The 142,653-nt window shown below is 40.5% G+C and overlaps 1 protein-coding gene across 1 annotated transcript; it reads right to left on the reverse strand.

The window, feature by feature from the left end:
- Positions 1–8,175: 8,175 nt before the first annotated feature.
- TMC1 (transmembrane channel like 1) lies at positions 8,176–72,114 on the reverse strand (the record flags this gene model as incomplete). Its single annotated transcript, XM_084278405.1, has 18 exons — positions 8,176–8,444; positions 9,358–9,493; positions 9,588–9,666; positions 11,279–11,404; positions 13,891–14,130; positions 19,562–19,629; positions 24,289–24,417; positions 26,574–26,726; positions 26,946–27,125; positions 32,552–32,746; positions 34,763–34,907; positions 37,592–37,734; positions 43,460–43,558; positions 44,813–44,919; positions 48,374–48,455; positions 49,734–49,824; positions 66,826–66,966; positions 71,738–72,114. The coding sequence occupies 18 exons, from the start codon at positions 72,112–72,114 to the stop codon at positions 8,176–8,178; spliced, it is 2,760 nt and encodes a 919-aa protein (XP_084134531.1).
- Positions 72,115–142,653: the final 70,539 nt, after the last annotated feature.

The following is a 142,653-nucleotide window of genomic DNA, read 5'->3' on the forward strand; positions in this document are numbered from 1 at the left end:
ATTATTCTTCCACAGACTTGTGTACACAGTGAGAGAGAGAGAGAGTTGAGAGAGAGAGAGAGAGAGAGAGAGAGAGAGAGAGAGAGAGAGATTTCCTATCAGAATGCTCAGTTTGCTGAATCAGATCAGGCTCCCTTTTTGATTTAAAGCAATATATAGAAGATGGGGGCCACAAAGGTGGTGACCAGGATTCCCAGTGCCATCAACACCCTGATGTGGGGAGGATGGCTGGGCTGAGTGCAGCTGTCTTTACAACCTGCCTTACTCACAGGTGATTCTGAAAAGCCCCAGGAAACAATACTGAAGCAAGAGAGGAAATTGGATTTTAACACTTAATGTGCTTTGCGTTCTTTATTATAGCTGATACTACGTTTTCTGAGCTGTCATGGAAGCTAGTATGTAGGTAAGTAGATAGATGACAGATAGATAGATAGATAGATAGATAGATAGATAGATAGATAGATAGATAGATAGATTTATTCCTAGTCTTGCCTGGTGATGAAAATAACACATTATAGAGGCAGGCAGCAGGCACTCTATTTCTCTGAAAACTGCTATTCATAGTAATTTGCCACCATGTTCCACCCAGTATCTCACTTCCAATGCATGTTACATCACTTTCTTCTGTGTGTGGGCTTGACAGAATATTTGCTTTCCAGTGTGCAGCAAAGTTCATTTAGGGAGAGGAAATGCCATGTGCCAAGCAGCTTATCTTAAAGGACAAAATTAGTGAGAGTGCAGTTTACAATCTGAGAATACCCATCTGTATGATTCTAATCCAGCACATAAAAGCAACATTGGCACAGACAGATCTGTCAGTCTGCTTTTGCATGGTAGGTAGGACTGAGGCTGATCTTGGCAAAAAGAAGCTGCAGTACCCTTCCTTATTTTTAATCTAGTTGCACCTGGAACATAAGCTGACTCCTGATCCACTAGCATCATTGCTCTGTGTGGTCATCAAGGATACTTGAAGGTGCCAGGCTGGTGCTATAGTCAGAAACAAGAATATGGCTTTAGAATGGTATAACAGGCTTTAGAGGCAGTTGGTTAAAAGCAATGGCAAGGCTTGTAACATGTTTGGAAAACCACTGTCAATGTTTTAAATATGATTACTTTAAATAAATGAATGTATCTTGAATACTTTCTAAAACATACTTTATGTAAGGTATCTGGAGACATGTTTATTTAAAAAATAAAAAAGGTGGGGGAATGGCAAAAAATAGTCCAGCACTAAGAATACATTTGCTTCACCCTTCTGGTAAGCACAAAGAAAGATAAAAGTTTTGAATTATAGCATTTACCATCAGCTGGCAATAAATTAATCCCATGTTGATTACAATGAAGTTGTGCTTCATACTTTCACAGTCCAGGGATAGAATTCTGATTTTATTTAAGATATATGTTAGATTGATATCATCTTACTGGTAAATCTGGGTGTTCTGCTGAAGATTTGGCCTTCTGTCGTGGTTTCACCCCAGCTGAGAGCCGAGATCCACGCAGCTGCCTGCTCTTTACAGGAAAAGAGCAGGGGGAGAAGTGTGTGGGGGGTGAGGAAAGGAAAGGAAAGGAAAGGAAAAGGAAGGGGCAAATAACAACCCCAAAACCAAGAAACCAAAAGCCCGTGGGTTGGGATAAGGATAGTTTACTAAAACAGCAGAAAGATTAAATATAACAATGCTAACAGGACTTTAGAGCAGAAATATATGAAGCTGTTGACACACAATGCAGTTTCTCACCAAACCCACAAATCAGGCCGTGCCACCCAGAGCCATCCCAGAACCCGACCATCCCCCAAAAACCGTGTCCTGGAGCCGCCCGCTCCTTCTCCCATCAGCCTGGGCAGGATATAATTGGCATGGAATACTCTCCTTGGCCAGATTGGGTCACCTGTCCTGGCTTCGTCCCCTCCTTTCTCATTAATACAGAAGTATGAAGAGCTGAGAAAGTCCTCGACTGCTTGACCACAACTAAAAACATCAGGGTGTTATCAGCACTGCTTTCATTTCAACACCCAAACACAGCATTCCATCTGCTGCTACAAAAGAAGTTAACTCCATCCTGACCGAAAACAGGACACCTTCATACTTTGTAAGCCTCTGAAAGTATTTTACAAGATATTTTTTCTCTCTACAGTTACAGTATAACCCTTCTTCCTCTTTCTTAATTACTTTTCCAGGTCTTAGAAAAGGTTTTGTCTAGTGGAAAAAACCAAGATTCATCCCTTGTCAGGGATGGAAATTAATGGTTTTGATGGGCTGTTAAACATTTGACTCTGTTTAGGTTAGCTCATTGCATATAGGTAGCTTTTAGTTTGTAGTCAATCACTTGGGATAAGTACAGATACTGTTTTGTAGTCTGAAAGTTCAAAGTTTTAAATTGATATTTTGATTGGTAATTGTTTTCTCTAAGATTTATGCAATTTAAATATTGCCACTATAATTGTTTCATATTTTGAACTAAGTTATACCTATTACATACATACATTATTATCTACCAGTTACATACTGCAATTTTTTTCTTCTCATCTCATTCCAAAAAAGAAGGGGGAAAAATGTTCTGGTTCCATTTTTTAGTTGTTATGTCTTAAAGGAAAGAAGAAAATTCTGATGTGGAATACAAGCTATTTTCAGTAGATCTTCGCATTAAGCAGGACAAGTGCAGGTGAGTATATTGAGATGCTCCCCAGACATGTAGGGCACTGATATTTATCACTTTAGTTTACTATTGATGCCAAACATCTTTCAGCTCTTTACACTACCATCAAAATCTTCTAATAATGTAAACACAGACAAATACTGCACTGAGAATGTTTATGCCCAAATATGATACTGTTGGTACATTTGAGCCCTAACTTTAGCAGCATCTCCTTTTGTAACCTGCCGATAGGATCTGTAATTTCAGACACAGTTTCCTCCCACAGCATGAAGGCAATAAGACAAAAACTTACTGTCACAAATATACCTTGTTTCTGTGGCTTTTGTTAATACAGGCGCCTGTGAATGCCCTGGATGACCTTGCTATTTAGGGAAACGGCCACCTGTCACAAGCAGTATGTACACAGGACCTGTACATAAGACTTGGTGCCAGGTTGGTACCACAGAGAGACAGCTTCATCCTCATTATACTGAATGAAGCAAACGGAACTGAAATAGGACAGGAAAGACGAGGGATACCTATGTGACTGGTTTCCTTGTCTGGGACCAAGACATGGCAGCCCTTGTTCAGAGCCCAGTTCCCTCCCAAAGCAGCCAAAGCCCTGCAGTTTCATATGATCCCACTTGACCCAAAGGAATATTTCTGTAAATATCTGACAGACAAGCAACCCTGCTGGCATTTGAACCTCACAAACCATTACTGTGACATCATAGTGACTCTGACCCAGTCTCCTTGCCCTGTTCACAAGATGTAGCAACGCTGTATGAATCAGCCTTGTGGGACAGAGTTCACCTGCACACAGCTGTGGCCCAGGGAGCTGGGTCTCCTGTCCCAGCACTGCAGGGCAGCGTCACTGAACTGTCAGAGGAAACTCTCTGGGTCTCCAGCTGTGGCTTCCAAAGCCTTCTGCATTATGCCCCTTTGAAAGAAGCCTGATGCTGGTATGATCCCCATGCTCTCCTGACCCAGAGCATCACATCCTTCTGCCTAAAGTTTTCCTCTGACACAATGCCCTAGAAACACCTTTATTTCCACCCACCAGGTTGAGCAATAAAAAGTGAAAATCTTTCTCCCCATGTTAGCTGATGCAACAAAGGGGTGTAAGCAGTGTCTGTCCACAAACTACCACAGCCTCCCCACACCAGGGGAGTGACAACTACATCCTTTCCCTCACACTTATGGGGTAGGCAGTAGGTCCTTATGTGTTTTGTCTCCAAATTTTGCTAGTTAGTTCCCACATCTGGAATGATGGTGAATGCTGCTTCCTGATTACCGAGTGATAACTAGTCTCATGAATGCATTATAGACACTAGTTGGTCTGAAACGGATGAAGAAAACAGAGAACACACAGAAAAGTGTGCATGCCATTCTTAACCTGACTAATAACTCAGAGCATAGCTAGGTAGTGTTAGTTATAACGTGCAATCACATACAAACATCTCTTTAGTCTGGTGTTCATGGACGGTAAACGGCAAGTAAAACAGGCCACATCTATACAGAAGCATCTGTTGTGATCCACATGTTATTCTTGTCTTTAGGGAAAACTGGAGTTTGTATTTTTTTTATAACCACTGGGCATGAGTGCTCCTCAGATTATTAAGACCTTTTCTGATTTTTCACAGGGGACTAGAAAGTGATGCAAAGGATTCAGCACAGATAAAAACTACATCTAATTTCCCAGTGAGCATTTTGTGTTTTGTTTGGGTTTTTTCAAACAACATAAAGCAATGAAATGATTCCTTGAATTTAAACCTCTATCAGCTTTACAATAGCTCTTTCCACAGATCTCCATGGATATTATCATTGAATGCATTAAAATTATTATTTTCAGGTCCTGGCTACCAAAAATCTAGTCTTGAAAAGTGTATGTCATAAAATCTGTCTCTCATTTGCTGTGAATTCAGTCAAGGTTGGACAGTATTTTCAACCTTTTGCTTCCTATTCATCTGACAGCATTGCAGAGTCCCAGGGTAGAACTTTGTCACCGAGTAAAAGTATTTAATTCAACAGCAGAAAAAAGTTAAATAAGAGAAGGGAGATGTATTCAATAACCATAATTTTACAGTAACTGTAGTTTTCCTAGATCAGTGAGAAATTACATCTTTGGCAGGGACTTCAAAATATTTTGAACGTCCCTCTGTACAAGTATAGCAATATAGTGAATTCTAGAATCCTAGAATCTCCTGAGTTGGAAGGGACCCGTAAGGCTCATTGAGTCCAACTCCTGGCTCCACACAGGAACAGCCAAATCAGAGCATGGGACTGAGTGCATTGTCCAGACGCTTCTTGAACTCAGTCAAGCTCCAGGTTCCCTGGGGAGCCTGTGCCAGTGTCCGACCACCTTCTCAGTAAAGAACCTCTTCCTAGTATCCAGTCTAGGTGAAGTGCACTTTAATCACACAGAAAATTACGTGAAATGCCTAGAAAAATGCTACAAAGAAAGTGTGTAAATTGTGCAGAGAAAGATGTGCCCAGATTTCACTGAAAGCAAATGGGTAATAGAGTTCTAGCAACACAGAAGAAAGAAAAATTGTTTCACTGAAGAAAACAAAATATATTCAGTTTCTATAAACAAGATCCTTTGCTGTTATTTGAATAACAATATTATTTCTACTGTCAAGGGTATTTGTTCCCTGTTTAGCACAGTACAGGACTTGGAGAATCAGCTGCATTGGTTTCTTGAGGTGCTTTTTCAAAAAAACCCACAAAAATGGGACAAAGCATTTGAACTGAAAGTCTCAAAGTACAGGACAGAGTGCAAAAGGTTGTTCAGAAACCAAATGTGACTTGAAAGGAGATACTGCAACATTATTGTGACAATCTCAAAATAACTTTCGCTAAATAAACATCATGTTTGCTTAAAGGTGGACTTAGTATAGAACATTTGAAGGTGAAGTATTACATCTTGTCCGCTAAGTTGATGATATGTTATGAGTAAGATTCAGGCAATTAAACAGAACTAAGCTAGGAAGCATTGGAAGTACAGCTTTGTGAAACACAGTGATGAAAGACCCTTACTTGGCAGTACCAAAGAATATGAATAAATATTTCCTTTTCAGTCGCAGCAGTCTGATGCTGATCACAGGACATGAGCAACTTCTAGTATGGTTGTTATTCATGTTGGTTATTACAAGCTCATCACTGCACATACAGGTGAATTCGGAGAATACCTTTACTGTTGAAAGTCAATACAGCGTATAGATCTAACAGAAAGGTCCTCAAAATCATTTCAGCTGGTGGATTCCTTGCTGTGTCTCTCTCCTATTAATTCATGATGCAAAGCAATCCAACAGAATTACATACTAGGCCTGCTGATAATGAGAAAGACTCTAACAGCCACAGAAAAATGACATTCCTAACAGAACAAGGTGTCCTTAGTAAGATCTGTGTATGTAGCATAAAATTCACCTCTATATTTCGGGGAACCAGACTTCATCAAAACTGGTTACAATTCCAATGTATTCTGACACTCCTGGAAAAAGAGATGGATCACCAAGCCAGAAAACATCTTTAAAATCAGGTTCTTCACTTTTTCTATAAACAGCCTTCCTTTGTCACGGAATATCAAGTGTTTTCTTATTATGAAATGCTAACAAACAGTGAGATAAAACCCCTATGCAAATCAGTGTCTGACAACAGACCAGTCCCAACCTGTAGGAAAAAGTTTGCTTTAAAAGCATGGAATCTCTAGAGCACTGAGACCCATCCTGAACTTCAATAAGACTACTGGCATTCTTAAACGTTTCTGAGCTAAAAACATATGCAGTTTAAAATTTAATTATATTAGATTAGGATTTCAAATTAAAAGACAGTTTGAAATTTTTGTACTTTTTCACGTCTGAAGTGTGTAGATTAGAAACTTTATCTGAGAAAGGTAAAGATAAAAGAACTTACACTGCACTTAGCTATACTTTCTCTAATTTAAAATACAAGACTCCCTGCACCCTACATGCAGACGTGTCTTGAGATTCAATCTTAATTCATTTGTTCTCTCCCTTAGTACCAACACATTTTGAATCCATTCACTTATAGTTATTGAAATACATTTAATTTGGTTATCCGTGTTTAATGTATACTTGCAGAACAGCCATGCTAGTGTTCACTAAAGGTCTGATTGATGTAATATCTTCAGGTGACAGCAGATACTTATGGAAGCAGTAGAAGAGTCAGGTCAAGTATAAAGTGAATTTTCCCTTGCTTTATTCTCTGAGGTCCTGGCAATTGATTTAAAGACTGCTTGAGCTAGAAATTGCAACTGGATCGCGTTTTATGGGGATGCAGAGTCTATAGTGGGGTTTATTTGTAAGCCTTTTTCAATTAGGTCCACAATTTAAGTTGGTTTGTGATATTACAGACTGTTTTTATACTGAGATATGGTTGATCTTTTATTCTAATGTACAAAATGGGCCTGTATTATATAGGAAGCCCCCAATGGAAATACACTTTTTTTTTTTTTAGAAGACAGTCATTTGACTAATTGTGTTGTTAAAATCTTGTGAGTCTTAAAATAATTATTAAAGTCCAAATCTGGATAAGAAAATAAAATTAAAACATAAAAATAAAGCTGTCTTATTGGAATAAGTAACATCAGCTCACACATGGGCTCACACATTTACCCTGTGTTTCCAGAAGACCTATTAGACTAAGGATCTGTTCTACCCTGGGCTCTGCAGAGATTAGTACAAGTATACAATGATATATGTACAATGCGAATAATACAGAACATACTCCCATGCAACAATAAAGTTCTCTCTGTCATAACACAATCCTGATGGGTATTTGGGGGAAATTATTGCACATCTATTTCTGAAATATGGTTTCCTTCACAGGAGAGAGTTCTTCACTACTCTGATTTTTTAAATTCAAAATGTGATAAAACTACTACTAGCTAAAAGTGGTACTGTAATAGGAATTAAATTTTCTTCACAACAACAGGCAGACCATTGCTTTCCTCATACCTTTTTAATATTTCCCCAAAGACTTTGGAGGTAATCATTGAGCTTTTGAAAAGATTCTTCTTCCTCCATGTACAGATGTACAGACTGACATCTTTGGGTAAGCATATCTGACCCGCAGAAGACAAGCTGTACGCAGAGTTTAAATATAACTGACTCTCATACACTTTGTACGAAGCTATCATTTCAGTGAACTGTATTTCTAAGAAAAAGGCAAAGGCACGAGGTACACACATTCAGGCTTCTCAGAAAATAATCAACTGAATACAAAATGTTTTTCATTTGTCTAATAAATATCTCAAATATCCCCAAGTTAGCAACCTATTGACATTAACCTAATAGATAATGCATTTTTGCAATGCTTTCAAATATGAGGAGGTATAGGCAATGTTTTCCTCTGAAACCTCCTATTCTGAACAAACTGAAGTGCATGAGTAACTTGTATGCACATTGAGATTTATAATGAACACAGCAGGCTTCTGCACTTGCAGGAGCATGTTTGGGGTCAGGAGCACTCTTCTGTCCCTCAGTGTCCTTAATCATACCACAGTGCACTCAAGGCTCCTTATCTGTAGTTGAGAGGGCCCCTGGGCATACCTGGCTGCACCCCCGGAAAGCGTGGGTTTCCAGGTGGATAGCCTGGCACTCCATAACCCCTGGGCCCTGGTGGCCTTGTCACAGCTATGGATGGGGGAGGAAGGTTTCCTCCTCTGCTCTGTGGGGGACAGTGGCCATTTGGAGCAGAGCCCGGTTGCTGGAATGCCTGAGAGGAGCTGGCATCTTGTGGCTGTCCCGTCTTCTTCTCTTCATTGCCATCCTGTCCTTTCTTGTTATCTGAAATGTGTTTAGAGAACAGAATTAAAAAATGAACTCGCAAACCAGATATTCACTGAGGGGGAAATCCTGCAGCTGCCTGTCCAGTCCAAAAGTGTGGTGGGAAGTCTAGGGCCTTCCTTGCCAACAGCCTGAAATCTGTGGTAATCATGATCTTTGCACCATATTTTCCTTCCAGTTCTTTTTGCAAGGCCCCAGTGGAGGAAAGTGAAGGCTTTTCCCAAGTAGATAGATGCACTTGTTTCAAAATTAAATATGCAGGTTTTGAAGATGCAGACATGGTTTCCACTTTGGTTCTTTGAAAGACAATAATTTCTAATCTCAGTGTCTCTGCTAGGCTTGAATTTATACTGGCTGTATGGCATGCATGCATGATGGAGAAAGTCTACCAGTGTCAGGGGAAGAGAAACAGCCTGCTAAATCCTTCAGGATAGACTGAAACCTGCCTAAAAATGTTAGGCTTTCTGATAAGGACTGCTACTGTACTGTGTTCTTACTGTAGCTTTTCCAGGTGAACCTGGCACAGAAGGCAAATGCTGTCCTGAGCAATCCTGGATCAATGAAATACAATGGGAGGGTGCAAGATTTGGTCCTGACTGGTTTGTGATAGGCAAGAGGGATCACTGGAATTTAGATCAGGCTTTAAGTGTTCATTTCTGCGTAGCTGGGATCTTGCAATTCATTACAGTGCCATTACAGACTTTTTATACTTTGGTGTTGCCTTATGTGGAATAATGTTGCAGTATTTCTTAAATGAGCCAAAGACAGAAAAATGGTCTGGAGATTAGGCTAATACTTGTGATTCAGTATTATGAATATCTTTCAGAAGTTTATGGCAAAGGAAGAAATCATGGCAGTGAGGTAGACTAAGGGCTGGTATACATAAATGCCTCAAAAGTTCGAAAACCTTTACCTTGGTTTGGAGTGGATTCATCTTGCTTGTCTCCTTTTTGCTTTGGCTGTGGTGGTTCTGTCTCAAATGGATTTTCTTCTTGTTCATTTGATTTCTGTGCCTTTTGTTTATTTCTTCTTTTATTTTCTTCTGCTTGCTAATGATGGGGAGAGAGAGAGCATTTTTCAATGACCTGAAGTGTTTATTTTATACTTAGTAAAACCGAAAATCAGTAATTGTCTATTTCTTACACTTTGTAGCTTCTTTTTAAGTTCCAAGTTAGCTTCCTTGTACGATTTGGAAGTAGCATTGAGATAATAAATACTCAGGCTAAATTTAAAGAAAAAAAAAATCTTGTTATGTAATGATTTAAATTAAAAGACATACATTCCTACAACAACAATTGCGGTTGTGCTAATGTATATTCTGTATCTTTATGTCATTTATTATGCCTAAACTGTAGTAGTATCTTGACAACAAACAATGTGATTCTTCATAATATGGAGACGATATTGTTATTTCAAGGAAAAAAAACATTGAAATAAATTGCTTTATTAATAAACTATAATAACTATATCCAACCTTATATTAAAGGAAAATGTCCCATTAAGTTGTGCCTCACTATGGACTATTTTCTAACTTTTAATTTGTATGACGTACCTTAAAAATGATTAAACCATACTTTGGAAAGCTTTTGAACTAATACAGTAGGCAAACTCACATATTGTGAAGAAAACAGCCAAAAGCATAGGTTTTCACTTTTGTTTTAAATTATGACCTCCTTCTGCTACTAAACAAAAGCATAACTGTATAATGCAATATTAATTTTTGAATGTATCTTTTTACTTTTGAGATAACATTATGAAATGAGTATTTTTTACTATCCTGATTTAATTAGAGAAATTCTGATATGTAGTCTTCTATTGAAGTAAGCAGTAAATAATTCATCTGCTTATGTTGTTTTCTCTGCTTTGACTGATTTTACCTTGTAATTGCCTTATGTATTTGTTTTTTTCTTTTCTTTATTTTTATTATGTTGCCTTGGACCATTCCATGAAAGGAACAGCACTTCTAAAAAAATCAGTAGGAACAAATCATGTATTTCAGAGGACAGTCTGGATTCTTTGTTTTTCTTGCTAAGAATATGATTTAAGTGAACCTTGGCAAAATTTCATCTCAGAATTTCATTTTGCTCATGTAAAATCCTTCTGCAATTTCTATTGTATTCTTTAATCTTCTCTATAATTATTGGTAATTCTTTATTGCAGGGTTAAATACCAGATTATCTCTATGTAGAATTAACTTCTAGCTCAGCAGTATGCTAAATAATCCAGTATATGTATACGGCAGTTTAAAATGCCTCTATAAAGCAGAACTTAGTACAGTCTTTTAGAGAGACTGCTTTGGGGTCTTTACTCTTTACCAGGTACTGATTTCCAAAAAAACTTCTCTGCTAGCCCTATTTTGTAGTGTCCAATACCGTGTCTCACACTCCTGTCCCAACAGCATACAGTACATTTTTTACAAAGGAAAAGGCACTGAAGATCATGTTTCTATTGAACATGGTCATGTGTCTATTGAACTTGCTAAGGACTTATGATGTGCTGCTCTGACTGCTGGACGAGCTGATCAAAGGTCACACACTTCAGATCCCTTATAGACCTCTGCATTCGAATAGCTTCCCTATTATCTTGACAACAACAACATTTTTGAAAAGCCATAACAAAACCAAAAGGAAAGGCATTGAACAAAACAAGAGATAATGTCCTTTGTGCAAAAGCACATTAATTATGATCAAATAAAAGGCTCATGAATTCTTCAGGTCCCCCACCACAGGGCAATCAGCACTATGTTAAATCAGATATGCAAGCAGTGAAGATCCATAGTGAAAGAAACTTAACAGAATGTAAATTAAAAAGCTTTGAGTTAATGTTGTACATACACCATCAGCAATATAAAAGGTAGGATGAGTCCAGGGTTAGAGGCATAACCAAATACCTTCCCAAACCAGGAAGGGAAGTCATGCTCCAGAGTTTCTGATATGACTTCAAACATTCTAGTTTTCCCACTATTAAAGAGAAAAATTAACAATTTATCACATATAAATATTATGGCAATGTCTATGCACCAGCATAAATATAACAGTTATCTATGCAGTAATGTAAATATATTGGTTAATCACACTACATCAAATCTGGGAAACGGACAGTAAAATGTATATTAACATTACTTAAAACTTGACACTCTGAAAGGAATATTATTTAAAATTGCATTTATGTACTTTAAGGGGGAAAAACCCCACCAATATTCTCATTAAAGCTATTAGATAGATATTGGCTGCAGTTACCATCAAGATTACTCCTCAAAGAATCAGTGTGGTGAGTTGTGATTCTATACCACTTAACAAAGAGTCAAGTGCAATTTGTGTTCTATGAAGTCCCAGTGAAAAATTCAAATCTGGTCTTTGATTTTAATAATCAAAATCATAATCAAAGTCTGCTTAAAATTGGTTTCTGCTTAGCACTGTTTTCTAATCTTTCTTTGCTATCTACAAGTGCTATAGAAGTCAGTGGCTGTGCTCTAGGAGATTTTTGCTATTGTCACAGAAATCTAATATTTTTCACACATAATTTTTCTATGGCCAGCTTATCTAGAAGGTATTTTTTCCTAGATCATTAACACAATTTTCTTCTTGCAGAAGACTTTTGGTAGATGTAAAAGTCCTTTCCTGCCTCTTTTGCTTTTGGCTGTGCCTTAAAATATAAGGTTTGAAGTTTTTTGCCTACCAAAACCAGCAACGTGAGTAGATTGGTAGTTTTTGTTGGTTAAAGGAATTGTTACCAAATTGCCACCTGTCATATAGGTCTCCTGTCAACCCTTTTCAGTTCCTGTAAAGCATTTCTGATAATCAGTCCTTTTTCTTAACAAATTATTATCAACTTTTGCCCTCTTCTGGCTAATACAAAGGTTGCATCTAGAATTCTTCAGACCAGACCTTTTTCTCCACTTTCCCCACCCACCCACAGTAAATAGAATCACATAGTTTAGGTTGGAAAAGAAATTTAAGATTGTCAAGTCCAACTGTTAACCTAGCACTGCCAAGCCCACCACTAAACCTTGTCCCTACACAGCACATCTCCAGGGATGGTGACTCCATTACTTCCCTGGAATCCTTTTCCACTTCTTAACCACCTGTTCAGTAAAGAAGTTTTTCCTAATATCCAATCTAAACCTCACCTGGTGCTACTTCAGGCCATTTCATCTTGTTATTTGGGAGAAAAGACCAACAACCCCTTGCTACAACATGCTCTTAGGTAGCTGTTGAAAGGTCTCTCATCTTCCTCTTTTTTTCCAGGCTAAGCAGTCTACTTCCCTCAGCTGCTCCTGATAGAACTTGTGTTCTAGACCTTCACCAGCTTTAACAACCAATTCAGTAACTGCAGCTGCTCAGATCTGACTCCAGATGTCTCCCTCTGCACTTTGTTATGACAAATAGAAGATAATACTTTGCATCACTTGCTTTGCTACCATTGCTTCCATAAATTCAAGCAATTTTCTGTCTCATCAGAATTTTTGGCATGTCGTGCAATTCTCCCTTAGGTGACTGTTGCAGGTGGCTAGAAACAGTCTTTAAAATATTTTGCCTTTAGTTGAAGGTAATGTAGCAAGACTTCTGCTGCTTCATGAAATGCACTGGGGATTGTGTGGATATTGTTTTACAACAGTAATGTATTATTCAAACCTTTCATTTGAAGCAGGATGTCTCTTTCACGGTTCTTGTACTCTTGCTTTGCTGATACTGTATTCAAAACCAAAGCCTAAAGTCTTTTAAAAAAATTATTTCGTATATTGACAGTTGTTGTGTATTTCTTATACATGTATGTTGCTACCTAGCAAAAAAAGGTGATGAAAATGATACCAGACTTTACAGATAGTAAGTACAGAAGGAGAAAATGTAGAAGCATCTAAGCCACATGTTTGCTCCAGCAAGGCAGACCTAAGCTTTTAGAAGGGACTAATGAACGTGGAGGTCTTGAAGATTTCAAAAACAGATTCCACTTCAAAGTGGTAATACAGATGCATGAAATAATGTGTCACTTACAGAGAGGCACAGAAGTCAAAGACTACACTACCATATGTGTAGCATGCCATCATATGTTCTGATATGCCCCTCCTACGGACCGTATGTAGACATTTCCTGAAAGCCATCACTCTCAAATCAGCAGACGAGATGCATAACAGATCGCTGCATTACTCATTAAGAAAAATTTCTGGCCTAATTATAGCAGTAATAATATTTTTTTGCATTCCAAATAACTAAAAGATTTTCTATTTTATGCTTCAGATAAAACTTTCTAAATAATTTCTCAGTTTTCTAGGTTTCCCAATTCAGGAATTATCCACTATGAGAAATGGGACACAATTAACACTCGGCCTATCACTTATGATGCTAATACTTATAGAAGCTCTTTTTCATTACTGGGTAATTCACTGTGATGAGATGAGACAGCTCATTACATCAGAACCAAAAGATGAATGTAAAATGCAAAAAACCTGAAAGGACCGCAGTCAAAAGATGGTGGGATGGAGACGATGGTGTACACAGCAGGCAGTGTGGAAAGAAAGAGGATGAAAAGCAGCATGGCCATGTAGAAGTTATTGGACCTGGAAGCCTTAAACACCCTCTCTTGGGGGACATTGCAGCACATCACTGCCCAGCACTGGAGGTACATGGATGTGTGGAGGCGGAACACATTGATTGCTGGGAGACATGGCGCATAAAAAGACCCCATCCTACAAAAGAAGCAAAGGAAAAATGAAACACTTTTTTGTAAGACTTCTCTCTTCCTACAGATGCTACCCATTCCCCCAGTCAAAGTGTTTCTCAGCCATACACCTGCATTCAGAAACAGAGTTCATAAAACCATCTTTATAATTTTTTACTGGTCTTGTCTCTTCAGTCTTCCTTTAAGAACTGAAGGTGTACAGAGACACTTCTCCATGTGAACTTTTTGTTTCAAAGTTACAAAGCTCTCTTTCTCTGTAAATTAAATTAAAGATTTAAATTCTTATTTTGTCCCTTTAGTTCAGGTGAAGTCTCACTTGTGCTGCAGAACAAAGGATAGCCCTAAAGCTAGCTATTACCAAAATAATCTAGTTTATTCTTTACGATTTCCCTTAATATACTAATACCGTTTTAGGAAGAATATTTTTGTTTAGTTGACATTTATTTTACTTTTGTTACCATGGCTATTTAGTACTCCATTCTAACAACCCGTTTGTTGATTCTGATAAATATTGGGTTTTTTTCCTTATTATGTACAGTCATGTGATTATGGCACTGAAACATCTGGGACCATTTTACATTTATCGTGCCTTTTTTCTAGTGCAATTACTTTCATCTGCAAGGCCAAATGATACAGAATGTAAAGGATCAGGAATCAGGCAGAGAAGGACCTGAGGTTGTTGGTTGACTGCCAACTGAATAATAGCCAGCAGTATGCCCAGGTTGCCAAGAAGGCCAATGGCATCCTGGCTTGTATCAAAAATAGTGTGGCCAGTAAGTCTAGGGAGGTGATTGTAGCCCTGTATTCAGAATTGGTGAGGCCACACCTCGAGTACTGTGTCCAGTCCTGGGCCCCTCACTACAAGAAGGACATTGAGGTCTTTGAGCATGTCCAGAGAAGGGTAACCAGGCTGCCCAGGAAGGGGTTGAGTCACCATCCATCGATGTGTTTAAAAAAAGGGTGGATGAGGTACTTAGAGATATGATTTAGCATAGGATGGGAATGGTTGGATTCAGTGTTCTAAAAGGTCTTTTCCAACCTAGTGATTCCTTGTGAATCTACTTTTTTCTTAATCATTGTCCAGGTCACCAGAGCTGAGCTGCTTTCCCTCTGTCAGCCTCAGGTTTACTATTTAAAAAGTAGGAAATGGGTCCTAGGGATATATCTAAAGTGGGAAGGTTGGATATACCTTCCAAATACATACATATTACTACAGACTTGTTATATTAAGATCTGTCTATCCTCTTTTCATATATCTTCAATAAGTAGATGAAGGGTTTACAAGTCTATGGTTGAAAGGAAAGAGCACCTCATGGGCCTCTTTCTTAGCCTCATGGAAATCAGTTGCAAAATGCTCCTCTATTTCATTAAGTTCAGAATCTGGGTAATTTATGTCCATTATCATAATAGTCCAGTATAACATTAATTACATGTTAGACAAGTTATTACTAAAACTTATTAATATGGAGAAGACTGGCAGAATACTTGCATGCCACAAAGAAAGAGCTTTCCAACTGCATGGTTTCTCTTGTATGTAAAATCAAATGCACACATACATGCCTCTTGCATCCTTTCTAGCTCTGTGAAAGTGCCAGTTCACCAGCATCTGAAATTCTTTGTTATGTTGCTTCAGCTGAGTACAAGCATGTGCAATAGAATTTGTAAATTTGAGATAAAACAGAAACCAATTCATCCTGTGTATGTATTAATGATGAACATGGTTTTAGCAGAGTGCATTAAATCAGTCAACATTCCTTTACTCTTCTAATGCATTTGGTTCAATTTTAATCATCAGACATTATTTTGGAAAACACTACAGCTCTAATGTCTTACTTGGCCCTGTAAATTTCAATTTGCATGTAAATGTGTTCCCAAACCTCCAACTGGCAGTAAGCAGAACGATGATGTATCTAAAGAGCATCACAAAAACACAAGTCATGCTTTCTGTGCCAGAATGTGTATAGTGAGGCATGGCAGCTTACAAGTGCGCAGTCCACAGGTGTAATGTAGTATAAAAAAATATTGGTAATGTATAGAAGCTTTGATAGAGAATAATCAGGAACTGACTCCTTCACCCAGTCCTCAACATCTCTCAGGTGAAGAATGATTTCCAACCTATCTTCCAAAATCTTAATTAGAGCAGTAGAAAGTACTAGTGCCAGCAATGACAAGGAAAATTACAAACAGAGCTTACGTCTTATCATTTTGAAGATTTCTCAGCAGCCTGAGAAATGTTTCCTATCAGAAATTAGAATGCCAGCCCTAAGGCAGATAGCAGTGTACCAATTGCAAGCACAATCACAGAAACACAGAATCACAGAATTGTAGGGGTTGGAAGGGACCTCGAGAGATCATCGGGTCCAACCCCCTTACCAAAGCAGGCTTCCTAGGACATATCACACAAGTAGGCATCCAGACAGGTCTTAAATATCTCCAGAGGAGACTCCACAACACCCCTGGGCAACCTGTCCCAGTGCTCTGTCACCAGGGAGCCCAGAACTGGACACAATACTCCAGGTGAGGCCTGACCAGGGCAGAGTAGAGGGGGAGGATCACCTCCTTCAACCTGCTGGCCACACTCCTCCTGATGCACCCCAGGATCCCATTGGCTCTCTTAGCCACCAGGGCACACTGCTGGCTCATGGCCAACCTGTCATCAACCAGGACCCCCAGGTCCTTCTCCACAGAGCTCTTCTCCAGCAGGTCATCCCCAGCCTGTACTGATATAAGTGGTTATTCCTTCCCAGGTGCAAGACTCTACACTTGCTTTTGTTGAACGTCATCTGGTTTCTCCCTGCCCAGCTCTCCAGCCTGTCCAGGTCTCTCTGGATGGCAGCGCAGTGTTCCTGCGTGTCAGCCACTCCTCCCAGCTTTGTATCATTGGCTGTATCACAAGCTTTGTGTCACAAATTGCTTTACTAAGGTGCAGGACATGCTATAGGTGCCTCACAGGCCAGCAGCATTCCCAGTGCTCAGCTGACAGCTGGGGCAAAACCATGACATAGTCGTACTTTTACGGCATGACACCACAGGTCATGCTGTGCTCATTCCCAGCAATGTACCTTCCTTCTGAGTAACCCCATGGTGCTGCCATTGGGGTTGTCAGTGCATTCCTCCAATAGAGTTTGATTACTGCAGCAGCCTCTTTCTTTGCTGTACTTCTGCGGCATTTCTTTGATGTATACACACAAACTTTGGGCTTTACAGAAGTGAGGGCTGTCACCAAGCAAAAATGTCTGATGGACAAAGTAATACAAAAGGTGAAAAAATAGACCTTAGCAAGAATTCATTTTGAGAAGTCAGAAGTGCTTGAGGAGGACATTCCTGAGGAAGACTGGACATCTTCCACAAGAACTCTACACACCTGAATTATTTACTAATCATGTGAAGTTTAAAAATGGGATGAAGCAGACCTCGTCTCTAGAGCTAAGGACTAATACCTCAGCAGTAGTAGTTTTGCACACTCACGTCTGCACAGATAAATGTACATACATTTGTCTGAAGCCTTTTTGTTCACAGGACACAAAGGGGAAAGAGTGGTAAAGTATAATGAAAGGCTGAAACGCAGAGTAAAACAGTGTAGCCCAGGTGCTTGCAAGCAGTCAACAAAAAGATTCACTACACTGGGATGCTGAGGAGGTGGAGATACTGAATGCCACCTTTGCTTTGGTCTTCACTTCAAAGGCCCCTCGGGACCCACAGACACTGGAAGAAAGTAGGAGAGTTTGGGAAATGAAGAGCTTCCCTCCTGTTGAGGTGGGGGTGGTCCAGGAGCATCTAAAAGGGATTAACACACACAAATCCATGGGCCCGGATGGGATGCATCCACATGTACTGAAGGAGCTGGTGGAAGTGATTGCTGAGCCACTCTATCATCTTTGACAGGTTTTGAAGCAGAGGAGAAGTGCCTGAAGACTGGAGGATAACCAATGTTACTCCAGTCTTTAAAAAGGGCAAGAAGGAGGATCTCAGCAACTGTAGGCCGGTCAGCCACGCTTCTGTCCCTGGAAAGGTGATGGAACAGCTTGTTCTGGATGCCATCTCCAAGCAATTGGAAGAGAAGAAGGTCATGAGGAGTAGTCAGCATGGATTCACCAAGTGGAGATCATGCTTGACCAATCTCACAGCCTTCTATGATCTCATCACCGGCTGGGTAGATGGAGGGAGAGCAGTGGATGTCATCTACCTTGACTTCATCAAGGCTTTCAGTACTGTCAGAGGGTGATGATCAGTGGAGCAGAGTCTGACTGGAGACCTGTGACTAGCGGTGTTCCCCAGGGCTCGGTGTTGGGTCCCGTCCTGTTTAATATCTTCATTGACGACCTTGATGAGGGAATAGCATCCACCCTCAGCAAGTACGCCGATGATACAAAGCTGGGAGGGGTGGCTGACACGCAGGAACACTGCGCTGCCATTCAGCAAGACCTGGACAGGCTGGAGAGCTGGGCAGGGAGAAACCAGATGAAATTCAACAAAAGCAAGGAAAGTCTTGTACCTGGGAAGGAATAACCACTTGTATCAGTACAGGCTGGGGTATGACCTGCTGGAGAAGAGCTCTGTGGAGAAGGACGTGGGGGTCCTGGTTGATGACAGCTTGGCTAAGAGAGCCAATGGGATCCTGGGGTGCATCAGGAGGAGTGTGGCCAGCAGGTTGAAGGAGGTGATCCTCCCCCTCTACTCTGCCCTGGTCAGGCCCCACCTGAGTATTGTGTCCAGTTCTGGGCTCCCTGGTATAAAAAAGACAGGGATCTCCTGGAGAGAGTCCAGAGAAAGGCTATGAAGATGATTAAGGGCCTGGAGCATCTCCCCTATGAGGAAAGGCTGAGTGAGCTGGGACTGTTCAGCCTAGAGAAAAGAAGACTAAGGGGAGACCTTATTAATGTTTATAAATGTCTGAAGTATGGGGTGCAGGGGAAAATGTCCAGCCCCTTTTCAGTGGTCTGTGGAGACAGGACAAGGGGCAATGACCTTAAGTTGGAGCACAGGAAGTTCCTCACCAACATGTGGAAGAACTTTTACACAGTGCGGGTGACAGAGCCCTGGGACAGGCTGCCCAGGGAGGTGGTGGAGTCTCCATCTCTGGAGATATTCAAAACCCATCTGGATGCCTATTTGTGCAATATGAACTAGGGAGCTGCTTTGGCAGGGGGGTTGGACCCGATGATCTCTTGAGGTCCCTTCCAACCCCTATGATTCTATGACAACTTTTTACTGGTTGATCTTACCAGCAAAAAAAACCTGATGCATCTGGTTCCACAATCTTAACCCAGAACTAGTTTTGAAGTTGTCTCACTTCTTGCAGTGCACCAGAATTTGATACATATTTTATTACACTTCCAACAAACAAAACCACCGGATTTTGACATGTCAGAAGAATCTTTCAAACATGCAGCTAAATCCTGCAGTCCTGCAGATGCAACATGCTTTGCTACACCTACCAGATCATGCCTTGGTTAAAGATCAGTCCCAGCACATTTCCACTTATATCAAACTCAGAATATGATGGCTGAAAGAAATCATAGAGACAGTTTCATTAGGCTTGCAGTGAGGGTTTTAACATTTCTTACAATAGACTAGAACTGCCACTTCCAACAACAGCAGCAGACTGGCATTGTGTTGTCAGTCCTTTTGTTGCATCTTATCAACGAATCATGAAAAAAATTAATATGACTCAAGGACAACAGTCAGACTTTAATAAAGCTCACGTTATTTTACTGAAAATCTTTTTGAGATTTGTTCAGAGGAAGGAGAATTAGAAATAGTTCTGGGTACTGGGTAAATTTTAAAGTAACATTTCATAAGTTTTCCGTTGGAGTGGCTAGTGATTGTCATCTAATGTGTCCTCCAACACAGTGCCATCCATGAGGCTGCTGTGATTTAATTGCTGTCTGAACAATAGAACTTGCTTGTCTATTTAGCAGTTACACTGTTGAAGAATTCTTTTTATGCATTGACAGATGTTGCCAGTCGTTGTCTTTCTTAATGACATATTGTGTTTGTATGGCAAAGTTTTGGTAGTGGAGGGGCTACAGGAGTGGGCTCTGTGAGAAGCTGCCAGAAGATTCCCCCATGTCTGACAGCCAATACCATCTCATTCTAAGACAGATCTGCCACTGGCCAAGGCCAAGCCAATCAGCGATAGTGGTAGCACCTCTGGAATAACATTTTCAAGGAGCCGGGAGGGGGGAAGGGGAAGGGAAGGGGAAGGGAAGGGGAAGGGAAGGGGAAGGGAAGGGGAAGGGGAAGGGGAAGGGGAAGGGGAAGGGGAAGGGAAGGGGAAGGGAAGGGGAAGGGAAGGGGAAGGGAAGGGGAAGGGAAGGGGAAGGGGAAGGGAAAGGGAAGGGGAAGGGAAAGGGAAAGGGAAAGGGAAAGGGAAAGGGAAAGGGAAAGGGAAAGGGAAAGGGAAAGGGAAAGGGAAAGGGAAAGGGAAAGGGAAAGGGAAAGGGAAAGGGAAAGGGAAAGGGAAAGGGAAGGAACATGTCAGCAACTGTAACCAGAGACATGAATGAGAATATGTGAGAGGAGCAACTCTACAGATACCAAGGTCAATGAAGAGGGAGAGGAGGAAGTGCTCCAAACACCGGAGCAAAGATTCCCTTGCAACCTGTGAAGAAGACCAAAGTGAGGTAGGATGTCTCCCTGCAGCCCATGGAGGTCCCTGGTGGAGAAGATATCTACCTGTAGCCCATGAAGAACCCCACCTTGGAGCAGGTGGATGCAACCAAAGGAGGCTGTGACACTGTGGGATGCCTGTGCTCTGAAGCAGGATCTGGAAAGGACCTATGGCCCCATGGAAGAAAACCATGCTGGTACAGTCTGTTCTTGAAGGACTGCACCCCATGGAATGAAGCCATGATGGAGAAGTTCATGAAGAACTTAGGGCCGTGGGAAGGATTTGCATTGAAGGTCATGGAGGACTGCCTCCTGTGGAAGGAACAAGGGAACAGGGGAAGGGTATGAAAAGTCCTCCCCTCGAAGGAGGAAGAAGCAGCATAGTCAATATGCGGTGAACTGACAACAGCCCCATTCCCCATCCTCTTGCTCTCTTCTGGGGGAGGAGGGAGAGAAATAAGGAGTGAAGCTGAGCCCAGGAAGAAGGCAAGGGTAGGAGGAAGGTGTTTTAAGATTTGGCTTTATTTCTCATTATCATACTCCGATTTATTGTTAGTAAATTAATTTTTCCACAAGTCAAGTCTGGTTTGCTCATGATGGTAATTGGTGAATGATCTCTTGCTGTTCTCCTCTCAACCCACAAGCCTTTCATTATATTATCTCTTCCCTGTCCAGCTGAGGTGGGGAGTGATAGAGTGGCTTGGGTGGACATCTGGCACCTAGTCAGGGTCAAACCATCAAGTCAAACTTAGCTCTTCTTAGATTTCTGAACTATTTTTTTTCCAAATCTTTAAGCATTTTCACATCTCTTCTTTTATCCTATTTATTAGTCTCTAATTCGTGCACACTATCTGCAAACACTGTATACTCTGCATTTGAGCAGCAATTGAAGTACACACATACCTATTAGTTCGTGTGCATATGCACCAGAACAAACTTTACTGGTAAGAAATGGTAGCTGTAAACTTTCATTTTACAACTACAAGTCTGTTCCAAGCATATTATTCACATGCTTTTGCTTTGTCACACTTTGTTTGATCAGCTTTCTCATAAGAGCGTTTTGCTTCACTGCTGCTGGTGACTTGCATGATTCACCATAGTGGGTGGACAAAAAGACCATGACTAATGTGTACCTTCCAGGTATTAATTGCACAGATGACTGATAGAGGGAGGAAAGGGCATGAGATACAAAAATAGCTATTTGCTTATGACTGAACCAAGACAGTTATGCTATTAAAATCACCAATTTTCAATTGTATTATGTTATATTGTTGGAGTATTTGGAGCCCTTACACTCTTTCTCTGTAGTTTTGTGTATATGTACGGATATGTACGTTTGTCTAGAGCAAACTGCAGTATTTAAGTTGCATGCATATATGACTCTGTTCCTCTATGTGGAAAGATTAAATAGACTTACAGTGTTCAACATGGAAAGCAGTTGACTAAGGAGAGCTGAATAAAGGGATAGACTGTAAGAGCCATGGGAACGTGAAAAGGATCATACAGAACCAAATAACATTTGACTAGTCTTCATAATGTAGGGACTAGAATTAAATACAATAATTGGAAATATATTTTTTAAACAAAAAAAAAAAAAAAGGAAGTGGGTTTTTTTCACACAACACAGAAGTTTATTTCTGGAATTCTTTGCCAAAGGACATTTTGATTATCAAAAATATTGAATATATTAAAAAAAAAACACCTAAATGTTAGTGGATAAGGATAATGGATCATGGCCACCATGCACAGTTACACAAGTATAGGTATAGTGTGTATAGTATAGAGTCTTAATTAAAGCTCTTTCCTTTGTAGACTCTGCTCTATCGATTGAATTACTGTGCTGTATTTCATTAACATCCCTAATGATAACAAAAGAGAGCAAAAATTAAGGCTGAAGTGTTAATAGATGAATGTATGCATCTTCACTTGACAACTGGCACTCCCCATCCAAGTCAACTTGTCCTACAATTCACTACGTGGCTCCCAATACCAGGGAACGGCAGGCATCTCACAAAAATACATCTAGTAACGCCAGCGCTGTTCTGGATTATCTCAGGGTTATCTCAGGTACAAGTAGGTGTCTGCGATGGTACAGGTCATGCAATAAAAAGTCTCTGCATAAAAAGCAGCTGATTCAGAGTAAACAAGATGAAAGCAACTTCAGGAATACCAAATGGAAGCTAAATCATCTGAAGTAAAGAGTCTGCCCTACAGTCCTCAGAATGGCTTTCAGGCTGGCCTCCATTTAGGCTCTTTCATTGGTTGTGGATATCCTGATAGAGAAAAAGCCCCAACTATTGCTTCAGTATCTTTGGAAAATATGATGTCTGAGTTATTTTCTGTCATTTGTCGTTCTGGTTTCAGTGATTCATGTATTCCCCATATCTAGTCTCAGCTATTGAAATGGCTGTGGAACATCCAAAAATACGAAGAAGCTCCAAATGAAATTTAAGCATATGAAAATACACAATTCCTCAGGTTGTGCTGGCTCTCTGCCAATGCTGTATTCACATCCCTGAATTTCATATTGATATTGCAAGGTTTATAACTTATTTGTCCACGACCTGACAGGATGCTGGGCTTTGTCTCCAGCTCTACACTAGTCCTGTTCAAGATACAACATAGAATTACTGTGAAGAAGCCTGACCCACATTATAAATGTTGAAATTTCATAGGAGCCAGACAATAGAAAACTGGGATTTTTATAGAAAACACCAAAACTTTCTCTTCCTCTGGAAAATTACATTTCCCAAGAGGCTGCTTTCATTAAGACAAGAAATTTGTACTTGTCTGAAGGTAAAATTTTGGGGAAAGAAGGACAAAGGATGGCAGAACAACTACAACGGCTGTTCCTACAATGTACCCAAGATGTACTTAAGATAAATTAGCCCTTTTCCATACCTCTCAGTAAATACAAAAAAGGCTTCAGCAGCTTCACAAGTTTAGCAAGTACCCTAACTACTACTTAACAAGTGAAAAAGCATCATCAAACCTTTAAGTGTAGGTATCTTAGCTAATTCAACCTAGCTCAGCTCTGTGTAAAAGTGAATGTCACAAGTGATCATCTCTTTTACAGGACTTAGGAACTTTCTGTCATCTAAACTAATTCTAGCAAATATATATATATATATAATAGGATTTCTATGACATGTTGTGACATATTTTCCTCCACAAACACTGAATGCCTCAGTGTGTTAGAAGATCCTATATGAAATCCTATAGAAATCAATGAGATAGTATTATATGGAACAGGGAATGAGTCTTTAAATTGGAAATATGTGAAAAATGTGTACCTAGTTTTCTTACACTAGCAAATAATTAAATATATATATAAAACAATCCTAAAGTTACCAGTCTAAAGAATAAGGGAAATATTATATTAAGGCATAAGCAAAATTTGAGAAAACCTAATGCAATGCTGTCCAGGGATTTTGTACATGATATGTCTAGCCAGCTGTTAAGTCTGTAGGAATGAAAAGAAAACGTAATTTACTACAAAAATGTGAAGTTATAATCTGACAAAGGTATTTTAAATAGCAAACCAGTTACTTACAAATCCATATTCCAAGTCCCAGCACCAGCAGTAATTGAAAAACCTAACAAAGACAGCTCTCAAGAAATCGCCAATTAGAATTGTGATGTATGTTGTCATCGTGTCAGAGACTGTCAGCCGCACAAATTCCTGTGAGAGAAATATTTTAAGAATGCATCTAAGCAATTAGTAATTACAAAAATAATTAAATACTGGACTAGGTTCCAAATTATGCTTACCCTGTGTCAATAGAAAAGACTCTGATCATCCTCTACATTCACCAGTTCTGAAAAATGCCAAGAGAAAAACTGCCCCTCATTTACTAGAGGCATCCTTTCCTCTAATTTGTGCTCATATTGTCACATGAGACTTCTAGGGTAAGATTAGACTGGGAAAGTCTTCTGGACAAGATTGCTGATATCTGAACTGATAAACTTTGATATCTTAGTCTTTGGAAAGACTAAAAAAACAACAACAACAAAACAAAACCAAAAGTGAATAGCTTGATTTCTCAAGAAGCAGTAACTTTGAGTGAATATAAGGAAAGAAATAAATCCTAATGGAAATCTTCATTCTTATACTTTTACTTTAGTAAGTCTCACTAAACCCTACTGAAACAAGCCTTACCACAATAATCCAAAAAGGCTATTACTCTCCCTGATCTGAAATTAAGGAGAAAATTAGTGCAGTGATGAGCTCTTGGGGTTTTTAGCTCATTATTCAGCATCTGTGAAAAGAACAGAAAGATTGTTTTTCCTATCTGTCTGCTCCCTGATGGTGACAGTCAGGAGTGCAGGTAACCAAATGATGAGATTGTCAGAGTGATGGAGCAACATTGAATGTTGCATTTATTCTCATGCACAAAGCAACAGTAATGGGGAAAGATCAAAGAGAGGTTCTTAGAAAATTCTTTGGAAATTACATTTTATATTAATAGGTGAATAAGAATAAATGTTCAACTGAATCAAATAAAATGATTGAGTAGATTTACCACTAAAACATTATTATTCTTTTGTATTATGTTACTTTGCTAAAGATAGAGACACATTCTCAGAAGGACACTGCTGTGAGAGCTATCTTACGCATATTTCTTTGTTGAGTTACAGTTGTAGTTTTGCGTGGCTGGGTTCTAGTGGAGGAGGGGGCTGCAGATGTGTCTCCTGCAAGAAGCAGCCAGAAGCTCTCTGCAGGCCTGACAGAGGAAACACCAGCTGGCTCAAGGCCGGAGTCATTGCTGACTAAGGTCGAGCCCATCAGAGACAGTTACAGCACCTCTGAGAATCACATTTAGGAGGAAAAAACCAATTGCTTCTTTTTGCCACCTGAGAAAGGAGTGAGAAGATGGAAGGAGCTGTGCAGACACCACGACCAGGGAAGAGGCAGGGAGGAGGCACCCCAGGTGCCGGAGAGAAAGATGCCCCAGCAGCCCATGGAGAAACCCATGGTGGAGAGGGTGTCCCCCTGCAGCCCATGGAAAAGCCAAGACCCCACCTGCAGTCCATGGAGAGGCCCCACCCTGGAGCAGGTGGAGACGTACAGAAGATGCTGTGACCCATGTTGAAGCCAGCCTCTGCCAGCTAAGAAAGAAAGGGTGGGGGGAGGTGCTTTAAGACCTGGTCTCACTTCTCATTATTCAACTCTGGTGTCACTGGCTGTGCAGGGCAGTGTCATCAATTAGAGAGTTTTCTTTCCTTTATTCCCTGTTGAGTCTGTTTTGCTCATGACTCTAATTGCAGAATGATTTCTCCCTGTCCTTATCTCAACTCTTCTCAATACCTCTCTCAAACCTTTCTCCCTTGTCCAGCTGAAAAGACGAGTGATCAAACGACATTGGTGGGCACCTGTCCTCCAGACAGGGTCAAACCACCACAGCTACTCCTTTTTTATATTTTCTGTAGGTCTGTTGATGTCAGAAACTGGTTTTGCCTGATCAAAATTCTAATCGGAACTACTACATATATTAGATGTTGTGATTAATCCAACTTTTCAAAATGGCAAAACAGGTTTTGTAAGACCGGATGGGATGAGAAGAGGAAGGTAAGTGAAGAGTCAAATGGAGGGGAAGAAAGTAAAGAATTTCAATGCTGTTAACTACCAAAAGAAAGAATTCCCTATTAGACGGGACCCAAAGTAGCCCACATAATTTTTTCTCAACTTTTTATCTCAGGAAATAGTCCCACATCTACTTTTCCTCGTATTTTTCCACCTTAGTGCCACTTATTAGTGGAAATAAAGAGGGTTTAGATACGGTGTTTTGTAACAGATAACAGTCTATTTTCAAATATGAACTCAAGCAGTTACATTACCTGTCCCACCATTGTTTCCCAGCATGGCCCTCTGGGGACATCTGCAGGGTCCACCTGTATTGGAGGAGCAGTTGAATTTTCTGGAATAGTACCATTGTACAGACTGGCTTCCCATATTGTCATATTATATTTAACTATCTTTTCTTCTTCCAACTAAATAAAGAAATAAATTGGGAGAAAAGACCATCATGAGCTTGTTGCCAACTATCAATCTTTTCTACTCAAAGTCTTCTATTACCAGCTCAGACATGGATGTGATTTACAGTACAGAAAGAAAAGAACGGCTTTCACTGACATGTCTGTGACATGCTGGAAATTCTCATCCTTGCCCAGCTAAATATTAAAAATAACGAAGGGAAGTAAATAGCTTGCCTTGAGATTGATTTCATCCATCAGGGCGATAATGAAAGTGTATAGATTGCCCAGAAAAAGAGCAAAGATTCGTCCCAGCTGCCATCTTAGTGCTATCCGAGGGTGGTAGTTTTCCAGAGAACTAATTACATCAAATAAAGTTGGACAGAACATTCCTAAAAGTGACATAACCATGTTCACCTGGGAGGAAGAAAAAGAAAAAAACTGGTTACAGTGAAATGTTAGCATTAAGTTTATTCATTATTATTGATTTGGGTAGAGAGTGTATTTCCATTACAAATTTTTATTTGGTTTTTGATTTAAGAAAAAAAAAATCCACTCTGTGAGTCACAAGATATTTTTGAAGCAGCAAAAAAGGGATGGAAAGTCAGTTTAAAATCATGTAATCATAGAATTATCAAGGTTAGAAAAGACCTCCAAGACCACCTAGTCCAACCATCCCCCTACCACCTATATTACTAACTAAGCCATGTCCTTAAGTACCCTATCCAAACTTTTCTTGAACACCCCTTGAACACTCTTTCTGAGAAGAAATTTCTCCTCATTTCTAACCTGAACCTCCCCAGGCACAGTTTGCAGCCATTCCCCCTTGTCCTGTTGCTAGTTATCTGTGAGAAGAGACTGACCCTCCAGCTCACCACACTCTCCTTTCAGACAGTTGTAAACAGCAGTAAGGTCTCCCCTGGGCCTCCTCTTCTCCAGGCTAAACAGTTCCAGTTCTCTCAGCTGCTCCTCATAAGACTTGTGTTCCAGACCCTTCACCAGCTTCATCGCCTTTCTCTGGACGTGCTCCAGGGCCTCGATGTCTTTCCTGTAGTGAGGGGCCCAAAACTGAACACAGTATTTGTGGTGCAGCCTCACCAGAGCTGGGTAATGGGGGATGATCACCTCCCTGGTCCTACTGGCTACACTAATCCTGATACAAGCCAGGATGCCATTGGCCTTCTTGGACACCTGGGCACACTGCTGGCTCATGTTCATGTAAGTGTCAAACAACACCCCCAGATCCCTTTTTTTATCTGCAGCTTTACATCCACCCTGCCCCCAGCCTGTAGCATTGCCTGGGGTTCTTATGACCAAAGTGTGGGACCCAGCACTTCGCCATGTTGAACTTCATCCCATTGGCCTCTACTCAACTTGTAGCTATCACCTCTTGCAGCATTTAGGTTTATAACTGGAAAAGACAAAATTTATATTTTAATCTCCTGCCACCTTTTACCTTATGTTACCAGCTGTACTTTTTTTCATGCATTAATGCTTTGAAATTGAGAATTATGGATATCCCTATTTTTTGGTACTTTTGAAATGTGATGATATGATGAAATGTTGATGTTTAATGATGAATGTTGATGATTAAAATATTGGTTATTTTTTCTTCATTGTTAACTGTAAACTATTTTATCTTAAAGTCTTCAAAGTACCTAACACAGTTTATAACACATATTGTTTCAACCACCATTAAACTAAAGACTTTATGGTCAGTATGATGCAAGATAGCAAAGCTGTGGGAGTCAACTGTAGCCAACACAAATCACAAATTCCTAAAATTCAAACTTATTGTAACAGGTTGTATAGCCTGTTTATCAATAGAAATATTCGGTTCTGTTGTGATACTAATAAATCTGAAATCAGAATCCTCACTGCACTCTGGTGGTGTCTCACAGCCTCCTACAGTAATAAGTTCCAGGGGCCAATGAATGTGTACAACAGATGAGAAGTCCTGAGTCACATCAAAGGTTGGCTGAGCCCAACAGTTGCCCAGGGATGAGCAACAACAGGGCAAACATACGTGAATGAAAACTCCTAGTTTCCATCTATATTCAGTTTGGGTGTTTGTTCAGTCAGATGGGGGGTTTAGGTATCTAGTTACTCCCAGAGGACTTCTCTTTCATGCCTTAGATCAGTTTTCCTTCAGAAAAATGCAGTTTGGCATTCATAGCACTGGCACCTACCAGCTGCCATTCCTCATTTTTGCTTTTTCTGAACCTGGCTTCAACTCAATTAATTTGTTATCCCCTATTTCTCTTAGTGGAAAACATAGTGAATATGTACTTCGGAAGAAAAGGTATGTACCTTGGGCAGTTTTAAATAGGATACCTACTAACTTTATTGAAAGTTTCCTTGTTGCTGCATGGAAGAGGCAGCACAGAAATCACTGCTTTTCTTTCTCTTGAATATTCGATATTTTCTATGTTTTTATTACGTTCTGCCCCTTTACCACTTATCTGAAGCCAGCATATTCTTTCTTATTTGCTTTCTATTCTTTTTTTCCAGACTTTTATTATTCATGCTCCCCATCTCAAGAGCATTTCTAATTCTGGACAAAAGATTTCATTAAGATAAGAGGTGAAATGAGGCACAAAAACATTCAAAGCTGAAAAGTGAGAAATTATGACAACAAAATACGTAATGGTTTACTGAGTCAAAATGTAAGACAGCTGAGTTTTCAAAATCCCAAACCAACAATGGGTTCAACATTTCATAACTTCAAACAGTGGTCTTATGGATAGTTTTATACATATATTATTATTATGCTTCTTAGTTTCTTCTGAAAGATTTTCCTGAACAAAGAAATAATTCATTGAATTTTAGCCCCTTTAATCTATTTCGGCTTCAGAAAGGAGCAGATTTATGTTCTGGACTTCTTTTCAACTTGAAGCTCAGGTGCTGGAGAAAATTTTGTTCGCCTTTTTTGTTAGTGACAATTCCACTGCTCTGTATGACTTAAAAATTGTGGAATTATATGCCAGAAGAGGGGCAGCATGTAGCATACATATGTGGTAGAGTTACTGTTGATAGACAACACAGTCTTATATCCCCTGTCTGCTGAGTGAATCTCAAAGGCCCTCTCTGAGCTACTGTGGTGTAGTTTTCCCTTAGAAAAGGCCAACAACCCACTAATTATTATAACAATTATTTCAAAACAGACTTCTTTATCTCTCTCTGATGTTAACTACTCCAGATACCAAATTCCTGCATGACACTCCAAACACTTGAAAATTGCTCCTGACACAAGCTTTTCCAGCTGCTATGAATCTGGTAAGAAAACCTGCAAGTGCAATCACATCTAAACACCAGCCCCCCAGCATAATAAACTTTGCCCACACAACATTAGATATTGAACACTGACTGCTTGCTGGTTAAATGGCAGGTTCATTAACAGAAAGCAGTCTAGCTGAAATAAATCCTGCCTTCCACTAACAGTGACTGTGGCAGTCATAGATTTGTCTTGCATGTGCTGTGGAATGCACTAATAAAGACCTATTTTTCTAGTACATACTGTTAAAAGAAATTAGAAAAGAAATTGCATTTTACATTAATTAGAGCTGCCTGTTGGTTTCTAGAATTGAACAGAACTTTGACAACAGGGATTAATAACTTCAATATAAATGTACTCTGTTTCCACTACAAGGAACATAAAAGTAAATAGCAGGGATTATTTTTGCAAAAGATCTATGGGGTTTTTCCAGCTTGCAAGATCTGAAATGTTAAAGCTATACGTCTTTGTTGCTGGAAAAAAATCTTTCGTGTAAAACTTATCTCCTCTTTCCCATACCTTGTTAATTATTCTGATACAGAGAAATCAGTCTGTCTTCTCATAAGTTTTATTTTCTTTTAGGTGGCTCTGTTTTTAAACAGAGTATGAATATATTTGAGAAAACAGGGTTCTTCAGAACCAGAGAGAAGCTCTTACTACCTTATAGCTCTGCAAACTGTCTTCTATCAAATGAAAAAAGTCAATTTTGTTCAGCAGTTTTCATCCAATTTCAGGACACTTTACCAAGGTAATCAAGGGCATTATTCTTCATTTTACCAAAATTTCCACGGTCGTGGGGAAATTGTGACATGGTACAGAATCAGCATTTATCTGTGACCAGACACCAGGCAACCATGAACAAGAAGCAATGCAAAGGCTGATGAAATCCCTAAACAGTCTCTATCTGCTCACTTCTACTGAATTCCTGCTCTCCATAACACACTAGAATTTTCTCTGAACTGTGATCTGACAGAGCTAGGTACTGTTGATATGACGAGGGAGGTTTAAAAGAACGTCTTGTCCACAGTCAGCTGTGAGTTTCAGGAAGAGTATTTACCTTGAATTTCCCCAAAGACATCCTAATTATGTGTAAACATTTTTTAATCCCTTAATATACTAGTGTGATGAAAAGAATTTTTTTTTTAAAAGAGCTTAGTATTTTTATGCAGAATGTCAATTTTTACATACTGTTACTTGAACTATTTATAAGAACTGCACTTTAATTTGTTCTAACTAGTACATTGTTTATGGTTTCTTTTTGCTGATCAAAACCTCAATTTATTAATGATACAAACATAAGAGATCTTGATCTAGAAAATAAGAAAAATGTTTAAATGACTGTTATATAGAAAACATATATAGTTATGTAATTAATAATAGCCACTCAAGGGCAGTATTCTGTACTTCATTACTTGTAGGTAATGTTCTTTAGCCAAATAATGGCAATGTTGCCTTATCCACTTTCTTTTAGAAACACACATATTACAAATTTTAGTTCTGTGATGCTGTCTATTTAGCAGTAAGTTTTTGTTAAGCAAATAAAAGTAAAACAACAAATGTAAACATGCAAATGTTTAACTACTTTCCAGATTGCAGCATAAGCTAATGTAACAGCTTTTGGTAGCACGATTCTTGTTAGTACAAATGTGTTACCACACCTTCCAGCTGAGACAAAACTGAATTCCCTCTGAACTATCTTCATCTGCTAGTCTGTTGTCACGCTTTGAGCTCGTGATGCTTTAAGCCAAGCAGTTTTCTATACAACTTTTATTTCTCATCAGATCAAAATGTAGTAACTTTCATCAAGTAGCTTCTCCTGATCTCAACAACCTAATTTCTCTAGATTCTATAGCTGGAATGCTAGAGGTTTTATGTTACTTTCTTAGTTAACTTTTATTGATGAAAATTACAGATTGACTTTCCTCATTCCATCATCACCCATCCCAGCAGTTTTGTGAGACATTATTTTGCTTTACTTTAAATCTGGTATTTACTGACCTCAGGTACTTACTGCTTATTGTTGTAGCAAACAGAATCACTTTCAGTATACTAGCAGGCAGGGCTGCATCTGCTCTAGAAGAAAGCAGATCAGGCACAGAAAAATACCATTGGACTCTGAGACTGGGTAGCTGGAACTGGAAGATATGAGTTTCTTGCTTTTCCTACACTGCAGAGTTGTATCCATGAAACCTCAAAAAACTTTTGATCTGCCCACACAGTGTACCAGACAGGTCATTTTGCTTGGACTGGTCTCAGAAGGAAAGCAACAGGAGACCAGGCTCCTTGAAGACATCTTGTGAGTCTACAGAGTGGCTGGAAAACAATTTATGAGCACAGAGGAGTAAAGGTAAAGACCTAAAATGAAGAATAAATACAAATCATTTGAAAGAACCAACCAAGGAATAATAATTTTAATAAAGCAGGAAGCAGAGAGGCAAGAACAATTCTTTTGTTAAACATTTACTACCCACACTCAAAGTATTAAAATTCTCAAGAGAAGAAGGCAGCATGCAGAGTAGAGGAACACAATTTCAAACCACATCTATTTTGGAAATGTACTAGCACGAACTTCGTTTCTTTCCCACCACCCGTAGTTCTCCAGACCTTCCAGGGCAAATTTCTGAGATCTTCTGACAACAAAAAAGATGAGGTAGCCACTCCCAGCAAGTGTGCATAGGGCTAAGAAGTTAGCAAGAACCCTGAGGAATCGAGTCAAATGAATATTTTCCTCTTTTCGGCTCTCCTGTTCCTCCACGATGGCTTCCTGCACTTGTTAGAAAGGAAATAATGAGTACTTTAACTGGTCAAGACCCCGCATTTCTTCCCCAGTTTAAATAAACTGCAAAGATGTGAAAGCACAGGTCGGCATCAAGTTCTGAGATGAGCTTATATTGTCTCATAAAATCTGTTTTGGACCCTGGAAAACCCTGGGGGTTTGGGGTTCCTGGAGTTTGTTTTGCTTGCGTTGAGCAGGTCCCCACAGAGTGTGGTAACACCTGCAAAAGAAACCAGCATGTTCAGTCAGCTTGTGAGGTGCTATGAGGTTGAGTAACCCAGCAGGGTGTATGTGTGATTAGTTGCCAGAAAAAGGAACTGTCACACTTCAAAACGTGCACTTGTGAGAAAAAGAGGAAAAAAAAAAAAAACCCCAAAAGTTCAGAAATTCAGAAGGAATAAAATGGTAGTTTATATATAAGAACACCAAAAGAGAAAAAAATCACATAGCATCAGACTGCAGAATGAAAAACATGCCCCACATTTACCCTTGGTCAGAATTGATAGGTATTGACTCTGATGTAACTATAATGTCCAGCGCCTACTTCTGCTGCAGAAAGAACTTTTGATCTAAAGTGTCCCCTTGAAAAGGGAGTTTGGTTACAGCTTCCCATTTTGGTATAGAAATCAGTTGCCCAGAGGGGAAAATGAACTCCTGCATGATGAAAAGGTACTCTGCGTGGCTCTGCTTTTCTTATGACTTGTGTTTGTTACATAACTGAAAGAAGATTGCAGCAGCTCTTGCGCAAAACTCTCATGACACCAACCAAGACACCTCACCCACTCTTTCTCTCAGAGGTTCCCTGCTCATTTGCAAAGATCGTGGTAAAGCTCCATGAGTTTATTCTCAAAAATACGTCTTTATCTTAACTGATTTGCAGTAGCTTTTGGCAAGTGATATTAGTCAATGGGCAGGGAAAGCTCACACAGTTTCAGTGCTTTCAGTTAGGATTTCTTCAATATTTGTTTTCCTGGGACCTTTTGTTTCTACTGCCTGTGAGTGCAGTTATCTTTTATGTCTGCAGTTGGTGGGAAAGGTGAGGTGGGTACATTGACTATATCACAGCCGCAGAGAGGAAGGGTGTTGTGTGCGACTGGCTAGTGCAGCTAGTGCTTGCTCCTTGAGCTCCCATGCTGTATGCTGACAGGGCGATTGCAAGTCTAGCATCTTGTTCATTACCTGGCAACATCTTGCCAGAGTATTTCCTGTACCTTATGACATTGACATGTAAATTTTCCTTTAAATGCTGCATTGTTGTGTCCCCCCAACCTCAGTGCAGAAACACATTATTTAACATTCAACATAGATATATCCCCTTCATTGTTTTCACAGCAGTTCATCTCACATCCTGTCCCGGATTGCTCATGCAATAACCCTTGAATTCAACATACCCTATAAACTCAAAAGAGTCCTAAGAATATATTGTATCATCTTGCAAATTGAGTTATATTTCATAATAGGTTGAAAATAAAGCTTTATATTATGTAAGGAAAGAAACATTTCTTTGTTACTGAAAAGCAAGTATGCACTCAAAATTCTGAGGCCAATTCTTCTGACATGATGAATAGCCCTTTATAGAACATTCTGTTTCTTTATTTTATGGTATCTTTTCAGTGTAGCAGGAGAAAATGATAATGTGAGGTTGAAAAATGTCACCAGCTTTAAAAAAAAAAGTTTTTCATACAAATAGCATAGAAACTGGAAGCAATCAGAGATGAGAAAAGGGAAAAGATTATTTTTTACAGTAGAATCATTTTTCTAAAACTACTATTGCAATCACAGAGGACACAAAAGATGCTAGTAATACTTTTTCTTCCACAGTCAAAAGGAAAAAATTAAGATGGCAAGGCACAAAGACCCAGACTCAGAAGTGTATAGAGCTGCTAAATTCTAGTTTAAGCTTCTAGGTCCCAAGCAGAGCTAATACTGGATCTTAGTTCCATCTGGTTCACACTATTGTGAAACACAAATCAAGTTACCTCTCTTTAGTGAGCATGATTTTACCTTAAAGCTTGTTGTGATGGAGGCAAACTTATTATCTGCTGTCTCAGGATTGCCAATAAGGTAGTCCCAGCTGGTGAACATTTTCCAGCTGAAATTAAAACTGGTATCATCCCCACCACCTTCTTCATTTGCATTCCTTGCCATTCTACAAAAGCCAGAAAGATACAGGAAGATTTTTTAGAACTAGTTCTGATACATGGGCATATTTTTTAAACTATCCTTAAGTTATAAGCATTGTTCTGAAAAAAACTGTATTGTTTCAGTCAATTAAAGCTTAGTCTGAAACAGGAGAGGAGGGTGATTTTTATATTTAGACAATTTATGCACTCCAACACACACTTTGATAAGAAATATTAATTTATTTCGTTAATACCTCAGATAAAGTCTGCTGTGTAACAAACTCAATAGGGAAAAAATGTGAAGATCTGTCAAATAGAAAGCTGCAGAGCATCCTGAACTGCAATTTATGTGATTAAAGGCTTCACAAAGAATTTAGAAAGAATTCTAAAATAAAAAGCCAGAACAAAACCTGAACCAAGTTAAACCATACAAAAGTATCGTTAAAAAAGTTTTCCAGCTTTCCTTTCATCTCTTGTGCACTTATAAATGAGATCTATAACAGTATCCACAAACAACAAATTATCTTTTTGGGTGATTTGATTTAATCTTGACTACTAAATTCTCTGTTTTTCAATGTGTTGTTATTCATGTAATAATATTTGTCTTGCTTTGTCGTATTTTATCACTTAACCTTTAAAAACAGGGATAGGGTCTATTAGCAGTGTACAAACCATTCAGCTTTCATTCAGTACTGTATTGATTTCTTGATCAGGAAAAGGCTCACTAATGAAGCAGAGTTATGTTATTATTGTCAATACATTCTGCATGCCACATATTTAACACTCTAGTAAAATGCATACTCTCAGATCTAGAAGAGAATTGCAAGTAAATAATACAGAAAGTGCTTCTGAGCTGTCATAAACTAACACCAAAGTTGGTATGTTTGTTTATTTGTTTATCTTGCTTTGTTTGTTTCATGGCCCATGTACAGAAAGGTTCTTGGTAGGAAGAACAGTGTAGCTGGTTTCTAGACTATGATTCCTTTTAATATTTCCTACTGAAAAAGCAAAGAGTCATATGATTGGGATATAATTTCTTTGAGACCAGAAATGTTCCCATTTTGTGTTACACACTGGAAGAGCTTCTGAGAACAGCCTTAAATCTAAATATTTGCCCTAAATAGAACAATTTTGCTTATAGTCCTCACTAGAGATTCCCGTAGAGATTCCCTTTCCCAGATCTCAGTCAATAGCAGAAAAATGGTGTCACCTCCTGTTACACAGCTTTTAGTTCATGTGCCCAGCGTGCTGTTTTCTTGAGAAACAGCAAAGAACAGAAGACTGCAAGAGCTGCTTATAAGATTACTTAAATAGTGACCAGCATTAGTGTCACATGGCCAGATGGAAATTAGCATGTGCAGCGTATTTTTCTCAGCAGTGGTATTCTTTTGTTTAGACCGCTGGAATCTTCTGCAAGAAGGAATTGGTTTCCTTTTGTCCAGATAATGGTCATTGCAATGCAATTGTCTGAGACTTTTTTATTCTTTGCAGCTACATTTTTAAAAAATATTTTAAAATACAGTTTCAAACTAACCAATGACTTTTTTATTGTATAATAGTTGATTCTTTCTCCATAAATATATATATGTAACCAAAACCATTTTTTTTCTTCTGAAATGTTTCTTGCCCTCTGCAGGAAACCATGCAATAGCTGAAAATCTAGTGTTTGTGCAAGTGAAAAATACTGGCTTCAGCACAAAACAATGGAAATAGATTAACTGCAGTTTTCTCTATATCCACAAATATCCTTGAACCTTTACCTGCAATGCTCTGATTTTTTTTCACCCTAGGCATCTATTAAAGCCACCATTATAGCTAGCAGTATTATTGTGGTAGGTAGTCACCTTGCTTGAATCAAAAATATTAAAGATTATATTCATTACCGGACTGTCTCCTTAAAATTACCATAATTGTAACAGTTTATTTCAATAACTAATTTGGCTATAAAATAATAAATTTATTTTATTTAAATTCTGATCTTAAGGCAGAATTTGAGAAATAAATGCCTAACATATCACCAGTAGTACTGGCAACACCTCTGCTTCCTACTGTTTTAACATTATGTTCTTAACATTATATTAAAGTTACTTTTCACACTGCTGGAGATTACTTTTTGCATTCCACAGGAGATTAAACCCTCACTATGGCCAGCAGCATTAATTCTCCTAGACCACTGTGCAAATGTGACTTAACCACTACAGTCCTGCTGTGAATCATTTACTGCTGACTGTGAGTTACACATAGAATTATTTGCCATATGTTTCTTTCTTTCTTATCTTCTTTCTTCTTAAAAGAATTAAACTCACATAAGGTATCATTAAAGGTAGAACAATTTAATTTCCTGGACGCTGGCTGACATTCTGCTAGATGCGGACTACTATGAAAAGATGGGCTGAAAGCTCTGTTCCTTACTTTATGCATTCCTTTTTTTTTTTTTTTTTCCCATGTTGAAGTTTCAGGAGGGAAGTTGTTACGTTATTTCAGTGAAGATTTTTCCCACTTTCACAACACTGCAGCACAGCTGCTGGTGAAGAACACTAGATAAATATGCACAGGCTGAAGGAATCTTACATGACTTTTACTTTGCATTTGATCTTGCACTATCCTGCCATTACAATTATCATATTTTAAAAGAGACAGTGTCAGTGGTCAACAGTGGAACTATCTGCCTTTTTGAATACACTTTATTGCAAAGCCAAGGAGAACTTACGTTCGAATGACAATCATAAAACTGTAGCCAATAGTCCCAACTCCAACAAGGAAATAGGAAAGAGGCATCCTGAACTTGAGCCATCCAATTGTCCTCTGGTTATTGTAATAGCCATAAAAGAGTACAGAATACTGTGCAAAGCCCTGAAAAGTCAGCAAAAATTATAAAGTTGTGTCTGTTAAATATGCACGCAATCAGAAACTGTACCAGTAGAAAAGTACACTCGTTTCAAAGCATTCAAAACAGTTGTAATCATCACTATAATAAATCACAATGGATGGGAAACGTCTCATTTAGAAAGACAGAATATTTCATGTCAACTTTCAAATCTTTTATATTTCAAGCTCTTCATGGGCACTGAACCTGCAGTTTAGTGAGTCAAAACTTTTTCACCCACATACATATTGTGAAGATAAAAATATTTCAGTTTACAAAATTTGTTTTACATATCACCTGCAGACAGAATGACGTATGTTTAACTTAATTTTCTCTTGCATCGCTGGTTTAATATAGAATTCTCATGCTCCTCTTTCTAGCAATGTTTCTGCTGTCTATCAGGTGAACATTGAATCTACGTTAGCCAACAGTTAGCTGCATTTTATGTAGAGTATTCAGCAGGCAGACATTTTAAGACTTAGACTCCAAGCCAGTAAAAAGTGCAGTAATTCAAAGTGTGCCTCCTTTTCTAAAAATCTTAATGAGAATTACCGTCTCTAATACAGGTCATATTGCTGATTTTTCAAAATAATTAACCATAAGCTATTGCTGATACCTAAAATGATCTCAACAGCTCAAACTTCCTGATAATCCTCAGGTTAGAGCAAGAACTTGCCTCCTAGAAGAAGACTGTATCCAGAGCCTTTACAAGGGCAGCTCAGCAAGTCCACAGCAGTGGCAAAGCTCCAACTGGATGTTACAATTTCAAGTCAAATACAGAGTATTTGACCATGGAATTGCTGGAAAGGCCATGCATTATTTTGACACCGATACTATAAGCTGTGGGGTTGGGGAATTAAAAAAGCCATTTACTTTCCTTCTGCTTTTCGGTTGCTCATTTTACTTACAATAAATAACATCATTCTCCACTATATTATTGCAAAACATGCATTTAATTTATTGTGGCTTTTCTTATACATGAAATGAGTTACATTGTTATCTGGAAAACCTAATTCACATTTCTAAGCTGACAATGAAATATCAATATTAATAATATTATTAGTATATAGTAACCAGATATATTATTAAAACTGTCTTGATTTAGTAATCAACATATCTCTCTTTTTTTCATACCAGACTAGCTTTGAGAGATGTGTCTATACATAAAAGATAAAACCATGTTCTTCTCTGATAAGGGAAATATTGTTATAGAATACATTTAGTTCACCACTCAGGACACATTCAAATTCAACAGTATGTTTTTTTGCATGATTTTGCTCATTTAAGCATCCAATAATTCCATCTTATCCCAGGTTTCAATACAGCCTAGTGCAGCTCCAGAGAGCTTCTTGGATCCCTCAGAGTATTAAAATGCTTTTTAACTCAATGTGTTCTGTAAAGTCAAAGATAAGTCCTCCACTGCATATAATTCAGTAGGTTGTTTCCTGGGCTTTGCCTACTAAATTTCACCATGAGACTTGAAATATATTCATCTGTAAAGGAAGGTATGCATGGAAGATCTCTTCTACTTCTCTCTAAGCCTGATATAAAAGAGCAGTTTGACAAGCATGTTGGTCAAACACTATGGAAATGAGGATTGAGAGTCTCATTTCTAAAGTTTTAGACTATTATCTGAACTGTAAAACATACAAAGCTGAAACTGAGTTCCAAGTAAAATATATCAAAATCCAAAAGATTTCTCTTCATCATGTCAATAAAATAAGTACAATTTAAAATGCAAAAAACACAGGATATGTTAAGCTCATCTTTACTGACTCAAAGGTTGGTGATGTTTTAGAGTTTATTAAGAATGAAATAATTTTTGCTGATGTGGGTTCACTTATTTGTAACATACCTGGTAGGATACAAGACCTGTGCTGTTTAATTAAATATATTATTGTCTTCAGGGAATATTTGTCAATCAGATGTGTAAGAAAATTCTTTTTGCCGTTTAGTATTTCAGGGGATCCATCTCTTTCACTGTCCCCCACTGTGTTTATTACCTTTGCCTTTGCCACATTTGTCAACAGACTGCGACTCTGCTATTCACTATACTTTCTTCTCTAGAGCTGTCAGATCTTGTTTCTGTCAGTTGCTATAAACTTCCCGTATCTTTCCACATCTGTCTTCATTCATCTTTTCTCAAATATGTTTCCTACAAAATATTTGTTCCCATTTTCTGTATAAAGATCTGTTAGTCTCTATTCTCTTCACAAAATCTCCAATTTACTGTGATCCCTTTTTCTCCGATATATCCATGATGGTTTTTACTCATTTTACTCATTTTATAACATTGTAATCATTATTTAACTTCCCAATTATATGTCTAGATATATTTGTCCTGTCACTCAAATATACAACTCCTGGTAAATCAGACACAGTGCCATTTAATGCAACAGTCATTGCAAAATGTTACATACATGGCTTTTTAGAAAGATCTTTCTATCCTTCTGTATCCAAGGAGAGTCCATCACTTTATGTGACAAAATAAAGCAGAGTTAATCTGTACACCCTGCATGTTTATGCTCCAAAGACAGGCAAACATTGTAATTTCTACTTATTATTTTCTTTAAATTCAATTGTCTACAGTTAATAAGCTGAAATATTTGATTCTACACAAGAAAATGGGTGTGTCTAGTACAGTTCTTTCCAATGTTCTGTTGTCTTACAACCTGACTCATTCTCAACTGATAGCTGCAGATCGCCATGGTTAAAGAGGAAATGATTAGCAACCTACTTGGCCCGTTAGATACTAACAAGTCTTATTCAAGTCAATGGGGCCAGATAGGATTCACCCGAGGATGCTGAGACAACTGACAGATGTGCTTGCTAACCCCCTTTCCATGATTTATCAGCAATCCTGGCAGACTGGGGAAGTTCCACTCGACTGGAGGCTGGCAGATGTGACACCCATACATAAGAAGGGCTGGAAGAATGATCCGGGGAACTCCAGGCCTGTCAGTTTGACCTCAATCCCGGGGAACATCATGGAGAGGGTCATCTTGGGAGCTATCATGCAGCACATGCATGATGGCCAGGGGATCAGGCCTAGTCAACAAAAGGTAGATCCTGTCAAACTAACCTGATCACCTCCTATGACAAGGTGACCTGCTTAATGGACAAGGGGAAGGATGTGGATGTGGTCTACTTGGACTTCAGTAAAGCCTTTGACACGGTTTCTCACAGCATTCTGACTGAGAAACTGGCTGCCTCTGGCTGTGACAGGTGGACCCTCAACTGGGTTTAAAACTGGCTGGATGGCCGGGCCCAGAGGGTGGTGGTGAATGGAACCAAATCCAGCTGAAGGCCGGTCACGAGTGGCATCCCCCAGGGCTCAGTCCTGGGTCCAGTCTTGTTCAACCCCTTTATCAATGACCTCGATGAAGGGATTGAACGTTCCCTCAGTAAGTTTTCAGATGACACTAAACTAGGAGGAAGTGTTGATCTGCCTGAGAGTAGGGAGGCTCTTCAGAGGGATCTGAACAGACTGGACCAATGGGCTGAGACCAACGGGATGAAGTTTAACATGGCCAAGTGCAGAGTGCTGCACATGGGACATAACAACCCCAGGCAGCGCTACAGGCTTGGGGGAGACTGGCTGGAGAGCTGTCAGGCAGAGAAAGACCTGGGGGTGTTGGTTGACTGCAGGCTGAGTATAAGACATTGTATCAAAAACAGTGTGGCCAGTAGGTCTAGGGAGGTAATTGTGCCCCTGTGCTCGACATTGGTGAGGCTGCATCTCGAGTACTGTGTCCAGTTCTGGGCTCCTCACCATAAGAAGGACATTGAGGTCCTTGAGCAAGTGCAGAGAAGGGCAACCAGGCTGGTGAAGGGGCTGGAGGGCAAATCCTATGAGGAACAGCTGAGGGAGCTGGGGCTGTTTAGCTTGGAGAAGAGGAGGCTGAGGGGAGACCTTATCACCACCTACGACTACCTGAAGGGAGGTTGTAGAGAGGTGGACGATGGTCTCTTCAGCCAGGTGACAGGAGATAGAACAAGGGGAAATGGCACTAAGCTGAGCCAGGGCAGGTTTAGATTGGATATTAGAAAAAGATTTTTTACTGAAAGAGTTGTCAGGGCCTGGAACAGGCTGCCCAGGGAGGTGGTTGAGTCACCTTCCCTGGATGTGTTCAAAAAAAAGGGTTGATGGGGTACTTAGGCATATGGTTTAGCTTAGGATGGGAATGGTTGGACTTGATGATCTTCAAAGGTCTCTTACAAACTTGTGATTCTGTGATTTTGTGATTCTGTGATTGAGAATAGAGAGAAGGAAGGTAAATAAAAACCAAAAATCTGGCATCATCAGAGTGGCACATGAAGGTATCAAGACATAGATGAAAGGAACTTGTTTGATATCTGAATGTCATATTATGAAATATCTCTCCACACCTTAACCATACCAAAAAAGAGAAACATTTTTAGAAAAGCAAAAACAAAACCCAAAAAACCCAAACAAACAAACAAAAACCCACCACCAAAAAAAACCCCACAAAACCCACCAAAAACATAGCCACCATAACCAAGAGATATCAAAGCTACCCTCCTGTGGGAAAGGGAACAGGTGTGAAAATCTGCCTGTGTGTCTCCTGTGATTGCCTGTGTAGAGCTCCATCTCCTCACTGGTACGGTTAGAATTGGACATTACATTACACAAACCTGCATGCGGATGCTACTTTTAGATTAGTTGTTCTGCAAATAACTGTAGAGTTTGAGCTGTTGTCCTAGGTTCTGATAGGATAGAGTTGACTGGAGGATCCTTTGCCTGAGTTTATTTGCTTTTGCCAACAAAACTCAAATGCTAAAAGCTATGTATATATATAACTCTTTAAAAGTCTCAGTACTTCTTAAGAGGAGGGGAAGAGTGTAAGAGATCAACGGAGAAATCACAGAAATAGATACTTCTGCCATTAGTCTGAAGAAAAACCTTAACCTTAAGGTCACACCCTTTTGCAGGTGAAGAATACCTTTTGATGACATTGAAATTTCAAAGAAACCTAACAGCCTTCTAAGTGACATATAGTAATATCAAATTTATCATCAGCTGGCTTTATGCAAAGTTCTGTCATCTTTATATGAAGAGGCCAACTACAGAAGCATGCCATGTATAAAACAGGTGTAACTGTTGTTTTAAGGAAGAAAAAGCAGTATGATATTTTTAGGAATATACCATTATCTTGCCAATATATACAGGTCCTCGGGCTAGACCAGGTAGCACATCAACCACAAAGATTTAAGTCATACTTCTCAATTAGCCTAAGATACCTGCATATTCTATAAGACGAAGAGAGGGGAAAAAAACCATTCTTTGCTTTAGAAAAAGTGTAAAAAGCTCATTACTGGAATTTCTTTTCTTTTTTCTAATTCACTGCATCCTCAAATTTGGAATCTTAATCATATAAAAACAGAGGACCAAATTGACCCGTAACAAATGGAAAATCAGTACCCAGGGATGTGAATCCAGCTTTGAGACTTTTTCTCCTGTGTCTTTGGATTACTATGTATACTGAAATGTGCATGTGGACACTGAGCTTCATTATATGTTTTGTGTGAATGAAATATCCCTATGCAGAACTTGGGGGGTTGTGCGTGTGTGTAAAATTAATTCTATTCATTCTGTTGTCATTTTCTCCTGAAATATTTCATATTATATTTCTGAATATCAAATAATGAATAATCAAGTGAATATGCAGTATTGCAAGTTTATGCACTTACACTAAAATCCCAGAGAGTAGCAAAGTTCATAGCACTTGCTTCTTCAGCTCTTGGGACAGTTTTTCTAGGTAAAGAGCCATATGGTTTACCCATCAGAGCCTGGAACCAAAAAGTTAGATTTACATTTTAAAGCAAGATACTAACCATATCTTAGGAAGATTTGGTTTATGCTCCTGAAGTCCATAGCGAGAGTGATCTAATTCTACAATTCTTTTCATTGCTTTACACATTAATGATTTAAATTATGCCTAAAGTATGCATTAATGATATTTTCTAAATTTAAAGTGATATTATTCTAGTATCAGTGGATTGTCAAACTGTGACTCTTATGTGCAAAGGCAACACACAAGTCCAAATTCCAGCTACTCTGATGAGTGGTATTTGTCTTACAGACAAGATGAGAAGATCCTTCGTTTTTTCTATTTCCCCATTATGAACATTATTGGGGTTTTTTAACTGAAATATATGGGAATATCCTAGGGATTCAGTTCTTGGTTTCTGAGAGTCTCACTGCTGCTGGCAAGCTATACAGTTGTGGATCAGCCACAGTGCATGTCCTCACAGGGTCCTTTCCAGGCCTTAACCTAAAAACTGTTGGGTGTTTTCTCGGTTTGGCTTCAGTGGAAGGTGGACCATACTGCTGAAATGCTGTACTAGGAAGTTGTGGGAAATGCGCACCTGACTCTCATCTGCTTACTAAAGGATCTGTAATAGTGAAACCAGGGAGATGGCCCAACACTTAATTCCATATCAACCCTCTTTTTTAAGAAGACATTACGGTGGTTCAAAGGGACTACATAAATTCTACATTTCACAGAAGTGATTTCTGCCTGGACCATATCTGCTCTGGTCAGCATTTACAATGATGCTGCACATAACGCAAAACATGAGGCGTCTCTCTCGTGACTTTACAGCCGTGTTGGGCCTTATCAGCATGTGAGTACTAAGGCAACTGGAAAGGATCCACAGTACTTCAGAAGTCTGGAATTTATCTTTCTATTGCAATGGATATTTTAGTCAACATACTCCATTTGGTTGCTTCTTTCTTCTTTTATCTCTGTTCCTCTCCTTAGTTCCTCATAGACAAAAAGGTTTAGCACCATCCCACACCATGGAAAAACCCTTTCAGGACACAAATCTATATACATTTTTCTGTCATGTCTATTTCAAGACATCTCTCTGTAGAGACAACTGCCTACAAAGAAAGCACATCTTTACAGCTTTAGTATACCTTAATATTTTTAAATAGACTATAAATTGATTAAAAATGTATTAAAAGGTCTACCCGTATGAAATCTAAGGGCAGACAGAAATTTATATCACAATTCTCAATCATAATTGAAAAATTCCCACCTCAGGCACCATTACAAGTCCAAAGGTCAGTCCAAAAAGAATCATGTTTATTCCATACATCCAGCGTAAGAATATGAAATAAGATGCCACTGATGACCCAAAATGACCTATGAAAACATGAGAAGGTAAAAAAAAGGGCAGAAAAGTTAGTCCTCTTATCTTATTTTACCTTAAGATGAAGTTACTCAAAGTTTATTTTAAAAAAATAAAATGAGGGAAGGCTTCTCATGATAGCATAGGATGGGAATGGTTGGACTCGATGATCTTCAAGGGTCTCTTCCAACCTTGTGATTCTGTCATTCTGTGATCTTCATTACCATAATTAAATTTTTTTTCAGACTGTATACTAGCATTCATTGACTTAGCAGAAAAAAACAGAAAGAAAAAAAATTATTATTTATACAAAGTATTTGGGACCAACTAAAAGCTTTTGTATTTAATAATATTAAATTCTCTAGGCAGTGGGATTCAAAAGAAATCATACTTTTCTTTGTATCTTTTGTCTGATGTGAATTGCAAGCATTTTTGACACATCAAGCCCACGCCAGTCTAGTTTTAACAGGAAGCATCACAAAATTAGCTAGTGGGGATAGTCTTTCCAAGAGCACACAGTATTGTAAATGCTGTTATTGGCATTCACCTCAGTTGCTCACCGGGGAAGAACAAAAGCATCTGCAGGTGTTGGTGCCCTTTCTTTCCCTTACTGTGCTATGTGTTTCACCTGCACCCAGGTGTGAAGGGGCTCCCACCACCACTTGGCATCCACCCTCTCTAGACCCCTGACCCAGCTCTGTGCAAAGAAGAGACTGCAGGGGAACCAGTGAGCATTCAGCGCCTGATTTGACCAAACAGAAATAACACATCAAACATTGCTTGCTGCAGAGCTGCTCTGTCTGACAGGGGACAGCTGTTTTCTTCTGTCTGTCAGAGTGAGCAAAACATCAGATTTCAGTTCCATTACCAGTCTTTCAAAGGAATAAAAGTGACCTCTCAACAGGTTTTTTTCACGGTCTAGTTAAGCAGCCTCATGCACCCTCATGACAAGCAATGAGAAGAAAATCTCTCTCCTCAGAGGAGTTAGACTGGTATTTCCACACTGTTTGGCAAGTCTTGTAAAGATTCTTCCACTTTGTAAAAGGAGGTTAGCATGGCTGGTGATATTTGGGGCACATATATGCACATTTACTACAACAGTAGAAAATTTAGTAAACTTAAACTGGTATAACCACCAAGTATAAACAGACACCCACCAGTAAGCTGCATTTATCAAGGCTGTGCAAAGGGATGAACAAGCCATTCTGCCAAGGATTTCAGGATTTCAAAATCTGCTTTATTCACAGTGTAGCATGAAAACACAATTTTGACATTTTGCATGAAGAACTAGCCAATCATAGCAGTGACCTAGATACTGGCAAGTCTGGGTAGTGGCATAAAGCAGGAAACTTTGAGTTACTCAGTCTGTTTGTGATATGCTGATTACCCAATTACAACCCAGCTACGGCCTTTGGGGATTCCATGGATTCAAACAAATGATGTGCAGGAAATTAGGAAGATTTTTTTTTTTTTATTTCAGGAATTTTTATACTATACACCTCTTTGTGGCACATAAGTTCTTTTGCTTGAATCCTAATATCAGCATTTTTGGGGGAATGGTTTCTTTACATGCATTTAATTATCATTCTTGTGTCAGTTACCCTGATAAAATCACTCTCACGCACCCATCTGTAACACCTGCATTCAGACACTGCACTGGAACTACAAGGATCAGTATAGTTATTGCAAGTAACAATGCACAGACTGCCCATAGGCTTTCACCAATGAGACTAGAACAGCAACCTCTGATAAGTGAAATATCACAGCAATTTAGCAATGGATTCCCTTAACTACATTTCCAGAGTGGGCAGATCCAAACAGGGCAACAGGGAGCATGGGAAATGGTACAAATGCCTTGCACCAGCTGCAAGAAAAAACAGTCCAAGTTTTCCCCAGTGTTTTGAACCCATGCTGAGGTGCAACATGTTCCAGATAGGTATGAAAGTGTAGTGGTTTAAAGTAGATTTTAGCCATCTTTTCCCACATACACAGCCTACTCATAATATGTATCAGCATGTTGGCATGCACAGTGTAAACAGCAGGATGAAGATCAGCCTGTCCCAACACAACGTGTTTCCCATAGTCCTGGTGTACAGGTGTTACTGAATATCTGTTCTGTAAGGAAAAGAAGAACCTGTTTTCTAAATATAAATACTTCATATATTTATCAACTTCTATCTCTCTGAAGTTTGACAAAGAGATCACTATGACATCAGAAAACGCAAATCATCTTCAAGTAAGAGCTGTCAGAGATGACTAACCGGTTGGAAACTAACAACTGTAAAGGTTTGCTGAGCACAAACTATTCCCTCACAAAAAGCTATGTAGCCAAAAAAGGTTTTTCCTATACAGAGTAGTCTGTACATAATTGTCAGGCTTTTGTCACATTCATGTTTCTGCTGCAAAACATTTTTTTTTTTTTTTTAGCTGGGATCATGCAAGATTCAAACAGAACTTGAAATTTCATAAAATCTTTCCTCTCTTCTAGGTGATACTGACATGACCTCTTATACCCCGTTAAGAGTTACATTTCTGTGCTCAGTGCCTGCCCTCGGAAAGGAAATAGTTTATAGGATACTATCAGCAGTGGATGATTATATAAAAGTTTTACCTCTAGTTTCTTTGGGCTAAGATGCTGGTCATCTAACTATAATCCCATGTGTTTGAAGAAGCAGAAGCTACCCATTAATTTATTTTAAAATGTGTTTAGCTGGTGAATGAAATACACCAAATACTTAATTATGTGTATGCATGTGTCCTGGTAGGAAACCTTTATCACAAAAGAAACGTTATTTTAAAAAATTTTAAAACATGTGGTGACATGGTAAGCAGTTGTACAGTCCCAACTTTGTATCATCAGATTTCCAAGACTGGTCCATACAGCCCACTTTACCTACCTGTCCCAGTTTGTCATTTGCTACTTGTTTCACTGTACGATCTCCTCTGTACAGTATTTTGTTTGTATTTGTGCCTAATACATGGAGATATCTAAGACCACTATTGTTTTGTTTGTGGTGCATTATATGATTGAAAATGAGAGTGCATTATATGCTTGAAAATGAGAAAAATAGTGTTTAAATACTTCTCATATAAGGCTCAAGACAATGGAAATGAAAAATCACAGAAATATTTATAGTATAAATGCAGACAAAATCAACTGAAGGTGTGCAATATCTAAATCCCAGTTTAACTTTTCCAGGATTAAATTCATAGTGGCTTCTCAACAGTTATCTGTATAGCGAGGATTTTTATCTGTAAATTGATTAACATGCTCTCAAGGAATTTTTCAACTTGCTACAATATTAAGCTCAATAAATACAAATTGCATAGTCATTAATTTTATACTACACATTGAATACTGACAGGTATTTGTGAAGTATTGAAAAGCAATTTACCATTTTGACATGTATAAGTAATTTGCTAGAATATGCTAGAAACCATTCTCTATTAGCTTTCACAAATACTTACTTTCAATCTCTTTAATTTTCATTTCCCATGGTATGCAGGCTGTCTTAAAATTCTCAAAATCTCTTTGAAATTTCATCCATTTCTGAAAAGGGTCACAGATTAAAAAAAAAAAGAGCCACCATCAACTCAGTGCCCAGATGCTCAAGATCCTCTTGACCTAATGTTACCCTTTAGTCATCCACAATATCCTTTTGCAAAGCCCACTTCATTGAAGTACTCTCTTATGAAGGTCCATCTCCTTTTGTTTGTTCTGAATATATCTCCTACTGGCTTTATGCAAAGTCCCTGCTTCTTCCACAGGACAAATGATTAAGTAATTCCTTCCTTTCATGCCATTAAGATTGTTTCTGAGAATTTAATTTGTTATTTCCTTTGCTATTCAAAATTCATATCTGGAGCTCAAGCTGTGTCATTTAATTACAATTACTCTACCCCATATTTTATCTATTGGATAAGCATAACTGCTGTAATTGAGCTTCCTGTGCTCAGCTGCATTTAAAAGCCTAATTATCTTTTTGTGAACATTACTGCTTATGAGATGTGACTACACAATTGCTTGCAGAAAATCCAATCTAGCTGGGGGCTAACATGGCCATGGCAAGAGGTACTGCCAAATATTCTTAGCATTGTTCCTCATCAGCATTTTAGTTTGGGGCAAGCATGCTTTACATGTAACTCTCCCAGACCATCCAAATTTACAACACTTACATTGGCACTATAAAGCAGTGTCAGAGCATAAACCTAAGTGAAAAGATGTACATGAGGAGTCTACTTGAGGACCATGATAATCCACATCCAATACTGCTGTGCATTTAGTCCTTGGGACTACACAGGACTACATTTACCCAAATAAAGACCTGTTAGAATGCACATTGTGTGAATGTTGGATCCTCAGCAACCACTGAAAGGCCTTTCAGTGACAGTCCTACAGACCCATGTTCCTTCCTAGGAAATGCATGGCCCTAGAACCTTGGCTTAGTGGACTTGCCTCCAGTATTTTGGCTGTGGGACAAAAAGACATTTTTTGGTCCTTTATAGAGGGCTTTCTCAAGGGAAAGTCTGACCTTTGGGTTCAGTCCACAGAAAAAGACAATCTACAACAAGAGAAATTAACTTTCACAAGATATTAAACTCTTGCAAATTTACAAACCAGTTGATTTTTGTCTTGATGATACCTCTCAATCCAATTGTGAGTTTGCTTACATGAAAAGAAATCTTTTCATGTAAGAGCAGTGGGGAAAAAATAGTCTAAAAATGCAAAGAAAAACAAGGAACTCAATTTTGAAAGAAAAATAGATATGTTAATCTGCAAAAGGCTTTCTATTTGCATTACAAGAAGTTAATGAAATAATAAACTTACCTTGGTCATCATCACTTTGTATGCATAGAACTTTTTTCCTTTTCCTTTTCCAAGAGCACCTTCAAACTTTTCCACAAAAAGCTGGGCTTCCCTGTAAAATGAGGGCAAAAGAAAGATAGATAGTGCTACAGTAAACATCATATTGTCTCTACCACAGCCATGTAATTTTTTATGTGTTCGAACTCCTCATAGAGTTTAGTATAATCTTGTTCCCTTAGTAATGTTCAGAAAGAAAAGCTTTGAGATTTTGTATTTTACAGAAGGCTAATCACATGTAATGTGAACAGAACAAGCAACTTCAGTCATCTGATCTAATCCAATAGCATTTGGAGCTCTGAGATTTGCTTATATCCTGTTAATGTTATAAAATATATTTAGTCACAGTTCAGGTACTGCCGATTTGTGCCACTTGCAAACCATTATTCCTCCTGGTTCTGCCTAGTATAAATTGTTGTCTATATGTCTAAGGGAAAATTATTTTCTTTTTTTTATTATTTTGGAGAGAAGTATACATTGCAGCCTGGCTCCCCTGTGTCTATCTTTCTCAAGACTAGATTTATTTCAACTCTTCAGAATTAGAGTTAGAATTTCTATGTCAGTGTATGCACAAGACAGTACAACTATTTTAGCATCTTGCTAGATAACTGCAAGGCATTGTATGTTGTATTAGTCATTACACCAGTATCTAAACTAGGTAGATTATTGGGAGAATGTGAATTGTTGTGCACGCTGTCCAGAAGTGCTACAGATCAGTTCACTGAGTTAAATTCGTTATCATGCTTATGTCTTCTGATATTACATAAAATATTACAGATTTTATGTAATCAAGCAAAAGGATTGTGTCAAACTGCAGCAGCTGACAATGGCATTGACAGGCTAATGGTGCAGCTGTAATAAAGGAGAGTTAAAATTAGGTGTGAAGATTATTAGCTGCATCGGAATTCCTCTTAACTCATGGCTAAAAATCTGAACATCTTTTAAAATACTGTGTATTTTTAGTTACTGCAAATGCTTAGAGTGACCTTTATCCTACCATTTGAAAACCTGTCATTGTGGATTAGTCCTAGCTGGAAGCTAAGCACCATGCAGCCACTTACACCTCTTCCCATGGTGGGTTGAGGAGAAGAATTGGAAGGAAAAGGTAAAACTCGTGGGTTGGGATTGGGACAGGTTATAAGGACAACAAAGAAAAGGTAAAATAACAACAACTGTACATAGAATATACAGAGCATATGATACAACTGGCTCACTCCCCAATGCCCATCCCATCCCAGAATAACAGCCCTTCCTTCCTGTCCAGCCCTCTTTATATGCTGAATATGATGTCATATGCTATGGCTTGTTTGGGTCACCTATCCTGGTTGTGTCCCCTCCTACCTTCTTGTGAAAATTAACTGTATCCTACTTTATAACTATAAAAACAGGACATTATCCACCCCTTACTCTATGCCATGCCCAGATCTATATATATAGATATGCAGATATCATTCCCTTAGTCTATGGGCCATCCCTCTAAACTGTCCACTGAGTTCATTTATTGCATGGCTTTGGGCTCCATCTGTTATAACAGTCTCTCAGGGCAGGGGAGATGGTATGTTCTTTTGTATTGTTGTAATTTGCATCCAGAGTTCACATGTCACTGCCCAAGTCAGTGGTCCATAGGTTTAAGATGTTTATTTCGAGGAAATTTTTGGTCACTGATTCCTGAAGCCAGTTCTAGTTCCATTATGATGGGAATTTGCTTGGTTTCATCTAAGTTCATCCTTCATTAATTTGGGTGATTTTTACCTTAATACCATTGAAACAGCATATAGTAATTGTAGTAGTGATGACATAGAATAGCAGGGTTATTTAGCAATTAACATCACACTATTTAAATCATTGGCTATTGTCACCCAAAATCAAATCTTCTTAACGTACACATCAGATTTCCCCATTCTTCCATATCATTACCACATACACCCAGGCCCTTGAGCAAAAGAAATCCCATGGATGGGTTTGCTTTTGCCTGAAGCAGAGCTAACCCAGACTGTCTTCCCTAACATGTGCTTCACGTGAGCTACGAGGTCTATCTTTCCTGCTACAGTATGTAAAAGTTTTGATTGGGCAAGGACAGCTGAGTGAGTAGACTGCTCAGTGTTGCTTAACCCCTAGTGTTGGGGGCTTTTGCTCACTGTACATCCCAATGTCTGAAGGTCTCAACACCCATTGCTCTCATTGTAGTCTTTAACGGTATTTGCTCTTCCCAGAGGCTGGTGCATGATAGGGAAAGCATGTCATGAAATAAACATTTATTACTGGACTTTGGCTTAGCAGCAATTTAGGATTTAGTAATATTTTGATATATAACACAATATAAGGTTGATTAATTATTAATGGCACATAATCATCAGCCAGTTAGAATGATTCGATAGAATTTGTTATAATCAACATAAAGACAGTTAAGGACTTGAAAATGACAAGAGCACATGAAACAAAGCAAGGTTAGACACAGAGATGAAGGTTAAATCAAATCATATATACAGACAGACAAAAAGTTCCGAAACGATTTTGTACACACACAGAGAGATTAACCTATGATTAAAATTTTCCTTCTGCGAGTTTCATAAATTACTTATTTTTATATGATAGCATTCATCAATGGACAGTCAGTGAGCCTTGCAAAATCAGAGTTTGAGTCCTTGTGAAATCATCAACAGACAACTTTTGAATCCTTGCACTTATATCCAAAGACAACAGCTCATCATATTAGAGTGGTTCAATGGGGGTGGAGGTGAAGGAGGGGGAGGGTGGTAGGACTGCACCAACACAATATGATATATCCCCTTTATGACATGTTATTTCGCTCAGATGACTATGAGGTTGTTTTGGAAATGACTGACTCAATTTTTTCTGGAGTGCCATGTTGTAGCAAAACCTTTTTTATAAGGCCCAAGATGGTGTTCCAGGTAGCGACATGGTGCATGGGATGTTTCCAGCCATCTAGTGGCTTCTTCCACTATTGCAAGCACATGTCACTTGCCTAGACAGGTTTGTGGGAGTTTGACATAATTCATTTGCCAGGCCTCCCCATAATTATATTTCAGCCATTGCTCTCCATCCAGAGAGACTTCAACCACTTAGATGGTTTGATTGCAGAGCATGTTTCACATTCATGGGTGACCTGTGCAACAGCGTCTATGGTCAAGTCCACCATCATGAACCCATTTATATGTTCATATAGAACATATAGATCATATCATCATTAATTGATAGCCTGAGGTGTCATGAGCCCACTGAGCTATAAATAATTCACCCTTATGTTGCCAGTCCAGGTCCACCTAAGCCACTTCAATCTCAGCAGCCTGATCCAGTTGCTGGTTGTTTTGGTGTTCCTCAGTGTTGTAGTTTTGCATGGCTGGCTTCTGCAAGATCAGCCAGGAGCTCTCTGCAGGCCCAACAGAGCAAACACCAGCGGGCTCAAGGCCAGAGTTGTTGCTGACCAAGGCCGAGCCCATCAGCGACGGTCACAGCACCACCAGGGATCACATTTAGGAGAAAAAAACTGCAAGCAGATGCAGGGAGGGAAGGGAGGAGGCGCCCCAGGTGTCGGAGAGAAAGATGCCCCAGCAGCCTGTGGAGAAACCTATGGTGGGGCTGGTGTCCCCCTGCAGCCCATGGAAAAGGCCGAGACCCCACCTGTAGCCCATGGAGAGGCCCCACGCTGGAGCAGATGGAGACATACAGAAGATGCTGTGACCGGTGTTGGAGCAAGCCCCTGCCAGCAGTTACAACCCATGGAGAGAGACAATCAAAGATGAGCAAGAGAGACAGACCCACACTGGAGCAGGTTTATTGGAAGAGGCGGGCTTGTGGCTCCGTGAAGGACTAGACTGAAGCAGTCTGGACTTAAGAGACCAGACCCATCCTCGAAAAACTACAACAAAAGTTTTGTCATTGGTTAGGGCTCCATTTGAAATGTTTCTTTCAGACCACATGGTGGAGAGGGCTTACAATCAGACTGTAATTTGGCATATATATCCTCCCAAAACACCTAATAAATACTGTGCTTCCTTTTTTCTAGCTCATGGAGACGTAGCTGCTGTTTTGTTGGTCACATCCATTGGGATTTGATCTTTTATTCCCATCTTGATATTTTATTCCCAAAGCTGGGTCTCCTGTGCAGGTCCCTTGACCTTATTTTGTTTTATGGCAAAACTGTCTTTCAGAATGATTTGGACTATTTTCTTCCTTTTCTGAGAAACAACTTCTGCTGGGTTGCCCCATAAGATATCCATGTATTACAGGTGATCTGGGACTTCACCCTTTTCCAGTCCAGTCTATATCAATCCATGGCAAATGGTGAGGCTGTGTTTCCATCCATGGGGCAGTCAATGACAGATATTTTGTGAAAGCAAATTGTGGCCTGCACTCTGCTTCCAAAGAGACTGAGAAAATAACATTTACAATATCAGTTACAGCATACCACTTGGCTGCCTTTGACTTTAGCTCATATTGAAGTTTTAGCATATCTAGCACAGCAACACTCATCAGCAGCATGACTTCATTCAGAGTACAATAATCTACTGTCAGTCTCCACTCTCCATTGGACTTCCACACAGGCCATATGGGCCTGTTGAAGGGTGAGCAGGTTCTGTTGATCACTACCTGACTCTCCAGCCAACAAATCAGCTTATGGATGGGAATTAGGGAGTCTCAGTGCAATATTGCCACTGGTGCACCACTGTGGTAGTGAATGACACTTGTTCTTCAATCTCATAACAGAAGAGTCCTCTTAGACACTGGGCAAAATAGACAGCTGTTTAATTTACTCTGTCCCCAGCGCACCCGTACCAAAAGCCCACCAGTACCCTTTTGGGTCCTTGAAATACACTCTGCTGAAGTACTCTATGGCAAGGATTTATGGAGCCTCTGAGAGAGTCACAATGGTGTGTTTTTCCCATGCATTCCCAGCTGCACACCTTCCTGTACAGCCAGCCATGGGCATCCCCCTGCCACTCCAGAAATAACAGTGATTTTATCATATCATTAAGCCGATATTATACTCTAACAAAATGAGAACCCTCTCCCAGAGTTCACAAACAGTGCCACAGGGAACCCATACAGCAAGTAAGGATTTACATGCCACAGCCACATGAACAAACACAACATGACTGTGACCAGCGACTGCTTACCTAATGTAATAAATGCTTATAACAACTTTGTTTTAACATGCTCTGATCAGATCTGTCGTTACCTCGGCCCTTCACATTGGTTGCCGAAAAAGACTGTCATGATTTAGCCCCAGCTGACAGCTGAGCACCACGGGCCCACTTGCTCACTCACACACACACACACACACACACACACACACACACCCCCCTCCACTCCCATTGGGATGGGGAGAAGAACTGGAAGGAAAAGGTAAAACTTATGCATTGGGATAACGAGTTTATCGGGACAGCAAAAGGAGAAGAAAATAATAAGTACTTAATAAAGAATAGACACTGTGGGTGATACATGATATCATTTACTCACCTGTCAGAGGTAGAAGAACAACAGCCTATCCACCAGCAGCAGCCCATCTTCCCTGGCCAGACACACATATATATATATATCTCCCTTATATACTGAGCATGGTGACATATGTTACAGAATACTCCTTTGGCTGGTTTGGGTCACCTATCCTAGCTGTGTCCCCTCCCAACTTCTTGTGAAAATTAGCTCTAGCCCAGCCAAAAAACAACACCTACCAAAAACCTTTCTCAAGTATACACTTACTGCAGCAATCTCTGTAACTTGAAGTAAAAGGTTCCACTCAGCATTCTGTTTCTATGCTTCCCAAGATGCAAAATCAAGCTACTGACTCAAGCTTTCACTCTTTGAGAGCTTTCCCTTTTCAAGAGCCCTCTGAGCACTCTCACCTTCCATGTGCTCAAACCAAAACCCATCTGGTGAGCCATCAGAACCAGTGCCAGTTCACCTGCCCTCCACCACCCAGAGTTCAACTTGCCTTTTCCCACCTTCTGAGATCCTGCTTTCTCTTTCAAAGACAGAGGTTGGCAGAAGATAAAAGCTACACACAATGACATGAATCTTGATCCTATCATGCTTGTTTTTCCTTCTTTTCCCTATGTCACAAACATGCACAGACTCAGATAAGAAAGATAAAATACCCAGCCACCACCCCTGCCACACATCCCACCTGTTCACCACTTCAAAGTATTCCACAGAGTCAGTGTCTTCCCAAGGCTCTAGATCTCTTATTCGCAGTTCTGTGCATATAGATCACATTTATATTCCAGATTTTGGAGAATGATCTTTCTGTACTTTACCTAACTTTGACACTGACTGAGCCTTCTTAATTTTCAAGCTCTCCAGAGTCCTTAAGAGAATTTCTGGCTCAGTGCTCACAATTCATTCTTTCATTTTGATTCTCAAAAAGTTCTAGTTATGTTTCATATTCTCAAATAAGTCTGACAAAACGGGTTCTTTCATCCACCGGAAACCAGTGTCCAAGCGTCCCCTCTTAAGTCCATGTCCTCAGGTTTTAAAATCTTGTTGCACTGACAGGAGATGTAAGTTAGTCCTAACAGCAGATGGCAGCTGCCTCATAAGCTCAGCAGTAGAGTGCTTGAGCACTATAGTAGAAGCAGAGAGAATCAATAAACTGTACGCTTACCAATCTCCCAAGTCAGCATTCTGGACTTAAGAGGAAATACTTCTACCATCATTTCTATCACTAGGTGATTTGAGCATTGGAGCGTCTTCATGAAAAGTTACTGAGTTCAAAACCTACAGAGCTGTAGAAAACCTGTGCTTTCAGTCAGTTATTACATGCAGCTATGTTGCAGAATATGAAGACTTGAAACTGAAAACTATTTTTTTTACAGTGAAGCAGTAAGTTAGAAATTTAAGACAATAACATGAAACCAACCATTAACACATAAAAATTCCTCCATAGTAGATACAAACACATTTTATGCTTGTAGGTGAACACAGATTTCTCCACAACCATCTTCTGCTATGAAAATAAGCTAACCAAATCAAGAAGAAACTTCCTGCAATGAAAGTCATAAAAACGTTTATTTTAAAATCTTAATCTAAGCCTTATGTTAACTTGCTTGAAATGTCTTTTTATAAAGTTTTTTATTTAAAAAAAAAAAATCCCTGTCTGCTTCCAGGGCTATCTACCAAGCAATCTTTCAAGTTAAAACATTAACAGTATTTAGAAAACCAAAACACTGCTTTTTGAAGTTGGCAATACAGTTCTCCAGGTTTAATGCCATGGATTGTCCTGAATGCTTCCCTGGGTTTTACTTTGCCAGGGGCTAAGTTTTCCTTTCTCCTTGCACCCCTTCTTCCCCAGCACTGACCCCCTCCAGTGTATGCTGTTTACAGAAATGTTATAAACCACACCTAAATGTTACTGGTTTATAATCTGTTTTTCTCAGATTTTCACTCCTTTGGCCTGCATTGGACAAAATTCATCACTGCAGCACAAACAAACCAGGCAATGACCTGATACCGGTTATACTTCTTACTGGGTGCTTATGCATGCAGGCAACTGAGTTGCACATGCAAGACCAGAGCACAAAACTGTTTGGAGCCGTGCATGCCCAGTATTTATGGAACTACTTTCATATTTCACTGTGAATACTGTGTTCAGTTTTTGGACTCCTCACTACCAGATACTGAGGTGCTGGAGCATGCCCAGAGAAGGGCAATAAAGGTGGTGAAGAATCTAGAGCACAAGGCTTGTGAGCAGTGCTGACGGAAATGGGGTTGCTTAGCCTAGAGAAAAGGAAGCTGAGGGGAGACCTTATCACTCTCTACAGCTACCTGAAAGGAGTCTGGAGCCATGCAGCTGTTGGTCTCTTTCTTGTATCAAGTAACAAGGAATAGGACAAGAGGGAATGGCCTCCAGTTTAGATTGAATACTAGGAAAAATCAAGCAGTGAAACAAGCTGCCCAGGGAAGTGGTGGAGTCACCAACCCTAGAAGTATTTAAAACAGAAACAGATACGATTCTTTAGGCTCATGGTTTAGTGGTGGACTTGGCAGTGTTAGGTTAATGGTTGGAGTTAGTGATTTTAAGGGTTCTTTCCAACCTGAATGATTATATGTTTCTGTGATTATTATGAAGTTGAAAGAAATAAAATTATCTAAATAATAATTTAAAAGTATATTTTTGAAAGAAAAGAGTATAAGTCTTATTTTACTTCAGGAATAAATGAAAACAAATTACCTTTGATGTTCTACAAAGATGTCTTACATTTTGATGTGTGGTGAATTTTAACAATAGCATTCCAAATAGCATTTTCATACTGCTCATTTAGAAAGACTGAGCCTTACAAGGGAATCCCAAAACATGTAAATACACAGAGGAGTTATTAAATGCCCCACAACAGGCTGTTAGCTGCATCCATGAATATTTGCATGACTTAAAGATCTTTTTTAATTGGTAAATACAAATCTCAATAACAACTTCATTCAATGAAAAATTTCCACCAGATCTTTAATGAAATTCAGAGCAGAAGCAGTGCTTGAAAGAGGGTCTATGGGTAATAGGGCAGAAACACATGCAGCTATGTGCAAGGAAGTAATACAGACACTGTAGCTACCAGATGGTGCTGGAGCCATCCAACAGAACAGATTTTCCTTCTCCCCCTCTACACTTCTTCCCCCACCAGCTCTGCCACAATTTTGTTTCAGTGGCTTACTTGTGACCTAAGTGATATGTATGTTAAGGAGACCTTTCCCTGACTTCTACTTTACCTTCTTGGCTTTAAAAGTTTAGCAGCAACTTGGTGACATTCAGTTGGGGAACAGGCTTGTAATGGCCTTTCCATGTCTGTGACACATGCATTTTTTTTCTTAAATATAATCCAATGTGCTACTTAATTTGGGTTTCTACCTTGCATGCCACTGAAAGACGTGTATTTGTATATACTTGCAGACTTCTGCCACACTTTTCCCCTTACTCTATTTCTTTCAGTCTCCCAATAAAATGTGGGGAAAGAAAGAATGTTCAAGCAATAAAAAGTGTTCCTAAACCCATAGAACTCTTTTAGAAACCACAGGAGCTAAAATTGCATAAATATATATGCATGCCTACTTAGAAGTAATGCAATTTCATTAACATGAGGATGTGTCAAAACCAACACAGAGCGACAAAACTGAGCTTTGTAATCACTGGTATCATGTGTTATAGGTAAATTATCTATATCACAAGATAGGCCAAAGTGTGCCCCGTTAGCTAACTGTGAATTTAAAGAAGCTTCAGAGAAACCTTATTAATTGAATTACAGATACAAGAAACTAATAAATTTTGCATGGGGTTGGGCATTATTGTCCCAGAGGAGACTGAGTTAATTATTAACACAGGGTGTGGAGTTACCGCTTCCAAAGTACTAGGTGTACAGTACTTCGGGCACATCAGCGTTGCGAAGAGAGGATGAATTACAGCTCTCAGAGGTTGTTGTTAATGAATAGGATTCAAGTTTATTTCTCGCATTTTTCAGTAACAGTTCAGGAATGTTTCAGTCTCCAAGATCTAAAAACTCATTAGAAAGAAATGTCATGTTAATATTGATCATCTAGGATTTCTCCAAATCTTAAAAAGATTGGCTAAAAACTGACCACGAAAAAACTGCATGCATGCCCAGCTCGCTTGAAAAAGAGTTCAGCAGTAATAATGGGCAAATTATAGTGTTATTTAACACCCAGCTGGCCTCTAGGACATCCAGGCTGGCCTCCAGGACTGTCAGTATGTCCACAGTAAGAGAGACAAAATACTGATTCACCAGAGTGCAAAGAACATATCCAAAGATGAGAAATTTCCACCATCCTACACATGCACCTTATGTATCTTTGGGTTTTGTGTAGTTTCTAATTCATCTGTCTAGGTGGGTAATCTAAGTCTTGCAATAAAATAAATGATGAAAAAAATACTGAAAAATTGCCTTATTATATTTTGTCTCTGGCAGATGAAGAGGAGACTGCTCTGCTCTGATGTTTTTCTTAGAAAAAAACAGAAGTTCTTGTGGTTCTCTTTATGGTCTGTATTTAATTGGAAGTCCTATAAAAAGCCTAAGCTTGACATTTGAGTGCCTTTTTTTTTCTTTTTCTTTTTTTTTTCTTTTTTAATATCTTGTCCTTTCACTTGTTTGGGTAGTTTGCTAACTGGCTTGTGGTATAGCTCTAAAGTGAAATCACTGTTTGCACATTTCTTTCTTTTGTGCTCCATGCTCTGATAATACCTCACCGTAACAGGCGTTGTGGGTGGCTATCAGCTACACAGTTCTTAATAGTCTTTGCTATGTTACGGCACAAAACTTTGACGTGTTTTGGGCAATAACAAGTGAAGCGAGATTAGTACACAGAGCCAAACACAGTAGCACAGCTTCTAAACTTTACCCTTTCCTCATATTTGTGCAAAAGCCAGCCAGGAGGATGCACAGACAGGGATGCAGTCCCTAAAATCAGACCCTCTGAGATAAATCGGAATGACTTTCCCCAGTGGTTTCCCAATTTGCAACAGATGATGTTGTGGCCCCTGAGATTACTTCTTCTGTACCTTTTTACAATTCAAAAGCATTTTCAAGAGGTTACTCCCCTCTCTAAATCCCAGTCTTTTAAATAATGATTGATGGTCATTATCATTTGTTGGCTCTTCAGGTAATTCTGTGCTACGTTAAGTAGGCAGTGTCAAGAGGATACATGAACAAATTATCATCTCCCTTAGAAAAGGCACAACAACAGTGATTACAAACCATAAGAACCAGTGGAAAATAGAAAGAACAAGAAAACTCTCCTGCAGGGGAATATTTGCCTTGGAAATGAGACAGCATCTGGGCTTAAGCCACACTCATGCCCTCATCAACAAGGGTCACTATGTCCCCAGCCCAAAGAAAGGCCAAATGCAAGGTCCTGTACATGAGCCAGGGCAATCCCAAGACCAACTATAGGCTGAGAAAAGAATGGGCTGAGAGCAGCCCTGAGGAGAAGAACTTTGGGATGTTGATTGATGTAAACCTCAATTGGACCGGGCAATGAACGCGTGCAGCCTGTATCCTGGCTAACCATGTCCTGAGTTGCATCAAAAGAAGTGCGACCAGGAGGTTGAGGGAGGTGATTTTCCCCCTCCACTCCACTCCACTCTCATGAGAACAGACTATCATGTCTAGCTCTGGGGCCCCCAACATAAGAAGGACGTGGAACTCTTGGAGTGAGTCCAGAGGAGAGCCATGACGATGATGAGATGCACCTCTTCTATCAAGACAGGCTGAGAGAGTTGAGGTTGTTCAGCCTGGAGGAGACTCCAGGGAGACGTGATAGTAGCCTTCAAGTTCTTAAATGGGGCCTACAGGAAAGTTGGAGAGGGACTTTTTGTCACAGGGTGTAGAGTTAGGATGGGGGATAACATTTTTAAACAGGAAGAGAGCATATTTAGATTAGCTATTAGGAAGAAATTCTTTACTGTGAGGGTGGCCCTGGCACAGGTTGCCCAGAGAAGCTGAGGCTTCACCTTCCCCGGAAATGTTGAACTCCGAGCTGTATGGGACTTTAGGCAACCTTGTCTAGTGGAAGGTGTCCCTGCCCATGGAAGGGCCTTGGAACTAGATGATCTTTGAGGTCATTTCCAAACCAAACTGTTCTGTGACTCTATTATGTCTCCTGCTCAGGGCTTGGGAGAGTGAAGGTGCTCTTTCCTGCATAACAAATTTTCATTCCTCTCTGTGGCTTTTTTCTCTTTTTCACATCTCCAGACCTGTAAAGATTTCACTGTGTGTCTCAAGGTGAGGTTAGAGTTTGACAGTGCTGGTTCAATTTAACTTTAATCCGCAAAAGGACACTGCAGCACAGCAGTATCCTCAGTCATGGTTCTTGAGGCAATAATCAGGTGTTGTTTAAAATGTGTCTTTCCAGAGACAGGGATGTAAATTGGAAATTAGAGCTGATCTAATCTGCCAGTGCAGCTGTATTAAGAATGCCATTTCAGGAATGAATATCTCAGCTAGGTTTTGACAAAAGGCATTTGCTAGAGAGCAACTAGCTCTGCATCTGGCTTACAAAGTTATTTGTCATTAGTGCATTCTTAGAACAAAAGAATGAAGCAAAAGTTTGACTATTATACAAAGAGATCACTAGATCTAAATAAAAATCATCTTTACCATCCTATATTTTTTAAGGTTTAAAAAACACTCCCTCAGGAGAAACTAGTTTTGAATTATCAAAGTGTGATTCAAAGTGCTGAGACAAAAGTTTTTTAAAAATTAATATTTCTTATCCCTTTTTCAAAACACACGATTTAGTACAACTTAAATGGTGTTTAAAAAAAAATGTTCTGGCCCATTAACACTTTTTAAAGAAAAATATTTAGAATAGAAAATCCCATTTAGCCCTAATATTGAATTTTTAAAATAATATGAAAAAACATGGTTTCTTTCTTATTTTGACACAAATATGTAACTAATCCTTGAACATTGCTAGGGACATTGTTTTCATTCTGGAAAAAAAAAAAAGATGCTGGTACAGAACAAATACAGAATTTGAGCTTGGCACACAGAAAAGAACACATCTCATAATGCTGAGAAGAAATCTCAAATTAAGTATTCCCCCAGTGTAGAAGCTGGAAGACAAAGAACAGAGAAAGTTCTTTTTCTACCTCTAAAAAGATGCGCTTCTATATTTTTTTCCTCCACATTACACATTAGTGTTATATTTTCCCATATTACACTATAAACCTGCACAGGAGAAGAAGCAGATGACATAGGGAAACACTTGCTAATAGTAACAGTTGACCAACATTTTCAACAGCAAGAGATGCTAATATAAGAGTATTCAAAAGTCACTTGTTATTGATTTGCAAGTTTAAGGCACTTCAAGCCACTGTGAGTCCATTTTTAACATGTACAAAATAATGGCAATCCATCAAACTAAGGATTCTGGTATAAACCTTGAGTAACTTCCTAAAATGCAAAACAAATATATAGTCACCCTAAAATGTGCCAATATAGAAACTTCTATAACTACCATCATAATAGAGCACCCACAAGTAAGGTATTACTTCTTATTTTAAGAAGTATAATAACACCAGGTCTTCCATTGCAACTCAGTTGAATTTAGAGTCCAAAGAGCCAATTACAGAAATAGAACTCTAGAAAGTTTAGTCTATTACTGTATTTTGGTACATAATTAATTTAGTTTATCATAGAGTGTTTTGGGTTGGAAGGGACCTTAAAGATCATCTAGTTCTAACCCCCATGTCATGGGCAGGGACACCCTCCACTAGACCAGGTTGCTCAAAGCCCCATCCAACCTGGCCTTGAGCACTGCCAGGGGGGGATCATCCACAACTTCTCTGGGCAGCATGTTCTCACCACAATTTTTTTTTGTTATATTTTATGTGTAATCTAAACCTACCCTCTTTCAGGTTAAATCCATTACCCTTGTACTATCACTGCACACCAACATTTGTGATGAAACACAAATATTGCATACTAGTATTTGTGACCAACTATTAGCAGTTAGCTTTTTTTTTTATATATACCCGCTGTTTGATGGATTTATATGTTTTTTCTGCTGAGATATGCATTACTTTGTACAGAAGTATGACAATCTAATTGGAGTTCATGGGAATAAAAGGCAACTATTTTTTGAACCGTATTTGACAAAAAACATGGTAATAAATCTAATTCTTCAGTTAATAATAGTAGATTCGAAATAAATATGTTAATCTGAAGAACCGTAATTTCCTCTGGGAATGTACTTCTTTTTTTCTTTTTATTTTTAGGGCAAATAAGATTATAATATGCTTCCAATCTCACTTCAGAGAGGGCTGTAGCAAAGTAAAGCAAAAAAACTACCATTGTTGCAAACTGCCCTAAGAGTACATTGATGCATCTTTTTTTTTTTTTTTTTTTACTAAAATAAACTTTCTGGTGTCAGGATATAAAATTGAACTCATTTGTAGTCTCACAGTCTAGATTCCATAAACATAAGAATTTAAAAGTTGCTAAACTGATGGACTTTTAGGTAGCATTGCTTCTCATGTTTAACGTACAAGGACCATTTCATACTGCATCTTAGTAACGAAATCATTAAGATAGAAAGGCAGATAGCAAGGGTGGGATTTTGAAAACTCACTATAGGCTTAATTGAGAAAACCCACCGGAAAAATAAAGAAGTGTGGTAACTTGGCATTCATGAAGGATGACTGAAGCACTTACGCAATTATAAACATCTCACAGTAAGATAGAGTTTTAAGGCTGGGAAGGACTGATCTTCCCACTCTCTCTGACCTGGAGAGGATGACAGAGGCTGCAGAATTTCACTGAAGGGATCCTGATTCAATCTGCAACTAGCTAAGATATATTAGTTAAAAAATTACTCATCTGTTTGAGAGGCCTCTATCTGTAGTTAATCCCAATTTACCCTCCTGTAAATGCATTTGCCAGCTGTTCTCAAACACTTCTTCTTTTACGGACAGAGAGAACAAACTGATGTTCAGCAGGGAATCATAGAATCATGGAATCATAGAATGGCATGGGTTGGAAGGGATCCCAAGGATCATAGAGCTCCAACCCCCCTGCCACAGGCAGGGACACCAACCTCAGGCCTGGATCTACACAAGGTTGCACAGGGCCCCATCCAACCTGGACTTGAACACTTCCAGGGATGGGGCATCCACTACTTCTCTGGGCAGCCTGTTCCAGCACCTCACCAGTCTCTCTGTAAAAAATTTCCCCCTAATATCTAATCTAAACCTTCCCTCCTTTATCTTTAATCCATTCCCCCTTGTCCTGCCATTGTTTATCCTTTTAAAAAGTTGAATCCCCTCCTGCTTATAAGCTCCCTTTAGGTACTGGAAGGCTGCAATGAGGTCCCCCCACAGCCTTCTCTTCTCCAGGCTGAACAAGCCCAGCTCCCTCAGCCTCTCCTCATAGGGCAGATGCTCCCACCCTCTAATCATAGAATGGGCCCTTAGAGGCCAACTAGTCCACACTCCTGGCAGCAAGCAGGGATGTCTTCAATTAGGTCTGGTTTCCCAGAGTCCCATTCATCCTGACCATGAACATTTCCAGGGATAGGGCATCCACCATGTCTCTGGTAACCTGTTTTCCCCAGATTTCTGTGAAATAAAGCAACCTGTGTTTCACCACCCTCATCATAAAAAAATTCTTCCTTATATCTAGTCTGTGTGTAATTTCTTTTGGTTTATAACCATTGCCCCTTATTCTATCACTGCAAGCCCTATTAAAATGTCTGTATCCATCTTTCTTATAGGTCCCTTTTAAGTACCGTGAGGTTGAACTAAGGTCTTCCCAGAGTCTTCTCTTGTCCAAACAAAACAGCGCAAATTTTCTTAGTTTTTCCTTATAAGGGAAGTGTTCCATCCTGATTGTCTTTGTGGCCCTCCTCTGGACTGACTCCAATAGCTCCCTGTATTTTTTGTAGTGGGGATTCCAGAGCTGGATGCAGCACTCCAGGGGGATCTCACCAGAGTAGGGTAGAATGAGAATCACTTCCCTTGACCTGTGCCCACACTTCTTTTGATGCTGCCCAGGATACTCGTAGCATTCTTGGTTGCAAGAGCACATTGCTGGCTCATGTCTAGGTTTTTATCCACCAGCACTCGTAAGTCCTTCTCGGCAGGTCTGCTCTCAATCCCTCCATATCCCAGTCTGTTGGGTACCTTGCGCTACCCATGTGCAGGACCTTGCACTTGGTCATGTTGAGGTTAGCATGGGCCCACTTCTCAAGATTGTTCAGTTGCCTATGAAAAGCATCCCTTCCTATGCTATCCCATCACACAGTTTGGTGTCATCTCTAAACTTAGTGAGGGTGCACTCAATCCCACTGTCTATGTTATTAATAAAAGTAATAAACAATACAGATCGCAATACGAACTCCTGAGGGACACCACTCATCACTGATCTCCATATGGACATTGAGTTATTGACCACTAGCTTGCAATCATCCAGTCAATTCCTTATCCACCAAATAGTCCATCCATCAAATCCCTGTCTTTGCAATTTGGAGAGGCTATTTCAGGGGATCATGTCAAAGATATTTCAGAAGTCCAGATGGTTGATATACATAGCTCTTTCCCTGTCCACTGATGCACTCATCATGGAAGGCCACTAGGTTGGTCAGGTAAGATTTGTCCTTAGGAAAGCCACGCTGACTGTCTCAAATCACCTCCTTGTTCCATGTTCCTTAAAATAGCTTCTATGAGAATCTGTTCCATGACCTTCCCAAGCATAAAGGTGAGCCTGAAAGGCCAGTAGTTCCCTGTGTATTCATTTCTATCTTTTTTAGAAATAGATACAATATTTCCCATTGTCCAATTGCCTGGATTGCTTGCCATGCTCCTCTTCCATAAGAAGCAAAGTTCCCTTTTTCGCCTCAGTTTCTAATTCCTACCCATAAGCTTTCAACTTACTTATGGCTATTTTTCAAAGACAGCTCTTCACAATCTGTCCATTTCTTGATGTAGAGTTTCCTGTGCTTGGTGGAAATTTAACTGTAAATGAAAACTTAATTTTTAGCCTTAATGAAAATGTAATGATAGTTTTCATAGGCAAAATTATTTTTTTATATGTAGTATAGCTAAAAATGCATGAAAAAATAAGTTCCATTTCCAACCAGTTTGCATTTTCCTAAGATAAAAGAAAAATATAAATCTGCTTTTCTTTCCAAAAGTTTAAAATAGAAAGATAAATCCTCTCTTCCCACCCCAGAAATCTTGAGATTTTCCTAAAATGCTCATTTTTCATGGATCAGATATTAAACTGATCAACAGAAGAATTCACCAACACTAACCTAACTGAAAAAAAAAAATCAAAAATTTTGCAGAAGGGTTCAATGGAACTTTAAAAAGTTCTTGAATTTTTCATATTTGATTTCACATTGACAGAAACGAGACAGCACTGATCTGCAGTGCTGTTTATCCCCACTTTCTGTGACAGCACATCCTGTCACAGAGATTAGAGATGGTATGAAGTTAATTGTGTCAGTAGGTCTAGAAACACAGAGAAAGTTCAGAAAAACAGTGCTAAGGGGCCAAGCAGGATGGAAAGTATTCACTATGGAAATCAAACCATACTTCAGGACAGACAACTTCTTTTTCATCTTCCATGGCTTGTTTCGTAGCGTGGCAATCAGTTTCTTTTTTTCTTCTACCTCTTCTTTCAGTTTGGCCAATTCCTCCTCCGTAATTGGTTCCTCCTCAGAGTCAGAATCAGAGCTTTAAAAAAAAAAAGTAATAACAGAAACCATCACCAAAACTCAGAAAGGAGAGGGGTTTTCACTGTAGCACATGCTTGACGTTAAGTCTTGTTAGTGTTAGATAAATGCGTTTACTGTTGCACAGAAGGGAGGACACAGCTCAGCCTTGTAGTTAATTTTCATACAACAGGCAAAGCCTGCACTAACTGCACAGCTGTGCTGAACCAGCACTGCACTCAGAACATCCTGTGGGCAGTGCTTTTGGGGTCTGACAGCCTCATCCTATCACCTGTTATTTGGTTGAAAAGACCAACACCACCTCTCTACTACCTCCCTTAAGGTAACTGTAGGTGGCAATAAGGTTCCCCCCTCAGCTTTATCTCCACCAGGCTAAACTACCCCAGTTTCCTCAGCCGCCCCTCACAAGGTTTGCACTCCAGCCCCTTCACTAGTGTGGTTGCTCTGGACATGTTCTAGCACCTCAATGTCTTCCTTGTAGTGAGGGGCCCAAAACTGAACACACCACTCAAGGTGCAGACTCACCAATGACAAGTCATTCACTTTTCTGAGGATTTAATATTCAATATCTATCGGAGATGAATGATTAATTACCTAAGCCACCTAATTATATCATTTCTATCCTCTGGATAGCAAAAGAATTCAAATATTTTCATCTAGATAACACAGACGTAGTTAAGTATTTGTGTGACATCAATTACAAAAGAATGTTTTTGGAAAGTTTGAAGACAAGGAAATATAGTAAAAGCAAAATATTTTTTCCAGTGTAGCAAAATACAAACTTCTGATTGGTCGTTTACCTTTTGTTTTCATGAAACACACATCATTATAGCAAAAGCTACTGGGGATCAGCTTAAACATTTCAAGCAAAGGGGAGTAAGTTAGCAAAGAAAGAAGTGCTCACAGTTATCAAATGCCCTGCTATTAAAAACTCAAATGGTATTTTTTGGAAAGACTGTCACATTGGAAAATTGAACCCATCAGCCGTAAAATTTCAGACTTCATGTGATAAGAGAGTGCCACAAAAATATAAATCTACAGAAAGAATGACTGCTACTGAACACTAGATGTATTTATTGTTATGCTGGTATTGCAACGAGCAAGTGATGAACTATATGAAAACTTAAGGCAAATTAATGAAGGTCAGTAAAAAGATTGGTCCATGCAATTTCGAGGCATTATAATGCAAGAAAAGTCACATCTTTAAGACTAACAGAAGGATTAAAGGAATCTGGGTTTGAGAGAGCTTTAAATCCTCAGTTGTTACAATCAGCTGCTTTGCATTTTACACAGCAGACAGGACTGTGACCAATATTGAGAACTTCCTTTGACAGCAGATTGCAAAACTGTTGTGCAAAACTGAAATATGCAGTTTTAGGACACTAAAGAGAGTGGTTGGAAATGTGAATGGAAAGTTGTAATGCGGTGAACTTACTGAGGAAAGGAAAGTGAGCAGAACACAAGCGGTAAAGTAAGGATAGTATTGGCTCTTGTGCTCATTGCCCACCACTACTTTATTTACAAACACCTCTCATCTTTAATTTTTCATTTTTCTTTGGAACCAGAAATATAATAAAATTACCAAATTGCTTTTGAGAATGTTTACACTACACAGCAAAACTTTATGCAGTTACAGCAGACTTTTCCTGTAGCTTGAGCGGTTGAACACTATGACATTCAAGCCAGGAAGTCAGAATTCTGTCTTCCACAACCAAAAGTCTTAGCCTTTCATGAGGGTTGTGATTTATACATATGAAGGCTAGAAGGGTTTACCATGACCTTCAGGCTAAAACAAAGTATAAAACATCATTAAATATTCTCACATCAAGCTGCCATCATTCTTGGCTTCAATTCAATGCACAATAATGTATTATTTCCTAAGTCAATAGAGCTCTTGAAATCAATGGTGCTTCCTTAAATCACACACATATTGAACTTGCTCATATTATTAACCTGTGTTTTGGTTTTATGCCCATGTTATATATCTGTGGTTTAGTTTTATCTCCTCTTTATGGATGTAATCTCTTTTTCTCATGATTTTTTAAAAGCCATTTTATAGAGGTAAAAATTAAGATGAAAATGTCTTCTTGGAGACTGAATGTTGAAAAGACTGGTAGGACTTCAAGAGTGATAAGTGGATAAATTTGACCATACTTCTTCCTCGTTTTTTTGTGAAAACTCTACTGCTTACTGAAAATTCACACCTAGTGCTCTTCAGCAGTCTTTCTGATTGCAAAGAGATGTAGGGCCAGCACTGCCTTAGTCTCGCATGTGTCTATGGACTTTTGCATAAGGTTTGAGTGCTCCTACCGAAAATCAGTTGATTTACTCACATGTAGACCCATACAGCAAAACCAGAAATTGCACAGGGTAGGTAGAATATAACATTCCTTCTCTAAGGATTTGTAGCTCAAGTGACTGCATATAGAGTCTATCTAAAACAAATCAGTCACAATCAGACAAGCCAGTAAAGAGCAAAACCCCTCTTCAATCCAGGAATATCACAGATCTCCGCAGTGAGACTATAAGAGGCAATTAAACATGAACATTTTGGGGCATGATGAGCATGAACAGTGTAGAGGAGGCCCTCTTCAGACCCTCATTAAGAGGTAAGAATTGACCACAGCTACAACCAATAGCAACTAAGAGCAGAAGACGTAAAACTCATCCAGAAATGACTGGTTTTGAAGTGAAAAATGTGATGCTACCACAAGTTAACAGAGATCAAAATAATGAGGTTTAAAAAAAAGACAATCAATACAGAGATCATCTAGGACTCCTTTATGTCCTTTATGTAGAAGAGCTAGCATATATAGAGCATTTCCTGATTTAAGATGAAAAATAGGAGGGAGGAATAGGGCAACAGCACCAAATTCTACTGATTTGTACTAAAACAGCAAAAAAGGGCAGTGTTTGTAGAGTTCAGCAAATCCACAATGACAGCAGCAAATAGAGTATTATCTCCCTGAGGAATAATATAACATTTAATGTTACTTTTCTACTGCAGGCTTTTCAGGTTTTGGTTTGTGTTTTGTTTAACTGCTTATTTTACTCTTATCGTGCTTTTTTATGCTGAAATGTATTGGCAGTTAAAAAACATTAACAAAATATACTTTTAAACATTATGAAGTATATGTTGTGATAGGTCCTCATGGAGATTGATAAACAGGCTCTATTTCTATTCTACCACTTTTCTCTTCTGTCCTGAAGGTTTGCAAATGCTTTATCTGAATCACAGCTGAACTGATCACCAGCCTATTTTCCTTTGTTCTTACATTATTTTTGTTATTGTTTTGTTTCATGGTTTGTTTGTGGGTTTTTTAATTTTTTAAAAATATTATATTTATTACTCTGCAATCTTGTCAGCTGGTCCCCTCAAAGTTGAAAAAAATAACGTTCTTCTGGTATCTTAAAGAGCATTCTCAGTTTTTCTTCAAATATCATGCTTATTAACTCCAGAAAATCTTGATGCAGGTAGTGATTTCTAATTATTTAGCCCAGATATATGTATTTTAATCTTAAGAAATTTTGAAGACAATGAAAACCATTTTGCCCTCATTCAATTTTTATATTTTCAGTCATCTTTTTTTTTTTAATTAATGCTTAATAAATATTTATAATGGAGGACAGTGATAAGCAAAGGAATATAGAATGACACATTCAGAGCCGTTGCTGTAAGGGTACAGGAAATTGCAGGGTGGTACAATTGGCAACACAGTAAAGAGCCAGCACAAAGAAAGATTTTAGGGATTCCTGTACAGAAGGGAAATGAAGTAGAAATGTACTGAAATAAGATCACAGACAAATTAATGCAACAGCATGTCTCACTATATTTTTCCTTTCCTTTGACTCGTGCTGTGCTCTCCAGTGATACCTTGGGGAATGCAAACGGCTGTATAAAGTGCTGCATGGGGGAATGGGAATCTCTCTCCCTCTCCACTGAGATAAGCATGCCTACCTCCATTTGCTCCATTATACACCATTTCAAGGACTTGTTTCCTTTCAATAGTCCCAGAAGAAACAGGGAGTGAGAGAATGCCAGGATGGCAGAAAAATCACAGATTAATTTTTGAAGCACTCTGTGTCAGTGGGGTCTTCGAAAGACACCTGGTTGCATTAAATGCTTTGGAAAAGGGAATAGTAATATTTCAGAGTGATTGAGTGGGAGATAGACTGGAAAATCTCAGTCCTTGGTTCTGGATTCTCAAAATTTCGGGACTGATTTTTTATAAAAAGCTGGCTCAAACCTTCCCGGGAAAAAAAGAACTTGATCTTGTGGAAATCTTCAAGACTTTAGTTCTGCACCGGAGCTTAAACTAGACCTTTCATTTTTGGAGGGTGGTCTGGCATTTGGGGAATTTTCATTTTGGGGAAAGGAAAATACAAGAGATACCTCAGCTGTTATCACCTCTCTGTGGCAGTAACCCTGTCTTGAGTTCCCATTCTGCCTGACCAGGTTTGGCCTAACCCTCAGGGTATTGTCAGTCCCAGAATGGTCTGTGTGGTCATTTCCTGAGGTGCCACCCTGGACCTGTGACAAAACTCTGCCTTTGTTCCACCAGAGTGGATATGGCTGGGAAGAAAGTTTCCATTTCACTCAGCCAGTACTTCCCCACTGCAGGGAAAAAACCCAATATATTCATCTCTAACTGGACTGTAACAAGTAAGGTAAGTAATGGAACTATAATGTCTCCTGGTATTCCACAGCTATGAATGCAAGCTTTATGGAAAATAACCATGCTTTTATATTAAAAAATAATTTACTGAATTACCCAGATCCTGATTTCTTTTTGTCTTTTTTCTTCTTGTTGGCCTTCTCTTTTTTCCCTTTCTTATCAGCCTTTTTGTCCTGTTTCTTCTCATTTTTGCCTTTCCCACTTTTACCTCCTTTCTCATCTTCCTCATCTTCTTCATCTTCTTTGGATTTCTGATTTGCCTGGTTCTTCCTGGCTTTTGCAGGGTCCACCTCAGAATCACTGCCCTCATTTCCAGCTGCTCGTCCCCGTCCTCTACGGTTTCTGTGTCTGCGATGCCCAGCTCTCCTTGTCCCATCTTCATCATCCTCATCTTCCTCACCACCACGCCTGGCTCTCCCTCTGCCATGTCCCCTTCTGGTTCTTGGTGTTGCTCTCTTCACCCCTTTACCCATGATGGAGAAAAAAACCAAAAAACACATGAGAAAAGGCAGGAAGTTGGAGGGAGACCTTTCCTTCTCCTTCACTTAAACAGATAATCAGAAAACTTCAGAGTGTGGCCTCATGGTAACCCAAACAACTGACCTGTTCCTTGGACATTTTCTTCATTCTCAGCTGCACTGCTTTCTTCATTGTCAACATCACTGTCATCTGTGGAGCAAAAACAAAGGTCAACACATGTGAAGTGTGAATCAGTCATTATGAATGCAGGAGTTTTAAGAAATGCTTGGCAATTGCTTCATTATATTCCTTAAATTATTTCATAAATCCAACTTTTTGGAACGCACCAAACAGTTTTCAAGAAATAAGATAAAGACAGGAGAAATAGTCTTCAGCAGTCATGTGAGTAAGCCCCAAAGTGATGATGTGAACACCCTCTCATGGAAGAAATATGTAGGACAGGAGGACCCTCAAAAAATATAGTAATATCCTACAATTTGAGGAAAAGAACAAAGAAGATGACAATGCTTCTCAGTCAGTTCTCGGGCTTTTCTTAAACATGTGAAAGATAAGCACTGGCAGAGATTAAATAAGTTTAAAAGAAAAATTTTCTGACTTGATAGACTAGAGGGCATGAAGCTTCATAGCTGCAGCATGGCTGAAGAACACAATCCCAGCAGAAAGAGGAAATGTACTGTCCATTCCAGCAACCAAATCTTTAAACTTAGTGGCAAAAGTTGACCGAGCTCACTTGTATGCTGCACCACAGTCCTCTTTTACCATTCAAAATTATAAAACATTGGAGACTCTAAAGAGAGAGATTAGTTACAGAAGCAAGTTTCTACTCAAGAATATCTTTGTTCTGGGATCAATCTCTTGTTTAAGTATTTCAGTCTTGGCAAGTTCAGTAAGAGATGTTGTCTCTGCTATTTGTCAATAGAAAAGTATCCAATTAATTTTCCTGGTATACTTGGAAACTGGAATCATACATGTACAGAGAAGAAAGAAACCCCTCTCTTTCATATACATTATGTAAATCATAGTACTAATTAATACTCTTTCTGCAAATGCTAGTATGAATGCGTTATTTAATGGGTTACTCCTGAATCTCACCAGCAATGTTTCTTCAGAAGCAATCCCACTAATACCTGAGAAGTGAGGAGAAATTAAGTTGTCTCGTGGTATCTTTGAACTTGTACATGTGGCACAGCACTTGAAACGTCAGTGAGATATACAGAAATACACGGTGGGAGGAGATTAGTGAGAAGACCCAGTGATATCTCAATGAATAGAAATAAGCAGCTGTCATTTCACTCCTATATACCATGTATATTCCAGATATATGTTGTCTAATTTCCCATCTGTAGATACAGGTGAAGTGACATGATATGGTCAGCTCATAGTTTCATTTTTCAGGCAAAAGGTTACTACAGTTATCTTCCTTCTTTGCTCATCTATAACACTTTTGAATTTTTCTTTATATCCTGCCTCTCTCCATCCATTCACTAGTTCCCTGGTTCCTTTTGTAAATTTTATTAAGCCACTAGTGTTTTATCAAATATTTTCACACAAATCGATTTACCTAGGGTTTGCTGTAGCTAACCATCAGGTTTAACTTCTTAGTTTTACTCAGTATCAAAGAAAAGCAGTAAAATATGTAATGCTGAAAAAAAGGAGGGATCTAGGGTCTTGTTTCACTGTGTGCAACAATGGGCAAAGGGTTATTATCCAGAATTTTACATGCATTTTGGAACCAGAACATAAGTAGAGAGTCTAAGTTTCTGCCGCAAAATATTTCATTACAGTAACGTGTTTTATCAACTCCACAGCACCTACACAATATCTTTTTAAGACTATGAAAAAGTATTATCATTCAATATCATCAGCAGAATGTGAAAATAAGTGCTCCTTTGTTCTGTTTGGGCATATGCCTTCTGCTGCTGACAGTAATAGGATCTCCATTTGACAGAGATCATTACGTTGCTATTGAAAGCTTGCAAAGATGAAGACAGACACTTCTAAAGAGATCCTTTGCATCATGCAACAGCAGAACACAGTCTTTTATTGCAACTAATGCCTTAGCTGAACTCTTCCAGCCAAACAGAAATTCACAGGGAAGTATGTAAATGATGCAAGATCCTGATGAGCACACACAACGAGCAAACAGCTGGAGGTTTTATCATATACATTATCAGTGACAGTATATAGTGCTTGACTTGACATCATAATAACATAACAGTGAAAGTGACAATGGACTACGCAACACAGAGGATTAACCAGGGTAGAAGGTAGTAGTTGGGGGTTAATTAATTCCAATAGCATACGGGTAACAAACGCATTAGTCTGAATCCCACATTTCAGGCAAAATAAAGTGTTAAACTACCTAATAGACTTCAGGGTCCTTGAAGAAAGTGTTGGAAACTCTACTGGAGGGGACACCCTGAATAGTCACTCCTGCATTTTTATGTCTTTTTTTCATCAAAATGCTCAGCCACATGAGTAACAAAGAAAAAGGATTTAAAGAAACAAAGAAAATGTGTGAAATCAAACAGATGTCTGTATTGCCACAAAAGAAGCCTAGAAAAAATAACCAGTGGTTACATGGAATCATGCAGCTAGAAGAGTACTTGGTGCTACAGACCTACCCAAAAAGCACAAGTGCAGCTTCAAAAATTTAAAATTGCAGCTCCAAACTGAATGTCAGAATATTCGTGCCTCCACAGACCCATGCTCATATAGAGATGAAATATATTAATATGAGGAATGCTAGAGGTTTGCCCATCTCATTCTGGTGTATCCACAGAATAAGATATCAATCTCAGGTCTTGGGGTATGATGCAGAAAGCATTGTACTAGAATTTATTTTTTAAGAAAGCTGGAAGCCAAGAAGGACTCTCCAAACCTCCTGTTTCCTCACCCTCTATGTCATGAACTGTGTCACTAGCATGAAAGCTGAAGATCAGAGTAGAACTAGAAGTTACTCACTTGTATCAGCTCTGATAGCAGTTCATGCTGTTTGGGAGGAACAAAATCACTGAGGAGGGGGGATGAAGGAGCTTTCCCTGAGATCTGTCCTCAACAGAGTATTTTCATGCATAGCCATCCTATCCCACAGCCACAGTACAGCTATCCCTGGAGACCTGTAATTCAGACAACTGTCTTTTTGTGTTTGGGGGTTTTGCATGTCATTAAAGCACCAGTGGTTTTAGTCGGTTGGGTATTTGAGCAATAAGAGAGATAAATAATCATTACTATATTTAACATTATTATTATTATTACTAGAAAGCTATTTCAGTTCATTAACTCCGTAATACTTTTTGCAAAGGAAAGCAGGAGGCTAGGCAGCTCATAACTCATCTCTTTAGCTGCTTGTGGCAAACCCCATCTTCCTGTGCTATTGGACAAGCATTTGAATGATTCACAGATTACATTTCACAGTGACACTAAATCTAAATGTGGTTTAGCACTAAATGTAAATGTTGGTCTATGAACCACAGAGTGCATTCCCCAGGCCCTGTATTATCATCTGGTAGGAAAACTGAAGAGCATTTTTAATGTTGGTTCATTAAAATAGAAAAGTATAGTCTTTGATGCAGGAACAAAGTCATCACTGTGTGGGATCCTTTTAAGTCTATATACTTCTGATTTTCTAGGCAGATTTTCATGTGATCCCACTTTGCAAACATTCAGTGAGTCCTTCATTAAAATCAACTAAGTGTCATTAAAGCACTCTGGAACTCGCTTTCTGGAAAAAAATGTTACAGGACCTCATTTCCTCATGGTATTAATATTCATAGGGTTAATATCAGGTGACTGGGCTTTAAGTGCACTAATTTGAGTTGATGTGACCCAGAGCAAATTACTGCTCAGCTGTTACATCTTTGAGGATGCATTATCCTGCCTAAATGACACATACTTTTATATATATATATATATGTTTAAAATTCCTTATGCTCTAGGAAACCAAATCACTTTCTGATTTTTTTTTTTTCCACAGTAGTTTGAGGGAAATTTTCTCATCTTTCTAAACTAAGGGCAGGGAAAGTGTAATCTGAGTAAGCTATCATTTTACTTGAAGTCTTACTTATGTTTTAGAGTATAGCCACAAATGAGCGAAGCCTAAAGGATGGTGTCCTGAATATGGGCTCAGATTAACCTTCAAGTCAGAGACTGCAGTGAAGACAGAATGCTGGACAGCTCAGGAGAGAGCTGTTGACACGTTGGCTGGCGAGGAAATTAAGGACAGGAAAAAAAATGTGTAAAACCACAGGACTCTTTGCTATATTTGGTGGCCATTTAGCAGGCTGTGGAGGCTGTTGAATCTTTACCTTGCTTTCCCAAGCTGTTTGTACATCACCTATCAGAGGATACTACTCTGATTTCCTCTTTGGGGGGTTTTCTTTAAACTAGTTTTATAGTGAAAAATTTTCCTTTATTCTTTCACTGTGAGAAGGATGGTGATTCTTGGAACTGCACTGTAAAATACAGCCCACTGTTGCAATTTTACTGCTCACATTACTGCTATGTAAAACTTAGAGTTACAGAGCAATTCTGCATACTGATGTCTTTTAAAAAAAAAATCACTGGTATGCAAAGTAATCCGTAATTCAAGAAATACTATCAGACTTTTTGAATACATTACAAAATTAATTGCTACTTAATTAATTGATTGTCAAATCAATGAATTGGATCATGTGCATACATAGCCTTGCAAGCAATTACTGTGTCTTCCTCGGAATTGAACTTGGACTTTTTTCAGTAGCAGAAAGACAACAGTCTAGGTAGGTAATAAAATGGGAGCCCAACAGCAATATGTCAGCAATACAAGATCATTTTAGACAATAAATGCATGTGAAGTGTCCATCAAAAAGAATAGGAAGAGCTGTATGTAGTATTAAATTCTAGGTATTTATATAGATTGCATTCTATTCTTTTTGATTGTATAAACATGAGAGTGTTTCACAACGGTTCCAGGAGGATCGGTACAGGAGAAGTAACACCTGTGAAACACCAGAAATACCGATGTCTCAAAGAAAGTCTATGGCATGAGTGATTTGATGCAGACTTACACATCCAAGACTTGAGAACTTAATACTATAGACCACATCCTCTTTGTGCATTTCTAAACAATGAGAAAAACAGCTTGGCCCATCTTGGGCACAGGAGAAGGGAACATGAAAGAGAAATTGAAAATAAAAATTGCATTACCGGAACAGCTGAAACATTTAGAATTTGAGACCATACTTGATTTTTCTTCCATGTTTTTCCCAGTCAATGTCACAATTTTTTCTTCCAATGGACTAAAATAAATAGCACAATCAAAAACCAAACCAAAACAAAACAACTTGTCCAGTAGTAGCTATAAATTTATGAAATAATAGTTTCTATTCAGTTACACTCACAGTAAAAAATACAGTGCTTATTTTTCTCCACCTCAATTAGCAAATTTTCAAGTTTTTAAATAACAAATAGGCAGAATATTTATACAGCATTGTCATAAAGCCATTAGTGTCTTGAAAGACTTACTCTTAACAAACATGCTGTGTCCTGCAGACTTCTACACCCAGTTTCCACAAGTTGCCTCAGGGGCAATAAGCTTTCTCTGTCTACATATTGCCACTGAAGAGAATTTGCCTAACCTACTGTAGGCCAGTCAACACTTGAAAATTACAGAGGGGGACCACAGGGAACAAATGGAATCCATTCTATTCACATTCATAAATTGCTTATTTGTTTTACACTGGTAAGGAAAAAATATAAATGTTCTACTAAAATAACAGAGACTAAGCTCACACAGATGAGTTCGTGGTGGCTGCCATTGGGCACATCACTTGATTACACTTTCCTTTTCCCAGTTTCCTTCCAGATAAGGAAGGTGCACGTAAGCACCATGAGTTTTGAGTGTTGTCTTTCAGTTTGTGGGTTAGGACTTCTTTTAGGCAAAGTTCCCCTTCAGGGATTAATAAATTCATCACATGATTTCAGTGCAAGAATTTCATGTCAAAAGTGATTTTGCTACTATAAAACCTACAGAAGAAAGAGGGTAAAGACAATGTGGTGAGCAATAGTAATTCACCCTCTTCAGGAAAGCATGGATAAAAGTTTTCACCACTGTGTCTTGCACTACCTGTGCAGATACACCTGCATTCCCTACCTATGCCAGACAAAGACTTAACGATGTAGTGCTTCATCCTACACAAGACTAGAGATCTGACAAGCTTGCAGGACTTATTGTTTACTATAATAAAACAACAAGAAACCACTTTTGCGTAATGTCTTTTGTCACACACAGTTGGCTTGACAGCTGGCAGTCTCATTTTCATTGTCATTCATTTCATTGGCAGTCTCATTTTCATTTCTTTACTCCCAGAATTAGGATCAGAATGTTAATTGTCTAATGTACTCTGGGAAGTGTAAGACTGCAGTAAATCATACCAATATGACCTTTTCAAGGTGGTTTACTTATCTTACTGACATTCATTCATAGTACTGTTAACAGGGGAAGAATATATTAATAGAGATAAAAGAGTTGATGTTCAAGTTACAAACATAGCATTCTTAGTGATTCTGAAGTGAACTGTACTACTGACTACCTTGTGAGAAGACTGCTCTTTTTAAGGTTGATACCTACAGCTGACCAGCTCACCAGGAATTCTCTTTGACCAGCAGGTCAAGGGAAGTGTTTGTCCCCGTCCATTCTGTTCCTGTGAGACCCCACCTGGAGTACTGTGTCCGGCTCTGGACACCCCAACAAAAGGACAGGGACCTGTTGGTGTGAGTCCAGAGGAAAGCCACATAGATGGTGAGAGGGCTGAAGCACCCCTTCTATGAAGACAGGCTAAGAGAGTTGGGCTAGTTCAGCCTGGAAAAAAGAAGGCTCCAGGGAAACCTAGAGCACCCTTTCAGTACCTGAATGGGGCCTACAGGAAAGCTGGAAAGGGACTGTAGGGGCAAAATATCTATATGTTATGTAACTTCATGTTGTATTCTGTCAAAATGCTAAGCAGTCCTTCCTGATGTTTTCTATGGAAGCAGTTTATTTCTACTGCATGTCACAAGTGTGGATTAAAAACACAGAAAGCACTGTTTAGTAGTAACAGCATTGGTACTCAGCCAGACCTACTGAATTCATTCAGAAATCAGTCCTAAACAAGGCCCCTGGCAATTTCCTTCCAGGCTAAAGATCAGAAATGCCGTGCATGTTCCCTAAGAAAAATGTCCATGTTTTGAAAAGAGTATTGCCCAGGAGAACCAAAAGCATTTCCTGTATCAAAGAGTTGCCTAGCACTTCACCAGAATAAGACATTAGTCATTACCATCCTACAAAAACATTTCTTAAAATCAGAAACTGCATCAGCACAGACATATTGTAAAGAATGTTTGACATGTCATACCAAATACTGAGAGCAATAAGAAAAGGAGGCACTGGATTTGTGCAGTTTACAGAAGCCACGAAATACTGTTGTTTTCTTAATCTTCCCTATAAACTACATATAAATGTGAAACAAGTTACAGGGCTGTGGCTGCACTCTTTTATTTATACTCTTTGGATTTACTAACCGGTGAAAGCCACGCTGCTGTGCTACAACTAGCCAACTTACACAGCAAAGCTGTTTTTGGAAGCCAAGTAAAACATATTTCTGAACAAAAGATAATGAAAACTGACAAAGGAGAATTTGCATTAGAAAGAACAAGAAGAAAAGCAATCTTGCACACTGCTGAGCTACATGCAGAAAATGTATATGTGATTAAGATACATAATTATAGTTGTAATTACCATTTCCTTCAATGGTGGTTGATTTCTCATGCTTAGGCATTGTGACTGTATTTCACGGGGCTGCTCCAGCTGCTACCTGTGTAAGAGATCGTCTGAAGGTTGCGTGGTTCAAGATGAAGTGTACCACATCAACATCATCCTGCCTGTCACTGAACGGATGGCGCTGGTGAAGTTTCACTGACTGAAATATAAGAAGATACTAATTTCCTAAGTGATTAATCTTTCATGATTGTTTAGTTTACTATTTAGGTTTGGCATGCTAGGGTCAAAAGCGTAGAAGAATTTGTTCACCACCTTTGTTATTATTGCTGAAATAAACAAAAACTCTCCTGCAGAGTACATACTTGGGACTAACACTAATGTTTAAATGCTCAAGTGCCTTATTGAGCAAGGATGTTGCGCCTTATCTGTACAGGTGGACTCTAATGCTGTAAGCAGGTCTACACTTCAGCATGTGGACAACATTACATGGATTATTTTTTTCTCATGAAAGACAGCTTTTACCTTAGACATACTTAAAACTGTGTAGCTTTAACAGCCTGACATTGATTTAAAGTGTCATAGCAAAAGGAGTTGGATGCCCCTATATCTGCTCATTTATATTTGCATCCTCTTGCAGTTCCATTAAGACTACTTAGGGTCCTCAAACACCTTAAGTTTACTGGTTTTACCCTGATTCACCTGTTATCTACAATGTTAGACAAACATAATGGTGAAACAAAGCAAAAAATTTATCAGACTGGTCAGGCTTAGAAGTACAAAAAAACCAACACAAAAAGTAATTCTCAATCTGCATTTAACTAGATAATTCCTTCACAGTTTCCCCAGTGTTCCCCTTCTGGAATTCTTTCAGTGTGACACAGAATGAAAACCAAAAAGGGTAAATATCAGCAGAATACCCCACATTCTCAGAAGATCCTGAGTGGTTTCTAGATACTCTTACGCATGTGACAATGAAAGCCAGTTGTTTTTCTTTGGAGCTGTCATTCAGATGTCTAAAGAAAGTTTATCCAGCAATTTACCCAGTGATGCTGATTACCTTACCTTTAGTATCAGGGGTTGGTTTGGGTTTTTTTTTCATAAATGCTGAAAATGTTTGTGGGTGATGTTTGGACTGACTTGAAATTCAGTTTACAGACAAAACACGTCCAGGTGTTAAGTCCTGTTTCTGTTAGAACACTAACATACCATGTCTGTGTATATAATTATAATAGGCCTCACATCTTTTTTCAAGAAAAAATGTTTTCTAAACTATTACTATTTTCTTCACTGCATTCTCATTTACTGTACAACATCTTAGCTGCTGTGCTTTTATTTACTTGGGAAAGTCTTCTAATGAAAAAAAAAATCAAATAATCTCTGAAAAAACATGGTCAGACCATGTGTAATAACCAATGGTTTTAAGAACTCAGAAAAAAAAATCACGTTCTAAAAATTCAGTTGGTAGACATCTGTACTTTAATAACAGAAAGAATAGCATCTTGGAAGGAGTGATAAGCATGGCATTCCAGTTAATAATTCTGCAGGTACTTGCAAAAAGAAACAGTGAAACCATTGTAACAAGATCAAATCAGAAACATAGTCATGATGGAACTGTAAAAATCTTCATCAGAAATTTAAGTAAAGTCATGGAATCATTAAGGTTGGAAAAGACATTTAAGATCAAGTCCAACCATCAACCTAGCACTGTCAAGCCCACTACTAAACCACATCCCTAAGCACCACATCTACACATCTTTTAAATATCTCCAGGAATGGTGACTCCCACCACTTCTTGGGCAGCCTGTTCCAGAGCATAACAACCCTTTTGGTGAAGAATTTTTTCCTAATATCTAACCTAAACCTCCCTTGGTGCAACTTGAGGCCATTACCTCTTGTTCTATCACTTGTTACAAGAGACCACCCCCACCTTGCTGCAGCCTCCTTCCAGGTAGCTGTAGGAAGCAAGAAGATCTTCCCTGGGCCTCCTTTTCTCCAGGCTAAGCAACCCCAGTTCCCTCAGCTGCTCCTCGTAAGACCTGTGCTCCAGATTCTTCACCAGCTTCATTGCCTTTCTCTGGGCATGACTGGATACATGAAAAGGAAAGGGATGTACATTGAAGCCCGTTCTATTAATCTTACCAACAAAACATTACATTACAAGAATACCAATGATGCAATGGCAGTATGAAAAAAGATAAACAAAAGAATTAACATATAAGCTGTCTGAATGTGGTCTCTGGGTCAACACTTGCTATGATACAGCTGAATTGCACACCCTGTTTTACTTCTTTCTCAAAGCCTCCTGACAGTCAGTGATCAGATTTTAACAGTTTTATGACAGTGCAACTTTCTAGAGACCCAGTCTGGTTTGTGGTTTACTTTTGTGGCTGCAGGAGTTAACTGTCTCCATAAGTTCCACCACTTGCTGCCCTCACCAGTGTACCACTAGACTGTCCATGGGACCGTAAACTGGGTCACTAATCGTTTTCTTAAGTCAGCTTAGTGCAGTGATCCCTTCCACAGCACAGTCTCACAAACGATTGCATTAGCACAGAAGTTCAAGTCAAATTGTGACATGATGTGGGAAAGGGCAGAGAGGGTCAGGAGGCAGAAAGAGGGTGCAAGCCTTTGAAGATAGACTTGCCATTGGGGATAACATAGCACAGAGCTACATCCTATCTTGCTGCTTATTTTTGGAGACCAAATGTTAAGCATGGATTGAGGACAAACTGCACCAATTTGACTGAAGAGCATCCTACTGCTTCTCTTAACACAAATACAAATGAGATCATAGAGGGCATGGACAGTTTTTATTTGCACAATGTTCTCTTTATAGCACACCAGTCTTGAAAGAAAAAAAAAAAACAAAACAAAACAAACCCCTTAATTTAATTTAGTTGCAATAAAATCACAACAACATGAAGTGTTTTTAATATATAATAAATGACTAAAATGGCTCCTGTCCAGACACGTTCAGAGAACTGGGCTCATTTATAAACTATTTTCTTGAGCACTGTAAAATATTTCTGTTGTTTGCAAATATGCCACGTTTTTGTTCTGTGTTAAAATCTGCATCTCCTTATCAGAGATGCTTACTATATATTAAAAGTGCTGAAGCACATGTGGTACACAAAAGATGAGGATGGAAGTACAAAATCATCCCTTTACCACAGCTGAAAAAACTGTAATAAAGGAGAAGTGGAATGTATTGGTCCACATACCCTTCCTCATACCTCTAAAATTATAACTTGTTTGATACCCATCTGCCAAACAAATTAATCCAAAGGAAATAAAGATGACACCAAAGAATGATGAGATAACTATGTTTGGTACAAACACTAGTGCCTCAGTAAATCTGCAAGTATCAATTTAGCTTGTAATCAGCATTTAAGCTACAGTACCATGACCGGTTTCACAAAGAAATAACCACTATAATTTCTTCCGTGCCACATCTGCACATCAGCTGTGAACCCTTTCTAGCACAATGAAATGCCCTGAGTGTTGATTTTTCCATGATTCAAGGTGCATCAGTTTCTAAACATATTGCAAATTCAGGGCAATAAATTACTGTCCTAAATAATTAGGAAATAAATTATTAGGGCAATACATTTCTGCCAGACTCTGTTGCTAAAGGCAATTATTTTCAGGTTGGGATTTTGCTGTGCCATTTTGCTTCGAAGCACACGAAATGTATACTCCACCCTGTTGAAGCACATGGTGAAACCTGGCAGTCCTGGAAGTAGTCACAAGGAGAATCTGAAGTTGTGGCACCACAGCCGTGTCGGTGAAAACGCCTGCTCTATGTAATGCAATACTTACGTTGGTCTTTTCCTAACCTGCTGCATCCAAATGAGTTAGATGAGCCTGAACAGCATTTACTGGTAAGTCTGTGCCTACCGCCCTCATTATCCCACATTTTTTCACAGCTGAGTGGATGATTATGCCACTCATGTCTGTGAGCAGAGGAAGGCTGCACTATGAGGTGGCCGAGGCTGGACAGGGGTTAAAAATCCTCCAAAGGAGGCTGCATGGTGCTGCAGAGCGGGGTGGTGACAGTGGCACTGGCAGGACCCTGGGGAGCATGGGCAGGCACAGTTCTTTAGGTTACTTCTGAAAGTTTGTAGCCACAAGTATGTGGGAAGTTCATCTGAGGATATTTGTGTACGTGATAATACCACTCATGATAATGCTACTTAGATAATTCTACTGAGAATTGTATTCTCAGACAAGAATTACATTCTCATCTTTATCCCAGCCAAAAAGAATGGATGACTGATGGGTTGTTAATACGGTTGCTCTCTTTAATAACATCCAATATCACACACTGCTGGCTATGTCCGACTGCTCGCAGTACCTGCTATGCTGATGAATGAACACACAATGCTAAGTAGCATTTATCTGAGGCAGCTCTCAATGGATGGACTCCAGATTAACATTTTGGTGCAACCTTTTATTGCTTATTTGGTCTAAAATGAGATTTAAAACAAAAACCACACTAGTTATTACGTCTCAAAGTCCATATTTGTATAATACATGCATCGGGAGCAGCCAAAAAGGAGTGAACTGAAGTCTTAGCCCGTACAGGCTGGTTGAGGCAGAATGCACTTGGCAACACCAGAATCCTGAGACTTTGTGACTCCACAGACATCAATGCCCCATGTAAATCACATATCAGGTCTTCTTAAATACCATATCCACTTTAATGTACTCTACTAGAACAGGTAAAACTTGCACAAACCATTACTACCCCAAGAAGATAAAATTCAACAGTGACTAACTACCTTCTACTTCAAGGTTTCATTGCTTTCTGGCAGCCTTCTTGCAAAGGACTTAGCAGGCACCAGTGGCACTGCTCAAAGCTCTACTTAACCCTGTGCATGCCAGAGGAAGTTAAAAGGTTATAATCATCTTCAGGGACTCCTCTCTTTGGACTTTGACCCTTGGATGTTCTTGGATCAGATCTGTCTATATCACATTAGGATCCTAACAAGATGCATATATTCACCAGTTAGTATCTGTACAGCACTCTTGTTCTTCTGCTGCCATGGAAAGGGGCAACTGTTATAAAACCAACAATGACACTTTTTTTTTCTGTTATCTTTTTTTTTTTTTTCAGAGTGTCTCGGTTTTGTGTAGCTGTGCTGCCAAGATGGCTTCTGCAAGCAGCAGCTAGAAGCTCTCTGCAAGCCCCAGAAAGTAAACATTGACCAATTCAAGAACAAAGTTGCTGTTGACCAGGGCCGAGCCAATCAGCAATGGTCACAGCAACTCTGGGAATCACATATAGAAGAAAAAAAAACTTCAGGCAGACACATTTTGCCACCAGAGAAGGGAGTGAGAAGACGTAACATGCTGCGCAGACACCAAGGCCAGGCCCAAAGGAGGTGGGGACTCTGGGTGCCAGAGAGGGATTCCCCTGCATCCCATGGAGAAGACCATGGTGGAGCGAGTGTCCCCACACAGCCCATGGATAAGGATGGGGAGCAGAGACATCTACAGCCTGTGAAGAGATTGATCCATGCCACAGCGGGTTTGCTGGGGGACTTGTGACTCTGTGGAGGACCAGGCTGGAGCAGTCTGGGCCTGAAGATCAGCACCCCATGGAAGGGAGCCCTGTTGAGGCCTGTGGTGAGGAGATGACTCCCTGATAGAGAGGATTCACACTGGAGAAGTTCGTGGAGGACTATCTCCCTTGGGTGGGACCCCACAGTGCTGCAGGGGAAGGATGTGTGTGTGGAATGTCCCCCAGCTAAGAAGGAAAACAACTCAGGAGGAACTGACTGAAAACCCCCATTCCCCATTCCCTGCCCCTCCCCACACTGTGATGGGGTGAAGAAGGGAGCAAATTTATGATTAAAGTCTGCAAAGAAGGGAAGGGTGGGGCGAAGTAGAAGTGTTACGATCTGGGGGAGGAAAGCAGCTTGTGAGGAATCACTGGAACCCCACTCCCCATTCCCTGCCCCTCCCCACTCTATGTTTGGGGGGAAAGAAGGGAATAAAATCGTGAATGAAGTTTGTCTGCTAAAAAGTGAAGAGTGGGGGAAAGGTGTTTTAAGACCTGGCCGTGCTTCTCATTACCCGACTCTGGTTCACTGGGTGTGTAGTTGTAGTAGTAATAAATCACTTTATTCTGTGTTGAGTCTGTTTTGCCCATTGCACTAATTGTAAAGTGATCCCTCTGTCCTTATCTCAAGTCCTGAGCCTCACAATATATATATTCTCCTCTTTTTGGCTGACAAAGGGAGTGAGCGAGTGGCTTTGTGGGCATTTGGTCCCTAGCCAGGGTCAAACCACCACATAGGGAAATCATAGAGCAAAGAACACCAGAACAATGTTCTGTCATGGTTAGAAGTTGGAAAGTAAAAACTTGAATGTGAACCGTCAGCAAAAATGGCAAAATCTTGAGGTAAATGAAATTCTGCAGAGTGGCTGAGGGCATGATGCATTTATCCAGAAGAACCAAGATATTCATACCTCTCTCTTTCATGTTGCCTGTATAATCAAGTGAATACAATCCAAATGAAAGGCAAGAGCCCAGAGACGAACAGTGCCACAAGTAGTCAATTCAATGATAAATTCTTCATCCGCTCAATGAGAGATTATTAATAACACTGACTATAGTTCTCCAGTGCACTCAATCAGAGCCCGGTCCAATGAGCTAATATCTATCTTGAGAGGACAAGGTCAAACAAGCTAAGCACAAGCAGCAGTACTGGGAAAAGCCTATTACTAGAAGAATAGAAAGAAATTTGTTTCCTTGAAGAGGAAAAAACCTAAAAACATGCTACTTAGAGTCTTTATATGTCAAACTTTCCATGAAACTCATTTGATTCAGGCTTGTTATGCAATATGAATATGAGTGGAAAATTATTTTTTTTAACATAGACATTCAGACTCATTTTTGGAGCTGATGTGACAGAATAGATGTCAGATCATTTGATACATGGCCATCCCTACTTTAGCAACTATTGTAGAAGAGTGGTAAGTTTTATTGTTTGGCAAACCTGGGCAAATTCATACAATATGTTAAAGTTTTAACGAGTTAACTGCAGGCTAAAGGTTTCCTAGACTATTGATGATCTCCTGAGAGATCCAGCAATTCAGCTTGTTAGGGGAATCAATATGCTTCTATCAAATGAACATAGAACAAAACAAGGATAAAACATTGTAAAATGTGATAAAATGCCCAGAGAACTTGTGGATGCCCCCTCCCTGGAAGTGTTCTATAAAATTACATTGTCATTAAAACAAAATCTATAAAGTTAAGCACCCTTGAATAAAGGTCCTTTGAATAAAGTTCTGTAAATGTAGCAGAGACTGAAGTTTGTCTGAAAATCACTATGATTACAGCAAAATGCAGATTATCAGGTACTGAACGGTTGCAGTTTTGCATAGCTGGGTGCTGGGAGTGAACAGGGGCTACAGAAAATGGCTGCTGTAGGGAGCTGCTGTAATTCTCTGGAGGGCCCAGACTGTAAACATTGGCCAATTCAAGGACAAAGTTGCTGCTGACCAGGGCCGAGCTGATTGGTGATGGTCACAGCACCGCTGGGAATCACATATAGGAGTAAAAAAAATGCAAGCAGCTGCATTTTGCCACCAGAGAAGGGAGTGAGAAGATGGAATGAGCTGTGCAGACACCAAGGTCAGGGAGGGCGGGGAGGAGGTGCCCCAGGTGCCGGAGAGAAAGATGCCCCAGCAGCCTGTGGAGAAACCCATAGTGGAGCGGGTGTCCCCTGCAGCCCATGGAAAAGGCCAAGCCCCCACCTGTAGCCCATGAAGAAGTTCCATGCTGGATGGAGCAGGTGGAAACATAGAGGAGATCCTGTGATCCGCGTTGAAGCAAGCCCCTGCCAGCACTTGCAGCCCATGGAGAGAAACGGAGACACAGAGATGAGCGAGAAAGAGATTTGGTCCAGAACAGGTTTGCTTGGGGGAGGCTTCATGACCCCGTGGAGGACTGGGACTGAGAGACATTGTGATTTGTTACTGCCTGCCATAGCAGTGATCCACGGTGGGGCAGCTGATGAAGAGCTGGAGCCCTGTGGGAAAGGACTCACGTTGGAGAAGTTCGTGGAAGACTGTCTCCTGAGGGTGGGACCCCATGGTGCAGCAGGGGATGGTGTGGAATGAATGCCCCCCCTCAGCGAAGAAGGAAACCAACTTGCAAGGGACTGAAGCCCCCATTTTCTGAGTCCCTGCCCCTCCCTGTGCCACAATGAGGGAGAAGAAGGAAGTGAAATCATGACTGGAGTGAAGTCTGGTAAGAAGGGAGCAGGGGAGGGGTGGAGGTGGAGGTGTTTTAAGATCTGGAAAACAGCTCATGAAGAAGTGACCAAGAACCCCATTTTCACAGTCCGTGCCCCCTCATGCCATGATTGGGGAAAGAAGGGAGCAAAATCATGACTAAAGGGAAGTCAGCTTAGAATGGAGGGGTGGGGGAAAGGTGCTGCCGAGAACCCCATTTCCCCCAGTTGCTGCCCCCCTGCTGTGCCACAATGGGAGGGAAGAAGGGAGCAAAATCATGACTAAAGTCTGCTAAGAAGGGGGGGGGGGGGGGCTAGGGGAAGGTGTTTTAAGATCTGGTTGCACTCTTCATTATACGACTCTGGTTTCACTGTTTCTCTAGTGTAATGTAATAAATTAGATCGTTTTCTTTTCCTCACTCTGTGTTGAGTCTGTTTTGCCCATGTCATTGATGACAAGATAATCTCTCCTTGTCCTTACATTGGCTCCTAAGCCTCTCAGTATATTTCCTCCCTTGTCCAATTACAAAGGGGAGTGATAGACCGACTTGGGTGGGCGTCTGGCCTCCAGCCACATCAACAAATGATAGAAAACTACACCATTATGACTTGCAAGTGAGCTCTTCTTTCCATAATATTTGGTAATTGCTTAAAGACTAAGGCAATTTTGCAAGACCTTTTCCAGGATACCCTTATCCTTGTCCTGAACATAGCAGCATTTCATCATCATGATTTCTCAAAGGAAGATCCTTGGAAAAAAACACCCTGGCATTTCTAAGCAGACATGACTCCAACATGACCATGCTAAGGTGCCATAATCAAAGATTTAGTATCAGTGATGGTCCTGGTACACCAAACCCTGGAGCCATCCCCAAGGGGAGGTGAGGCAGCTGAGCATGAGGCATGGAAAGAGCTTTCTTTTCTTTCCCTCCTAATGTTTCTTAATGCCTTGAAGGTTTCAGTATCCACTTTCTATGCCTAACACGCCATGCAAAGGCCTCTGGGTCAAATTCTAGGAAAGAATATGAGATTTTTATTAGCACATGCTTGTTTTTATTATGTGATTCAACACCCATTAATTTCAGCTCTCCACATGCACACACACACCTGTCAAATTAAATTAAATGACTTAATACTCCCAATTCTGCAGAAGTAAAGAAATATTATTAGTTTGATATTTCTGCTATTCTTTGACTATCACAATAATGAAAAGTGTCAGAAATAAAGGTATCAGTCAGTTTGTAAAAATATGAAAAGCTAAAAACACAGAATGTTGATGAATCCTATGCCTTATCTCTAGCTCCTAGATAGATACATGTAAGTAGGTAGGTAAATAGGTAGATAGACAAATAAGTAGGTAGGTAGATAGATAGAGAGAAAGAGACAGACAGTTATTTTTGTTAAACTATTTGGCTTATGATTTGCTTTGAGAAACTCGAGGCCGTGAAGAGCTCTCCCGAGAAGCTGCAGTTTCAGCTGCTATCAGCAGATGGCAATGCCTGTGAGTCAGTCGCGCGGAAAGGCAAGGGCTCCATTTACCACAGAACCCTCAAAGGCAAATCAGTCTGTACTACCCAACTGAGTTTTTGCTCAGAAGCAGCAAAACAGGGGGCACGAAATTAAGCCACATTAAAGTTGCACCATGTCAGTTATGTTCCTGCTTTCCATGACCTGTTATATTTAAGCTGATCAACATTTGGATGGCAGAGATAAAATATTATTCTTGGTCAACTTGACAGTGACATAAACAGTGTACTCCTCTGTTTTGGTGTATTTGTATGGCTTAAGTGAAACAAGCTCAGGACAGCACTTGGACTGAACCTAATTACATGAGATAAAGGCTCTGAAGACAGTTCAATTTTGCATTACATACAAACCTCATTTCTTTGGCTGTGGTTTCTAAGAGTAAATGGATGCTGACCTGCAGAAAATGCACCACTCGACAGTGTGAACTAGAAAGCAAAGCAAGAATATATATATGTATATAAAACAAGAAGATATAAGTATATGTGTGTATATATATATATGTAAAATACTGTTTCATCTTCCATCTGGTAGAAAAAGTGAAACGTGGCTGTATATCTACAAGTAATTTTGTGAACCTATCCTTATAGGAACAAAGTGTACCAATATTTTGATACAAACAAGAGAGAGAGAAATTCAGAGACATGCAAGTGGACAGGAGTAAATAGGTATTTTCAAATATAATGACCTTGCCATTCACACATCTCCTTTTCTTCAATAAAGTTCAGTTTCCCTCTAATAATCAGTCACATAAATATCTGTATCATCCCTCCAAATCTATTACTCTATTACTCCCATCCTCACCACAATATTTGAAGGTTTCTATTCAAGTATATTAACAAATACAAGGAATAAGTAGGAGGATCTAAAAGCTTTGGCCCAGTCACGGAGCTACAGCATAAGCAAAGATTTGTGGGATGAGTCCTGTGACTGGAGAGCCATGATGGATCATTATGGGTTCTTCAGAAGGAATAGGCAGGGCAGGCAAGGCAGGGCAGGGATGAAGGCTTATGTAAGGAGGGGTTGGACTGTATGGTGTTTGCAGCTGGTGATGACATGGTTGAGAACCACTGAGTAAGGATGAAGGGCAAAGCAAATAAAGCAAATGTTGTGGGAGTCTACTATCGGCCACCCAGACAGGACAATGACACCAATGAATTATTTTATAAAGAATTAAGGGATGTCTCTAGATTAATTGTCTTTGTCCTTATAGGTGATTCCAACATCACCTGGGGAAACCACACAGCAGGCATAGGTTCAGGAAATTTACCAAGTGTGTTGCAGATAACTTCTTGGTGCAGGTACTAAGGGAGGCAACTGGGAAAGGTACCCTCCTAAATTTGTTATTTGTAAACAGAGATGGAATCATGGACAAAGTGTTGACTGACGGGATTGAAGAATACAGGGATACTGTTCACCACTGTAGGGAGAAAATGCAAGCTTCCATCCCAAGATACCTTCAAAGGCAGCAGGAAACATAATGAGAGAGAAAAGCATAGAAGTGAAGAACTAAGATGCTGGCATATGTATGGTGTTTGTCTGAGGACAAACAAGAGGACTTTTTAGATCTAGCAGCTGGGTGCAGGTCTCTGGGACTCTGGGTCTTGGATGCAGTGGGCGATACAAGGATCCTCCTTGAAATGTGTGGTGAAGAACTTACCCAACAGTCTTGGACAAAGTAACCCTAACCGCCAAAGCTGGTAGTGAAAGCTATTATGAAGGAGCTGATATGAAAGTGCTTGTAAGACAAGTATGACTGTATTTATAACAGAGACAGTGTCAGCATCTGTCACTCAAGAATATGTAGTACTCTTCCTGGGATTGCTGAGGACAGATAAAATTTACAGTTGTACATGCCTATGGGTTGCCATGCACTGCTCTTTACACACAGGAGGAAACCTGAATCTCTTAGGAACATTGCAAATGGAGGAGCAGTCAAGGCATCTCCGTATCAATCCATATGAGTCTGTTCCTGGAGGCCTCCATAGTCCCTAAAGTGCTAGAAGGACCCTTTGGCCTCCAGCCTGTATCACCAAAGTTTTACTGTTCAGCTGGGTAAGCTGCAAAAGTCAGTCAAAGCCAATGTGCAGATCAGAGCAGGTGTTAACAGAGAAAAGTGGTTTAGAAAAATAACCTATGAAGGATATCTGTGCTTCAAATGCACAGACTGTCTTGTCTTCTGGCAGGATCCAACTTTTTGTAGCACTTCTTTAAACTGTTATTTGCCAACAGAAATGAGTTCAAAATTACAGCTCACTATGTTTTGTCTCCCTTGGGGCAGCAGTGGTTGTATGGGCAGAAGTGATGGACTGAAGATGCAGCCTGCAGTGCCTGGCTACATACCTACCTGGAGGTGGAGACGTAGCCCTGGAGCAGCCCCCAGCTCCACTGAATCCAATGAGCTGTGATAACCTCAATGAAGAAAATGACACTAAAATTCTCAAAAAATCCAAATGTTTCTTTAATTTTGTGCTTCATGTAGCAGCTAAATTAAAAAAAAAAAAAGTGAGCAGATCAATTTCTCTGTTATCACATTTCTTCCATCAGGTCCTTTATAAAATGTTTCATATCTTGTCCTTTTTATTTTATGGAGCCTTGCTGAAGGCTTGAATTTCCTTTAATTTTTCATCTTGTTCTCATTATGAAGAATATTTTTTTCATTGTCTTCATGTAAAAACAATACATTAGTTTAAGATGGAGAACTTGAGCAATGGTGCAGAGACAAAGCATTTTTCTGGAAAGGTGTTGCAAGTAAAGAGTGTTAGACTACCCTCTCTTTTAATCCAGAGCAGAATAAAATTTAAATGAGCCTGTGTTTGAAACAGGGTCAAAACCTTTCAGAGGTTCATGGTAGATGAAGGGAACTTAATTTTGTTGTCACTGGTGTAAAACCTACATAGCCTAAAGAACATACCTGGTAAACTGTGCAAATGAGATAAGACTCTTGTCAAAAGAAGGAAAGACATGATGCTCATCCCTGAATTGGAGCCCTGGTGCAATTTTGATGATGTTCAAATTCAGGATTTTAATTTACGCTGCCTTGGGGGTATGCACGTATACTTCTTGGTCACATTCTGCTCTCTGCAGTATCATCCATATACAGAGCAGTTTTCAGTTTTGGCCCTGGAAATGAAGGCATGTTTGCCCCAGATGTAACTCTCACAGATCCCTGAATACAGACACTGACACCCACCAGTAACCACGCAGCACAAACTGATTCGAGTCAGCCTGCCAAACACAACCTTTTTCGCAGCCCTGTTGACAACCGCCATGGTCAGCTGCAGGTGCTTCCAATCCACTCAGCAATTACTGTTTACAGATATGCTCCTCATAAACCACAGAGGGCCTTTCTCACTCTGGGATTTCAGCACATTTCTGTTTCTAACAGAACCATGGCTAAATTCTTTAAAAGTTGTTTTGAAAATTCAAAAAAATACCAGTTTCACTTGCCCCTTCTGCAGAACATAATTGCAGGCTGAAGGTACATAACCAAGAGGCTCTGCCTTTCTGGCATTAAAACCACAGGAGTAATCTCTTTCACATGGCCATCCCTGAAAAGAGGCTGGGCTGTCACTGGAGTGGTACACACAGGGTGATGGGTTTAAATGAAAACATCTGTGTCTAACCCAGAGTTCAGTCATGTTTTATGATGTCCCAGAGTCTTTCCTTTGTCATATTTTACTTTCCAGAGTAAACAAGGCTTCATTTTTTCCAATTATACACAAACCCAAAGACCCGTAACATGATAAAAATATACAATTACCAGAAAACAGGTATTTTCCCCAAAGAATTAATACATTGCACCTATCCCTCTGTATGGTGGAACTCACTTGTGCAGCCGATGTAGGAAAAGGGGTCACTTTCTTACATCTAGCTCTGGGGAGAAGTTGTATTTCAAATTGCCTATCTTCCATATTAAAAGCTGGAATAATATGTGTAAACTTTAAAATCATTTCAGTTCTCTATTCAAACTCAGTAAGTAATGGTGAAGGGCAAAAGTCCTGAACTGGTGCCTTTTTTTTCTTCTTGATTTTTCTTTTTTTTTTTTTAACTAAACTTTCATCACCAAAGAATCATTAAAAGTTACAAGAACAGATAAATTTATACAAATTCCAAATCTTCAAGCCAGGCCAGAAAAATGGCTGGAGCACCTCCCTACGAAGAAAGGCTAAGGGAGCTGGTCTTGTTCAGCCTGGAGAAGAGAAGGCTGCGGGGTGATCTCATTGCAGCCTTCCAGTACCTGAAGGGAACATACAAACAGGAGGGGAATCAACTTTTTAAAAGGGTAGACAATGGCAGGACAAGGGGGAATGGATTAAAACTAGAGGAAGAAAGGTTTAGATTAGATATTAGGGGGAAGTTTTTTACAGAAAGAGTGGTGAGGTGCTGGAACAGGCTGCTCAGAGAGGTGGTGGATGCCCCATCCCTGGAAGTGTTCAAGGCCAGGTTGGCTGGGGCCCTGGCCAACCTTGTGTAGATCCAGGCCTGGAGGTTGGTGGCCTTCCTGTGGCAGGGGGGTTGGAGCTCTATGAAACTTGAGGTCCCTTCCAACCCATGCCATTCTATGATTCTATGAATTCAGGGTCTCATTTTTACTAGGTCAGTATTTCCTTATCCTGATTGGGCAAGATCAGGAATGCAAATAAAGCTGAACATCAGTGTTTGTTTTAGAACCCAGAAGATATATTTCTTTGATTCAGTTTTGGCATAGGCATGAATTATTTTGTATTTACTCTTACTTTGCCTTCCACCTCTGCTTTTTAACTAGTAGCCAACAATAATATTGCTATTCCAGAAACCTATTTTGAAGTTTCACAATATTCAGCATTTCTTTCTGAAATCATTGATATTCAGTTATTTGAATATAGTTTTTCTTTCAAAAACTATCCCTCCATAGTAAGCCTACAAATCTGTTCTTAAAACTGTTGGTGGTAGAAGGTATCTGCAAACTGTATATGTGTTGCTACTTAGGTTTGTGATTTCAGAGCAGTTGTGGCTGGCGTGCATTTTTAATTGAGAGCGCATCAAATACTGAGCTCCCCAGACTTTTTGATTTGTCTAAGTTATGAATTCTGCATCTTTTTTTCCAGCTGGCTTCCTATTCTTTTTCTCATGCAGACATAAATCCTGCTAGATTAGGTATTTGCCTACACAGACCCCTGAAAGTATTCAGGAGTGACTCTGGCCTGCTGCATGGAGAAAGCGCTGCTACTGTTTGGGAGACATGGATCTAATACTGAAATGCTGGGTGACTTCAGGCAGAACGTCTCACCTCTATGCACTCTTACTTCTCAGGGACCAAGCAACAGAGCATTGCATCTGTACAAGCTGTGTTATAGTACACAAGCTGGAGCCAGCATTCCTCCTCTGGGGAATTTGCAGCATGGCTACATTGGTACAGGTTGAGTAAAAGAATATTGCAATCCTGTTTCTTCTTTTACTGTTCTCCTACATCTTCTATTTATGTTTCACAGAGGGGTTTGGGGCATTAACTGAAACATACAGTAACATAATTTTTTTTCCCCTGAGACTCGGTGAGTATGAAATGAAACTTTCTGAAAGTGTAGCCACCTTCTCATGAGCTACAAAGGGACATCGTCAACCAGAGCTGGCACTCCATGCTAGAGCTTGCCCAGATGACTACTAGAGACCCTGGTTCAGGTGAACATCCAAGTACTACATGCTTTCCCTGAAGCATGTGACCAGTCACATCCGGGAAAGCAATTAGCCTTTAGGTGTTTAAGTGACTAATCTTGTTCAGACTTACCAAATGGCACAAGCATGAGCTGTTTGCTTCTCATCAAGCTAATGGCAAACTCCTTGTGAGGAACAGACCACATCCATGACAAGGGATGAACCCAACCGCATGCTAAAATGAATGTTCAATTCAGAATGCAGAAGTTTGTGGGAATCTTCTCACAGTGAGCAGGGCATTGTTGCAATTCAATATTTCATTATTCTGGTTTGGACCATGTAACTCTGTTGAAAACCGGTTTTGAACATATAAAAGTGATGTAATTCGGTGGTAAGCAAACCTCAGTGCTTTTGTGGGAATTATTTTTACCTTATCTTAGCATTTTACTCAGAATTAATGATGAATTCAACATAAATATCTCTCTTACCTTCTTTTCAGCTTGTAATTTTGTAATCAAGCGGTCTATCCTTTGCCCCCAAAATAATACCAGTATATGAGATAACCAATGCCAGTCAGCTTCAAGACTGACCTGCAGCTGGCCAAAGCTGAGGACATCAGGGAAGATGGTAATACTTCTGGGATAACATCTTTAAGAAGGGAAAAAAACTGCTACAATAACTGCAGCTGGAAGAGAAAAGTGAGAATATGTGAGATTAACAGCCCTGTAGACACCAAGGTCAATAAAGAAGGAGGGACAGGACATGCTCCAGGCACCAGAGCAGAAATTCCCCCCGCAGCCCCTAGAGAAGACCATGGTGAGGCAGACTGTTCCCCTGAAGCCCTTGGAGGTCCACCTGCAGCCTGTAGAGGACACCATGCTGGTGGAGATTCCCAGCAGGACCTGAGGCCCCATGGAGAAAGGAGCCCACTCCAGAGCAGGTTTGTTGGCAGAACTTGTGATCCCATGGAGGACCCACACTGGAGCAGTCTGGTCCTCAAGGTCTGCAGCCCATGCAAGGTACCCACTCTGGAGCAGTTTGTGAAGAACTGCAGCCTGTGGGAAGGACTTATTTTGGAGAAGCTGGTGGAGGACTGTCTCCCACATGCCATTTGCAAGGGATGCACACAGATTCTGTGCCTTTCAGAATAATTAAATCACTGCTGTCAGAAAGTCAGACAAACTAGTTCAGGGCACACAGATTGTGTAAAATCCCAGTGACAACATTATACCAGCTCTCAGGTTTTTTTTATAGGGAGCAAGCTTAAAGAAATCCAGTGTCTTCCTAATTGGCAGAAAACCAAAGAACAAAATTGTAACCAGGAGTTATCAACTGTGTTCTGCAGACAGTTTCTTACAATTGAGTAAGTAAAGATGGGGTTTGTTTTGTTGTAACAAAACCTGAAAATTTTATAACATGGGTCTTTCATTATTTGTGTTGATTTATTGTGAGTCAATATAAAGAGCACAACCATCGTAAAACGTGCTTCAGGCTAATTACCAGTTTGTGAAATTATCTCATTTACATTAATTAACTGCATTGATTAGTGGTAGCTATAAAAAGCCCACGTGTGCTACTGTTTACACAGCGCACCATGATTTAAAAATGGAAGTCGTCCTTCCCGATTTTAATCACACTCGTTTATCATGTGAGAGTAATGCCACTCTTGGAGACGATGCCAAGTCTAACTAGGTTACTTATTGCCTCATGTGCTAAGAAAACATTGTACTGGGATGTCAATGCCCTCTCAAAGACCTCAGCTTAATCAGTTCTTGGAGAGCAAAGGTTATGGTGGTCTTCTAAGGACAGTTTTCATGGCAGAGGCATGTGTGAGGGCAAATAAAGTCCTTTAGACAAGTTTTCTGTGTTCCAGCACAAAGGAAGAGATTCACTAAAATGCGGAAGAATACCCAGTGAGATTCACAAAGGATGTTTATGTAGTTGGGCACTGAACACCCACTGAAGCTAGTGGAAATTAGTCAGAGGCAGTTCCCAACGACCTCTTCATTTGAGCACCCAAACAGTGAGCCACACCAAACCAGTGAGCCCTCATAAATGCACTGGCACTAACAATTACCATCAGCCTCCATGGTGAGTCACAGGTGCTAAAATGTGTGTGGGAACACTTGTTGCAAAGGCAGAGACTGCCTCTGGAAACAATTCCACCTACATTTTGTATTTTAATTTTCTTCTAAGTCATGGAATTCCTAAAAACTGTGAAACTATATGAGCTATGTTAAAAGCCTATACAAAAATTTTGAGTTAAAATGTTTCCCTATGGCAAAGTCTAATCCCTATTCATGGAGTGACCAAGAGACCAATATTTTTAAAAATCACTAGGAAAATCAAGATCCTCTGTCATTTTTGTCCTGCTCAAAAATATTTCTAGGGCATTTTTTTAAATTAACTCCCCATTCTTTTAATAGTTTCTTATTTCAAAATAAGTTGTGTGCTTTTACATCCAGCTTTTCTGGACCAGACCAAAGGTCCATCCTGCCTGGAACAATGGTCATAAGCACAACCTATGGAAGACAGGTATCTCTGACTCTTCCTTCTAGTGCCCTCCTCCCAACCTTCAACCATCTTCAGTTCACAGACTTCCTGAGCCTGATGTAGTTTCTGTGCTTTAACCAGCCCTCAAGGGACTTCTCTTGTGTGGATTTCCCCCTTAGCCTGTGCTGGCACCCTTATACACCTCAACCCCTATCAGCCTGATGAACCTCTGATTGAATCTAGTCCCACTATTGGTTCCCCCCAACACTCATATTGGAAGAGATCACAAACAGGTAAGCCTGCCTTGCATTCATGATTTGATATATCTCTCAAGACAAGCCCACATCAGCCTGGTATCTCAGAAGTAGCCAGCCTCTGCCAAATGCTGTGGCATGCACAGGTCAGCTAAAGGTTTGCCATCAAGTTGCCACAGAGCTCAGTGGCAACACAGGTACAACAGAGTAGTTTTCTGCCCTCTTCATAAACATTAGCTTTCCAAAAATCTCATTTTCTAAGCAAATTATTTAATTTGCACATAGAACTGATAAGAGCTAGAGAATAGCCATCAGCATAGCTGTGAAAGAATTTCAACACTTTATTCTGGAAATGTCAATTTGAGCTAATTTTGTGTGTCAGTAGAAGAAACATTCTGAATCTAGACCTTTGACAGGACTAACACCACTGGCATAGTGGAGTGGTATGAGAGGAATGGAACTACTGCCAGTTTTTCCTGAGGCAGTAACAGTGAGATCCTGTGGGGACACACTAGGATGTCACCAGGAGTTACCATCAGAGATGCCTACTGAAAAGTGGAGAAGGGGTGATATGGACCTTTGGAATCTCTGTACAGAGGCAGCGTGATTCCCAGCATAATGGCCACACGTTGCCACAGGGAATAAAGAGGCTGGCTCTTGTTTGTTTGCTTTCCTGTTTATTCAGTCATACTGCCTTTTTCCTTTCACAGACTGCTAAAAAAGAGAAGGAATAAATCTACTGAACCTGGTGAACAATGTTACTTTCTTCTACAAGGGACAAGGGGGAGTTTGGGTTTTCACATGCCAAAAAAATGACTAAAGCAATTTGCTTCACACTGTGACGTTCATGTGTGCTGGCAGTGTGATCTTTCAAAGCTCACTTCTAGCACACCAAGTGCACACTGGAAAAAGTCCAGCTGCTGGGGCCTCTGTCAGCAGTCCCACACAGTTTCTGTCCTTCCCATTTCTGTCCCACTCTCTTGACCTTGGATAGTGTCGCTGGCTGAGACTCAGTGGCACAGGTATGGAGGCTCATGGTTAAGTCTCATTTGTGAAGTCTCATTGGCTCCAAGGAGCTGGACAGGTGTCCTCAGCTGAGAGTCACTGGATGGGGACAGGGCTGAGCACCTCCCACAGGGCTGTATCCCAGCACTCCTGAGCATGGCATAACAATGCTCATGTTATATCTGCTGCAGAATGGGGATGGAATGTAATGACCTTACACAAGTGTTGTTACTGAAACAACCTCACCCTCTGTCTCCTTTCAGTCTTGGCTTTCTTCATTTTTGTACCCTGTACCAGAAGAATAAATTTTTCCCTACCCTTTCCCTCCTTCTTCAGTTCCTCTCTCCTTTCCTTACCTTGCAGTTTCTGTCATAGAGGTCCGATGTGCACATATTTCTCCCTCAAGATCAGTAAGTTTTGTCACTCTTTTCAAAAAATGAAGCATTCACTTGGCCAGTGTTTTTTGTTTAACAGTCAGAAGTCCACATGGGAAAGGGGCAGAAGGCACTGGAATTGCTCAGGGCACTCAGGGAACCCCTGCAATCACTTGTTTTAGGCAGGCCCCTAAAGGACGGATGAATTCTTCAGTCCAGGACTGTATTCCAGAAAATGTGCTCAGTTTCTGTTTGCAGATCATGAAAACCTTTAAGACCCAGTCCTGTAAGCAGAAAGCAGAACTATGCAGTTTTAAACAGGGTCCCTATATCACCCTCTAAGCACATCCATCCATCTGTGATATGACGTAGCAGATCCCATGACTCACAATGCCGCAGCATGCACCAGATTGGTTTGCCTTCCTAATGGAAGTTATGGCTACTGATTGGGATAGTTAGGAAGTACCAACTCACAGCAAGACAAATTCAAGCACAGCCACACCAGTGACTACTTTTTCCTTTCTGGGTCAGCCAGATTTCCCCAATCGGGCAAAAACTGTGCAACTGCAGGAGCACACTGCAACTTCATTCCCTTCAGGGGAGGTCCTGCAAAACCACAGAGCTTGCCTCAGCTGTCCTGAACAGCTACTTTTCATCAGGAACAAGTGAGCCTATCAAGTTTAACCACACAACAAACCCTGTTGTGTTATCAGCAGTCACAGACACCTGCTTTCCCTCTAATCCTCTTCACTCTGTCTGCCAGGACTTGCTGCAGAACACTGAAAGGAGGGTGGCGGCAGCTGTCCCCACTCCCCACTCCTCAGGGCCACACAGGGCAGCATGTCACAGATGCCAAACAGCTGTAAGGGTTGTCCTGAGCTGGACAAGTCAGCTGCTAGCATCCTGTGACTTTCACATTCATCATCTCACATCACCTGCTTGTACTGCAGGCAGGGGGCAGAGAGAGGGGAAGTTATTGCAGATGGAGTAGTCAGATCAGAGAAATCTCAGAAGACAGGGAGAATAAAGCTGGCCCTAATATATAGATTTTCAAACCATCTTGTGGTGGGTGCAATTCCATTATCATGGCCTTTGTGCACTGTAGGTTGAAATCTGTTCCTTTTCATGCTATGTAGAAGGTAGGTGAGTAGCCCTGAGGACTTGAGGTTTGAAGCTTTGCAAGTCTTCCAAAGTAACTCACTGAGGTCTATTTTAAGAAAGCACTTCTTGTCACTGCACAAGTATGTACATGTATATATACAAAAACAAGCACCCTGGCTGTACACATCGATACTGTACCTCTGTGTCTGGAGGCTATAAAACTATTGTTTTTGAGACTCCAGCCAGATCATCACTCCAGTGTAAGCTGCATCACACACACAGAAAAAAAATACTTGAGCAGTCCCAGGAACTAACCCTACTATCAAATAAACAGAAGTGTGTTCCTGTGTGATCAGGGATGTTGCCTGTTATAACTCTGTAAATCAAGTGTTCAAAAATTCTACATTTGTTCAAGTCACCATGGAAGGAGGAGGAGCCCAGTGCTCAAATCTGCATCAGAATTTCAAAACAAATATTGAGCAGTGTAAGAAGTGACTCATTCACTGATGCAGTTGGATGAAGTGAACAAAAATAGACTGAGAAACACCAGCTGCTTTTGAAAAGCTTTTTCAACCCAATGAAAATAGGAGTGTCTGCTGAGTCACCTTTGAAACTGTCATCAAAGCCACACCTCGCGGTATCTCTCCAGCCAGTAAGAAACAGTCCTCTCCAGCCAGCCACTCACTTAGCCTCACTGCTCTGGATTACACAAGAAGTTAATCAGATGCTTACAACACTGCAGCTGCAAAGTCTTACAGGCAAATGTCCTAGTGGGAAAACAAAAATAAATCAGAAAGCGGAAACTGGTAAATTAATTTAGCAGAGTAAGGACTCCCAGCCCTTTTGACACTTTTTTTATTTCTCATTCCCAGAAGATGTTCTGAGTAAGGCTGCCAGGACTGGCAAGCACAGCAATCAGGTAGTCACGGAAATGTCAGGTTTCCTCATGACCTGTTTTGAACTAAGGGAAATATCTTACCCCAGAACTCGTATCAGATGATGTTTCCAATTAGTCTGCATATAAACTTAACATGGAGGGGGGAGGGGGAGTGTGTGGGCCACTCAAAGTGTCTGCTTTCAACGCTGTTACTCTGGCTTTAAAAGCATTGCCTAACAGCCAAGGCATTCTTATTTACGAATGACTGCAGAAGCAATGTGCCAGCACTCCTCACCAGGGCAGCTCTATACCTCTTTATAAAGTGGGCCTGATTCTCCTTTCTCTTATGCCAGCTTTGCACCCTCACAGCTCCGCTGATTTCAGCCACGGCAATGTGAGGATTCTTGAACAAGAAACCCGGCTCTGCAGTTGGGATGAACAGCGTTCAAATTGTGAACTGCTTGCAGCCTTTTGTTACCTATTCAGTCTGTGCTATCAAGATACATCTTCTCTTGCACTAAATTACAAAAGCTGAGTTCAGGATGAAGCCAAGGAGAAGCAGACTAACAGCTGTCACCCCTCCCTCCCCCTCTATACAGCCTCACGCTGGCTGGCTAAGCCCAGGGAGCATTGAGAGGAGGCAGCACTGCCAGACAGTGTAAGGCAAAGACTTTGTGAGGCAAACACACCATTCTGGTCTCCTTGCTTTGTACCGGGGGTGGGCAGGAAGGAAAGGTGAATGGTGAACGCAGAGCCCCCTCCAAAACCGTTTACTGATGAGTTGCTGAAACAAGGGGAAAGGCCAAGACACTGGACTGGATGACAGGGACATGAAGAGGGCTCTGCTGAAGTCAATAATCTGGGGGGTCATTTAGACAAGCCAAAGAAGGAGTCCAGCTGAATTCAGCAAAATGATGTCATTTTACAGGAGCTGAAGATACCGTGCATACAATTATGTCACTTGGTCCACTAAACCTGGTCCCCCAGGACAAGGACACCACAGGAAACCACGGCTCAGGCACCAGCTCTCGGTCTCAACACAGATGTGCCTGAAAAGTGTCCTCTGTGAAAGGCCTGTTTTCAGTTCCCTGCTTTCTAAGTATTCATGCTGAGTATGGCTAGTACACCTGTGGTCGCCTGATGCCTCTTTTGGTTCTTGTGTCCTGTTTGGTGTAATTGTCTTTTGGCATGCGGGAAGGATGGGATGTCATCCAGAGGGACCTGGGCAAGCTGGAGAAGTGACCTGGCCCATGTGAACCTCATGAGGTCTAACAAGGACAAGTGTTAAGTTCTTGTGCCTGGGTCGGGGCAGTCCTCATCATCAATACAGGCTGGGAGATGAAGTGATAGAGAGCAGCCCTGCAGAGAAGGACTTGTGGGTGATGGTGGATGAGAAGCTCGACATGAGCCAGCAACACATGCTTGCATCCCAGAAGGCCAACTACATGAAAAGGATCATGGCCAGCAGGTTGAGGGAGGTGATTCTGCCCCTCCACTCTTGTGAGACCTCATGTGGAGTACTGTGTCCAGTTCCCCAACATGAGAAGGACTTAGAACTGTTGGAACAGGTCCAGACGAGGGCCACAAAGATGATTAGAGGGCTGGAACACCTCTCCTGTGAAGACAGGCTGAGGGAGTTGAGGTTGTTCAGCCTGGAGAAGAGAAGGCTCAGGGGAGACCTTACGTTGGCCTTCCAGTACCTGAAAGGGCCTACAAGGAAGCTGGGGAGGACATGTAGCGACAGAACAAGGGGGAATGGTTTTAAATTGGAAGGGGGTAGATTTATATTGAATATTAGGAAGACATTCTTCACTATGAGGCTGGTGAGACACAACAACAGATTTCCCAGTCGCATGGGGCTTTGAGCAGCCTGGTCTAGGGGAGAGGTATCCCTGGCCGTGGCATGGGGGTTGGAACTTGATGATCTCTAAGGTTCTCGTCCAACCCTAACCATTCTATGATTCTATGAATCAAAGATGTTTTGACCATTCCAATTCTTCCCTTTTCTCTCCAGGTCTTGGAATTTCATTCCTGAAGAATTTTGAAATTTTGGGTCCTTGGCTGTATAAAGGGTAAAAAAGAGAAAATCCTTCATAAAACCTAATTTCTGGCACTGCTCTGTACTTGTGATGACTGCTGTATACACTGAGATTTGGTGCTGGGAATATATTGGATATAACTCTTCAAAGTAAGTAGGGAGTAGAGACCCACAATCTAGAAAATATGTTTTAGCGAATAAGATAGCACAAGATTGGTGAGCTAAAATAGCTTTCCTGTCATCTACTTTCTTCCAACTCTGTGACCCTGTACTATGTGCTGTTAACCCATTAAAACAAGCTTTGAATGCTCACCATTGATTTCCAGCCTTACAGTCCATAACAGCAAAACGAGGTGTATTACTCACACTCAGACTGCTGCCTGGCACTAGTGGGTGTGCTGTGATCTGACACTGTCAGAAGATGATAAACCACCATTCTGAGCCTCCCCCTGTGGCCACTGTGTAATTTAGGAGATAACTACTAGAGCAGCAAGATCTTCTTTTTCTCGCCCTCCCATGTGCCAGTTAAGGGAAATGTTCGCCATGAAGAAAGAGGATGGAGGCAACTGAAAGTTTCAGTTAAATCAAATGCTGAATCACCTCAGGGCAAATCACCAAACACACAAGTGCTTTTAATTTCTATGGCATTGTTTCCTTTGTAGTGGGAGGAAAGGAGTGTGGGTAGGAAAGTAGTGAATACAGCTATGCTGCCTGGAGTCTTTCTGGTCTCTGAAATCAGGCTTCTGGCATACTGAGTAGCTGGGACGCTCTAAAATGGGGTATTTATTGCAGGACCTTCAACATCAGTCTGAAGAATAGATAGAAATTTTAATAGAAAATATATTATACAAAAAGGCTGCACCAGGAAGATATCTGTGTGCTTGCAACCAATAGATACAATTATCCATGGGTGAGCATGACATTTTAAGAACGTAGAAGAATTGCCCAATGAAACCTTTCAGGTTCCATTGCATTAAGGTTTAAACAGCAACACAAAGTGTCTAATTCTGACTTGTAGTATTTTCTTTGTAGAATCCTGTCACTGTTTCATAAACAGACAGCATGAGATGGAGCAACATTCAGGAAAACCTGTTTTTTTCTCCATTAACAGTTCAGTCATGCCTCCACTAGCAGAAGTCTGTCTCCATGCTTTTGTTTAATTTTGCCTTTCCTTTTAATAGCTGCTTCCCATCCATCCCAGCAGCAATGCTGTTCTGTGTAGTGCTGCTTTGAGAATTTTTGAGGATGCTAAAAACTGATGCTTTTTCAAATCCACTCCTTTGTTGTGGTGTAGGACAGGAATAGCATGGCAGAAGTAGAAGCAAATGGAGACAGACTTCACCGTGTAGAAAAGTTGCCAAGGACATGCCAAGGAGGTAATGCCATAAAATGAGGCAAAGGTGACACGTTAAAAAAGGTTTTCCAGTTTGGAAGTCAAAAAAATTGGTGAAAGTCTGTGTGCAACTTTTTATAAAGGACTTGAGAGCTGTGCTGAATGTATGTCAGGGAGTAAGTCAGGTCTGGCGGTAGAAGGATAGATGAGCTAATAGATCTTTTCTAGCTCTAATTCGTATGATTCGTATTCCAACAGTCAGCACATTGTATAAGGAGAGGAAACTCTGAGCCAGCCAGTTTGGTGCAGTTTTATAGATGGGTTTGTTTTCAGCAGTTAGTTCACGCCTGCCAAGAAGCACTTGCATAAAGCCCTTAGCATGTCAGACACGGGCAGAGTTTGGCGTGATGGGCCTCACTGATATACGGGGGAGAAACAATCCACCTTTTCAAGAACTTGTCATTCTCCTTCCTGAAGTGTAGTGCAGCAATTTGTAAGCTAAGTGGTTGTCCCAGCCCTGTAATGCTGACTCCTCACACTCAAAACATCACAGGAAGGACCTCTAAGCAGTTGTGCAGCTAACTGTAACATACTCAGCTTCTTTGAATGTTTGTTCTAGCTTTAAACTTTGTGTGTTTGTGGCATTATGATTTTTAATTCTTCAGGAACAACAAAAGATAAGCTCTTTTAGAAACAGTAAAGATCCCCATGAGAAATACCTACACCAGGAACTAAATATCCATCATAAAATTGGACATCATTCTGGGTGTACAATTCACATACCTGCATGCACAAAAATGGTACTTTGAGGCTGAATTAGGACCTGCTGTAGACTTCTGCATGATTTGGAAATGCAATTTAACAGCTGTAGTTCTGAGCAGGAGCTGCTGGCAAACGTGTCAGTCCTTGTATTTTAACCGGCGCTGATGACATGAAACAAGGTTATTTTGCACCACTGAAGCCAATCAGGGGATGGGGAAGGAAGAATTAAGCCATGGGATGGAACGAGAGTCTGTGGGGGTGTTCAGAGTTACTTGGCATTTGTAGATCTAACACCTGTTCTTCAAAAAGTGTTACCCATTGTCACCCCACGCTACTCTGCATGATCCCTGGTGGGATTCAGAGTGCAGCCACAGCTCCCTAATGACCCCTCAGGGCCAGCTGGGGATTCAGTCCCCTGGTACTAGATACAGTGTGACACAGGTCGGGTCATGTCTTCCTCAGATGGCTAAATCCAAGGCCCAGCAACCATAGCTTGCTTCTCAGCCTAGTAACATGAGATGCCAGCCAGACAGGTAGTGTTGCATCTCTTGAGACAAAAGAAGACAAAAGTGTGTTGTAATTGGTTATAGTTTCCTGTGAGATGCCTCTCAGTCATGCACAGAAATTCTGGTCTGTTAATATTCAGGAAATGTGTGTGTTTGAGCAGCGTTTACTTTCTTGGCAGGTCCAAGGTTCCTCTGCTGCAAAATAGTCTTGCAATGACAGGATATTTAAATGGGCAAATAGCAGGCAAGCAAGTAAGAAAAGTCATCTGGATCACTAAGGTGACGATGACGCCCATCCTACCCTTCCATCAAGCTGCCAGCTTTTCCTATTTTGAAATAAACTCATTTACCAACCTTCTGTAAGCTCCAATGTCCATGGATTATCTCTTCTATACATCTCCAAGCAGGTAGCAATGTCAAAATTTTCCAGTTTCCTATGCATATTGAACTGGTCTGGATGATAAGGATACCTCCTATGCATTTATAATTATAATCTGGTGATTAAATTAATCTGGAGCAAGAAGACAATAGGAAACAGTCACATGAGGAAAATTTTCTGTGCAGGGGACAAAAATATCTCATTAAATCACTAGGTAAGATCTGTGTTAATGTTTCCTTTTTTGTTTGCAAGGAAGTAGATTCCCCCTCCCCCCACATGCTTTCTATGTCAGGCTGTCCTTCCACATGTTACAGTACTTGAGAGACTTTATCCATAACTGGAGCATAAGGCTCAGTATTTAAACCCACCTCTCCTTGTGCAACATGGAAGGCATATCAAGGCAGATTATTCATTAATAATTTATTTCTCCCTTGACAGCTATTTTAAACACCAACTCTGCAAACACTTGAGGATACAGATAAAGCCAGAAAATTATTCGTCCCATTGAAGTTAATGGGATAACTCACATGAATATAGTAGGTTCATGATCCTCTCTACAGACAGGCCATGCTCACCGGCATGGGTTTTACAGATGTGCAGTCTTCAGTCCTGCTCTGAACAGGTTCAGGTTAGAATGGAGAAAAAGCCAATTTAATCCCTATAAAATCATAGAATCACAGAATCATAGAGGTTGGAAGGGACCTCGAGATGTCCAAAGCAGCTCCCTAGCTCATATTGCACAGACAGGCGTCCAGACAGGTCTTGAATATCTCCAGTGAAGGAGACTCCACCACCTCCCTGGGCAGCCCCTTGTCCTGTCTCCACAGACCACTGAAAAGGGGCTGGACATTTCCCCCTGCACCCCATACTTCAGATATTTATAAACATTAATAAGGTCCCCCCTTAGTCTTCTTTTCTCTAGGCTGAACAGTCCCAGCTCACTCAGCCTTTCCTCATAGGGGAGATGCTCCAGGCCCTTAATCATCTTCGTAGCCCTTCTCTGGACTCTCTCCAGGAGATCCCTGTCCATTTTATACCAGGGAGCTCAGAACTGGACACAATACTCCATGTGGGGCCTGACCAGGGCAGAGTAGAGGGGGAGGATCACCTCCTTCAACCTGCTCGCCACATTCCTCCTGATGCACCCCAGGATCCCATTGGCTCTCTTAGCCACCAGGGCACACTGCTGGCTCATGGCCAACCTGTCACCCACCAGGACCCCCAGGTCCTTCTCCACAGAGCTCCTCTCCAGCAGGTCCAACAGGGGATGGGCAATGGTGGCTCTACTGAGGAGTCCTCAGGGCAATCCACAGAATTTTCCCTACTATCACGTGGAACAACATCCCCAAGTCCATTCCTGTGCTGTTGGCATTTACCTTCTTCTGCCATCAACTCTCGTCATGTCTCCTGAAGCACTTGCCTGACCCCAGCAGCCTTCGTGATATCCCTTTCCCCCTTTGTAAGTAGTTTAAAGCTCGCTCAATGAGCCCCACCGTCTCCTGGGCAAGGATCCGCTGTCCTCTTGGGGACAGGTGAGCCCTGTCCATAGTCATCATAGCAGGAGCTGAGTACACCATCCCTTGGTCAAAAACCACAAAGTTCCTATGCCAGCACCAGCCTTTCAGCCACTCATTCAACTCCTGGGTTCTCCTGACCTGCTCTGAACCCATCATCCCACTAGTAGGGATAGAGGAAAATATTATTTGAGCTCCCCCTCCCTCAACAAAGCGCCCCAGGTCCTGGAATTCCCTGTTGATAGCATGCAGGCTACACTTTGTGATTGCATCACTGCCTGCTTGAACTATCAATAATGGGCAGTAGTCAGAGGATCTCACCAGCCCTGGGAGCCTTCTGGTGATGTCTCTGACCCGGGCTCCAGGGAGACAGCACACCTCCCTGCCTGTAGGGTCAGGTCTGCATATGGGGCCCTTTGTCCCCCTGAGGGAATCCCCTACCACAACTACCCTTCTCTCTTACCTAACAGAGGCAGTCTCAAGGCGTGTGGTCAATCACCTCACTCTAGGCACCCGCTTCCTCTGATGCAGAGGGGCTGCATTCATCTCACTTACCTCCTCCTCAACTTCCAGGGCCCCAAACTTATTGCTTAGGGAATCCTGTGGGACTGGTGTAGGCAGGCAGGGGGAGTGCCTACGATGGTGAGATGGGACTGTCTTCCAGCCCTCCTCAGGGTTCAGGTCACTCCATTTTGCCTGACAAGGACAGAGCAGGGGGACCATCATCAGTTGCGGGGTGTCTTTCTGGCACACCAGGGAGCTCACCAGTCAATCCCCTGCTTGCATTCCCTGATAGTTCTCAGTCTTTCCACCTCTTCTTTTAGTTCAACCACCAAGCCAAGCAGATCGTCCACCAGCTCGCACCTCGCACAGGTGAGGTATTTGCCTCTTTTCCCTGGCAGCAGCAGACTCAGGCATTCTCTGCAGCCAGAGACCCGAACCATGGCATCCCTAGGCAGACCTTCCATCAGGGTTGCGCCAGTTTTGTAGAGGGAACCTCTCCGCCTGGTGGAGACCATGGTTTAACTGTCTGGGCACACAGCAGAGAGGAACACGCTTGTCTCGCCCTGTGTACTCCGTGAGCAGAAGCCGGTCCTCTCAATTTACCCTCTGAGCTGCAAGGGAGGCCTCACCTTTGCCTGCTTGCCCTGCCGGCGCGAACTGACGTGCCACGCCCTTCTGACGTGCCACACGCTGTTTGTCCATCCTGTTCGCTGCGCTCCGGGTCGCTGGCGCTCCCAGGGGCCCCTCTTGTATCGAGAGGGATTGATTATTCTTGTCACCCTTAAGCTCCGCCTCCAATGAGCCACCACACCGTGTTGTATCCCTTTGAGGTTTGAAAATTGGACGGAGACTTTTTGGATTTTTTTAAAATTTGTTTTATTTTTCCTGAGCTTTGCTGGGCCCTGACACAACAGGGTGTGGGAAATCAACAGTGCACTAAATCAGCAACAAGTTTTTGCACCATTTTCCCTACATGGAAAAGTGTTATACAGCTTGCAAGAAAACATTTTTGGTTCATCTCTTTCCGCTTTTAAATTTGGAACACTTCTTTTGTAATACATCCATAACAAAATATTGAGTTTTCAGAGGTCATTTTCAACCAGTATAAGTAGTTCTTATTGTCCTAAAATATTTTGGACATCTGCTCAAGTCTAAAGATTTTATATTTAATGTAAAAGTAAGGCTGTACCCCTTTAAATCAAACTTTCAAACTTATAAATCACCAACAGAGCTCACTGGCAGGAACTACTCGCCATCTTCAGCAGTTTTCCTCGTTAAATAGATGTAGTAAAAGTGATGACCTAAACTGTATGTGGACCATGTGTACAGGTGGTCCAAGGTCTGGGGACCTCTGGGTACAGGTGCCTTTTCCTGGGATGTGTCTCTGGAGCTGGGACATGGCTTGCCTCAGCCTAGTGCAAGGCATCAACAGGAGGAAGGAAAATTATTTTCCTGAAACCTGATTCTGGAAGCTCTCAGGAGTTAGAAACTCTCTGTAGAAGAAGTAGCAGCCCTGTGAATGGGGTCTATGGCTGAGCCTTGGACTGATGGCTCTCAAAACTTTCAGATTGCTCTCAAAGCTGTTTATTTTGAAAAATAAAAAAAAAAAAAATAAAAGAAAGGGCACTGGAGTGAAACTCAGGACTCCAGTAGTTCTGGGTTAGTAATAACCAAATTGTGGACACAGTTTTCCAGCTCATCATCTAGTTTCTTAAGATGAAGTTACTGTAACACAAGGGAATGGAAGATGATTAAAAAAAAACCCCAATGTTTGAATCACCAGTGCACTGTATGAAAATATTCTCCACTTAATCCATTACTGACTAAGGAGGTATGTACACTTTACAACAAGTACCTTCAGTCTGTCTGCAAGCAGACATGAGTAATCAGTATTGCAGATATGACACATTCATTACTTTGTAAGAATAGTATCTCCATCCAACGTGCACATACTGACTGTGTCATGTTGACCTAGCTAATAATTAGTCAAAGCTTGTTTATGCCTTATCACATCGCTCCTGCAGCAGCCCATTGAATTAGCCTGCATTATAAATATTAACCTGTTATTTCTGTAGTACTGATACCATCCCTTGAAATAACAATAACAAAGTTCCAGTCTTGTAATGAATGATAATTTGTTGTTGATCTTGAAGAACCAGTTCACTGTCCAAAACAACTTCTTTTCTGTCATGGTTGCTTTTATTGCTTTTGCTGTACTGAAACCCCTGCGAGTAGCTATTTGGGTGGGCGGAAATGAGATTTCATTACAAAAATAAAGTTCAAACAGAATAAGGTCATTTTGACATTTCTGCTGGAAAAATCAGGCATTAATATTTTTGTTTAGAGCGACTGCTGTTTTCATTGAATTAACTTTATTAATCTGGGAAGTTTTCAGGAGGAAATTTGGACCTGCTCCAAAAAAGAGGCAAAATTACTAGTTTTGTCCTTTCCTTCCAGTAAAGAATAGGCATCCAGGGGCATTTATTTCCTTCCAGTGATACATATTACTTTAAAGGAAAGAAGGCACAACAATAACAATAGGATAGTTTGTATGAAAAAGTGGTTTTGCATTGACCTTGCTGTGCAACAAACTCAAAAACTATTCTCACTTCAGCTGTCAATTAGGTACAGCCTTCATATTCCTCCCATTAAAATTTGGGTCATGATTTTGCCTGCATGAGTAAACATTTCCACTCTAACAGTGGAACAGGGCTGTCTTGAGATGTTCTGGTCTTGAGAAGAAGAGATCTAAGCTAGCTGGAACGAAATTCATTCAGCTTTTAACTTCAATTAGCTTCTGAGTTCAGTGGTGAAGCAAGACAGACATAAGCAGGCTGATTCTTGGTGACCTGTACTGCAGCAGGAGCAGACCACGAGGTAGCTCAGAGCATTACAGCAGTTTTAAGTAATTTGACATATTCATTACAGCTCACCTTTAGTACTGGGATGTGAGGGGTTTATTAATGCTGTGAAATGATTTTCTGCTTGTTCCCACTTCTAGTGCTTCCCTCCTTAAAACTTTATAATGAAGACATCTTAAAAGAGAGATGTATCTGCAGAGGAATGAATCTCACTGAGGAGATGTTTGAATCCCCGCTACTCAGAAGACAACTGGCAAAAACCTGATAAAATACTTAGATCCCACAGTTTTAGAAACTCTTTGAAGCATTCCCTGTAAGATGTTTTAAGGGGATTTTTTTTTTTAATTGTTATTTTTTACATTTATGCAGGTCAGTTTCACTGGACACAGTGCTGGTTGTTCTGCAGTTTTCGCTGAAGTACTTTTTTCCAGTTAGAAAGATATCAGTGACAAGGCAATAAAGCAACATGGGCAGAGAAGAAGAACAGGGGAGGGATGAGAGATGCTGGGGAAGATAAGCACCCTTCCAAATTCCCTTGTTCCTTTCATCTCTGGTAGCTGTAAATTTTCAAGGAATAGGTAAATAAATGAGCAACCCCAGAACAGCCTGTCTCACCCTCCTCTCCTTGCTTTCCTCCTGGACCATACCAATGTCTAGTGCATGAACACGACCTGAGGGGGATGTGCATGGTCTTTTCCAGGGCCATTCCTACCTGCCACCCATGTGTTTCTGAGGGGTTATGAGATGGGTCACTGTGCTTGGCTGTCCCTGTGCCAGTCCCAGGTGGAAAGGTGCAGGAAAGCATGTTGTTTTTTGATGTCGGTGACTAGGGAGTAACCTTAGCCACTTGCATCTGCCTCCAGCTCCAAAACATTTGACTGGTGAAAACGTGTACAGGGTTCGCAGGGTTCAAATAAACAAGTTTCAGCTCATGAACTGTATGTTAGTCAGCTGTCTTGAGGGAAGTTATTTACAGCTAGTTCTGCCTACCTCTTGCCCTCTTTAGCCTTCTGCTACCCCCCCCCCCCACACCCCCCCACACACCCCCATCCCCACCACCCCCACCACCCACCCCCACCCCCCCCCCCCCCCCCAGCCTCCCTCCCAAATTCTTGATTGATTTCCAAACTATGACTAATGTATTTCTATAAACGCTTTGGACTTCACACCCCAAGACTTTTACTTTGATGATTTGTTTCATCTTATTCCTGTTTACTAATGTTTCAGTCAACAAGAGTTGTTTGCTGCCTGGGGGGAACACAGGAGTAACAATGGCTTAAATTACTCCTAATCAAGTCCCAGCTTCTACCTGATGGGGCAGATGAGAGATTTATTGTTGTTAATTTAATTCTTGTGAGACATCAGATGCTTTGGTGATTGGCATCAAGATAAGAGCTCAACTACATAAACAATGAATGAGATTAAAGAATGGTGGTATTAAGGATTAAAATGAAAGACAGTTCCCTTCTGCCAGTGAATACAAATCGGTCCTCAGAACAGTCACAGCATTTTCTGTTGTTTCATTTGGGCTTGTCTAGGCCAGCATTTATCAAGAGATCTACCACTTCATTACAGTGAGACTAAAGATTTGCAGTGCAGAAGAAATGACGTTATTTAACCAGTCCTAGCACTGGTTTAAATACCATTGAATCCTGTCTGGTAAACTGGGTGGTAGACAGTGAAGGAGAGCTACCCTAAAGAGACACAGAAGAGAAGCTGTAAAGACTAGAAAATGGTCATCAGTATGTCTCCCCTCTGTGTCTGACAGAAATGGCAGGTTGGGATCTGGCAGGGGTTAGTAGCTGGTAGGAGGCATCCGGGGAAGTGCAAATAAGACTTTGAACTCCCTCTAACCGTTGGAGAGGTTCCTGTGGGTAGGGGGTGATGGGTACCACTATGAGTATGATCTAAGATGGAGGTGTTCAGGATCAGAGACTGGAAGGATCACTGGGGCATTTCATATTCTTCTTTCTCTACTCTTGTATACTTGGTTGAAATGAGAGTCTTTCTCCATCCAGCATATGCATGAATATTTGTACTCTTTCTGCGCTTTATTACCCCAAAAGACATTCAAACCTTGCTGAGTTGTTCACAGAGACATGATCATTAACATGAGTGCATGAAGGTCCACAATGTTGTGATCAAGTTATTATATCAATGATACGGGCAAACAAATGGAAAAATTAATTAATTTCAACACAGATTAACAATGTGTTGAAAGCCATCTGTGCAGATGAAAAAGCAGGTGGATGTACTCTGCTAACAGGACTTTTGTGTTCCTTTCCTTTCATCTCAGTTTTGGGAGATGCAACACTCCAGGAGGATCCAAGGAAGACAGGAGAGAAAGCAACAGAGTCTGGAACCTCAGAGAGGAGGAGAGGGTGACACTTCCCATAGAGGAAGACCAAGTAAGACTCTCACAGCCTAGCTACATGCAGGCCAGTGATGACAGCATGGATGGTTATCTAGGAAGGTCCTCAGCCTTTGCTGGATGTCCAGGCATATAAACTGGCTTTGCGCCAGAGCTGTTCTCACACAGTTTTTTAAGTTCTAACCTGATTTAAAGACTAAAGTAATCCATGCAATTAACAAGTACAATCTGAATCTCTGATTCAGTGAAATGTAACCATGCTGAGTGGATTGATATAGGTGTAGCTTAAGAGACAATTAATGTAACTTTGATGTATGAATTTTCCTGGTTTTAAGAATAGATTAGTTTATGAGAAAGCTGTAACTGTGTAAGATGCTTGCAAGAGCAGCTGCAAAACTTAACCATAACAATGTAACAGTAACAGCATTGAAGATAAAGAAGTAAGAATTTGTGTATTTTTAGGAATAGGTTAGTTTTGATTTTAGCAGAATCTGGCCATAATCACATGAGCCATTTCATGAAAGCAGCTGCAAAACTTAACCATAACAATAGTGTAGCAGCCTTGAAGCCAGAGGGAGTAGAAGGTAGGGGAGTCATGGATGGTGAGACTGACGACCAATTGGGAGACAGAGTATATCTTGTTTTCAGTGAAAAGGAATGTGTTTTTGATCTCAGATAACCACGGAGAAGAAACGTAAACAGCATGCACTGAGAGTGAGGAAGACGTCCAGCCTTCATCCCTGAAGACCACCGGAAGACCCCCTAAGTGTCACTGAACATGCTCTATCTGTGAGGAATTAATATAAATGACTTCTTAGAAATAATTTGCCTAACTCTGCCTTTTCCTAGAAATTATAATGAATACGTAGTGTAAATCTGTATAAATACGAGAAATTTGGCTTTAATGGGGGCACACATTCGGAGGAGCGATCCCCTGTGTGCCCAGTGCTGCAATAAAGGACACCTGCTTAACAGTCACCAAGGCCTTTCAGTTTTGATTCCAGCTTTCCGAGACATCATCTCCCCTGCCAAGATCCAAAACCAGGTCAGAAAACAACTATACCACAAGTGTTTACCGTGCCATCTCCTTTGTTGCAGCTGCTGTTTTATTAGCTGCCATTCCCAGATACAGGCAAGTAAATTCCTTACATTTCAATTGACAAGCCCTAATCTGCTAATTTTTCCAGTTGTTACTTTGCAGACACAATGGTAATAGCAAGTGAAGCTTCAGTTGCTTTCTCTAAAAAGCACATTGAAAGCCATACAGTGAAAAGTAACTACAGTGAAGCCTCTGCCACGTCTAACCTACCTTGTACCTCAGATGCTGAGAGCAATATCACTTTAAATAAGCCAAGCAAAGTAGATACTTTTATTTATATTGGTTACATGACATTTCACTTTTGAAAGGCACCCCACACGTATTTTCAAACTTGTCTACTGCTTTTAATACTCCTTTGTTTTAGATTAATTTGAAGGTAGTTGTTTTTGCAGCTTTTCCCTTGTCAGGGGAAAGAATTTTGCTGCTTTTTTGTGTATTTCAACAGGCATTTAAAATGTCATATTTTTAAAATACTCCCTCCATTAAATGGCATGTGTTTAATAGCAGAGCAAGTACAGACTCTGCCATGCCATGTGCTGTGATAAAACAGTACATACTGCTGCTGCTGAAGGACTGTATGGTTCTGGGCTAAAGAAAATGTTCGGGGAGCTTTTGCTTTTTCTATTACCAAGGACTATTAAAAAAAAAAAAAAGACTTAATGAGTCACCCTGGCTTTTTAGGTCTGTGACAAGGATGTACCCTCAGTGGACTCAATGTCCTTATCAGAGAGTCTGTATTCTTACATAGTACATTTTTCCTCTAATTTCCATATTTGCATATGGAAAGATGAAGCTTTCTTCCTGCAAAGAATTTCCAAACCTATCAAATATGAGCATGGACAAATTGAAGTAATCCATGAGTAGAAACCTTCTGTTGATCTCTAGGGTGAATCTTCTGCTGTATATGAATGAGTGAGTGACCCCCAAGTAGACAGACACTCCTCATGGAACTCCCACACAATCCCCCCAGTGTTTTCCACCAGAAGTTAAACTGTTACTCTTCACAAGATAAAAATGGGCTACAAATGATGTGATAGGTGAGCACCATAGTGTGTTACAGAGCTGCTGGCTGCTAGTAGTCCAGTTTAACTTCCTGCTGAGCACATGGAGCTATTTCAGTCCAGCAGGCAATAGCTTGGGGATTGGCTGAAGCAGGGAACATGGGAAGCAAAGGGACTCCTATTCTTGTTAGGGGTAGATTTCTAGGAAGTTGTTCAGCTGGTGAGAAGCACTTGCTGGGTTTCTTACAGAAGCTTCACCTGGTTTTAGGCAGTGGTGGTATGGCAGGAGAGGGCACCCGGATTTCAATCAAAGGTTTCTCAAGCAGTAGTCCAGCGAGCTTTCCCTGAGCTATACCTTGTGTTGTTGTAAGGTAGCACTTAAAGTGAAAAGAGGTGACTGCAAATTTTTTATTGTTTGAGGATTCCTTTTCTCACCTGGTTAAACAACTTAGGTTATGAGAAGCCACGGGGAATTAATGACTGGTTGCAAAACCCCAAAGGGAAAAGCAAAATCTCACAGACATGCCAGGTAGGAAGACATGATAATTAACCAAAAAGACAAATTCAAAGCCTGGGACAGTCAGAAACTGTCACATTTCTTGCTGTGGGGTCAGGAAGCTCAGACAGCTGACAAGATTTACTCAGACACACAAAAAGGTTGACAGAAGTACAGGTGACCCTTCAGTGAATTTCTTCTAAAGAGCGTTCCTGTAAGAGAAAAATACAAAGTGAGGGAATGGAGGGTTGGGATGCTGCTGTCTGTATCATGCCAAGAGGAGGAGCTGTTCATACCAAGTTGTTGACTCTGAGAAATCTTTATTTTTGTCCTAAGGATACTGAAGACCAACAACACTGAAACCAAACTTGTTTAATAAACTCACCTCTGATTCTGACAGGCACCTACCCTGTTTCCATGGAAGAAAGAGTCACAGTTTCTTGGACTTTATTTGTGAATACATCTGTATAACATTAAAAATGAAAGATGAGGGAATATCCTTATAAAACCGCTGATGTTTCTTAGTATTCTTTCTGTTTGCATACTCTAAACTTAAAAGTGTAGATTCTTTATTTCAGGAAGAGGTGGTGATGATACTAAGATTTTTGACTGTGACTGAACTTGTTACAAATGGATTATAATCTTTTTTGTTTCCCCTGAAATATTTTACAGAGTTGACTAGTAAGACTCAGATGGCCACAAGATTGTACAAATTTCAGGAAATAATATGTATACTGTTGCATGGGAAATTGATTAAGAACATTTTTTTCTTACAGGAGTGGCGATGACCTGTTAGGTACTTTCCAGACACACCAGAACAGTCTCTAGTGCAAGGGTTTGTCATCTAAGAGGAAGATAAAATGACAGAGAAGGAAGCAGAACTGAAAAAGCTCGTTGCATTGATTGTGAAAGAAGTGAGATTCTCCACAAGAAAAAAAATACAAACAAACAAAAACCCCAAAGACCCCAGTAGTGTGATTGTTGAGGTGTTGAAGACAGAACTAAAGGTGGAAATAATAATGGTCTGTAGAGAAATTCATGCAGGCTATCAGAGAAGGCATAGAAATGAGTATGTGAGAAACTAGCAGTCACAGAGACATGGGTAACTGCTTAGTGAAGTGGCGTGACATGGAAGACAAGAAGTGTAGGGAGACACATTTACAGAATGTTGAAAATAAAAAGAACCCCTCAAACCAGAACCCCAATCCCATAATTTCAGGAAGGAGTAAGAAACTGGGCAAAGCAGAGGAAAACACATTGGGAAAATAAATTTAAAATAAAATCCAGCATGCAGACGCTACATGCTAGGTTCTCCTGTGCCATGCCAGTAGCAGCAGTACTGGGAACATAAACACAAATAATACATTGCCAAAATTGCCCCAAAACACTTGCTTATTCTCAGAGGAAAATCATCTTCAAATAGGGTACCCAGATATGAGAAGAGGTGGATAGCATGGTGGGAGGACCCAGAGAAGCCCTAGAATAAAACACAGGCAGTAAATTATAAAGAGTTATAAGTAAGTGACTGTCCACATTGCCATTTCTACTCTAGCTTTGTCTTCCTCATCTTTAAGGTGATTCTGTGAAGACCTTGCCCAAGGAGGAAAGATGTTCCACTTAAACAATTAGGGACAAGGATCTTATTTTCTTCCAAAGCCTAAGGTTGTTGAGTGTACTCTTACAAAGTCTCCAGTCTACTTTTTCCTCCTTCCATTTTGTATCCTTGCTTATTTCTCTTTGAAGTCAGCCTTAGCTGATCTAGAATGAGGTGAAGCCTGGCTGGAGTATGAACCACTTCAGTGCTCAGCTGCTTTGGTCCCATTCCCTGTGGGCTACCCAGCTGCAGGAACAGAGTTTGTTTCTGGCCTGTTAATCTTGGCATTTTATTCCACAGGCGTTGTCATGTCTTCTGTAGGAAGTGGGTGCCCTTTGGTACAAGAAGCAGCAGCAGTGTCATTTGGCCTGTAACCATATGTCTGCTGAATACTGAAGCAAGGGCCTTGAAATTCCTTTGTCTTTGTGACCTCAGCAGCCCATTTTTCCTGTGGCTTTGTTCCTTCCCCTTTATACCAAATGGTGTAAGTTTATACCTGATCTTGGATTGCTAATGCAGTGGAGGGGGAAAAAAAGTAATGAAAAAATTAACACATCCCCTCAAAGGAAACAAAGTGCTGTTGCTCAGCATCACTTGGCTTTTTGCATAACTACGTAAGGACATCTCAGAAGCTGACACTGACAAAATGGGCAAGTTAGCCACACCTCACTGAACTCTGCACGCCTGTAGCAGAGCTACCTGAAGAAAAGAAGTGCTTCCAGTTTCTGTAACTTCGTGTTACCACACCCGTTGCCATAACAGCTCTAGAAGATAAGGCCGATCTTGCAGCTGGTGTGCTTCTATCTGCTTATATTATCATGACTGTGTGTGGCCCTTTGACAAAGGAAACAGACAAGATGCATGCAAAGTAATTCCTCTGGGGTCTAAAACTTATTTTTTTTTTGTTTTAATAAGGTTGCAATCATGGGTGTGAGTTGTCAAAAGACATCCAAAGGCATAGAAGGTAAGCATGAGAATCAATTCAAGTTGTTCAGCAGATGACAAGCATGGGTGAAGGGATGAGGAGTAAAGATTTTCTGAGATAAAGTGTTTTATGTAGCCAAAAATAGGAAGAAGAGCTATCGTAGTAATAATCTCTTTCTACAGAGCAGATCTTAAAAGGAAACAGAAGGTGAGGGCTGCAAGTACTTGAACATCACACAGCAAAGCTGGAAAGTTTCAAACAAATGTAGCACTAAGATAAAAGAGCAAGGAAACAATTTTGTAGTGATGAAGGACAACACCGGTACAAGAGAGGCTTGAAACAGGTTTGTTGTTCAGACATGGCTAGAATAACGTCAACAGGCTGGTAGTCTGCCTTCCTTTTATAGCTGAAGACAGAAAAGGAACTCTGAGTAGGACTACCTGTCATGGGAGAGCAGCAGAGAGATGGAATTGAATATCATGTTAGCTGATGAGAAGAAGCTAGTGCAGAATCATTGCAGTGACTTCACTGCATCTTGCCATGGTGGACCCAAATCTACTTATTTCAAAAGTATTGTAGAAAGGGATGTCTCGGTCAACTGATTGCGTCTATGACTAGCCTTCAGATTAAATGCTATTTTCTTTTTTTTGATCACAGATTCTGCCAAAAGTATTAAGATATTACAAATATCTGCTGAATTGAATGATTCAAGACCAAGTTGGAACGGGCTTTGGGCAACTTGGTTTAGTGGAAGGTGTGCCAGCCAATGGAAGGGGGTAGGAACTAGAGGATCTTTGAGGTCCTTTCCAACCCAAGCTGTTCTATCGTTCTGTGATTCTTTTGGAACAAATAATTATATAGAGAGAGTGAAAATGTGGAGGGAAAAAAATAATTACTAATTCTAACTGATTAAACCCTAATAAAAGTAATTGTGTGAAAATATTTGTGGTTTTGTGCACTTCAATATATGACTAAGCTATATATCGTACTGTAAACTCTATTACCTTCTGGACAAGAAAGGATTGCCAAATAGGCCAGTTATTGATGGTGTGTAAAGAACAGTAATGTATTTTAAGCTGTGTAAAGAACAGTAGCGTGCCACAATTGTTTTCAAGAATAAATGTGCTTAGCCTGTGGTCTCCTCAAGACAGGGATTTGGTGGTTTATGCTGTGCTTGCCTAAAGAAGCCTTTGTGAGTAGCATGTTCACCTGTGATGCTACTGAAATGCATATAAATAATCATCTCTTTGTAGCTTAGTGAACCTTTTTTCATCAAAGACTTCTGGCTATTAAATGACTGAGTTACCTTACAAATATATCCAACTCTGGGGAGGACTTTTACTTTTCAGAAGTGAATTCACAGCCTTGAGGACTGTAGCTGTTTTATCTCCCACATAATAATGGATAATGGCAAACAGTAACAGCTAACCCTACCTGCTTGTATTTTCACATGGTTGTATTTTATGGTAGTGGTCTGACCAGCTTTATTAGATAGTGAATGACTCTCTGGAGGTGCTGGAAGTATAATGGCCTCTTACTTTTAAGATTCTTTTTCAAGGACTTGGCTAGTCTATAAAGACCTGAAAGAAATGAGCTTATATTATTAGGGAGGACCTTTTTTCCTCTTGGCATTTGCGATAGGAAGAGTGCTTTGGCCAGGACCTCCTGGGGTCCATCATCTGCAGAAGCGCTCTGTCACCTAAACCAGGGACTGACCACTTCTGAACATTCCTCTTTTGGATGTCAAGGTTATTGTTACCAGCCTTCTTGCTACCAGCTACCAGGCAATAGCTATCATCCAAAGGCTTGTGGCAGTAGAAGCAATCTCATGAGCTGTGATTTACCAGTTTCAGAAAAAGTCAGGAAGGTCAACTCAAACCACCTGGATGGATAATAATTCAACTATTTTGAAATGGACAAGGGAGTATACTACTATAATCCTTTTTCCAACTGTAGTTATGGCTGGCAGAGGATGAAAACAACCAATTGCTGTCCAGAACTCCCATTTACTGGCTAAGCATCTGTCTAACTCTGCAGAATATTTAGTTTATTTGTATTTTTGCTTTCCCTCTTGGAGCTGTGAGTCAGGTATATCAAACAAGAGACTTCTATATATGAACTATTCCCATATGATGTGTGTTTTCTGCAGTTTTCTTGGACAATTTATTCTAACTTATTTGCACTTGCCATATTCAGCCAAGATGAGAATGAAACCTTAGGTAAAACACTCAAGTAGCTCATAATGGATTTGGTTGCCAACACAGTGCTTGCATAAATCAAATGCAGGCTAATAATTTATGCCCTTGGAATGATGGAAAGAGTGACGTAAGAGAAGAAGTCCACTTAAGCAACCACTTACCTTCACGCCCAGGGATAGGTTTGCCAAGAGTTTGGGCAGAGCAACAAACAGCAGAACCAATATGATTTCAGTATTCACCCAATCCAGTCATTCAAAGTATGGCCTTGGGGCCCTTTTTATTACTATTGCTTTTCTTTTCAATGTTATAAATAGATGTGTAGCCCAGTGGCCCTGATAAACAGGCTGTCATAGGAAGGAGCAGGTATCGAAAGTATGAGTAAAGATGAGGAGGACAAAGATGATTCATCAAGAACGGGGGGAAAATGTATTGTAATCACTGCACTTCCATTGTGCATCATATTTCCCTCAGCAAAGCATGTCCTTTTGTTACAACTCTACTTAGGTCTGCTGCTTCCACCACCCACTTTGCTGCATGTTTTTGGTATGACCTTAGAATAATTCTTAAAAAAAAATTGAGAGGGAAAAACGAAATCATAATATAACATCACACAAACACATTACTTCATGGAAGAGAAAGAAGGGGTTGTTTTTACATCTCTCTTTGTTCCATGCTAACCTTATGTGAGAAGTTTGTGTCTGAGAAGCTAATAAACATTAGGGAGCTTTTTCTTATATCTTATTTTTTGATGGTATATTGGGAAAAAATTAGGGTTTAAGGCACAAGGACATTTTAAACTGCTGTAGATAATTTCACTGTATGCCAGAAAATACAAAAACAATTCATTTACATTGTTACATTTTCTGGATTTCTAGCTATAAGAAGCACTCTCTTTGCAGTATGACATTAGGGTCAGTTTCAACAGTAGATAGATAGTAATTGAGGTCAGACCCTCAATTTGTAGTGTTGTTGCATAGCTTTTTTCCTATTTAAGGTGCTACTCATTGCTTTATTGCTGTCCTACTGTGATCTTCACTCTTTTTCTTCAACAGTTCTCTTTCCTGCAGAATAAATAAATAATAGATCATCTGGAAATTGTGTGTAATATGTCCTATTTCTAATATTTTGAAGCAGCTTAAGCATCTTAATAGCTTTACACAATTTTTTTTTCTTCCATTTAAAGAACAACAATCTGGGGTTTCAGTGTCATTTCCTCAAAATCCTTGAGAATATTCAGTTTTGCTACTTGGAAAAACACATACACATTTTCAGAAGACAAGCAGAACAGTTTTCAGGGTTGTTGATTGTAACTGTAACTGCAGTTGTTTTGTTGTGTGTAGTCAGATTACATTTCAAGTTTAGTACTGATTTTTTATACCACCTGTTACAGCCCCCAAGAAAACAATAGAAAAAATAATGTAGTTTTTCACCCAGCTGATCATGACTACACTTGCACAGAAAAAACTTTTCATAAATAGTCCTTAGAAACAAAGGAAACATGCTATTTAATGAAAAATATTTTTCATAGATAAATTCAAAGCGTGACTTGATGAACATTCATTTTACCAGTGTTGTGGTTCTTAGAGGATCTTAACCCTAACATTTATTTTTGCTGTGATATACTTGAATAACCTTAACCTTGCCATTCATTGTCACGGGTGAAATTAATACCCAAACCAAAAGCAACTTTATAAATGGATTTAGTTACAAATAGTTACATACACTCTCAGATGCAAACTGTTTGTGAAGCTACACAGTAGGTTGAATTTGAGAACCCATCTGGGACAAAAACTTGAAGAGAGAAGATATTTTACAGGCAAATCAGCTCCATAAGCTGTAACAATTGAAGAGCTGAAACAGGAATGCTTCAAAATAAAGTGTTATTTTTTCAGGGTCCTTTAGCAGGTTAATTTTCCCGTGGCTGATTTTTTCCCTAATGCTTTACTAAGGGGGTTAAGTGCATAACTAACCCATTTCATACAGTAATCTGGGATAATTTCTGCTTGCCTGGTGAAATATGGTAAGAGTACCAATGGGTACCAGATACTCTCTGGAGGCTCAACATGCTTCTGTTGAAATAGTAAATGGCAATGTTTTGACATACATAGTCAGCTTCTTTCTTGTCTGCCCAATGAAGGTAATAGACAACACATAAGATTTCAGCAGGCCATTCTGGTGTAAGCAAGAGTGAACAGAGCCTTGTCCAAACCCTGTCCCAATGTGCCCCACAGCTTCCATGCTGACTTTGGAAGGGAAATGTCATGCCTGAGTACTTCTGTGTTCATGAGAACATCACAGAGAGAGCACAGAGCCCTACCTGCATGGGAGTCCTTTATTCATCCCCATCTTTCAGGTTTGCTTATGATTTATGTTCTTCTGAATGTGATTTAGTCCAAGAAAAATGGTGTTTCTCCTTGGTTCCACAAGCATAGGAAAATGCTAGCATTTCAGACTAGCATGATGGAGACAAAGGATACTATACTGAGGTACTTCGATCACTGTAATTATATATGTATCAATCTAGTAATTTCATGATTTTTTTTTTGTGATCATTGAGTGAAAGATATTAAAGGAATATGGAGAAAATGTAGCTATTCTCCATCAATTAATGAAGGTTATGGATGCAAGGTAAACCTTAACATTCTCTAATAATTTTCACAACTTGCTTTTCCCTTTCCAAGGAAAAATGAAGACTAAAAAAGTTGCACCCACTGTAATATATGGTCAGTAAGCTACAAAATGGGACCAGCTCTGCCAGAAGTCCCATAGCACACTCTTTTTTCCCCATCCTCTCTGCCTTTTCAGTCTGCCACGTAACTTCCTGAAAGAGTGATTAACATAGCTGAGTAGTGCTGTTGTTGTATTTGATTTTTTTCCACCTTCCATGACTTAATGCCTCATTCCAATAAACCTCTGAAGAAGCTTTGAAACCTTGCCAAGAATTATTCTCTTCCATGATTAGTAAGCCTATTTTGGCAGATGCATGATATCATTGCAGGATTGCATTTAGACCTGATTTATTCAGATTTGATCGTGAGATCACTGCACATCACAGACACAAGTACAACTCCTTGAGAGAAATTTTTGCTCCTTTTCCTTTGTGCTGAAAGAGACACACACAAATCTGCACCCATATTTTTAATAACCGTGACTGCTAAGTGACTCCAGTCATTATAACCAGAAATAATTCTGAAGGTCCAGAGTAAGTCATGAAGGGGTCTACCCAGGGAGGTTACCTTGAACTGCCACCTGAGACTCATACCGCACTGGCAGATGGCAAAACCTCCAAACACATCAGGAACAAAGTTTTTGCTGAGTAAGAACTCCCAGGTTCAAATGAAAAGCTTCTTACTCTGCTTCCTGTCTGTGTATGTTTTACCCACCACGTCAACATGGCTTTGGACATCAGTTATCATCTCTGCAGCTGTTCAGCAAAGGTTCTGAAGGAATTAATAGAGGGCAATGTCATATTAATTTGCACATTGAATACTTAATGTATAGAAACTACAGGGAGGAGGATGCAGGGATGAAGTGTTGACACCGTCTGCAGTCCTGCCTCAGCTCTTAGTGGCATTACATGGTCCAGGAAGTCGTGTTCCTACAAATGAGTGGCAATCCCTCTTTTCTGAGCAGGCACTTCAGCGAGTGATGCCCACCTCTTCTGTCAGGTTGCAAATATGAATATGGATTTCTGTTAGCTAAACCAGAGACATGCAGCACATAATTGTTTACAACTCAGTATGCAGAGTTATTTGAGACAGGTTTCAGCTTGGTTTGCAAAGGTCTCTCTTTTACCTCTTGCTCAACTACTTTAGATTTTGAGCAGGATTCACGAAGTGTCCCAACTGGCTGTACTAAAACCCCCAACCTGATGTCTGGGTGGTGGGAACCACCAATGTTTTTGTGAACAAACCTGAATGAACAGGCTTTTGAGAGAGATTCTCAACCTCACAGCTATGTAGCAATTTTAAAGCCTGCAAAAGTGCCAGTCTGCCAACTGAGTTGATCCTGCTCTTAAAAAAAAAAAGCTGTCCAAAGATTTTCTTTCTGGAAGTTATATTCACAAAAAAGGTATTTCAGGTGGCTCTTGCCAGTGAAAGATAGGATGTTTTTCTGTGATTTCTAATTCACAAGAGTGGTCTTTGTTTCTAGCTGTTCTTCTCTGCTGGCTTAAAAGAATGGCTAAATGTACAGATGTTCATCCAGGACTGCTCTTTGCCATAAAATGGTTATGATCTGTTCCTTTTTCATTCTGTGTAAGATTCATTTGTTAAATACAGTTAGGAGAAATGTATAATTTGGGTTCCATTTGATGCTACTGCTTTAGCTAAGGGACTATGATAGGAAAGAAGTGAGGTACTTCAATGCAAAATAAGCATATGGTGAGGGTGTGAAAGGCTCCCTTGATTGTGTTGTGCATTTGTGGCACAGAGAGTTAGCATGATCATGCAGTATTCCTTAGGTGTGCACCACCAGTGTCCTTGAGAAGTGTGCCTTGGGTAGGCGGCATTACAAAATAGATAAATATTTAATGAATACTGTGATTTCAGTGAAATATACTTGGAGGAAATTTGACAAGTTGTCTGTATAAATATTTTCACACACTGGAGGTTTATAGCTGTGGGTATAACCAGTTTTAAAACACAATTACAGTTTGGGGATGATTTCTGCTATATTAACTCAGACTTGGTAAAAAACAAAAAAAACACTGCTACAGTTTTGGTTTGTGATACTGAGTCAGTGGGAGGGCCAGTTTTGTGTATAGGTAGAATATGTTATTTAAGGATATGATGAAAAAAAGGTAAAGTTTTTTGACTAATAAGACAATTGTTACCTTAGGAGGCTGATGTGAGTGATAGGAAAGCAGAACCCTAGCCCTGTTTACCAGTGGAAGATGCTTAATAACTAAAGCTGCAAAGTAGTATAGCTTGATGATTTCCATATTTTCTTGCTTTTACTGAATGGGAAGGAGGAGGACAATGTGAGGTGAAACTCTTAATATCCTTTTTTTCCAGGCTCAGAACTGCCAATCACTGTTCTCAGTACCAGTCCTTCGCACAGAGCTGATGAAGGACAAGTGGAAACAAAGATAAGGTGTATTCAGAGCTATATGGTCTCTAGGGGATATCTGTGTGCGCCTCATGCCCATGTCACTTTGCTACACCTTTCAATTCTTCCTACCATAACAATAAGCCGGTAATATTGTAAAGGTCTCAGATTTACACAAACACTTTTTATTTTTAGATATAGTGCGTAGGTGGACTTTTCTTACACGTAACAGTATAGTACAAAATCTGAGCATTCAGTCCTTTGCAAAAGAATTAAGGGCTTTATCTCAGTGAAAACGGTATTTTAAGAGCATTATGAGAAGGTTTCAGGCAGATTTTTAGGTGAAGACTTCTGTGCACTAGCTTTGAGCACATTACAAACTACAATCTCTCTTTTATTTTAGCAGAGAGATTGAATAAATTAGACAGCTGAAGATCTAATGAGCAAAATCAAAATCATGTGGGTCTTCAGAAATTATAAAAACCCACATGTTAAACGGTATCAGGCTTCCAAGTCAAAATTGCTAGTCTAAAAGTCATAGAATCATAGAATCACAGAATGGTTAGGGTTGGACTAGAACCTTAAAGATCATCTTGTTCCAACCCCCATGCCATGGGCAGGGGATACCTATCACAAGGCCATACTGCTCAAGGCCCCATCCAACCTGGGAAACCTGTTGCTGTGTCTCACCACCTTTGTATCTACCCCCTTCCAATTTAAAATATATCTACCCCCTTCCAATTCAAAACCATTCTCCCTCGTTCTGTCACTACATGCCTTCAGGTCTCCCCTGAGCCTTCTCTTCTCAGGGCTGGACAACCTGTCTTCACAGAAGAGGTGTTCCAGGCCTCTAATCATCTTTGTGGCCCTCGTCTGGACCTGTTCCAACAGTTCTATGTCCTTCTTATGTTGGGGTACACGTGAGGTCTCACAAGAGTGGAGGGGCAGAATCACCTCCCTCAACCTGATGGCCATGATCCTTTTCATGCAGTTGGCCTTCTGGGCTGCAAGCATGTGTTGCTGGCTCATGTTGAGCTTCTCATCCACCATCACCCACAAGTCCTTCTCTGCAGGGCTGCTCTCTATCACTGCATCTCCCAGCCTGTATTGATGATGAGGACTGCCCCGACCCAGGCGCAGGACCTTAACGCTTGTCCTTGTTAAACCTCACGAGGTTCACATGGGCCCACTTCTCCAGCTTGCCCAGGTCCCTCTGGATGACATCCCATCCTTCCTGCGTGCCAAAAGACAATTACACCAAACAGGACACAAGAACCAAAAGAGGCATCAGGCGACCACAGGTGTATTAGCCATACTCAGCATGAATACTTAGAAAGCAGGGAACTGAAAACAGGCCTTTCACAGAGGACACTTTTCAGGCACATCTGTGTTGAGACCGAGAGCTAGTGCCTGAGCCGTGGTTTCCTGTGGTGTCCTTGTCCTGGGGGACCAGGTTTAGTGGACCAAGTGACATAATTGTATGCATGGTATCTTCAGCTCCTGTAAAATGACATCATTTTGCTGAATTCAGCTGGACTCCTTCTTTGGCTTGTCTAAATGACCCCCCAGAGCCCTTCAGCAGAGCCCTCTTCATGCCCCTGTCATCCAGTCCAGTGTCTTGGCCTTTCCCCTTGTTTCAGCAACTCATCAGTGAACGGTTTTGGAGGGGGCTCTGCACTCACCATTCACCTTTCCTTCCTGCCCACCCCCGGTACAAAGCAAGGAGACCCGAATGGTGTCTTTGCCTCACAAAGTCTTTGCCTTACACTGTCTGGCAGTGCTGCCTCCTCTCAATGCTCCCTGGGCTCAGACAGCCAGCGTGAGGCAGTATAGAGGGGGAGGGAGGGGTGACAGCTGTTAGTCTGCTTCTCCTTGGCTTCATCCTGAACTCAGCTTTTGTAATTTAGTGCAAGAGAAGATGTATCTTGATAGCACAGACTGAATAGGTAACAAAAGGCTGCAAAGGGTTCACAATTTGAACGCTGTTCATCCCAACTGCAGAGCTGGGTTTCTTGTTCAAGAATCCTCACATTGCCGTGGCTGAAATCAGCGGAGCTGTGAGGGTGCAAAGCTGGCATAAGAGAAAGGAGAATCAGGCCCACTTTATAAAGAGGTATAGAGCTGCCCTGGTGAGGAGTGCGGGCATATTGCTTCTGTAGTCATTCGTAAATAAGAATGCCCTGGCTGTTAGGCAATGCTTTTAAAGCCAGAGTAACAGCGTTGAAAGCAGACACTTTGAGAGGCCCACACACTCCCCCTCCCCCCTCCATGTTAAGTTTATATGCAGACTAATTGGAAACATCATCTGATATGAGCTCTGGGGGTAGTCCAGGCTGCTCAAGGCCTCATCCAACCTGGCCTTGAACACTTCCAGTGAGGGGGCAGCCACTATCTCCTTGGGCAACCTGTTCCTGTTTTCAACTGGTTTATGGCATTACATATACTGTAAGGTATATTTTACACAGATTTAATACTTGAAATGAAAAATTATTTACTAAACACTATAGATTTTCAGCTTAAATATTGTTTGGGAATTCTTCATGTGGTTCAAATATTTTCCTGTTCACTTTTTATAGAAGTTCCATCCAGCAAAATATGTTTGTTTTTTTCAGAATTTTTATATTTACGCACTTTTAATATCCATTTACTGACATGGAGCCTGTCAGAAATGTAGTATTTCACTCTATTTTTGCTTTGTTCAGCCAGTTTCAATATATGGGAAACGTTCCTGGTTTGTTTCTTTTCATTTATATACCAAAGTACGTACAGTGTTCGCACCTGAGTGAACTCCAACATGTTCCGAATGTAAGTAGAGATGTTTTCCAATCCAACACATACATAACCCTGCTGCACACATCTCCTTAAACTAAATTTTATTCAAGATAGAGAGAAACACATAGTATTCTACTTTAAAAGCAGGGGAGATAAGTGGGTGGGAGAGAGTTTCCTAATCAATTCTGAATGGAAGGAGGGGGGATGTTCTGTTGTCATTTAAAAGACACTTGTGCAAAACTGCCTGTAAGTTTATAGTTCCACAGAGATGTATCACGATTTTAAGTATTAAGCAACACTTACATTTTAATATCAGCTTGCCAAGGGACTCTGCCAACTGCCAACTGCCAGGGTTCTCAGAATTTCTGCATGGTAAGAAAAGCTCAGTATTAGCACCAAGTCAAACAGTGCTGACATGGTAGTTTAGGCTCCACCTTTGTTTATCCTTATGATATTCTTTTTTAAAGAGTTTAAGCAAATCACCCGATCCTGAGAGAACAGAGAGAGGCTATAATAGCCTCGGAGAAGAAAAATTGCTGAGGGTTTTCCTTTCTCACATTGTTGGTTCAAGAAAGGACAGTAAAGGGCCCTGAACTTTGAAAATGTGTTCAGTTTTAAATAAATGGACAAGTATTTTCAGAATCAAGGCTAACATTGCATACAAAACAGATATTGCAGGTTTCTAATTGCTAGATTTCTCTCCACTCCTTCAATGGAGCCACTCATTACTCCAAGACCCTAATTTTTATACCTACTCCCTCTTATCCAGGGAGGTACATGGGGAAGATGTCCTTTATATTTCGCAAAATTAACTAGCAGGGCATCAGCATACAATACAGATTACATAAAGGTCTGTGTCGAGACACTGCAGGACAAAGCTTTAAAGCTTGGGCTGCTAAACTGCACCAATACATTCTGCATGCACACCCCATGCACATGTAAAATAGATATTTGCATATTGTGTTATTTTTATTCATTTGTATTCTGGTAATGATGACAATGTGCTTGGCATGTTTTACACACACACAGAGAAAAGACAGTTTGAACACGCGCATGTAGCCTTCTTTCATGCAGTTTGAGAGAGGACTGAAGCTGTGGCCTTAACTAATGTATAGCTAATAAGTCAGCAGCAGCAGCTTTAAGACAAAAAGAAATTCTACCTCACAATAGTCAATTCAACAAATGTGGCATCTCCTTATTAAATTTGGGTTTTCATTATAAAGAAAGATGGACAATGAAATGAAAACAAGAAAATCATAAGCAGAAGAAAGGACTTCACTTAGAGCTGTTACTCTCATCTCAGCATTAGTCCTACCAGTGTTCAGAGTCACTACCTGGGTTTATTTCCATGCACTTCAATTATCAATTTCCTCACAGAGCTGCTGAGGAAAAGGAATTGTGACATTTTTGCAGTGATAATGAAGTAGCTAGGTAAATGTTCTGCATTTTTCAGCCATGTGCTGACAGGCTTTCTGAACTAGTGTTAAGGGAATTTTCAGTCTCCTGGACCAATAGCATCTCTGAGTACTGCAAGGGTGTTCAGTGGGACTGGCGGCTCAGCCTCCATACCCTGACATCACCCTAACTCTGGTCTGTGGCATCTCATGGCAATACACAAAATCTTGCCATGCTGTAGTTAGGCCATAACTTGGAACAGAACTGGGAAGACAATCTAACTTCTATTCAGCATAATTAATGTGGGATTGGTAGCTAATTCTGGGCAGGTTTTTTTCCAAATATCATGGTAATAATGTTATTAGACTTCACCACCAGCTGATAGCTGGACCCTTGGTGCAAAAAGGCAGAAGTACTCACAGACTGTTGAATGACTATATAATTTTATTTGCTAAAGAAAAGCTAAATTTTAGTGTCATGGACAGAATTACTTTAGCTTTGGGATCACATCAAACAAGTCAATATGTCTTTAATAAGCAGGCTAGAGCTGCGGCAATGAATAAATACAGCTCACTCGTGCATGCCCATTTATTTCAGTGATTATCAAACCAAGTCAGACCAATACAGAAAAAGGTTTAGAGCTTGTCTGCTTTCTTCGGGTTACATCAAGATGATGTAGTTCATTTTAAGTGTACCATCTGAGCCAGCACACAGCGACAGCATCCTAATAGCTTTCATTTTACAAGGCGTTAGTGCTTTCAGACAAGGAAGGCTTCCTCTGATGGTTTCGTTTGCTCGTGACAGTGCTGACCTCCATTCACAATGGCAGCTTTCAAGTAGTTGGAAATTTGGATACGAGCCATGAAGCAACTACAAACTGTCTTGCCCCACCTCAGGACCACACCTGGGACGCTCCCCTGCCACCTGGTGATCTGAGGCTTTTGCACAGCCAGCGCCAGTGGACAGCCAGAACCACGGTGAGGGCAGCTGGCGCTGCAGCCCGGCAGCCAGGCAGATGCACTGCCCGCACGGCGTGCCCACATCTGACCTGACACTGATCGCTGCAAGCTGGCCGCAAGCCAGGCACTGTGCTAGTCAACAGCTGTGACAGTGGCTCTAGTGGCTGCAGTCACAGGTTCCTCTGTCTCATCTGCAGCTGCCCAAGAAAGAGCACAAGCATGAGGCCAAGGAAAGAGAAGAAGCCTGGGTAGCTGCCTTAGTGGGGACAACACAGAACAGTTTCCTTGAATGCACTGTTGTTCTGGAAGCAATAAATAGTCATTGTCAGGGACGAGCAGTTGGTGCTACAGACCCAGATCAACCCATGGCTGCAGAACACAAAGATCTGTATGCTTCAGCAAGGGGCCTCCTACAACCACCTGGAGCACCTGGAAGTTTGTGATGCTCCATTGCTGCCTGCAGGTGCTGACATATCCAGTGTTGACAGCCTGACATGCAGAGCTGTTGTGATGGAAGTGGGGATATCCTTTGAATTAGAGATATTGCCACTGCCTTGCCCTCAGCAGTCCTCAAGATTGCTACTGAACATTTGGAGACATGGATGTTACTGTGTGTATTTCTATCTTCTTCTGAGACTTCCTGTTTTCTTTCAGCCACTACAGTTTATACCAGGAACAACCTAGCAGTCACCAAAACAGCAGCAGGATAACCACGGAGTATGCCTTTGGGAAACAGTGGTCCCTGGTGTGCAATATCAACCTCAGCATCCACTTCTGATGCGCTGGTGGCAATATTGTCTGGAGCAGTACAGGAAGCATTGCAGAGCAAGAAAGACACTAATTCTCCACGCAGTCTGAGTGTACTAGAAGGTGCCATCTCCAAAGGGAGAACTGATGAGGATACAGTATCAGGGATGTCTCACTGTTGTGGTTTTGCCCCAGCTGAGAGCCAAGCACCACACAGCCGCTTCTTCGTTAAAAGGTGGGGGGGGAGAGGGTAGGTGAGAGAGAGTGAAAGGAAAGAAGAGGAAAACCCAAGGAACTAAAACCTCACGGGTTGGGATTAAGGTAGTTTACTGGAATAGCAGAACAATAGATATTATAATAATAATAATAATGATGATAATAATAACAACAACAACAACAACAATAATAATAATAATAATTTATAGCAAAATATATTAAACTGGTGACACACCATGCAGTTTCTCACCAAACCTCACAGCTCAGGCTGTACAGCTCAGAGCCATCCCGAAAACAGACCAAACCTCAAAATCATGCATCCTGGCTTTGCCTGCTCCTCCCCCCACCAGCCCTCTTTTTGTGCTGAGCATGATAATAATTGGCATGGAATAACCCCTTTTGCCAGTTCTGGTCCTGGCTGTGTCCCCTCCTTTCTCCTTAGTTGGGAAATATAAACAACTGAAAAGTCCTTGATTGCTTTGCAACTAGAAACATCAGCACTGCTCTCATCCTGCATCCCAAACGCAGCATTCCATCTGCTGCTAGGAAAAAATATTAGCTCTATCCTACCCAAAACCAGGACACTCACATAGACACCTAGACATTTATTTGGCTAAAGAAGCTTTGACTAACATACTGGGTCATCGTTCTAGCTTGTGCAGTGTGGCATCACTTGCCAGGGCCCACGCCTTTGCTGCATTTGCAGTGTACCTTATTGAGACCATAGGGGTATGAGATGCACTTAGTGACAGGGTGATAAGCACACCTTTGCTATGTGATCTACTGGCTCAAAGAAACTGTGGCTATTCTGTGTGGAAAACCTCCTCGAATGTTTTGTAAAATGTTTTTTTCTTACAAGAATGGAAGAAAAGTTCTTTCTGACCAGGAGTATTTGTTTAATGGGAAAAAAAAAGAGAGGAAAATCACATCCCATTTGAACAAAAAATGTATTTATCTTCCTTAAACTGCATCTGCTTACATGTTGTGCAGACAGTGGGCTCTTGAACTGTAGGATCGAAGAGGTCTGGAAACTTTAATCTTTGGACTCAAGGCATCTTGCTGCCTCTTGCAGCTTGCTTGAGAACCCCAGAGTCTGGAGTTCATGAAGAACCAGCCTCAAGTCCACAGGAATCAAAGCAACTCAGCTTCCATGGGCCACTCTTTTCCCTACAGAAGGCATCACTAGCTGAAGGATTATGACCCTTCAAGCTATGTTCCCTGCAGTAAGCAGTCATTCATGCCAGTCAGAGGAAAATCCTCACCAAAATCCAGTCCTGCAGCACCAGCCTTTGTACTGAACTTTTGCAGAGCAGCAGGAAATATCTTACCTAAGTGTCCAGGTCCATGAAGACTAACTGTATAGACCTTAGATCGTCTGTCTTCTTTGAAGCACTGCACCATATAGCTTCACCCTGATTCACTTTGGGTTTCCACTCTCCCACTGCCTCCATTCTCCCACTTCTCACGGTATAAAGAAGGATGGTTCATTTAGTGGAACAATCTCAATGTACAAGATAAACATTTCTAATTTTAAAAAAATGTAAATGCAAATCTGATTCATATTTAGCAACAGGGATATTTCTTAGCTGCTTCAGTACTCCTTGCCTATAATGCATCCCCCAGCCTTGGTGTCACAGTGTGGAGCAGAGTTTGTTCATTTTCTGACTGTAGCATGGGGCCCTGAATGCTTTGCAGGATCCTACATAAACACCCAGCTTCATGGCAAGCCATGTTAGGATGACGTACAACATCAGGATGCAATCCCCTGCATCCTGCTTTCCACACAAGGGAGACCTGAGCACAGAAGCCAGAATGAAATCACAGTGCCATCCAAGAGCTCCACTGATCTAGGTAATCAATGGTCAGGACCTGGGAGGTAGAACCCAAAGGACATTTGCTCTGCAGGGTAAACATAACCTCCATTACACAGCTTCCTGTGTAGTGTCCTCAGCTCAGGATGCTGCCCCTTCCACCCAGACCGCCCACCCCGTCGTTTCTGCATCCAGGTGGGACATCTGATACACTTACCACTGAGTGTGTATGCTCTGGAGCCGTATCAGTTCCCTAAAGTGACCACACATAATATATTATTAATATAGATGAATTAAACCTGTTGCTTTCCTTGACAATGCCTCTTCTTTTCCCCAGCTGTTACAGGAGTTTGAGAGCCACATGTTCTTACAGGTAACTGTTCCTCACATGCAGGATTTTCAGAGCCTGCTTCTGATGGAAATTCAGGTTAATGTAAAGGCAGTCGGACACCAAAAGGGAGGAAGTAGAAGTGCAACAAGAAAGCTTGTTTTGTTAGTTCATTTATCTACAAGATCTGCTTCTGCAATGCCTTTCCAGCTCCTTGATTATATCAGTTTTCCTTCTTCAGCAATTCTTAGGCATTCCCCTCCTTGCTCTGCTGCCTTTTTGATGATCCTCCATATGTAACCTCTCCAAACCCAAACCTCTCTTCTTCATTTCATCACGCTCACACAGGTTAAAAACCATTTGTTTGCAGATGTTTAGCAGTGTTTAGCATCAGTGTTTCATGAAAGCTCTGATGCACTTTGAATTTAAATTTTCTGCATCTCGTCAAGCAGATATTATGATAGCTAAGCCAAAAATGAAAAGCAGCAATATAGAAACTGCCACTTACATTAAATTTGGGGACCGTGCTGCCAATCTGAAACTCTCTTCCTACCAATGCAGCTTGATTTACTACTAAGTAAATTCAACAGGCACAGAATTCCCCAGGTACCATCAATGTTGATCCACAAAGTTAATATTTCCTTGTTGTGTTGTCCATGCTGCTAAAACCTGGTCATGCAACACTGAACACAACTGAAAGTATTTATTAAGGGTTAAAGAAGAGTAGATTCTATCACAACTTTTTTTTTCTTGTGAAATAGAAAAGGAGGTCAAATGTAAATGCAGACCTACAAACCCACTTGAACATAATCATGACTTTGCACATAAATCAGCCCTCATGCTATTTGCACATACTGTCATAGTAACTACCTACCCTATGGCAGCATTGCCCACAGATTTTTAACCAATTTACACCCAATACACATTGCCAGTGTTATCCTTAATGTCCCTGGCCTACAGACATCCCTGAAAATTCCACTTCTCTCTTGCAGTCTAAAATTAGCTACAGATGTCTCCCAATTTGTTTTCATTCAGTGAGCACCACATATAGTGAGGGAAAAATACAACAAAGCATCTGGAAAGTTTCACTGATGATGAGCCTTCACAGAGGAGGATGATAAGCTGTAACAGCTCGCCAGAGGAACTGATAGATATGTAGAACAAAAGGGTAGCTAGTTGAGCCACTCTGCAGCACCCTACTACAGGTTTTTTTCTTGTGAAATAGAAAAGGAGGTCAAATGTAAATGCAGACCTACAAACCCACTTGAACACAATCATGACTTTGCAGATAGATCAGCCATCATGCTATCCGCACATACTGTCATAGTAACTACCCACCCTACAGCAGCACCGCCCACTCCAAATCCTGCTGTATATTGGGTGTGGGTCTCTGAGGTAGACATTTATGCTAAGCATTTTAGCTCCTTGGAGAAATTTATGGGTCAATGTTGGTATAATTATCTCACTAGAGCTATATCAGCATAAATCCTTGCATGAACATTCTCCTTCCTGACTAAAGACTGCTCACACAGGAATTTACTCCAGCACAACTACAGCACTGTAATTAGATCAATATAATTCTACTGGTAGAAATTCCCATTTAGAAAGAGCTGTCAAAATTACTAGAAGAAACTATACAAATTCACCTTCATTTCTGCAGCCACTTTTCTTCACTGATATTTTTCTGTATAGAGAAAGGAAAATAAATTTATCCCCTACATATAATGCAGAAGGGAGATTTTACATTATCTGGTAATCTTTTTTTTCTGCATCAACTTCATGCCAAGCACACAGTAGTACAATGTAACCCAGAGAATCAAAAGGCAATACAGACCCCCAAAAATACTCAGTAGAGTTCAGTGAGCTACAATCAAGGGGGGAAATGGCAAATATTTCCCGTTTGCACTAATTAAATGTAATCACAGCTGACAAGTAACTGTTTCCCCCAGGGCCTTACTAAATCTGTTTGAAAGCTCTAACTCCAGATTAAATCAAAGTACAAACCGTTCCAAAAGGCACCAGAGATAGCATGGTCACTACTGGAATATTAAAATATAACACCAGACATCTGACACAAATCAACAGATTTCGTATATGGACGGTTCTTACCATGATGAAAACCCCTGTTCATCCCAGTTCAATACCATTCTTCTCCTCTGCCTGCACTCAGTAATTTGCTCCTTTCTCCGCAGCCAGCAACAAACTGTGGAGGTGGAACAATGAACCCTTTCATGACAAGAAAGAGAAGAAAATAAAACCCCTTTCACCGGACATCTTTTGGTCTTGGTCCCTCTATCTTCCCAAGACAATGGCTGCCTACACATTTTCAAAAAAGAGAAGGCTAAAGAAGAGATTATTATAACAGTTAAAGAGAACACCCTTTTCATAGCACATCTCTTACCTATACAGTTTCCACATTCAAAGAGCTAGATCCTCATTAATTTTAAGCAAGCACATGCTTATAAGTGCTGAAGGACCTCTGCAGGCACCCACAGTTTGACACCATCTCTCCTTGTACTCTATGAGGCCTCACTGCTACAGTTTGCTGCAGCAGGACAGGCACATATTCCCCCCATGGGGCCTGTCGATGGGCTGATGTGGGCACAGGATCCTACTGTCCTGGTGAATGGGTTTGGAGAGTGATTCCAACACTCCTCAGCTCGGTCCACATGTGGGAAAGCTGTGCGCTCAGTGGAGTGATGCACTGATGAGATGTGCTGCAGTGGCACAGTGCAGGCACCAGACTTGGCAGAGCCCCTCCTGCTGCTGCACCATGGTCCATTTACTTGGATAGCCAGAAACAGTCTAGAGATGTTGCCATCATCATCAAACAATCTACACCCTGTGTTGGTAAAACTGTAAAGCAGAGACCAAACCAGGCACTGGAGTGTCCCCAGACCATTGTTTATCTCCCTTTAAGACATTGCACTAACAGCAGAATCAGGGGAGCTCATGGTGTGCAGAAGATTTTGCCCATGTGGAGCAACTTATGACACTAGAGTTTTCCTCTCTCTCTGTGGTGGACCAAGAGATTGAATAATTATTTCCAAAATGATTTCTGGATATTTTTTTTGTAAGATCCCAACAGAAGCTTATGGTTTTAATTACAGCTGATGGAGCTGGAATCTGTATTCCATCCTCCTGACCCCAAAGATCTTTTTCCATGAGATTTTGATTTTAAAAATATGTACTTATTGTTCCTCTGAGTCTTTTCAAATCCCTGCCCTTCTTTATGAACAGTGTCTTAGGATGTCTCATGGGCTTTGTTTAAATATTAATTTATTTTCCCTCCAACATATTCTTTTCATTGGAAAAAGTGCTTTGTCGTTTACTGCATGGTCTGTGTCCTCTGAGAAGTTCAGCAGCTCCTGAAAAGTGTGAATGCTTAGCTCCTCATAGGGGAGGCTCAAGACTAGCATCCCTTAGAGAGTCCTGAGAGGGAACTGGAAAAAGGCTGAATGCAGTTCCCATCTAACTGAAAAGCTGATGAATAGCTGCTGTGAGAACAAAGGGCAAGTTCGCTGGCAGAACAAACTGAAACAAATCCAGCATCATGGGCCTGGAACTTTGCTTCTTGGAGCATGTTCACATTTATATTCAGCACCCCAGGCTGGAAAAGGATAGGAAAATTGAGAGGACTGCATATCATCCAGGAGGAGAGGCTGGTAGCCCGGGCTGATTTACACATCTCTCGTTTTCCTGTTTAGCATTTCAGGAAACTTAAGTCTCTTGGGCTTCTACCATATACCAGCCAGTCCTTTAGTTAAAACAGACATGAAAAGTGTTAGGATTCCTTATCTCTGCCAAGGACGCATGTGTAAGGTCCTCAGGAGAGCTTAAGAAGATGACTTCTTCAACTTAAGGACTGACTTCCTTTTGAAAAATCCCAGGAAATCACATTCCCTTGTTTGCAGCTTCCTCCACACCATAAAATAAAAGCCCAAGGCAAGAGAAAAGTTGGCAATGCAAAGTGAGACACTGAAGGGTTCATAAATGTTAACATAATGGTATGCAAAATTTTGAGTAGAAAAAATATATGTGACAATATAATTAAAGCTGGTAGCATAAAGCACAACCTCAAGAGATATTAACTAAGGCTGCCTAAACACTAGATTTCAGAATGTACATGTTGTTTTCTTAGAGGTTTCTGGATTGTGATATATCCACTCTGAGCTTTCCCTGTGGCTGTAAGGAAGACTTATTTTAAAAAAAAAGTCTCCCTTCAAAGGCAACCTTGAAAAACATGGATTTTAAAAATGCTCTAAATAATTTTGTAGGGGACAAAACCCCCAAAAATTAAAAAAAATAAAAGCACCAAAAAAAACCCCATGAAAAAACCCAAACCAAGACCCAAACTAGTAACTTACATTAATTTGCAGTTTCAAGTTCTGTGCAGTCTGCCTGTTCCTAAAGGTAAGCAAAATGTTACGCTTATGGTGACCACGAAACGGTACAGTGATGAGCACTCACTTCGGAATTTCACAAAACAACCACAAAATCTTCTTCCTAAAAGTCATACATTTTAACTTCCAGTTCTCCTGCTGAAAACCTAGTCTGGTTGCTGATACTTGGGAGCTGCAGCATTTCCAGAACAAGAGCTTAACCCATAAGGTCTTACCCTATTTAGCAAAATTCTGCTGAGCTGATGAATGAAGCCACTATTGCTCTCACCAGAAACTTCTCACACATGTTCCAGCACCTTCTCTCCTTTCTGGAGATGTGAGCAGGCACAAAGCTCAGCAATTCACCTGTAGGAGTCTGATAAACTAAAAATGGGTGATTCTCAGTCATGCACACTTAAGAACAGATCCACAGCCATATCTCCAGCTCTTTGGTTCCCACTACTCCCATATTCAGGAATTCTGCTTAACAGTCTTTGTTTCCATCTGTGAGATTTGCTAACCTGCTTTTAGGACAAACTCTAACATGCAGAGATCCTATTAATACATAATGACATAATATTTCCTATTAAGTTATTCTGTGAAAAGAGAGGATCAACTGACTCACGAACTGGACATTGCCATCATTGATGTATCTTAAAAAAACAAACAACAACAACAACAAAAAAACGAACTAAAAAAAACAAACAACCAAACCCAAACAGATCATCCTGAAATACTTTGAAAGCTTCTAAAACAAGTGTATGACCAAAGGTCACAAGGTTGGATTCCCTGATTGTTAATTACAATATTTTCTCATTTATCACCTCTTTAGAAAGGCTTGTTGTAACAGCTGAGTGATTTTGGGCAAGCAATGTGACTCCTTCAGGATAACCTTTTCATCTCATGATCTTCATTTTTTTGCAGTACAAAGTAGCTTAAAATAAGACAGAAGCAGACTTCCAATAGATAGATGAAGCTGCAAGCTTCTTTAAGGAGTGACTTTTTCCTCTGAAGTGCTAGGTTTATACAGAAGACTGAATTTTATGCTGTTTTAATGACAGCAAAATTTAAAAACACAAAACCAAAATCAAACAAAAAACAAACCAACCCTGCAGGACTCACCTATTTTGGTTTTAAATACAACTTCAAACCCAGATTTCCCAGTTAGGAAAAAAATTAGCATCAGGGTCACTGGGAACTGAAAAGGCATGGAAATTAGGAAGGGTTCATGTAATCTTAGAGGGGGCAGATGAAAAAATATTTAATAAAACACTGGAGTTCCTTATCCAAGGGAAACTGATGAAGACACTTTTCAGAGAAATCAGAATTTTTATTAGCAGATGCGAGATTCTACAGTGCATGACAAACTCTAACATACAGCTTCCATACATTGCACCAACCAATACGAGTTCACCTTATATCAGATAAGAATCAATGTATAGATTAATGGTGTCATGATCCACAAGTTTAGAATATGCTATAGTGCTTCACCAAAGTTCTCTGTTTCAGTATCATAATCAGCACTGTACACTAACTAAACAATCATGAATATTTGAAAACAAACAAACAAACAAAAAAAAAGTTATTGCCTTTGGAGGTACAGGTGAAAAACAATACATTAAAATCTGCAGGTTTAGATACTCCAAAATTTACTCTTTCCCAGCAATTTGCATTGCCTATCAGACATAGGGTGACTCACAGTAATTACAGGCGTGTAGACAGAAACAGAGAGTGTTTGCAAATAGGCTGCACATCAAAGATTAATATAAACATTTGCAGCTATTTGTTCTTATCATTTGACTCTTCTGGGACATTCTAATAATCCTGTGGTCCACAGGATTATTTCTGTCATCAGCCCCTGTGAGCTGCCAGATAATTCCTTCATTTCACAGGGTGTGACCAGAACCCCATATGGTCCTTTTGTCATCCTTGCATTACTGTGCAATAGGGTGTTTTCCCTGTCCTCCACCTACACACCCTGATACCTTGTTGTTGTGATGTAATTTAACACTCTTCTGACCACAAAAAAAAGCAGTGAGGCATTTTTATAAGCCACAGCCAGAAGCAGGAGTAGTTAGATATGCTACAGAAGCATGACCTCCAGGGCTAAAAGTAGAAAAAGAAGGGAGCATGACAAGCCTTCGCAAAATGTATTGCAGATGTGAGTAATAAGGGATTGTGTCCTTTCCCCAAACATAACACCAAGTAAAAGGTAGGGAGGAGAAATCAAGCAATACGTCGAGAAAATAAATTCTGCTGGCTATGCTGTAAGAATTCATTTCAACTTTTTATTTGTGGGAGAAACCGTAACCAGCCAACAGAGCATTCATTTCTTTTCACAAAAGCCACAGTTCACGACTGCAACCTCCCCAAAGTCACTAACCCACCAGCTTGGCACAAGCACTTACAAGCATGACTAATTTTACAGCTGAAATAAGTAGTCTTTGCACAAAGGGGAGACAGGAGCCAGAAGAGTGGAAAGCCTTCCACCACTATCCTGCCCAAATCCGGACACAAGAAAAGGCATCAGCGTGCAAACAAGCCAACTCTTTGTCTGCTTTTGTTCCTAGAGCACACACCAGCACTGCTACAAAACAGCTGCAAGCTGGAAAGGGGCTTGGTACCTTCACAGTCATCTGCTCGGCCAGGAGTCAGGCCAGAAGAGCTCACTAATCCCTGGCTATTTAATAACAGCACCGAGGCAAGCACAGAAAACCAAAAAGTTAGTGCTGGGTTTCAGTGTGCACTAGCAGATCTCTTTTATAAAGGTAATGGTAAAATAAGCCGGTTAAGCAGGGGATGTGCCAAACTGATTTTGTAAGTCATAAACTGAGTTTGCAACTCATACAACATTTTCATTTGGTGTGGCTGTTTTTCAGTTTTGCAGTATTTCTGGCAATGGCTACACAGGGATGCTCTAAAGCCCAAGTAGAAAGCCTTCATACTAGTGCTGTGAAGGAAAGAAAATACATGGAATGTGTGGTTAAATGGTATGGTTGTTGTCACTTCTTTATCAAGGGAGGGGCACATCGACAAATTCATCATGGCTCTCTAGGATGGAGGATTACATCACTGTGAGAAGATGAGAAAAGCAGCCGATGGGGAGGCAACGCTCTCGCCACCACATGCAAGTAGGGCAGGAATCCTGGGCAACCCCTGACCGAGATGAGAAGGCAGATGATAGAGCCATGCTTTATCTCACAACTGTCTTTCCATGATTCTATTTCACTAAAGGTTCACGGGAGAGACATCTTAGAAAACTTCTGTATGAAGCATCAACAGAAAGCTTCTGGTACACTCCCAGATAGAGAGATCCCAAGTCACTCAGACCATTCTCAGGACCTCCACATAAAATTTGCTCATATCATATTTGAAACCTTTCCCAGCTTACCCCATCTCTATTTCCTGTGCAGTAGACTCATCAAATCTAGGCCCAGGCTAGAAACCTAAACAATAGGATTTATTTTCTACTCAGTGTAGCTCTGTCTATACAGTTTAGCACCACCAGCCCTACTTGTACTGCTTCGTTGGCTGACCTCTTTTATAGTCTTTTCTTTGTTGTGATTACATCATTTTAACCACGCCAGGGTAATCATTTTGAGACCAATGACAATCACATTTATGTTCTTTTTGGATCTTCCAATGACTCAGACAATTTCCTAATCATTCCCTCTACCCCTCACCCAGCTTTCATCCTATCAATACTTGGCATCAATTCCTCCTTCTTTGTTATTTCTCTAATGTTGATGAGTATGCAGGGTGGATATATGAGTGCTAGGCTATGCACTTGGTGACTCAAGTGGCATTGGCCCTCAGACTGAACCCTGGATCTCAGCACATCGTCCCAGTTGATACCAGAGGACCTGGGGAAGAAACAGAAAGTGGCAGATATGACCTGTTAGCTGATGTTTAGACCAGCAGAGACATATTATTAATGGGTTTACTAGCAGACTCGCCCTCTTCCTGCATGCACCACACCACCTCAGTTACACAGAAGTGCCCAGGTTCCCTGTCTGATCTCCCTTGTCCCTGGTGAGCCCATCTCA

The sequence above is a fragment of the Gallinula chloropus genome (assembly GCF_964237585.1).
Source record: "Gallinula chloropus genome assembly, chromosome: Z".
Classification (NCBI taxonomy): Eukaryota; Metazoa; Chordata; class Aves; order Gruiformes; family Rallidae; genus Gallinula; species Gallinula chloropus.